Below are 144,179 nucleotides of genomic sequence, written 5' to 3'. Positions count from 1 at the left end.
TTATTAAAAATTTATATCAATTCTTCAAGGTTTTCAACTATTATTATTTCAAATTTTGGCTTGGCCATCAAAATGGTGCCTCCAATGTTGCTTTAATTTGCACAGTGGGTTATACATAACATATTTTTAGTCGTTATTTTACTTGCCTGTTTCCCCCACTGGGCATCTGAGAGTATCTCGATCTGTCTCTAATTCCAGGTGCCTGGCACAGAGCTTGGTATAAAATAGATGCTCAATGAATATTAAGTCAATGAATTGTAGAAGGTTTTTGATCATTTATGCTGTTTATTTTAATGTTTTGGAACCCCTAAAAGAAAAAAACAAGAGTGGTGGTTAAAGCAAAAATTCTAGACTCTGCTTTCTATGTCTCTGGGACCAAGTGGGTTAATGTCTATAAAATGGAGATATTAATATCTCTAGTCTCATAGAATTTTGGTGAGTATTACATGATGTAAGATAAATGAATGATTGGCTCAGTGATAACACTCAAATATTATTTGCTTTTATCTGGGTCTATTTATTTATGGAGTCTTCCTGCTTCCTTTATAAAATTGAATGGGCTCTTAGTGTGTTGCAAATATTAATTTCTTGCTTTAACAAACTTAGTGCAAAGTTTGGCATAAATTTTACTTTTTGTTATCAGATTAATGCATTTTTAATATTTTATATATTTGAAATAGTCATTCTTTTGTCTAGTGATTCTTTTTTCAGATTCATGTTGAAAGGGTCTTGATCATTTCCCCAGTTACCTGCTTAACATTTTATTGTATTGTACATTTTTAAAACTAAAATTTAAAATCAACTATACTTCAATTAAAAAAAAAATCTATTTAGCCCTTCAATGTAGCCAGAGTTTATTTTGTTGTATAGCATAATGTATAAACCTACAAACTCACTCTTTCCCCCTTCAACTTGCTATCTCATCATTATTAATTAACAATTCTTTCTCATTTATTTTATTTGAACATGTAAAGTACTTATGCAATGTTTCATGTATTGATCCATTTCTGAAAACTTATATTTAAATTTTGGTGCCAGTGCCATACTGCAATAGGTTTTGGTTTTATAACATATTCTAATATTAGTAGGCTAGGGCCCCCTACATGCCCTCTTTACAGATCCTGACCACTACAATGATCTTACTTTGAACCAGCTTTTGAAAATATGTCTCACCAATTTTAAATGTTTGGTTGGAATTTTGATTGGAATTGTTTTAAATGTATGCATTAACATGCTCTGCTTATTTAAAAATATGAATCTTCACTTTTAGAAATGACTAATTTCTCCTAAGAAGGCTTGGTTATATTTTAAATGCACATGTCATTTTTCCTCAAGATTTCTTCTAAGTACTTTACAGCATTGACTTTGTAAATGATAGTCCATTTTGTCATCATATTTCCTAGTTGAATTTTATGCATATATCATAATGCTATCAGTTTCTGAGCATTTCTTTTGTATCTGGCCATTTTAATAAATGCTTATTTATAATTTTAGCATATTATTATAGTTTTTATGTATATAATCATGCTATCCACAAATAACGACACCTTTGCCTTTGTTTCCAATGGGGATTTATGATTTAATGATTATTATTCTTGTTTAATGGGTACAGAGTTTCAGTTTTTAAAGATGAAAAAGTTCTGGAGATGGATGGTGGGGATGGTTGCACAACAATGTGAGTGTATTTAATGCCACTGAACTGCACACTTAAAGATTTTTAGGTAGTAAGTTTTATGTATATTTTGCCATAAGTATAAATAAACAATAAGATAATGGTGAGTTTGTTTTTAAAGACTGAATTCAAGGTGATATTTCTCTTGATCCATGCTGATTTTAGTATCTATTTGGGTCATATATAGTAACTTTATTATGCAACAGTCTTTATTCTAAGTTCTTTGTGTGGAATAGGTATTAAATATCAGCTCTTGCTTTTTCCGTATTCTCTGATTGATGAGTCATATTTTGATAGCAGATTTTCGTATGCATCTTTGCAATCACCAAACATTTATCTGAAGATCTAGTATGTACCAGGCATTCTGCTGGAAGCTTTATTTACCCTGAAAATAACTGATGAATTTTGCAGATGTTGAAACTGAGAGCCAAACAGTCCAGTAGTGCCCCAGTATGTTTCACTGAGAGAGCATCATTAATAAGTCTAAGGAACAGGTACAGTATGTTGAGTATAAAATAACAGAGTGCCTTAAGGGCAGGTGGATTGCAAATAAATAGGTACTTAAGCACTCCGTTTCCTATGTGTCTCTACGTAAGCTTTTGGTAAGCTTCTCGACACAGCTAGGTGAAATGAAACAAGAGCTGTGCTGCTGATGAAAGCCAAGCTACTTCTTGGGTCGTGAAGGACCCTTTTGGGCTCAAGGTAAGACTACTCCCAAAATATTTGTCTACAAACATACACCCCCGCTCACATGTACACACATATAGATACTGGCTCGGTGTCCAGGACATGCCAGTGACGGAGGCTGAATCTAAAGTTTATTTCTGGCTACAGGAGAATCCAAACTAAGACAGCACTGTTTTGTTACCCCTGATGGAGTCATGCAGTAAATGCCACACAGCAGAAATGGGTGGAGCCAGGATTCCCTTATTCTGACTTCCAGAACAGAATTCTTTTTATTTCACTAGAAGCTGTATCCTGTTCCTGGAAGTGATTAACTTGGTGCTTTAAAACATTTTGAGCCAACATTTAAAAACTTGGAGAATTTGCATAGCCATCCAAAATATGTTTCCCTCTTTAGCAGTTGGTGGATTTTCTGCACAGGCCACTCTTGCGGGTGAGCCACGCCCCTTTGGATGAAGTGCTCGCCACGTCTCTGCAGCCTCAACCACTCTCTCTACCCAGTGAGTACTGGGGTCAGGCCTGCTCACACTGATGTTTTCTTTATGGTGGAGGAGTATTTCTCTGCAAATATGCCCTTATGAAAAATAAAAGGTAGATTTGGAGGGATAATGGAAGAGGGCATATTACTTGTGAAAATGAAGTTTATACCAGTGCATTTGGTTTGAAAGTCCCCCGTCTGATCCTCTGATAGGTTTAGAATTGCTGCAGGATATGAACAGCCTACCTGATCCTTGTATGATTCTCTTTTTATGCATAACCAAATTTTACTTCTACTATAGTATTTTATAAAATCTGTGTCACTGACAAGACTTGAATTATAAAGGCAATTAATTCAATGGGGATAAAGATGTCTTGTGATTTAGAGTTTCAGCCTGGCAATAACAACATTATTTTTCCTTCAGGAGTATCAAGACTAAAGGTATTTTTAGAGCTATAAAAAAACAGCTATAAAAACTTGACATCACTGAGTGACATAGGAGCTGATTTGTGGAGGTGACAACTTTTTCTTTTTTTATTCCTACCCTTACTATTATTGGCACAAAGGCACTCTCACCCGATTCTTCCCACATTTATTACCTGGTGAACAAAGTTCAAAGCCACCTAAACTGAATTGCCTTGTACCTAGCCCAGTGGCTTCCCCCAGCCTGAGTTGCTGTTTCCGAATGCTGATTTTAACATTACCAATACAGCTCCCAGGAATTCAGATCACTCTCCTCAATCAATCAATCAAGTTAACGACAAGTAGTGTTATGAAAACCCACTTATAGAAGTAATAGAGGCTTTACATTTTTTCTCAATATTCTCCAATGAGATTATTTTTATTGACAAGGAAGGAAGGAAGGAAGGAAGGAAGAGAAAGAGAGAGAGAAAGCCCCTGTATGAGTTTGCTCAGGCTACCTTAAAAAAATACCACAGATTGGGTGGCTTAAACAACAAAAATCTATTTTCTTACAGTTCTGGAGGCTAGAAGTCTATGATCAATGTATCAGCAGGGTTGGTTCTTCTTGGGACCATGAGGGAAGAATCTGTTCCAGACCTCTCTCCTGGCTTGCACATGGCTGTCATTTCCCTGTGTCTTCACATGGTCTTTCCTCCATGTGTGAGTGTCCAAATCCCCTCTTCTTATAAAGACACCATATTGGATTAGAGCCCACCCTAATGACCTCATTTTAACTTAATTATCCCTTTAAAGAACCTATCTCCCAATAAAGTGACATTCTGAGGAAGGTACCGGGGGTTAGAACTTCAACATATCAATTTGGGAGTACATAACAGTGCCTCCCCCTCCATCCTCCATTAACTCATAGTGGGAATTAGGAAACTTTTGAAGAGTAAAAAGAAAAGAAATCACTCATTCACATCCAGAGTGAAACACTCAATATTTTAGCATTTTTTCTTCCCGGTTTCATTTGTTGTTATGTGTAATTTTATTTTTCTTACATGACTATATATACAATTTTGATTCCTGTCTTAATCAAGTAATATAAAATGGGCAGTTTGCAGGTATTACACATTTAAAATTTACGTGTTATTCTAAGTTTGGGGATCACAGTGAAATCTGCCTTATAAAAACACTTTTAAAACCTGATCCCATTTTTGATATCAACTCGTTTATATAACAAGCAATTATTTATTCATTGAATGTCTCAAACAATTTTTAAAAATATTTTATTTATATGAGTATTAAGTGCACAGCATTATAATTTGACATCTGTATACACTTCAAAGTGATCTGCACCACAAGTCTAGCTGCCATCCTTCTCCACAAAGTTGACCCACTTCAAACAACCCCAACCCACTTTCCCTCTGGTAACCACTAAACTGTCCTCTTTACCTATGTGTTTGTTTTTGTTTTATTTTGTTTCTTCATTTGCTCTGATTTTTAGATTCCACAGATGAGTGAAATCATATGCTATTTGTCTTTCTCCATCGGACTTATTTTACTCAATGTCCATCTATATTGTCACAAATGGCAGGATGACATACTTTTTTACATAGCTGAGTAGCATTCCATTGTGTGTGTGTGTGTGTGTGTGTGTGTGTGTGTACTTCTCTTCTATTTATTCATCCATCATTGGATGCCTAGGTTGTTTGCATACCCTGGCTATTGTAAATAATGGTGCATCAAACATATGGGGTGTATATATCTGTTTTTTTTTTTTTTTGCGGTACACGGGCCTCTCACTGTTGTGGCCTCTCCCGTTGTGGAGCACAGGCTCCGGACACACAGGCTCAGCAGCCATGGCTCACGGGCCCAGCCGCTCCGTGGCATGTGGGATCTTCCCGGACCAGGGCACAAACCCGTGTCCCCTGCATCGGCAGGCGGACTCTCAACCACTGCACCACCAGGGAAGCCCCCTATATCTTTTTGAATTAGTGTTTTCATGTTCTTTGGATAAATACCCAGAAGTGGAATAGATGTGTTCAGATGGTAGTTCTATTCTTAACTTTTTGAAAAATCTTTATACTGTTTTCCATAGTGAATGAATCAGTTTACAGTCCCACCAATGGTATATGAGGGTTTCTTTTTCTTCACATCCTCTCCAACATTTGTTATTGTTTGTCTTTTCTGTAATAGCCATTCTAACAGGTGTGAGATAATATCTCATTGTGGTTTTGATTTGCATTTCCCTAATAATTAGTGATGTTGAACATCTTTTCATGTGTCTGATGACCATCTTCTTTAGGAAAATGTCCATTCAGATCCTCTGCCAATTTTTTAACCAAGGTTTTTTTTTGGGGGGGAGGGGGACTATTGAGTTATGTGAGTTCTTTCTATATTTTGGACATTAACTCCTTATCAAATAGATGATTTGCAAATATCTTTTCTCATTCAGAAGGTTGCCTTTAAGTTTTGATGGTGATTTCCTTCACTGTGAAGATGCTTTTTGCTTTGATGTAGTCCCACTTGTTTATTTTTGTTTTTGTTTACCTTGCTTTTGCAGTCACACCCACAGAGACATCACTAAGGCAGATGTCACTAAAGTTACCTCTATGTTTTCTTCTAGGAATTTTATGGTTCAGGTCTTATATTCAAGTCTTTTAACCTTTTTTTTTTCTTTTTTGCAATACACAGGCCTCTCACTGTTGTGGCCTCTCCCGTTGTGGAGCACAGGCTCCAGAAGCGCAGGCTCAGCGGCCATGGCTCATGGGCCCAGCCGCTCCGCGGCACGTGAGATCTTCCCGGACCAGGGCACAAACCCGTGTCCCCTGCATCGGCAGGCAGACTCCCAACCACTGCGCCACCAGGGAAGCCCTTTAATCCATTTTGAGTTAATTTTTGTGTATGGTATAAAATAGTGGTCAAGTTTCATTCTTTTGCATGTGGCTGGCCATTTTTCCCAGCACCATTTATTGAAGAGACTATCCTTTCTCCATTGTATGTTCTTTCCTTCTCTGTCAAAAATTGATTGTCCATATATGTGTGGGTTTATTTCTGAGCTCTAAGTTCTGTTCCATTGATCTGTATGACGGTTTATGTGTCAGGACCATACTGTTTTGACTGCTGTAATTTTATAATTTAGTTTGAAATCAGAGAGCATGATACTTCCAGTTTTGTTTTTCTTGTTCAAGATTGTTTTGGCCATTTGGGCCCTTTTGTGGTTCCAAACAAATTTTAGAATTATTTGTTCTAGTTCTGTGAAATATCAAATTGGAATTTTGATAAGGATTGCATTGAATCTGTAAATTACTTTGGGTAGTATAGACATTTTAACAATGTTAATTCTTTCAATCCGTGAACATAGTATATCTTTGAATTTTTGTGTGAGTCATGTTCAATTTATTTCATCAGTGTCATACTTTTCAGTGTACTTGTCTTTCACTTCCTTGGTTAAATTTATTCCTAGATATTTTATTCGTTTCGATTCAATAGTAAACAGACTGTTTTCATAATTTCTCTTTCTGATAGTTTATTATATTTCTAGTGTATAGAAATGCCACAGATTGATTTTGTCTCCTGCAACTTTACTGAATTCATTTATTAGTTCTAAGAGGGGTTTTTTTTGTGTGTGGAGTCTTCAGGGTTCTTCATATATAGTGACAGTTTTACCTCTTCCTTCCCAATTTGGATGCCTTTTATTTCTTTTTCTTGCCTAACTGTTGTGGCTAGAACTTCCAATACCATGTTGAATAAAAGTGGTGAGGGTGGTCATCCTTGTCTTGTTCCAGATCTAAGAGGAAAAACTTTCAGCTCTTCACCATTGAGTATGATGCTGGTTTGTCATATATGACTTTATTAAGTTCCTCTCTCTACACCCACTTTGTCGGGAATTTTTATTGTAACTGGATGTTGAATTTTGTCAAATGCCTTTTCTGCATTTATTGAGATAATCATATGATTTTTATCTTTCATTTTGTTAATGTGATGTATCGTGTTGATTGATTTGTGGATGTTGAACCATCCTTGCATTCCAGGAGTAAATCCCACTTGATCATGTTATATGATCCTTTGAATGTATTGTTGGGTTAGGTTTGCTAATATTTTGTTGAGGATTTTTGCATCTATATTCAACAAGGATATTGTCCTGTAATTTTCTTTTCTGTGGTATTGTAGTCTGGCTTTGGTATAAGGGCAATGCTGATTTTGTAAAATGTTTGGAAGGTTTTCCTCCTCTTCAATTTTTGGAAGAGTTTGAGAAGAATAGATATCAAATCTTCTTTAAATGTTCTGTAGAATTTGCCAGAGAAACCATCTGATACTGGGCTTTTGTTTGTTGGGAGATTTTTTATTACTCTTTCAATCTCCTTACTAGTAATCATTCTACTCAGGTTTTCTATTTCTTCATGATTCAGTCTTGGAAGATTTTATGTTCTCATAATTTATCCATGAATGTCTGAAACAATTTAAAAATGAGATTCTGATTTTTTCTAAATTGGTAACCTGTAATATTTTTTGCCAATTTTGTTTTTTGGTCATATGTCTGTTCAAGCCTTTTATTTCATTCATGCATATTGGTATTTATAGTTTTTTAATAGGATGTGGAATTCATTGTTTTTTCAAATTTAATATATTTTGATTTATTATATATTAATGTAGTGTTCATGTGAAGTTAATCTCTTTTGTATTGGTTGTTTACCCTTTCTCATTTTAAATGTTTTATTTATTATTTTTCTCTACTTTTTCATTGTTAGGTTTACCAAAATTTTATTTATTTTAATAGGGTTTTCAAAGTCATCATAATATTTATTAAGCATTACCAAATATTTATTAAGCATTAATATTTATTAAGCATCACCAAAGTTTTTGTATATTTGTCAGAATTTGTTCTTTTATCTTTATTTACTTTCTTTAATTTTTCTTGAAATATTTATCCTTTTGTACCTTGAAAATTCTAACCAGATTCACAAATTATTAATTTTCTCCAAATAGTTTAAGAACTATACTGTCAACTACTCATGAGTTTTACAGGGGAATGCAGCAACTTTACTTCTATTGTTACTAAATATTCTGTTCTTATATTCCTAATTAACTCTTTAAACAAGTTATGCAGATAGTGGGATTGTTCTTTTTTTTTTTTCCTTGAGATTCTTTTCGACTAATCCTTGAGAAAGTAACCCAACAGTAGGCTAGTATTTCAAGATGTATTACAGAACTGCTGCATGATGGTGCACAGGTTAAGTGCTGCACACCTGCAGGGGGTGCCATTCACAATGTAAAACTTTGAGGAGGATGGGAGCTTTATGAATGGCACCCCTGAAACTTGTGTATGCACAATCTGCAAGAAGGTATTTAGTAACTCAGCAGACAGGGTTTATGCTTTTTGCCACAGTAATTCCTGTCCCAGAATTTTATCTTGAGAAATAATTCTGCAGAAGAAAGAAAATGTATTAACTCTTATCCATGACAGTGAAAAACTGGGGACAATTACTGTATATTAGTTTTTAGTATCCACAATTAGAAATGTTCATAAATTTTATAAGTTATATATTATATATCTCAAATGCATGAGCTATTACACATTTATTAATAAGAATAATTGTGAAAAAAATCTAAGCAAATATCTGAACTACCTTATTAAACTAAGAATTATAAATTATTATATCTATTCTGATTGTAACTTTTTATATCAATATTTATTCACATGATCAAAATTAAGACATACTAAAAAATGAAAATAATTATGGATTTTTTTCTTTCATAAGAGTATTCCCAAATGTTATAGTTACATACAATTTTTTTTTCTTTAATGCAAGCAAAAGAAAAGAACTATGGTTCCTAGAAAATTAATATTTGGTACTTTAAAAGTCAGAGCATTGTTCTTTTGACTGAAACATGTTTTTTTCAAAGGGCATTTTAAGAATAATGAGTGTTCCAGCCTAGTGTCCCCTCCCTGACTCACTGTGGAATAAGTGGTTGTGTTCTTTGTCACAGGTTGCCCTGGCCTCTTCCTATCACTTTGCATCTTTGTACCCTTACAAATTTTCTAAGATCCAGGATGCGAAGCCTCCTCAACCAGCTAACCACAATCAGCAAGTGTAGAGGCAGTTTTTTCTCTACCAGCAGTGATCATCCACAAGAAGGCTGACCTTCATACAGTGGAGTAGAAATCATCAGCAGGTGGTTTTCAGTCATTTCGACAGCACCTCATTGGCTGGCACCACTTTCTAAAGCACAGCAGGAAATTTGCTCAGCTGTCAGTCCATACATGTGGACATGCCGTTTTTTAAGAACTTCCCTCAAAAGCCTGCCTAATTTATGATAAAGCTGTTGGCTGCCTTTGACCAGTTAGAGCATTAAAACAATGTCATCAAGTTATTCAGTTTCATGTAGATATTGTTTGAATTCAGCTGTGTCTTATTTCAAGAATCCAGGTTATGCGTATTATAGCATATGCTGACTTATGGCTTTAGAAAATTATAAAGTGTATTTTCCCTATAGGATCTGGGTAGATTCTCACTCCTGATCCCAAGAACAGTACCCTTGTTAATGCTAGTCCCCTGAAAAGAAAGAATATTCTGCGTATAAATGCACAAGATTTTTAAAGTCTTTAATCCATGCTACGGTGTAGACATTGGTGATAGTTAAGCCAGGAATATCTGAAGAATAAATGTAAACATTTGATTCTAGGCAGATTTATTCCTCTGAAAAATAAACATTGTATATGATAAATGTGACATCTTGACTCCAGTAAAATTCCAAATCCTGTTATTTAGAACCAATTGGGTGCACTACAGATGTTGGTTGCAAGTGAACTCAGAAAATAATCACTCAAAGAAATAATTTGTCTTTCAGTTTGCAAATTTGATGTAGTTGGTTGCCTCATGTAACTCTGGAGTTCTCTCTCATCTATGGTTTTCATCAATTTTATACTTAATATCTGTTACTAAAATGGAAAAATTTGGTCAAATATCTTAAATCCATGTGAATAATGCTTTCAGAAGTTTCTTGAAGGTTTGAATCTTTTTTTCTTTCATTTCCACTGCCCTAAGTCTAGTCCTCATGCCTTGTCCCACTGGGGCTAGAGGTATTCTGGAATTAGGAGAAACAAATGAAGACAGATCTCTTACCTGAGGCTTTAACACCTGAATCAGAAAGGTGGCTTTCAGGAGTAGAACCTCATGGTCATGTCAGGTCAGAACCAGGGAGAGAGTTTAGATTCAGGTCAATAATTTACACGAACCAGCCAATGTGAACAAACAAATAAGGTGAAGTTAGGGGTGGGGAAAGTTCAAAGGTCAACGTTAGGGAAGAGAGTCTAAAGCGTACCTGTCCTAAGGCAAAATGTAAGTGGTCCTTAGTGGCTTGTGTGGGCATGCCATAAGTGTTTAAAAAAAAAAGGAGCTGCAGAGAGGTCATTTAGGATTGCTATTAAAAATATGCTGTGAATTCTCTTGAATCTAAGCAGCTTGGGAGTAACTAATAACTAATAAAATGTGGCAGAAATGACTTCTGAGGGAAGATCAGAATAGGAGGGGATTCAGCTTCTGCCTTATTTGTTAATCACTAGACTGGAGCCCTGAGCCATCATGGAGGAAGTTTGACTTCCCAAGAGCAGCCATGCTATGAGGGAGCCCAAGCCACATGGAGAGGCCACACCTAAGAGGTCTGGTCAGCAGCTCCAGGTAGCATCAAATACCAGACATGTGAGCAAGTACACCTTAAAATTATTCCAGCACCCAGCATTTGAGTCACCACCTGCCATTAAATCTTCCTAGCTAAGACTCCAGATATCATAGAACATATGTAAGCTGTCCCCACTTCTCCCTGATCATAGTAAAATGGTTGGTTTATGTCAGTACGTTTTGGAGTCACATTTTGACACATCAGTAGTTACTCAACCCACAATGTGAATGTTTTTGGAAATGGGACCTTTACAGAGATAATTAAGGTTAAATGGGGGTCATAAGAGTAGTGCCATAATGTGATATGACTGGTGTCCTTATAAGAAAAAGAAGAGACGTAGGGGAGTGTACACAGAGTAAAGGCCATGTGAGGTCACAACTAGAAGATGGCCATCTGCAACCCAAGGAAAGAGGCTTCAGGAGAAACCAAACCTGTTAGAACCTTGATATTAGATTTCTAGCCCCCAAAACTGTGAGAAAACAAATTTCGGTTGTTTAAACTACCTAGCCTATATTTTGTTATGGCAGCCCTAGCAAACTAACACACTATGCAAACTGAAAACTGTCCAATGCCCATCAGGAGTAGAATAAATAGAGCTATAATCAGACAATGAAATACTATACAGCAATGAGGAATAATGATTCATAACTACATACACATTATAAGCGAATTATACAAAGAGAGTTTAGAGCCAAAGAAGCCAGTCATGACATAGTTTATTTTATGATACCATATATTAGTTTACCTTTGTTGAACTTCATAAAAATGGTATGAGAAGTTAGCATACTGATTACTTTTAATCAGGAGAGTATCAACTGGAAAAATATATGACATAAGGCTTCTGGGATGCTGGCAATGTTGTTTTTAGACCTAGGTGTTAGTTACAAGGAAGTACCTAGTAAGTTAAAATTAATCAAAATGTATACCTATGAAATGTTATGTTTTTCCTTGTATAAATTATCTTGACTTAAAAAAAATAGTTACTCAACGGCTTCCCTGGTGGCGCAGTGTTTGAGAGTACGCCTGCCGATGCAGGGGACACGGGTTCATGCCCCGGTCTGGAAAGATCCCACATGCTGCAGAGCAGCTAGGCCTGTGAGCCATGGCCACTGAGCCTGCATGTCCAGAGCCTGGACTCTGCAACGGGAGAGGCCACAACAGTGAGAGACCTGCGTACCGCAAAAACAAAACAAAACAAACAAACAAAAAAAAGTTACTCAAACAAGGAGGAATTCATATATCCAGTGGTTAGGTAACTATACACAAAATATGGGGATAGCACAGTTTATTCATGGATCTCCAAATTCACTTTGAGGTTTAAATCTGTATTCTGAACTTTTCATACATATGTCCCTCCCAAGGGAGGGTAAGAAAGGTTCCAGTGGATCTTCTAATCTACAGTATAAAATCCCTACTGGAAGTAACAGAGAAGGCTAATCTGAAGTCTCTAATGAGGTATCTGGTTAAACTCAAGGTCACATGAAGGCAAAAAGAAAGTTGAGGTATTTGGATATTCATTGTATCACTCTGTACATCCTGTATACATGAAATAGTTCATAGTTTAAGTGGAGGAGATTTGACAATATCTGTATGAACCATAATACAACAAAAAAGTATGTGTGTTTTAATAAGTCCACTGCATCATCCTGAAAATAAAAATGAAATTGAGCTCATGGAGCCAAGATATCAAAGCTAGAAACACAAGAAGCAAATAAAAATGGTCTTAGTTAAGTTGGGGTGTGCAGTGGGCTCTGACCAGGTGCCTCAAACCCTAACTTATAGTAAGAATCATTTTTATGGGCTGATCAAAGGGCATGGTACCTGGCTGAGCCCGCCAGGCTTGAGCTGACATTTTGAAGCATTGCGAGAACCACAGCCCAAATAATGCTTTAGAATCATTCCAATGAGCACTGGACACAAGATATTGCTGCTGATGTTGCTGCCCCTGGTGCCCCAGCAAGCCCGGTGTTCTGTTAACATTTAAACCCCATGGAGGGACTGTCCCGCATCCTGCTTTGTGGTAAATCATCCAGGTCAAAGTTTGGGCGGATGTATCTGATTCATCAGGACTGGAGTATGTGCATCTGATTGGCTAAGCTTAGGTCAGGTGCCTTGGCCTAGCTGCAAGGAATCCTGAAAAAACTGGTACTTGGAATCTTCAGTTTCTATTTCTCACCAAGATACAAAAGGTAGAGAATTAGTTAAATACAGAAATGGGGTTTGTATGCTGAACAAAGAATGTCATATATGTACTAAAAGTGCCAATTATGGTATGGGCTTTCCCAGACACTTTACATATATTTTCTTATTAATTCTTGTAATAATTCCTTGTGATAAGAATTATTATTACTATTGCCAATCTATAGATGAGAAAATTAATGTTTAGAGAGTTTAAGTAACTTTCCAAAGTTATGTTCATGACATGAGCATGCAAACCTAGGTCTATCAGATAACAAAGTATGTATAGAAAAGGGACTTCAGAAAATTAGAGCTGTTTCTTGCAGTAGATCTAGGGGACTAGTAAATTCATTCAGAGCCCAGTTAAGCTTAAAGTTTATAGGATATAATTTTATGGATGGAGAGTCAAGAGAATGTGTCCTGCAGTAACAAATTTATTTCTCCTCCTGTATTTTTAATTGATGAGTTATGTAAATGAAAATTATGGGGACAAAAGTAGTTCTGGGGATCAACTTGAGTGATTTATAGAAGATTAATGCTCTGGAAAAATATGCTTGACAGGGAACTTGGCCCAGGATCCTCTCGTGATGGAGACCAAAATTGCCCATTTTCTTGGAGAATGTACTTGTTACAGAATTTCTCATTTCTCGACCAAACAGCTAGCACATTACACATGCTAAGCAATGTAAACCTCACTGACTTTATTAGAAAGTTGTGTTTGAGGGCTCAACACAGTAAATCCAGATCCACAACAGTAGGTGACAGGATAACCTGCCCAATTCGAGGCAGGCGAGTACACCTTCCATAGGTGCTCACTGGCATGTCCTCCCATGCCAGACTCCAACCATCACTTCATATTGGATGTGTCACTTTCAGAAATCAGACACCAGTAAGCCCACTTGTTCTTCCCTTCAGGGGGTAATGATGTAATACCTAAATGCAGGGCAATCTTGAGAGAATCCTAGAAGTTCTGAGTCTGAAAGACTCTCAAGAACACTTCACTGGTACACAGTGAATTATGACAATTACTCTGTACCCTGCACATGGACAGAGTGTTTTTAGCCAGGAGGAAGGTGGTTCTATGTAATTCTTTCTTACCCAAAGGAGGGCAGAGGATGGAAAGAAGGAGGTTTATCTTCACTTATGGTAAAGAAAATCTGAGGTGCACCTGTGGACTTCAGCCCAGGAGCCCTATCAAGGACCTCTCCCTTCTTTCCACAAACACACTGGCCCTTATATATGATGCCTTTAGTGATACCCTATCACACTGAAGACTTCCACTGATACACACTGAGCCTGATTATTTATTTCCTAGTTTACATTCCTCCAGAAGCAAAGCCTGAGGAGTGGACTTGAGTATAGGGTGTTTATTTAGGAGGTGACCTCAAGTGAGTGGAGGTATGTTCGTGATTAGATTATCTCAGCAGTGGGTGACCAAGGCTCAGTTCTGCTGGGGACCCACTTAGAGATGTAGAATACAGGATGTATTAGTTGGCTCAGCCTGCTGTAACAAGATACCACAGACTGAGTGGCTTGAACACCAGAAGTTTACTTTCTCACACTTCTGAAGGCTAGAAATCCAAGATTAAGGTCCTGGTGTAATAGGGAAGAACATTTCATATTCTATTACAAGTTAATCACTAAAGGGATGTTGCCTGTAAGCTTAAATTATATGGGATTGGCCAAAAATTCGTTCAGGTTTTTCTGTAACATCTTACGGAAAAACCTGAATGAACTTTTTGGCCAACCCAATACATACTAGCCCATCTCTGGGAACTCCACCTCCCAGGTAGTGAGCATTAAGCTAAAATACCTTTGTTTAGCTCACAGGAAACATCCTGACCAGGCACCTGTGAAGGGCTGCAGGGAGGAAGAAATTAACACATGCCCTCTGGAGGCAGATGGGAACCTGGAAGTGTTTGACTTTCCTCCTTCCCCTTTTAGTATAAAAAAAGCCTGAATTCTAACTCAGGAAAGATGGTTCTTTGGGGGCATGAGCCCACCATCTTCTCAGTTTACTCTCAGCTTTCCGAATAAAGTCGTTACTCCTTGCCTCAACAACTCACCTCTTGATTATTGGCCTGTTGTGTGTACGAGCTTAGACTCCGTGACACTGGTAAATTCAATTTCTGCTGAGAGCTCTCATCCTGATTTGCAGATGGTTGCCTTCTCACTGTGTCCTCACATGACCTTTCCTCAGTGCATTCACAGAAAGAGAGAGTTCAAGCTCGCTGGTGTCTTCTTATAAAGACACAAATCCTATCAGGTCTCCAAATACAGCCACACTGGGGGTTTAGAGCCTCAACATAGGAATCTGGAGTGGGGGGAGGGGGGACACAAACATTCCATCCATAATACAGGGGCATTACTAGTACGGTGTTTTTCCACCACTGCCCCATCCTTTGTTAGGTGATGTTCCCACACTTGGCAGCCAGTGAATGCCCTCTAGCACAGATACAGGAAGCTGAGGAATCCTCACCAGGTTGTAATCAAGCAGCACCCTATGGGCCTTCCCAGGACAGACCCCTCCCCCATATCCTCTGCTTTAGCTCCTCTCTGAAGTACCTAGATAACAGTATCTGATGAATATTTCCTGAGTTTTTCAGATGCTACAACCATCACAAAATGAAAGAAAGTAACTACTTAATGACCAGGAGCATGTAGCCCCAGACCTTCTGGCACCTAAGGATTGATCACCATCAACCAATCAGAGAATTGTGCTGATCATTTACCCTGAGACACCCCTCCCTCACCTTGTCTTTAAAAATGCTTTGCTGAAACTCTTCAGGGAGTTCAGGGGTTTTTTTTAGTACAAGCGACCTGTTCTCCTTGCTTGACCCTGCAATGTATGTTTCTCTGCTCCAAACTGACGTTTCAGTTTGTTTGGCCTCACTGTGCGGCGGGCACAGGAATCTTGTGTTCGGTACCAAGGTTGACACCAGGGCGGGCTAAGGAGACATGGGCTGTGAGTGAATCTGCTTGCTCTGTGGCCCAAGGTCTTAGTAACTAGTCCCTGGACCTGAACCCCTGGACACTGACCCTGGGCAAGAATGCTTGGATGCTCCCAGTGTTTCAGGGGTGACTGCCTCAGGCTGCCGGGTACATGGTTGTCAGCCCTCCAGCAGTGGGTCAAAAACAGAGCGAAACCAGGGAGACCATAAAGGAAAATGAAGCTTTACAGCTAAATAAATCAAATGCCACGTGCTTTAAAGAATTTGTGAATTGGAAACATGAAACGCTTTTTCCAGCTGTCATTCAGTGTCATCCTTTCTCCAAATACATATGAAGTGACTACTCTATGCTTGTCAGGTGAACTTTTTAATAGTGACCAAGACACAAAATTAATCTTTTTCTTCTAAAAGACTTACAGGAAAGTTACAGGAAAGGCTGCATCAGAGCTCTCCCATCACTTGTATTAGTGAGCTTAGCAGCCTGGAAACTCTTCCTTTTGTCCAAAGTCTTCCCTACTTTAATGTCATTTATCAGTATTGTTATTTATCAACAATTAAGTTGGCTTATATGTATGACAGCAATTTTCATTTACATTGTACGATTGTCTGCCTCCGTGGAAGCAGAAAACAGCTGAGCCTCATTTTTATTATAAAATTTGCAGAAGGAAAGGAAAAGAGTGAATATTTATTTAGCACCTTATTGCAATCATAACGGCTAATACTTTCATGGTATTTACCAAGTCCCAGACATGTTCTAAGAGCTTTACCTATTTAAACCTCATGAAACCTGATGAAAACACAATGCAGTAGGTATTAATTACTTTCACACTTTACAGATTTTAAAAATGAGGCACAGAGAGGTTAAGTAGTTTTCCCAGAGTCGCACAGCCATATGTGGTAGAGCTGGATGTAGCCCAAGCAGTCTGGCTCCCTTGGCCACAGTCTTAACCACTAGGGTGTCTTTCTTCTTCATGTGCAATTATGTGGCCTTACAGTCATCAAGGAACTTGTCAAAGACTTGTAGATAGTAAGTGGTAGATTTACTCACAGATCTACCTGTCTGTAAGGCCTTTCCACTCTACACACTGAAGTCCTAACCAGGCTACTCCTTAGGTTATTTTTAAAAAGCTTCTTTCTCTCATCTTTGTGTCATACTTTTTCTGACAGATTTTCGTAGGAATCTGTTTGATGAGAACTCTCCATATATTCCATTGTTATGCATTTCTATATTTACATCTAGGTTTATTTTACAAAGAATTCAACATGGCTAATTTTCAGTGTATTTTGTTTCACAGCTTAGATTTTTGAATTTGCTAAACCTGGTCACACAGAGAGAAGGAGGTGTTAAGTTTACTAAAACTAGCTTACAGGACGTAAATTTAGGCCAAATAAACATAAAGATGATATGGAGCTTGTTATCCCAAGACGGTGAAAATATAAATAAGTTCAAAGATGGCTGAGATAAATTTGTAAATGACAACCCTTATAGAAGTTGTTAAGGAAAATTGGTATGTAGGAGAAATATACTCTTATCCTATTTATGGAATTGTCTAGTTTGTACTTTTTATCATTCCATCATTTCTGAAATGGCTCTTCTTTGTCTCATGACAGTTTCTTAATGAGCAACGGGGCTCTTTTGGCCTCCTAGTTTTACTGTTGTCACTAGTAGAATTCTGAATGAAAGGAAAACAGAATAGGCAAGGTTGCCTGTGCATTGCCCAAGTAGACCCCTGTTTACAGTGTGCTCTGAGGCTCCCATCTGGTCAAACATTCCAATTTCAGAGTGAATTCTCAGGGCTAAAGCCATTTTTCAAAAATTTATTTCTTGCTTCAATCTGAATGCTAAAAGGAATAGCACAATATTACATTGGCACGCATTTATTTACCACTCAGATAGAACAGGCTAAATGTACCTATCAAGGGATTCCTCTGAGGACTTTCAAGAGTCTTGAAGGTCATGGAGTCCAGTGGAGTCCCCTCCTTTTATTTTACAGATGAGTATATACTGATGCCCAAGCGGTCCAGTTATCAATTGATGCATAATGAACTACCCCCAAATTTAGTGGCTTAAAACAAGAATCATTTTATTATAGCTCCCAGTTTTGTGTGTCATGAATTTGTGCAGGGCTCAGCTGGGTGATTCCTCTGCTCCAATGTGGTAACAATTGGGACTGCTAGCTGTTATTTGACTGGTGGAGGATCTTTTCCTCTCTCTAGATGTCAAACCAGACAGCTCCTATTTAGTCCCAAAGCATCTACCCCAAGAGAATGGGGTCTCTTAGAGAATTCCAAACTGCTCCCCAAAGTTGTCTGTCAATGATCCAGGCTACATCATGGAGTATGTTGACAAAAGGTGTCAGGGGACATTTTTCTTGCCTTCAGTTCTACATCCTACCAGATCTTGTATCAAGTTCTTTTCTATCAAGTTCAACTTCTCAGAGTTCTCAGCATCTCTGACCTCTTAGCTATTTGATTATTATTTTCCCACACTTTCTTTGTATGTGTACCTTCTCTCCTTCCTGGTGGACAGAGGACGTGAGAGCATTTGCCTTACTTGGCATGTGGTCATGTCAGACGGAAGTAAGAGACTCTGGGCTTGGGTCTGAGTGAGCTGGAGCCTTGCCATTCAAGCTAGCATTTATGAATCTTGCAGTTCCCAGTATCACAGCTTCTATTTTTTGCTAGATAGTAAAAAGGAGTAGCAGGTGTTGAGGGAATGCAGCAGCTCAAGCTATCATTATTTCTAGACAAACCAGCAGTTCTAATGAATGATATCAAATATGAATCTGGGAATAGACGCCCCTCAGTCTTTCTTGGCATCTTCCTCTACTTCTTCTCAAAGATAAAATGTGGGAAAGTACATGCCCCCTATAAATTATTTTCCAGTGCAGACACCCTAGACAGCATATCAATAAGCTACTGCTTTCCCCCTTAGTTCTATGTGACTGTGAACTTCATTTTCAATTTAGTTTTTCATATTTATGCTTTTATTTTCTATTTCACCTCCCATCCCCAAATCTACAGAGAACTAGAAAGGAGCATCTGTAATAATCAGCTGTATATTCAATGGGCTGTTTGTTTAAATTGTGAAATAAAAGAATTGATTGAGGGCTTCCCTGGTGGCGCAGTGGTTGAGAGTCCGCCTGCCGATGCAGGGGACGCGGGTTCGTGCCCCGGTCCGGGAGGATCCCACATGCTGTGGAGCGGCTGGGCCCGTGAGCCATGGCCGCTGAGGCTGCGCGTCCAGAGCCTGTGTTCCGCGAGGGGAGAGGCCACAACAGTGAGAGGCCCGCGTACCGCAAAAAAAAAAAAAAAAAAGAATTGATTGAAATAGAGGATTACTGAGGATAATAGAAGGAGGATATATGGACATTGACATTAGACAGGTCTGAGTTCAAATTCTTGCTCTGCCACTTATTATGTGAGCTTCAGCAACTTAAAGTCTCTGAACCTCAGTTTTCTCACCCACCAAATGGGCATAACTATACCTGTGTCATATGATCATATTAAGGACTGAATGAGATGGTGTATGTCCTGTTTCTTGCATGGCGGGAGTTCAGTAGATCCCAATGTCCTTTGCTCAAGGAACAGCTCTGTGAGTAAACACAACATGTAGAAAATGTTTTAAATAAAATAAACATTTTTATTAATATAGGCCTAGAAATGTAAGATCATAATAAATACTATTTTCTTTAGCATTCCACATATTTAGACACTGTGGAGACCACACGGAAAACTGAGATCCCAGTCCTCAAGGCAGGAGGGTGGCAGGAGTGGACTGGGGTGGAGGTCAGTACAGCAACCACAAGACAAGAAGATAATGACTTTAAAGGCTGTGTGCAAGCGTGTTGGGGAGACTAGAACTGCAGTGTTCTGGGCAATGAAATCCGTTCACAACAAGAACAGATAAGTTGCACAAGGTCACAGTGGGGCTCACCTTGAACTCTACGGGCATTTTTATTTGACTTTGAATTTTGGTCACTCATTAGAGGAAATCAATGCTCTAGAAGAGTTACCAAAAGCATTTTAATAAAAGTAAAATTCTCCCAAATTCAGAAATCATAAGAAATTGAGAGAAATTTTTTGGCCAGATTGGGGCCAAAAAATAGAAATTTGAGGAAATTTAAAACTTATGCAATGTAATTTTTACATAATTTTTAAAGATTGGTTAATTTAGAAACAATAAATATATACTTCTATATGTCAAAAGTCATTTTCCCATGTTGAAATTTTGAAATAATCTGACTTAGAGAAAATTGGCAAAAATAGTACTTAGAATCCCTATATAGCCTACTATGGTTTCTCAAGTGTTAACATTTTAACACTTTTGCTTTATTCTCTATCTACATATCTGTTTTTAAAAATGTGAACTGTTTGAGGATGAGTAGAAAGCATTATTCTCCTTTACCTTTAAGTTTCAGTGTCATACTTAAAACGAGGATATTCTGTAACATAACCACAGTACAATTATCAAAATTAGGAAGTTAACTTTGATACACTCATATTATCCATCTACAGATATTAAAATTTCATCCATTGCCCCACTAATGTCTTCTATGGAAAAAGAAACACTTTGCTGGCCCAGGATTCAATTCAGAATCACACACTGCATTTACATGCCGTGTCTCCACATTCATTTCCAATCCTAGTCTTCTATGTCATTCATGAAGAGTGTATTTTTTAAGAGTGTGTATCAGCATTTTGCAGAATGTCCCTCAACTTGGTCTCGTCTGATGTTTCCTTGCGGTTAGATTCATGTTATGCATTTTTGTCAGGAATACACAGAAGTGGTGTGTCCTGCTCAGTGCATCATATCAGGAGGCACTTGGTAATGATTTCTCCCAAACCTAGGTTAAGGTTACACCTGCCATGTTTCTCTACCCAAAAGTTACTTTTCCTGTTTGTAATGAACTGGTATCTTGGGAGGAGGTACATTAAGACCATGAACACATGTCATTACTCATCACAATTTTGCCCACTTGTTTTAGCATCCTTGATGACTTTTAACTAGAGCACTTATTTTTAAAGTAGTTGCCAAATGGCAATATTCTAATTCAATCATTTCTTCTACATTTAGCTGGAAGTTTTCTGTAAGGGAGAGCTTTCCTTCTGAAACATTAATTTATTTTTCCATTTACATGTTTATCTTAGTGAGGACTCAAGGGTTCTTTTTTATTCTATGGGTTAGTATACTTACGTATTTTGTTGCTCAAATTATTCTGTATTTGATTAGTGAAAGCCCCTTCAAGTTAGCTTCTGTGCTTTTTTAACAAGAACCTCGTTTTGCATTATCTATGCCCAGCCCTAGAATCAGTCATTTCTCCAAGGAGCTCTTTTATTGGGAAATGTGTTTTATTAATTTTAAAGTGCAGTTTATTCTTTTTCTTTTTCAGCAATAATTGACCATCCATTATATTTAAGGCAGCAAATGCGGTACTCTGGAAACTCAAGATGTAAGTCTTTACCCCAAGGAATTTCTATACTAAAGGAGACATAAGGCATGTACACAAATCCTCATACAAGATAGAAGCAGTGCATTATAAGAAGGTTAAACATTAGGTGTTGTGGGATGCAGAAAAGGGGGAAATCCCTTCAGGCTGTGAGCGTTCAGACAGGCTACAAAAGGGAAATAGTATGTGAGCTCCAAAGGAAGATTTAAATGTGGAGTAAATAAGGAGAGATGGAAAGATGATCGAGTAGAGAAAAATAATTTGCTCATTATTGAGACAACGGATGCAAATTTACTAACTAAATTTACCGACAATTATTTTAAAGCTATATGTGTTTTAAGATTTTGAAGATTTGCACTCCCCTCCTCTCTTGTAAAGTGATTTCTGACACCACAAAGCAGGCACAAAGATTTATTTCACATAGCTCCTCAAGGAGATGGTGACAAGGCTTTACCGCAGCCTGACCTTGACCTGCCTCTAGGCCTGGGCCAAAGGAAAGCCTGCTCTGATCAGCTTTTGGCATCAGGAAAGGTCAGAGGACCTGGTCTCACTTCACCCCAGTCCCTCTTGGCAACTCTGGGAGGCCCTGGCCACGGCTGCTGGACATGGACCTGTCCTCAGATGCTGCTGGTGATGGCAGAGTTTTGCGTGGATGCAGGCTTCTCTTAGGACACTGAACCTGAGGTCCTGGTTCATGGATTTGTTGCACAGAGGAAAGGGATGCACAGGAAAGCATGTGGTAACCTGTGTGAATTTTTTTAGTTATGTGTCTCATGCAATATTTGGGATATGTTTGTACTAACAAAATTGTCCTTTGTTTATCTGAAATTCGAATTTAAGTAGCCATCCTGTGTTTTATCTGGCACCCACGCTCTTGAGAAAGAGAAGCCAGTGCTGACCTCCTGCCTTATGACACCTCTCCCCAGGTGCCCAGAGGAGCCAGAACCCTCTGGAATGCCCAGCAGACCATGCCCTGCTTGCTCAATAATTGTGCAGTGTGAGATTGGTGGGTAAGTTGGACATTATGGGAATTTATAATCAGGTGGTACATACAAACACCAGGAGATAAATTACCCATATTAGTTTTTATTTAAACTATAATTGAATATGTGAGTAGAAAATTAATATAACGTATTAAACCATCTGGTGTTCCAATTTCACACCAGTTTTTTTCATCTATCTGAATTTAAACAAGATCAAATTTTACCCCTACACACGATTTTATTTCATTAATTACTGTTTTTGCTTAGGTACCATCGTGTTGACCATAATCCTAAGTGGATTTAATCATTTGTAGATAATGGAACAGGTGTGTTGTCTTCAATAAGCCAATGTTCTTTCTAGTTATACAAATGTTAAGACTCTGTAGTTCACCTGCATAGCAAGATTGAATAGTAAAACAGTGCATGCCACAGAAACATAATTAAAGAGATTCGAATTCATTCGCTCATGTATTTCTTCAGTGCCTCTTTGTTAACTGGCTACCATGGGCCACGGACTTGCTAAGTACTAAGGCTAGAATGAGTCTGGTGACATCTTCAGACCTGTGAACAGATGATGGCAGTGGGGGTCAATAAGGCACAGTTACAGTGCTCTAGGGACACAGAGAAGAGAATCCCAGATAAGATAGGAGAGAAATGAGCAAAGAGAGACAGCCAGAGAGATGAGCGAAGAAGCAGCAGGAAAAGGCATTTAACACATCCCCATTTTCAAACTCTATTGGTTAGCTAAGAGCACTTAGACTAGTATAGGATTCTGTGGCTTAAGAAGCACATTCACAGACATGCACACACACACACACACACACACACACACACACACTGTTGAAAGGAGTAGTATGAGGTTGTCTTTAAGAGCAAAGGAGCAAAGAGTAGGAGAGACAAAAGACCGGTGGTATTTCTATTCAGTTGCTCACCAAGGAGAGAAGGTTAACTTAACTGGTTCAAGGTCTGGGTTTACAGGTGTTTTTTTCTTTGGTGCATCTGTATTTTCTAATTTGTATGCTTACACTTGTGTTCCTCTGGTGTGATTTTTTTAAATGGTACTTTTGTAAGACCAAGAAAGGTTGTACAAATATTCCAGATTAAAGGAGGCTAGAGACATGCAATCGAATGCAAGGCCTGACCCTAGGCTGTATCCCATAGGCTGGGAAATGCTGTGAAGATTGGAATTGGGCCCATTGACAAAATTGGAATACAAACAGTAGTTAAGATAAAACTGTTGTATCATGTTAAATTTATGAAGTCAATAATTGTACCGTACTGATGAAAGAGGATGTCCTTATTCTTAAGAGGTACGGATGGAGATATATAGGTGCTAAGGGCCACGATATATGTAACTTAACCTCAAGTGGTTCAAATGCTTTATATATACAAATATACACATATGTATATACATACATGCATGTATACATATAGGTACACATGTATACACATTTGTATATAGAAACAATATACATATATGTATATAATATTTTATAAGTATGTATATTTTCATATATTTAATCTATGTCTATATAAAGGGACAGAGTGCAAGTGCTACATAATGAAGCAAATAGGGGAAACATTAACAAAGGTGAAACTCAGAAAAGGTGTACATGTGTTCACTGTATTATTTTTGTTCCAGCAGCTTTTCTTTCTGTAAGTTTGAAATTATTCTTAAAAAGCACTTTTATACCTTATCTTTCTGATCCTCGCAACAATCAAGTGGTATGGGCCTTATGATTCCCATTATACAAATGAAGATACCAAAATAAGGTATTTAAACTCACTTAGTGGCAGTCAGGGGACTAGAACCCAGGTTCTCATGCCCAAAGCCTGTGCTTGTCTCATCAGTCTACTTAGGCAGCCACATAAGTGACCTTACTTAGGTGCATGTGAAGGAGGACTAATTTTTTGGACAATTTTGTCCTAGCTAAACATACCGTGCCTCCCCTCAGCCCTAGGCCGGGTGTCGTCTGTCCTGTCTCTACCCTCTCCAGAGTGTATGAGCTGCCTCCCACTGATGGGGCGTCCCAGCGCTCTCCTCAGGAAGTTTCACCATGCTCTGTGGAACATCTTCCCCCAGGAGACAAACTCTCCTACGCTTTTCGTCCTCTGTAAGCACTCTTTTGAGCTCATTGCCTTGACTGAAACCTGGCTTTGCCATGAGGACACAGCCACCCCTGCATCCCCCACACACACAGGATGTGGGTCTGAATTTTCCTTGCTCCCTGGTGCCTCCTCCACACTTACCTTGTGCCAAAAAATCTCTGCTCGTCTGAGACTTGATCTATTTGGCTAAATCATTCTATGCCAACCTCCTCAGTCTCTTCCAAGTGGCCAAATGGTCACGTCCCCTCATTTTCTGAAGAGTTTGACATCTGATTTACCACATTCCTTTTCTGAAAGTTCTACCACCATCATGCGTGACATCAGTTTTCCACGCATGGCACATCCAAAGCTCTGGCTCTTCCTTGACCACCTTTTCTCCAATGAGATGCATCTTCAGAGCGCATTTCCCACCCATTCCAGGGCTATGTCCCAAATCTTCCCATTGCACAGACTACTTGTTCCAGGCAGGGTGATTGGTCGTAAACAATAGAAATCAATCTAGCTTACTAAAGCAGATGGAGGATTCAAAGGAAAGAGACCTGCTAGTTTACGAATGACAGGGAAAATCAGAATTCCAATTCGGAAAAGAGCCAGGGGTCAAGAGAGTCTGGACAGCTGAGAATATGACCTGACCTCTGGTCCTGGGACCCAAAATCACCACTGCAGCTGGCAATGCTGGCCCTAGAGCCCCATCACCACACCACTGGACTTTTGGCTCTACCATCACGTCTACTGCAAGTAATCACTAACTGCCCCTTCTTCTGGGATTCTCCTGGGATTACATTAAATGGGAAGAGTATGGGATATTAGAAAGTCAAAATTGATAAAGTCCCATACTCTTCATCTGCTTGGAAACCCTGCATCCTCACATACTCTTCTTCCCATAATCACCTTTCAAAATAAAGTCCTCATTTAGCTACAGCAATTCACTTGTATGTTGAAAACTCATTCACAATCCCACCACCCAATCAAGGAGATGTCACAAATTTCGCAGCAAATGCATCCATCTCTGAGTCCAGGCTTTCTGGGGAGTGCCTATCCCTCCTCCTGGCTGTCTCTTCCACCGTTCTCAATATTTTGAAACGTTTGAACCAATACAACCTATAGACCATGGTGAAGGGAGAAATGGAGGAAATAAAAGAAAAATTAGTGTATATATAGAGAAAAAAAGAAATATGAGGGAAGGTCATGCCTTTGTACTGTATCTGGTCTCAAGGCTGTAGCTGATGTGTATGACCTTCCCCTGTGCCCTACAATTTCCTTGTTTTCTAGGCCTTCAGCCAGTACCTGAGGTGATCATGGATTGTTGCCTAGTGAGGTAGCTCACATCTTCCTTCCTGAAGGATGTGAGCTTGGTGGTCCTGCCAATTAGCACTGCAGGAATGACTGAACTAAAAGGCACCCAGGGGAACCTGTACTCCATTTATAGTTCTTTCTACCCCACTGTTTGATTCAATACTATTTCCCCTTAGTTAGAGTAAGTGCTCTAGCCAACAATATAGTGTCCTGTTTTGCTGGTTAATTGAATGGCATGAGGAGTTCAAAGTGGACAGATGGTATTCTTAGGTTCCAATTCCATGAAATCATTGTTGTGTTCATGGGTGGAAGCATTCTGTAACTAGATACTTAAATTTCTAAACTAATAAGAGTCTACAGATTCAGGAAGGAAAGCAAATTTTTTGCTAGTGAGTCACTAGATTTAATTATGTGACATGCTCCCCAGTTCTAGCCTCTGTAATGGACCCTTGTAATATGCCTACGAGGTTCACAAAATGGTATACTGGAAACTGGTTCTAAGCATATAATTTATTCTGCAAGGCTGCATCCCTCCCAAGGAAGGTTTTGTCCCTTAGTTGGGCCAGGGGACTTGTTTTCCAATATACACACACACACATAATATATAATATGACATGTACAGATAACTAGCAGAAGTATGATTGGCAGGGAAAGCAAATTCAAATGTATCTCTTTCACTAAGAAGAAATTAGTCTTCCCATTATGGAAGGAGGCTTATGGAATCAATCAGCCACCAGGTCCCCAAATGGTCCTCCAAGATACTACACTACAGGATTGCAGTTAGTTGTTGCTATTGGAAAGTTGGCCACTCAGCAACAGGGTAGTCAGATAAGCTTTGGCAAAGAGAAATCAGTGTTGTTGGGTACATTACGTGCATGGCCCCCATTCCTGCCATGGTTCATCTGCCCATTGGGTAGGCACTTGGAGGCCTGGGGAAGGAGAAGACTGGGTCAGTTTTCTCTCCTGATTATTAAGAAGTTGCTGGGTGTGGAAGTGCTATGTTGGGCCCTCACGTAAGATACAGATATTTTTTATATTCTGGGGCCATTCCAAAATTCCATATACCTCTTCTCCAAAGGTCTTACTCCCCAGTGCTCTAGTATTGCCTCCTCCAAGTCCCTGACCAACTAGCCAACCATTATGAATAAGTATAAGTCCTTGAGTTAGGCTGTCTCTCCTTCCAAATAAAGTGGCCAAGGAAATGGGCTGCTAAACTTTGTTTGCTGAGCCGATTTTCCTTCTCTGTTCTCTTTCAGGGCTGTTCCCGAGTAAGCTGTAACATTGCACCCATTAATTTTAGCAGTCGCCAGAATGTCATGCAGAGCCATCCAAAACACAGCCTTGATTTTTTCCCTCTTTAATCAAGTGGTCTAGAGAGCAATCTGTGAGGATACAGGTGTGGGCTAAGGGAGGAGCAGTCCATATGCTATGTTAGCACATAGTACCTGGGTCTCTCATATTATAGGATTTATATGACCTATAATTGGTATACATGTCTATGTTCATGTTTTGTATCCATGTCTGTATGTAATTCTTGTATACATGCCTGCATTATCCAAAATCTTATATGCTTTTGGAAGGCTAAGATTTTGTCTATCATTCCCAACCACTCTATACTTAACATCTACACAATGCCTGGATTATAGTAATACGGTTGGTATATCTGACAAGTAAAAATACAGGGCACTCAGTTAAATTTGAATTACAGACAAACAATAAATAATTTTTAGTATAAATATATACCATGTGATACTAAAAGTTTGCTGTTCAACTGAAATTTAAATTTAATGGGTATCCTGTATTTTATCTGGCAACCCTAAGAGTAGGTTTTCAATAACCATTTGTTGCAATCATGAATAAATAAATAAAAGAAATAATAAGATCTACAAAGTGCTTAATAGTAAGCACTTTTTCATCTCTTTGAACTTTTGCATAGCTATATACTAGTGTGAAGTACCAACACTTTCTCTCCATGGCTGCTAGAGATGGTCACCTTTACCCTAGTGGCAAGTTTTCCTAAAGGAGTCAGAGAATATAAAATGTAAAGGTTCAAGTGTAAGAGGGGAAAGTTGGAGAAGAATCACTGTTAAACCAATCTTTTCTCTTTTGTTTAACCCAGACAAGAGCAGAGGGGAGGGAAGGAAGTCCGAGAATTGTTCCTGAAAGGATGGTGGTTACTTTCCTACCTAGTTGGGTACTGGGTTCAGAGGAACAGTAGCACTCCCAGATAGATTAGGGGGTCCAAGAGTAGAGGAGACTTACGTCCAGCTTTCTGTCTAGTTCCCTGGGAGACTGAATACATCAGCTATTGCTGTGTAACAAATATCACAGGATCTTGGTATATAGAGCTAGGCATTTACCTTTGCTCACAGGTTCGCAGGTTGGTTTTGCTGCCTCTGTTTCAGGCTGTGAGTCTCCTCCATGTGTCCCATTCAGGGGCCCAAGCTTGAAGGGCAGTGACTCATCATGAGTCCACCAGGGAGGAAAGAATCTTGCAGAATGATGAGCAGAAACATGCAAGACCCCTTCAGGCTCAGACTCAGATTTCAGACACTGTAGCTCCTGCCTATGTGCCATTTGGAAAAAATAATACAGGACCAAGCTCAATATCAATGGGATGAAGAAGCAACCTCCTTGTATGGAGTAAAGATTTGCTGAATAATTATTAAATCTACCACCAGGACGGTAAACACTATCATTCAGTTGCATGGGGTATTGAGACAGAGAGGCCTGCAACAGCCTCTCTGAGCCTTTGAATCCTTTCCCTGAATACAGAGAGCAGATAAATAATTTCCTCTGTGCCCAGATAATTATGAAAATTATGTAGTACAATGTCTGAAATACTGTAAATGCTCATACATATTTGCATCCTCTTGGCAGCTATATCACAGGCTGTGGTTTATCTAGCCTCTACTTGGACAATACACGTTGGACATAATAGTTATTGAAGGCTTGGTGTCTGCAATTTTTGTCTCAATTAATCCTTTTGATCATCCTGTAAAATAGATCTTATTCTTTCTTGTTTGTACATAAGAAGGTGGAGGCTGGGAAAGTTGAGTCATTAGCCCAGGAACCCTGGTAAGAGCCAGAAGAACTGGTATCAGGACCCATATGGGTCTGAGTACAAAGCCTATGGCTTTCCATTGCCCTGCACTATGGCCTGTGAATCCAGGTCTCCTCTCTTTGAGAGCAGTTCTATCTTCTTCCAGGGGCTGATAAGAGCTCTCAGAAGTCATCTTCCAGCCACAGCTATGCAAAAACCAGGAGGAAAGCTTAATAGGGTGAATGAAGCAGCTTCCCTAATATGAGTTTAGTAAAAAACCCAAAACTAAGACCAGTGGAGTCCAAGAAAGTGTCTCTTCGAAGAGGCTTTGACAATGCGCAGTCCCCAGAGAGTCCTGCTCGGGAAGGAAGACTGGGGCTGTCTCTGGCTCTGGGAGCTGGCCGGCTCCAGCAGGGCCTTCAAGTTTGACTACCACCAGTGACACTCTATATATCAGGCCCTTGGCTCTGCACTTGGCTTTTACAGCCGCTGCTGAGTCAGTAGGGGGAGTATTTAATTAAAATCATGGTGACATTGTAGAAATGAGAGACTGGGAAGATAGCCAAGCTTTGCAGCCCTTCTCTCTCCGTGGTCCCTCTTTGCAGAGCCCCACTGCCAGAACTGGGGCCTCTGACCCTCCCTCTGTCCCTTCTCACTGGGCAAATGGCACAGTTGGCTCCTGTGAAACAGCATGGCTGGCCCTGAGCCTTCAACCTCAAGAGTGTGGCACTGGAGTTTTTACAGCTGTGCACACAAATGGAGGAGATGCAGCTTCTGCTTTATTTAACAAATCATCTTGAAGAGGCTGGTGGCAGTGGTTGGAAGTAGAGTTGTGATGTGACCACATGGCATCACAGACTAAACCGTGCTTCCAGGGAGTAACATGCACCAGGAGCAGTGTGTAAATGGAGAACCAAAGTATCATTTTATTAGGATTGTGAGCTGCGATAGTGGCCCAAGCACCACTGATGAGCTCTCTGGGAATATGGGCCGGAGTAGGTGGCCTAGGCCAATGTAAAAGGACCCCACTTGCTTCCTAAGCCCAAATCAAGAATTTGGGATTTCATGACCCTCCCTCAGTAGGCCTCACTGCACAGCACATGAAAGAGGAGAGATTGCCTAAGCAAGAGTTTAGAAGTCTGGGTTGAAGAGAGAGCTGGAAAGCTGTGTCCAGGGGCACCAGCCTGCTCCAGGCACCTAAGTTAGGTAAACACTGAGTGTGAGATGGAGAAGAGATGGGTTCTCTAAGGCATCACATTATAACACGTGGGGCACGTGGGCCACCAGAACTCTCAACTCCTCCTGGGGGATACAGGCCTGGGAAGGAGGCGGATGGGGGCTGGAGGGAAGCAAGGGGAGCTCACATGGCATCCTGAGCCTCACTCTGTTCCTGTCACTCCCTGTGATGTACTGTGACACTGCTTTCCTTGTCTATTTTTTCCATCCGGCTGCGAGCTCCTTGAAGGTGGGATTGTGTTTTTCCTTTACATGAAATCTTTTCTAAATTCAGTGCCTGGAGAAAAGTACTTGCTCAATAGCTACTTGTTGAAGGAATAAAGGATTGATGGAGTTAGAAATGGGGTCCAAGTGATACAGGAGCATAGAGGTTGCAGGACCTTTCCACTGTGGTAAGAAAAATCCAGAAAGCTTCATGGAGGAAGTGGCTTTGGAGCTGGGCCCAGTACCTCCAATATTTGCTAGCTAATTTTACAAGTCTTAGTCCTCTCATTTGTAAAATGAGAAGCATAGATTCTAGGGGAGTAAATACAATATGAATACAGAGAATTTAGGACAGTGTGTATACATAGTAAGACTCAGTACATGGTAGTTGTTTTTATTACCAATGTATACTTTACAAGGGGTCCAAGAGAACACAGGGTGCGGTGAGTGGCGGGGCTGGAAGATGATGAAAGTAGGGTCCAGGAAGGTGAATTGAGCCCCATTGGAGAAGGGCCCCCTGGCCAGCCTGAGGAATCTGGCCTTATTTCTGCAGACGGGGAGAGGTTGTCGGTGTGAGGTTCTGAGGACGGTCTCTGAGGTCAGGTTCCAACCCTGGCTTAACCTCTTGATAACTGTGTGAACTGAGCAATCTACTTAACATTTTAAGCCTCAGTTTCTTCATCTATAAAATGAGGATCGTAAGAATACATTGGTTTCCTAGGGCTGCTGTAACAAGTCACCACAATCTTGGTGACTTACAACAACCAATTTGTTTTCTCACAGGGAGGTCAGAAGTCCGACACCAAGGCGTCAGCAGAGTCACCCTTCTTATTCTTTTCTGAGACACTGTGGAGGAGAATCCTTCCTGCCTTTTCCAGGTGGCTCCAGGCATCCCTTGGCTTGTGGTTACATCACTCCCATCTCTGCCTCTGTCTTCACATGGCCTTCTCCTCCTCTGTCTATCTTCTCTTCTAAGGCTGCTTGTAAGATTTAGGACCCACAGGGGTAATTCAGGATGATCTCATCTCAAGATCCTTAATTCAATTACATCTCTGAAGACACTTTTTCCAAATAAGGTCACATTCACTGATTCTGGGGTGCTAACCTATCTTTTGGGGAGTCACCATTCAACCCACTACAAAGACTATATAAAAATAAGACTTGTGAAATTTCAGTGATGTCCATGTAAAATGTGCTTAAGAGAGCATCAGCTCTTTCACTGATGAAGATGAACACAGGTCATCTTGCATACTTCCCCCAGAATTCTGCTGTAAATTTCACAGATATGCACTTTTCTGGGGATCTCTCTTCCTATACTATGTTGGTTACTTGTTTTCATTGCCTTCCCTCCCCTCACAATATCCATCTTGCTTTCTGACTGCTCCTCATGGTGCCTGACTTCCTTGCCTGACTGTGTATTTTTTAAGTCATTATTGTATCAGGCCCTCTACCAATATTTTTTTAATTTAAATTTATTTATTTTATTTATTTATTTTTGGCTGCATTGGGTCTTCGTTGCTGTGAGCAGGCTTTCTCCAGTTGCAGAGAGAGGGGGCTACTCTTCAGTTCTGTGCACGGGTTTCTCACTGTGGTGGCTTGTATTTGTTGTGGAGCATGGGCTCTAGGTGTGCAGGCTTCAGTAGTTGTGGCACACGGGCTCAGTAGTTGTTGTGGTTCATGGGCTCTAGAGCACAGGCTCAGTAGTTGTGGTGCACCGGCATAATTGCTGCATGGCATGTGGGATCTTCCCGGACCAGGGATGGAACCCGTGTTCCCTGCATTTGGCAGGCAGATTCTTTTTTTAATTATTTTTTATTTTATTTTATTTTATTTCATTTATTTAACATGTTTATTGGAGTACAATTGTTTTACATTGTTGTGTTAGTTGCTGCTGTATCACAAAGTGAATCAGCTCTACATATACATATATCCCCATATCCCCTCCCTCTTGTATCTCCCTCCCACCCTTCCTATCCCACCCCTCTATGTGGTCACAAAGCACCGAGCTGATCTCCCTGTGCTATGTGGCTGCTTCCCACTAGCTATCTATTTTACATTTGGTAGTGTATATATGTCAGTGCCACTCTCTCACTTCATCCCAGCTTACCCTTCCCCGTCCCGTGTCCTAAAGTCCATTCTCTATGTCTGCGTCTTTTATTCCTGTCCTGGCAGGTGGATTCTTAACCACTGTGCCACCAGGGAAGTCCCACTACCAATATTTTTGAATGCATGAATGTTTTTCATTAACAAACATCACAAAGGAGGCACTGGGGGAAGGGTACAGCTTTTAAGCAGAACTGCATGAATCTCAGTTTTATAATCTTTCTGCACCTTAGTTTCCTCATCTGAAAAATGGGCACTTTATTCTAACCTTGAAGAATTATTGTGAGGATCAAACTGAAATTAATTATTTACTACATCACTTTAGACTCAGTCTTATTACTCTCAACCTGCCTACCCACAATGTGCATATTTTTCTTAATATGTCCTTCCTGATTGATATAATTCATTTTCCCAGATTTCAATTACCTGAAAAAAATGTCCCAGGATTTTAACTGATTAAGACCAATATTCCACCTGTTTAATGTCTAACTAAGACATTGACAGTGCACCTCTAGTTGCTTTTTAAAATTCATTATCATAGGGGAAAAATTCTCATAGTATTGTGAACTTAGCTTACCTTATTTATCCAGAACTGAAATAAGTAAATAAAGTAGCAAATTGAGAAACTAAACCACTACTCAAAATCACAGCAATTACCTCTGGGCACCCTGTGTTTAGACATATTGACGTTTTGTGTAAGTCTTAACAGGTTCATCTTCTAAGTGAAATTACCAATAAATACCATACTTACCAAGCTTAAAATATTCAATTTCCTTCTGTTATTCAGCGCTGGATAAAAGAGTGCACAGTTAGAGTTCCTCAGGGGAAAATTAACCACTCTTGACAAGAAGGAAAATAGAACTGTGCCACTTTGTGCACAATCTGCAATCTTTGGCTCAACAGTATTAATGCTTCTAATTTCTAATTGAGCAGAGTGGAAACAAGGACAATTAGTGGTCCATCTTCCACGGTCTCAGTGTTTGAGTTTCAGGGAGGTCCCAGCAATTGAAGGGTCTTATTCTGATTTCAGAAAGACAGTTTCCATAAAAGAAAGTACTTTGGTAGAAGCTTGACAGCACTCCATTATTGTAGCTTTTTATTCCTTGAAGTTTTTTTTCTTTAACTGAAGTATAGTTAATTTACAGTGTTGTGTTAGTTTCAAGTATACAGTGAAGTGATTTAATTATACATATATCTATATCTATTCTTTTTTAGATCCTTTTCCATTGTGGGTTATAACAAGATATTGAGTATAGTTCCCCGTGCTATACAGTATACAGTATACAGTCCTTGTTGTTTACCTATTTTATATATAGTAGTGTGTATATGTTAGTCTCAAACTCCTAATTTATCCCTCCTGCCACCCCGCTATCCACTTTAGTAACCATAAGTTTGTTTTCTATGTCTGTGAGTCTCTTTTTGGTTTTTAAATAAGTTCATTTGTATGATTTTTGTAGACTCTGCATATAAGTGATATCATATTTGTCTTTCCTTGTCTGACTTACTTCACTTAATAAGATAATCTCTAGGTCCATCAAAGTTTCTACAAATGGCATTATCTCATTATTTCTTATGTCTGAATAATATTCCATTGTATATAGATACCACATCTTCTTTATCCATTCATCTGTCTATGGACATTTAGGTTGCTTCCATGTCATGGCTATTGTAAATAGCAATGCAGTGAACATTGAGGTGCACGTATCTTTTCAAATTAGAGTTTTCTCATATTCCTTGAAGTTTTAAAGGAAGGAAAAAGTGTGGGTCAGCATAAGATTCTGAAAAGAAGGTGAGATTCATTACTTTATCTCCAGGCATTTAGTCCTGGTCAAAGCTCTCCATCAGTAGTGAGATATTAGGTAACCAAGGCCAACATTATTGTGCATCTAGAACTGTGTTTGAAAGGTGGGTACATTTTCACAAGTCACTTATATTTTACAGAGGCAGGATGGGAATGGTCATCTGGGCACCTGTCTACTTTGCCAGCTCCTCACTGGGCCACTTACAGAAATCATGTCCCTTTCCTCGTTCTCAGATTCCTTAACTATGAAATGAAAGCTCAGACTAGATGCTCTGCATGTGTCATCAAGATCTATTCTTCTGCAACTCTGAGAAGTGACTCTTCCACCGGCCATGCATATTAGACCAATAATTCTTTCATCAATGATGAAGAAATAATATCTATCATTTATGAATTTCAAATGGGCTTGGAAAAGCTATTAACCAGTGGCTCTCAAAAGAATCACATGGGGAAATATTTTGCTTTCAATTAAACTTTTATAGAAGTATAATATGACATACAGCAGAAAAATAAACTAATTGGTGAGTTTTTATAATGTGAAAACCCCATGTTTCATAAAGTGAAAGCTCCCCACATTTCCACCTCCTGGGGAGATTTCTAAAGCCCAGGTCTCAAGTCCTTGAGTAGACCACTAAAAGAGAATCTCTAGGGTGCAGTCCCCCACTGTGATGTGGGAGGAGATAAGGCACCATTCTTCAATAGCACCTATCTACCCAACAATTGGGCTGGGGGAGCAATAGTGTCTCCATGGCATAAATGAAGAAACTGTGACACAGAAACTACTAAGTAAACTGCCTGATACCTTGCAACTACATGCAGTGATGAATGTGAGATTCAGACATGGATTTGTCTGGCTCCAAAATATCTGTTCCTTCCATGACAATAAAACAAAGGAGAAGAAGAGCGAGAGATGGTATGTCTAGATGGATAGGTGAAAACTGAGCACTGTCAAGCAAGCCCCAAGAAAACATGCAGCCTTCATATGAAGTTTTATTATTGGCTTCTGAGGAAGTGCCTGTGGCTGACAGGGTTTTTATGCTCTGGCCAGGTGTCAGGCCTGAGTCTCTGAAGTGGGAGAGCTGAGTTCAGGACATTGGACGACCAGAGACCTCCTGGCCCCTCGAAAAATCAATCGGCGAGAGCTCTCCCGGACACCTCCATCTCAACATTAAGACCCAGCTCCATTCGACGACAAGCAAGCTCCAGTGCTGGACACCCCATGCCAAACAACTAGTAAGACAGGATCACAACCCCACCCATTAGCAGAGAGGCTGCCTAAAATCATAATAAGGCCACAGACACCCTAAAACACACCACCAGACGACGTCCTGCCTACCAGAAAGACAAGATCCAGCCTCATCCACCAGAACACAGGCACCAGTCCCCTCCACCAGGAAGCCTAGACAACCCACTGAACCAACATTAGCCACTGGGGGCAGACCCCAAAAACAACGGGAACTACGAACCTGCAGCATGCGAAAAGGAGACACCAAACACAGTAAATTAAGCAAAAAGAGAAGACAGAGAAACACAAAGCAGATGAAGGAGCAAGGTAAAAACCCACTACACCAAACAAATGAAGAGGAAATAGGCAGTCTATGCGAAAAAAGATTCAGAGTAATGATAGTAAAGATATCCAAAATCTTGGAAAGAGAATGGAGAAAATACAAAAAATATTTAACAAAGACTTAGAAGAAGTAAAGAGCAAACAGTGATGAACAACAAAATTAATAAAATTAAAAATTCTCTAGAAGGAACCAATAGCAGAATAACTGAGGCAGAAGAATGGGTAAGTAACCTGGAAGATAAAATACTGGAAATAACTACCACAGAGCAGAATAAAGAAGAAAGAATGAAAAGAATTGAGGACAGTCTCAGACACCTCTGAGACAACATTAAAAACACCAACACTCGAATTATAGGGGTCCCAGAAGAAGAGAGAAAGAAAGGGACTGAGAAAATATTTGAAGAGATTAGAGTTGAAAACTTCCTTAATATGGGAAAGGAAATAGTCAATCAAGTCCAGAAAGCACAGAGAGTCCCATACAGGATAAATCCAAGGAGAAACATGCCAAGAAACATATTAATCAAAGTATCAAAAATTAAATACAAAGGAAAAATATTAAAAGCAGCAAGGGAAAAGCAACAAGTAACATGCAAGGGAATCCCCATAAGGTTAACAGCTGATCTTTCAGCAGAAACTCTACAAGCCAGAAGGGAGTAGAAGGACATATTTACAGTGATGAAAGGGAAAAACCTACAACTAAGATTACTCTACCCAGCAAGGATCTCATTCAGATTTGACACTGAAATTAAAACTTTTACAGACAAGCAAAAGCTAAGAGAATTCAGCACAACCAAACCAGAATTACAAAAAGTGCTAACGGAACTTCTCTAGGCAGGAAACACAAGAAAAGTGATAACAAACAATACAATAACAAACCCAAAACAATTAAGAAAATGGTAATAGGAACATACATATCGACAATTACCTTAAATATAAATGGATTAAATGCTCCAAACAAAAGACATAGACTGGCTGAATGGATACAAAAACAAGACCCGTATATATGCTGTCTACAAGAGGCTGACTTCAGACCTATGGACACATACAGACTGAAAGTGAGGGGATGGAAAAAGATATTCCATGCACATGGAAATCAAAAGAGAGCTGGAGTAGCAATTCTCATATCAGACAAAATAGACTTTAAAATAAAGACTATTACAAGAGACAAAGAAGGACACTACATAATGATGAAGAAATCAATCCAAAAAGAAGATAAAACAATTGTAAACATTTATGCATTCAACATAGGTGCACCTCACTACATAAGGCAAATGCTAACAGCCATAAAAGGGGAAATCGACAGTAAAACAATCATCGTAGGGGAATTTAACCCCCACTTTGACCAATAGTCAGATCATCCAAAATGAAAACAAATAAGGAAACACAAGCTTTATATGGTACATTAAACAACATGGACTTAATTGATATTTATAGGACATTCCATCCAAAAAGAACAGAATGGACTTTCTTCTCAAGTGCTCGTGGAACATTCTCAAGGATAGATCATATCCTGGGTCACAAATCAAGGCTTGTATATTGAAGAAAATTGAAATTGTCTCAAGTATCTTTTCTGACCACAATGCTATGAGACTAGATATAAATCACAGGGTAAAAAGAAGTAAAAAATACAAACACACGGAGGCTAAACAATGTGCTACTAAATAACTAGGAGATCACTGAAGAAATCAAAGGGGAAATCAAAAAATACCTAGAAACAAATGACAATGAAAATACGATGACCCAAAACCTATGGGATGCAGCAAAAGCAGTTCTAAGAGGGAAGTTTATAGTAATAGAATCCTACCTCAAAAAACAAGAAAAATCTCAAATAAACAACCTAACCTTACACCTAAAGCAATTAGAGAAAGAAGAACAAAAAACCCCCAAAGTTAGCAGAAGAAAAGAAATCATAAAATAAGATCAGAAATACATGAAAAAGAAAAGAAGGAAGCAATAGCAAAGATCAATAAAACTGAAGGTTGGTTCTTTGAGAAGATAAACAAAATTGATAAACCATTAGCCAGACTTAGCAAGAAGCAAAGGGAGAGGACTCAAATGAAGAGAATTAGAAATGAAAAAGAAGTAACAACTGACACTGCAGAAATATAAAGGATCCTGAGATTACTGCAAGCAACTATATGCCAATAAAATGGACAATCTGGAAGAAATGGACAAATTCTAAGAAAAGCACAACCTTCCGAGACTGAACCAGGAAGAAATAGAAAATATAAACAGACCAATCACAAGCACTGAAATTGAAACTGTGATTAAAAGTCATGCAACAAACAAAAGCCCAGGACCAGATGGCTTCACTGGCGAATTCTATCAAACATTTAGAGAAGAGTTAACACCTATTTTTCTCAAACTCTTCCAAAATATAGCAGAGGGAGGAACACTCCCAAACTCACTCTACGAGGCCACCAACACCCTGATACCAAAACCAGACAAAGATGTCACAAAAAAAGAAAACTACAGGCCAATATCACTAATGAGCATAGATGAAAAAAAAAACCTCAAGAAAATACCAGCAAACAGAATCCAAAAGCACATTAAAAGGATCATACACCATGATCAAGTGGGGTTTATCCCAGGAATACAAGGATTCTTCAATATACACAGACCAATCAATGTGACATCATATTAACAAACTGAAGGATAAAAACCATATGATAATCTCAATAGATCCAGAAAAACTTTTGACAAAATTCAACACTCATTTATGATAAAAATCCTCCAGAAAGTAGGCATAGAGGGAACTTATCTCAACATAACAAAGGTCATGTATGACAAACCCACAGCCAACATTGTTCTCAATGGTGAAAAATTGAAACCATTTCCACTTAGATCAGGAACAAGACAAGTTGTCCACTCTCACCACTCTTATTTAACATAGTTTTGGAAGGTTTAGTCACCGCAATCAGAGAAGAAAAAGAAATAACAGGAATCCAAATTGGAAAAGAAGTAGAGCTGTCACTGTTTGCAGATGACATGATACTATACATAGAGAATCCTAAAGATGCTACCAGAAAATGACTAGATCTAATCAATGAAATTGGTAAAGCAGCAGGATACAAGATTAATGCACAGAAATCTCTTGCATTCCTATACACTAATGATGAAAAATCTAAAAGGGAAATCAAGGAAACACTCCCATTTACCACTGGAAAAAAAAAGAATAAAATACCTAGGTATAAACCTACCAAGGGAGACAAAAGACCTATATGCAGAAAACTATAAGGCACTGATGAAAGAAATTAAAGATGATACAAACAGATTGAGAGATATACCGTGTTCTTGGATTGGAAGAATTGACATTGTGAAAATGACTATACTACCCAAAGCAATATACAGATTCAATGTAATCCCTATCAAACTAGCAATGGCATTTTTCACAGAACTAGAACAAAAAATTTCACAATTTGCATGGAAACACAAAAGACCCCACATAGCCAAAGCAATTTTGAGAAAGAAAAACAGAGCTGGAGGAATCAGGTTCCTGGACTTCAGGCTGTACTACAAAGCTACAGTAATCAAAACAGTATGGTACTGGCACAAAAACAGAAATATAGATCAATGGAACAGGATAGAAATCCCAGAGATAAACCCACACAAATATGGTCACCTTATCTTTGATTATGGAGGCAAGAACATACAATGGAGAAAAGACAGCCTCTTCAATAAGTGGTGCTGGGAAAACTGGATGGCTACATGTAGAAGAATGAAATTAGAACACTTCCTAACACCATACACAAATATGAACTCAAAATGGGTTAAAGACCTAAATGTAAGGAAGGCCAGACTCTATAAAACTCTTAGAGGAAAACATAGGCAGAACACTCTATGACATAAATAACAGCAAGATCCTTTTTGACCCATCTCTTAGAGAAATGGAAACAAAAGCAAACAAAATGGGACTTAATTAAACTTAAAAGCTTTTGCATAGCAAAGGGACCATAAACAAGATGAAAAGACAATCCTCAGATGAGGAGAAAATATTTGCAGACGAATCATCCAACAAAGGATTCGTCTCCAAAATATACAAGCAGCTCATGCAGCTCAATACCAAACAAATAAACAACCCAATCCCAAAATGGGCAGAAGACCTAATTTGACATTTCTCCAAAGAAAATACACAGATTGCCAACAAACAAATGAAAGGATGCTCAACATCACTGATCATTAGAGAAATGCAAATCAAAACTACAATGAGGTATCACCTCACACCAGTCAGAGTGGCCACATCAAAAAATCTACAACAATAAATGCTGCAGTGAGTGTGGAGAAAAGGAATCCCTCTTGCACTGTTGGTGGGAATCTAAATTGATATAGCCACTATGGAGAACAGTATGGAGGTTCCTTAAAAAACTAAAAATAGAACTACATTTACAACCCAGCAATCCCACTACTTGGTATATACCCTGAGAAAACCATAATTGAAAAAGGGTCGTGTACCACAATGCTCACTGCAGTACTATTTACAATAACCAGGACATGGAAGCAACCTAAGTGTCCATCGACAGATGAATGGGTAAAGAAGATGTGGCACATAGGCACATATATACAATGGAATATTACTCAGCCATAAAAAGAAACGAAATTAAGTTATTTGTAGTGAGGTGGATGGACCTAGAGTCTGTCATACAGAGTGAAGTAAGTCAGAAGGATAAAAATACCGTATGCTAACATATATATATGGAATCTAAATTTAAAAAAAAATGGTTCTGAAGAACCTAGGGGCAGGACAGGAATAGAAATGCAGATGTAGAGAATGGACTTGAGGAGATGGGTAGGGGGAAGTGTAAGCTGGGACAAAGTGAGTGAGTGGCATTGACATATATACTCTACCAAAACTAAAATAGATAGCTAGTGGGAAGCAGCCTCATAGCACCAGGAGATGAGCTCTGTGCTTTGTGACCATGTAGAGGGGTGGGATAGGGAGGGTGGGAGAGAGACACAGAGGGAGGGGATATGGGGATATATGTATACGTATAGCTGCTTTACTTTGTTATAAAGCAGAAACTAACACAACATTGTAAAGCAATTTTACTCTAATAAAGATGTGAAAAAATAAGAGAATATCTAGGGTATGAACCAGGGAATCATTGTTTGAACAGGTTTCGAGCCAGGCTTACATTGTCATTTGGAAAACCCTTAGGTAGATGGTAATTTGTTGTTTTTCAAAGAAACCTGAAGGCTCTGGCTATCTACATGGGAAAAGACTCTGGGCAGTGCATTGGTTGTGTTAGCCTGAGGCCATGTGTGTCAGAAATCTTGTCAGCATGGAGTAACCATCCCACAGGGAAGGAGCTCATTCCAAGGCCAGCCATTCTGCTCACGGCTTTATGTACATTCTTTCTAATTTCTGCAATGACCTTGCGATGATTGTATTATACTCTTACTTTATAGAAACTGAAGCTCAGAAAGGTTAAAAAAAGGTGCCTGAAATCACACAGCCAGTGTTGGGTTTAAGACTCCTGTCAACCAGATGCAAAAATCCATAGTCTTTTCGTCTCCCTTGTCACACAGTCTTCATCCTAAGATTAAAACCGTTCCAACAAAGCCAAATCACTGCTGAATATGTGCCGGGGTGCATCATGGGGGACGCTGGAGCTAGTTCACTTCAAATATTTCAAATGTTACCTCAATTCCAGTATAGGTCAATTCTAACTGCATTATGGAGGATCTACAAAAACATTTTATATCCCCAACTTTTTTTGAGATGAAACAAAAATGTTTCTCCATCTATAGGGCTTATATAGGAATATCTTTATTCTAAAAATATAGTTTTGGTCATATGGAAGTGTGAGGAACTGCACATATTCTTTTGTTGATTAAGAATTTTTTGTTCTAGTAGATCTTATTGGAAAAAAATTCTAGTAATCTTTTAGGCCTTAAACATATTACATAAAATTTTCCCCCAGATGTGTCTAATTTTGTGGCTGATTGTAAGGCCAAGTAGGATCAATATTGTATAAAACTGTGTCCTCTGAAATTATAGTAGATTCCTCCATGGCTTTTTCTCTCATTTTTTTCTTATTCTTTTAACTTTCATATTTGGGGCCGGGAGGCATTGGCTCCTTCCCTCTGACATGCATACATTTATAAGAAATGTGGGCTGTGAAGTGTATAGATATGACAGAGATGAGAAACACTGAGGCCAGAAGATGAATCAAATCAACTCTTCTCATGGGTAAACAGGACAATGATATTATAATGATAAATACTTTGAAAAATTAATTTTTATTGGAGTATAGTTGCTTTACAATGCTGTGTTAGTTTCTGCTGTACAGCAAAGTGAATCAGCATTACCTATACATATATCCCTTCTTTTTTGGATTTCCTTCCCATTTAGGTCACCACAGAGCACTGAGTAGAGTTCCCTGTGTTCTCATTAGTTATCTATTTTATACATAGTAATGTATATATGTCAATCCCAAATTGATAAGTACTTTTAAAATAATATGTAAATACAACATAACTGTCTTTAATAGCCATTCTGGGCATGGGTTTTTATGGGCTTTTCATGCCCATTCTGGGCATAAGTTACCTAGCTTAGGAAGCTGAAAGTGAGGACTGATAAGGAAGAATGGCAGTGAGTTATTCATGGGATCCCATGACACCTTTGTTTTGGACAATAGATCTCAAGTACGGCCATTTTGCCCCCCAGGAAATACTTGACACTGTCTGGAGATTTTTTATTGTTACAGTGGGGGAGGGTATCTGCTAGCATCTATTGGGTAGAGACCTAGAATACTACTAAACATCCTACAATAGATAAGGCAGCCCCCTATAACAAAGAACCACCTGGTGCAAAATACAAGTGGGGTCAAGCTTGAGAAACCCTGGTTTAGGAAATGGTAATAAGTTTCACACAGAGATCAGCTTTTTCTATAAAAACAATGGGAAAGACTAAGTTATTTCTACTCGGGTTGAATAGCATGGTGCTAAGGAGACTGTGAATTTGACAGGGTTTGCTTAGATTCTAAATTAGTTCCCCTCGGGGTTGTATTGGAAAATGGAGCGAAGAGAAAACCATTTCCTCCTTGGGACTCAGGTTATTAAGCCTTTCTAATCTACTCTACCCTCAGCACTGTCCCCTCCCAGCCAACTCTCCTCTGAGGGCAGAATTTTCTATTCTAATGAGAAATAGCACACAAACTAAAAAATGATAGCAATGCAAAATGCATGTCTCTTGAGCAAAGTTAATTTAGGTGTATAAAATCTCAATCGAAATACTGTCATTTTTTTTTTTTTAGAATCCTAACTTTGAATAAATGTGGCTGCCATGGTGTCCCTAGGAGAGAGTTGCTAAGGAAACCAAAAGCCAACCCACAGTCAATACATCCTATCCTCATGGAATACCATTATGGTCACTCAGTCATTTTGAGAGTTAGAGATACCACAGTGAACAAAATGATGACTTTATCTGTTTCTCCCAGGAGAACAGTGTTAAGAAATACATTTACCCAATGCCCTCAGAAGATTATCTAATGACCCCTCCTGGTAATGAGACTGAAAATGCATGTCACTCACAGAAATGCTACCTCGGAATACATTTTCTAGTCCTTAATAGTGGGATTATAAAAATGCAAAATATACTTTACGATAGCTTGGAAGACTATATCCACTATAATAACCATAGGTAAGGTCAATTATATACCGCACATAAGTGATTATTGCTTGGGGCACAGTGCATTAACTTAGAGGTAACCTTTGTATAGTTGCTTAAAAAGCTGACAAAAATCCCGGGAAACTCTTCTATAGGGTACCAGGCACAGGAAGCAATGTTTTTGGTGTATTCTTTACCAGTATGATGACATCTGGAATATTGCCACAGACAATGGCCAAGGAGAGTTTTCAGTCAGTGTGACCAGGATTACAATGCTGCAGAAGGAACAGTTATCAGAAATTGGGATGGTTCATCTGATAGATAAGTATGAGAGTAAAAGATATTTCCTAATACCTGCAGAATTGACCTAGGGATCCCATGGCCACACCTGGATCTGGACCAGCCCAAGCCATACACACAAGTGCTTTAGGTACCAGCAGGGAGACACCTCTCCTGCTCCCCTCCATATTCTGCATGGATGCCTACTGGCCTCAGTAATCTAATCTGTTTCCCATGGTGCTACCAACTCAGGCACCATGCTCCAGGCCTTGCATCTATAGTAGCCCTTCAGCTATGTCTGCATGTCCACTGCCAGTCTTTATTTGGCTATCCCCCAGAATTTGTTTCCTGCCTTCCTGATGCAAGTACCTTACACTCCGAGCTGTGCACCCCAAGGAGGGACACTGACTCCCTCTATGTGCAGGCCCAAGCAGTTTGTTCCTGTTTGCCCAGTGACTATGGACCAGCTGGGGCTTCTGTAAGCCAGCGAGCTTCTCTGCCACTCACTGGGCTACAACCGCACCTTCTCCAATGAGATTGGAACCTCTTCCAAGTTTGTCCTTTGTGGTGCACTCTCCCGCAGTGCCAGAGTACCATTTAGAGTTTTATCTTTATTGTTCCTCCCCTATCATAACTTAATGATTACTTCTATTACACTTCCACTGTCCAAATTTCTTTGTAGTGTTTGTCTTTGGGTTGGATCCATGCTGACACACCCATCTACCGTACAACCTCACACCCAGAATTTATGTCACCTCATAAAAATGAATGTTGATTTCATTTGTTTTGTTGGCAAGAACTAAAAACCAAAAATATGTACACATTGCTAGGAACGGTCCCACATATCCCAAGGTAACTGCTCTCTGGGAGCTCAAAGATAGATTGCTCAGAAGAGACTTGAATTAAAGCAAGCACAGGTTTCCATTTCTCCCTTTTCCTAGAAATGCACACTCTTCTCAAGCAAGAAGTAGCCCCTTGTTTCAACAAACTACAGGGATCTGTAACACAATTTGCATCAGTCCTCCTCTCGGGAGAGGAGAATCACTTTCTTCCCTCTGCTACATGAGTGCTCATCCCCATCCCATACAAGCTTTCCCCATCACTCTGTGTGTGTGTGTGTATGGTGGAGTTACAATTGCACAGTGCTTACTATGTGCCAGGCACTTCTTTTACATCTTATATACTAACTCATTTAATCCTAGTCGCCTAGTTACGTAGGTACTATTAATCCTCCCATTTACAGCTGAGGAAATCAAGGCCAACAGAACTTAGTTTAACTTGCTGAAGGTTGCATGCCACCTGACATTTCTCAATTCACCTGTGCCACTCTTAGAGTTGCCTTTATATGAATCTCAAATAAGGGATGGTAAGAAGCTAATGAGCCAGTGACCCAAGGGAAGTGTTTCTTCATTATACATGATTAAGCATGGAAAAATGTAAATCATAAACAAGATGAGACCTGTTTTCTCATTTGCTTTTAGCCTAGTGTCTTGGGAGAATGAAAATAAAGACCAAATTATGCTCTTCCTTTCCCTCCTCCCTTTCCTAGATACCCAGTCTCTCAGTTCACAGGAAATACTGTAAGGGACAAAGAAGACACTGCCCAGAGGGAAGGTTATCAGAAGATTCAGATTCATGAGTACTTAGGACCATACCAAATGGAACCAGGGGACCAGGGATAGGATGACTATATCGTTTATTAAAACTTGAATAATTTTGAGAACAAAAGGGTATGATGTTAATAATTACACTGGCATAAATCATGTACATCAGAACTGTACTGGGCAGAACCAGACAAATGGTAACCCTGTTAGCAGTAGAAGGGAAGACCACCAGAGTCCAGGCATGAATCAAATGTTCATTTTTTTAAACTACTTATTGGAGTATAATTGCTTTATAATGGTGTGTTACTTTCTGCTTTATAACAAAGTGAATCAGCTATACATATACATATATGCTCATATCTCCTCCCTCTTGCGTCTCCCTCCCACCCTCCCTTTCCCAACCCTCTAGGTTGTCACAAAGCACCAAACTGTTCTCCCTGTGCTATGCAGCTGCTTCCCACTAGTTACCTATTTTACATTTGGTAGTGTATATATGTCCATGCCAATTTCTCACTTCGTCCCAGCTTACCCTTCTGCTTCCCCATGTCCTCAAGTCCATTATCTAGGTCTGTGTCTTTATCCCTGTCCTGGCCCTAGGTTCTTCAGAATCAGTTTTTCCTTTTTAGATTCCATATATATGTGTTGGCATGTGGTATTTGTTTTTCTGTTTCTGGCTTACTTCACTCTGTATGACAGTCTCTAGGTCCATCCACCTCACTACAAATAACTCAATTTCGTTTCTTTTTAAGGCTGAGTAATATTCCATTGTATATATGTGCCACGTCTTCTTTATCCATTCACCTGTCGATGGACATTTAGGTTGCTTCCATGTCCTGGCTATTGTAAATAGAGCTGCAATGAACATTGTGGTACATGACTCTTTTTGAATTATGATTCTCTCAGGGTATGTGCCCAGCAGTGGGATTGCTGGGTCATATGGTAGTTCTAGTTTTAGTTTTTTAAGGAACCTCCATACTGCTCTCCATAATGGCTGTATCAATTTACATTCCCACCAACAGTGCAAGAGGGTTCCCTTTTCTCCACACCCTCTCCAGCATTTATTGTTTGTAGATTTTTTGATGTGGCCACTCTGACTGGTGTGAGGTGATACCTCATTGTGGTTTTGATTTGCATTTCTCTAATGATTAGTGGTGTTGAGCATCCTTTCATGTGGTTGTTGGCAATCTGTATATCTTCTTTTGAGAAATGTAGTTTAGGCCTTCTGCCCATTTTTAGATTGGCTTGTTTGTTTTTTTGCTATTGAGCTGCATGTGATGCTTCTAAATTTTGGAGATTAATCCTTTACCAGTTGCTTCATTTGCAAATATTTTCTCCCAGTCTGAGGGTTGTCTTTTCATCTTGTTTATGGTTTCCTTTGCTCTGCAAAAGCTTTCAAGTTTCATTAGGTCCCATTTATTTGTGTTTTTATTTCCATTTCTCTAGGAGGTTGGTCAAAAGGAACTTGTTGTGATTTATGTCATAGAGTGTTCTGCCTATGTTTTCCTCGAAGAGTTTTATAGTGTCTGGCCTTACATTTAGGTCTTTAATCCATTTTATGTTTATTTTTGTGTATGGTGTTAGGGAGTGTTATAATTTAATTCTTTTACATGTAACTGTCCAGCTTTCCCAGCACCACGTATTGAAGAGGCTGTCTTTTCTCCATTGTATATTCTTGCCTCTTTTATCAAAAATAAGGTGACCATATATGCGTGGGTATATCTCTGGGCTTTTTATCCTGTTCCATTGATCTATATTTCTGTTTTCGTGTGAGTACCATACTGTTTTGATTACTGTAGCTTTGTAGTATAGTCTGAAGTCTGAGAGCCTGATTTCTCCAGCTCCATTTTTCTTTCTCAAGATTGCTTTGGCTATTCGGGGTATTTTGTGTTTCCATACAAATTGTGAAATTTTTTATTCCAGTTCTGTGAAAAATGCCATTGGTAGTTTGATAGGGCTTGCACTGAATCTGTAGATTTCTTTGGGTAGTATAGTCATTTTCACAATGTCAATTTTTCCAATCCAAGATCATGGCATATCTCTCCATCTGTTTGTATCATCTTTAATTTCTTTCATCAGTGTCTTATAGTTTTCTGTGTACAGGTCTTTTGTCTCCCTAGGTAGGTTTATACCTAGGTATTTTATTCTTTTTGTTGCAGTGGTAAATGGGAGTGTTTCCTTGATTTCTCTTTCAGATTTTTCATCATTAGTGTATAGGAACGCAAGAGATTTCTGTGTATTAATCTTGTATCCTGCTGCTTTACCAATTTCATTGGTTAGATCTAGTCATTTTCTGGTAGCATCTTTAGGATTCTCTATGTATAATATCATGTCATCTGCAAACAGTGACAGCTCTACTTCTTCTTTTCCAATTTGGATTCCTGTTATTTCTTTTTCTTCTCTGATTGCGGTGACTAAACCTTCCAAAACTATGTTAAATAATAGTGGTGGGAGTGGACAACTTGTCCTGTTCCTGACCTTAGAGGAAATGCTTTCAGTTTTTCATCATTGAGAATGACGTTGGCTGTGGGTGGGTCATATATGGCCTTTGTTATGTTGAGATAAGTTCACTCTAGCCTACTTTCTGGAGGTGTTTTTGTCATAAGTGGGTGTGGAATTTTTTTGAGAGCTTTTTCTGCATCTATTGAGATGATCATATGTTTTTTAATCCTTCAATTTGTTAATATGGTTTATCACATTGATTGATCTGTGTATATTGAAGAAACCTTGCATTCCTGGGTTAAACCCCACTTGATCATGGTGTATGATCTTTTTAATGTGCTGTTGGATTCTGTTCGCTGGTATTTTGTTGAGGATTTTTACATCTATGTTCATCAGTGATATTGGCCTGTAGTTTTCTTTTTTGTGACATCTTTTTCTGGTTTTGGTTTCAGAGTGATGATGGCCTTGTAGAATGAGTTTGTGAGTATTCCTCCCTCTGCTATATTTTGGAAGAGTTTGAGAAGGATAGGTGTTAGCTCTGCTCTAAATGTTTGATAGAATTCACCTGTGAAGCCATCTGGTCCTGGACTTTTGTTTGTTGGAAGATTTTTAATCACAGTTTCAATTTCAGTGCTTGTGATTGACCTGTTTATATATCCTATTTCTTCCTGGTTCAGTCTTGGAAGGTTGTGCTTTTCTAAGAATTTGTCCATTTCTTCCAGATTGTCCATTTCATTGACATATGGTTGCTCTTAGTAATCTCTCATGATCCTTTGTCTTGTTGCAGTGTCAGTTGTTATTTTTTCTTTTTCATTTCTATTTCTATTGATTTGAGTCTTTCCTTTTTTCTTGCTGCGTCTGGTTAATCAATTTTTTTATCTTCCCCAAGAACCAACTTTTAGTTTTATTGATCTTTGTTATTGTTTCCTTCATTTCTTTTTCATTTATTTCTGACCTGATCTTTATGATTTCTTTCCTCTGTTAACTTTGGGGTTTTTTTATTCTTCTTTCTCTAATTGCTTTAGGTGTAAGTTTAGAGGGTTTTTTTGAGATTTTTCTTGTTTCTTCATATAGGATTCTAGTGCTATAAACTTGCCTCTTAGAACTGCTTTTGCTGCATCCCATAGGTTTTGGGTCGTAGTGTTTTCATTGTCATTCATTTCTAGGTATATTTTGGTTTCCTCTTTGATTTCTTCAGTGATCTCTTGGTTATTTGGTAGTGTATTTTTTAGCCTGAATGTGTTTCTATTTTTTATAGATTTTTTCCTGTAATTGATATCTTGTGTCATAGCGTTGTGGTCAGAAAAGATACTGATGTGATTTCAATTTTTGTAAATTTAGCAAGGCTTGATTTGTGACCCAAGATATGATCTATCCTGGAAAATGTTCTATGAACACTTGAGAAAAATGTGTATTCTGTTCTTTTTGGATGGAATGCCCTATGAATATCAATTAAGTCCATGTTGTTTAATGTATAATTTAAAGCTTGTGTTTCCTTATCTATTTTCATTTTGGATGATCTGACCATTGGTGAAAGTGGGGTGTTAAAGTCACCTACTATGGTTGTGTTACTGTCAATTTCCCTTTTTTTGGCTGTTAGCATTTGCTATATGTATTGAGGTGCAGCTATGTTGGGTGCATAAATATTTACAATTGTTATATCTTCTTGTTGGATTGATTCCTTGATCATTATGTAGTATCCTTCTTTGTCTCTTATAATAGTCTGTATTTTAAAGTCTATTTTGTCTGATATGAGAATTGCTACCCAGCTTTCTTTTGCTTTCCATTTGCATGGAAAATCTTTTTCAATCCCTTCACTTTCAGTCTGTATGTGTCCCTAGGTCTGAAGTGGGTCTCTTGTAGACAGCATATATACAGGTCTTGTTTTCGTATCCATTCAGCCAGTCTATGTCTTTTAGTTGGAGCATTTAATCCATTTACATTTAAGGTAGTTATCAATATATATGTTCCTATTACCATTTTCCTAATTGTTTTGGGTTTGTTATTGTAGGTCTTTTCCTTCTCTTGTGGTTCTTGCCTAGAGAAGTTCCATTAGCATTTTGTGTAAAGCTTGTATGGTGGTGCTGAATTCTCTTAGCTTTTTCTTGTCTGTAAAGGTTTAATTTCTCCATCGAATCTGAATAAGATCCTTGCAGGGTAGAGTAATCTTAGTTGTATGTTTTTCCCTTTCATCACTTTAAATATGTCCTTCCACTTCCTTCTGGCTTGCAGAGTTTCTGCTGAAAGATCAACTGTTTACCGTATGGGGAGTCCCTTGCATGTTACTTGTTGCTTTTCCCTTGCTGCTTTTAATATTTTTCCTTTGTGTTTAATTTTTGATTGTTTGATTAATATGTGTCTTGACGTGTTTCTCCTTGGATTTATGCTGTATGGGACTCTGTTCTTCCTGGACTTGATTGACTATTTCCTTTTCCATATTAGGGAAGTTTTAAACTCTAATCTCTTCTAATATTTTCTCAGTCCCTTTCTTTTTCTCTTCTTCTTCTGGTACCCCTATAATTCGAATGTTGGTGCATTTAATGTTTCTCCAGAGGTCTCTGAGACTGTTCTCACTTCTTTCCATTCTTTTTTTAAAATTCTGTTCTGCAGTAGTTATTTCCACTTTTTTTTCTTCCAGGACACTTATCCATTCTTCTACCTCAGTTATTCCTCTATTGATTCCTTCTAGAGAATTTGAAATTTCATTTGTTGTGTTGTTCATCACTGTTCATTTGCTCTTTAGTTCCTCTAGGTCCTTATTAAATATTTCTTGTATTTTCTCCATTCTATTTCCAGATTTTGGATCATCTTTACTCTCATCACTCTGAATTCTTTTTCAGGTAGACTGCCTATTTCCTCTTCATTTGTTTAGTCTGGTAGGTTTTTACCTTGCTCCTTCATCTGCTGTATATTTCTCTGTCTTCTCATTTTGCTTAACTTACTGTGTTTGGGGTGTCCTTTTCACAGGCTGCAGGTTCATAGTTCCCATTGTTTTTGGTGTCTTCCATCAGTGGGTAATGTTCATTCAGTGGCTTGTGTAGGCTTCCTGGTGGAAGGGAGTGTTGCCTGTGTTCTGATGGATGAGGCTGGATCTTGTGTTTCTGGTGGGCAGGACTGCATCTGGTGGTGTGTTTTGGGGTGTCTGTGAACTTAGCATGATTTTAGGCAGCCTCTCTGCTAATGGGTGGGGTTGTGTTTCTGTCTTGCTAGTTGTTTGGCATGGGGTGTCCAGCACTGGAGCTTGCTGGTCATTGAGCGGAGCTGGGTCTTAGCGTTGAGAAGGAGATCTCTGGGAGAACTTTTGCTGTTTGATATTATGTGGAGCTGGGAGGTCTGTTGTGGACCAAAGTCCTGAACTCGGCTCTCCCACCTCAGAGGCACAGGCCTGACACCCAGCTGGAGCACCAAGACCCTGTCAGCCACATGGTTTAGAATAAAAGGGAGAAAAAATGAAAGAAAGCAAAAAGTAAAATAAAATAGTTAAAAATAAAAATTAAAAAAATACTAAAAATAAAGAAATTAATAAGTAATAAAAAAAAGTGAAGAAAGAAGAGAGCAACCACACCAGAAAACAAATCCACCAATGATAACAAGCAGTAAAAACTATACAAAAAAACAACAACATAAAAAAAGGGACCAACAGAACCATAGGACAAATGGTAAAAGCAAAGCTATATAGACAGAATCACACAAAATCTACCGCCTCAATTTTGGGATGATTCGTTGTCTCTTTAGGTATTCCAGAGATTCAGTGTACATCAAATTGATTGTGGAGATTTAATCCACTGCTCCTGAGGCTGCTGGGAGAGATTTCCCTTTCTCTTCTTTGTTTGCACAGCTCCTGGGGTTCAGCTTTGGATTTGGCCCCGCCTCTGCGTGTAGGTTGCCTGAGGGAGTCTGTTCTTCACTCAGACAGGACAGGGTTAAAGGAGCCGCTGATTAGGGGGTTCTGGCTCACTCAGGCCGGGGGAGGCAGGGGTATGGAATGCAGAGTGAGCCTGTGGTGACAGAGGCCAGCATGACATTGCAGCAGCCTGGATCACCATGTGTTCTTCTGGGGAAGTTGTCCTTGGATCACGGGACCCTGGCAGTGGCAGGCTGCACAGGCTCCTGGGAGGGGAGGCGTGGATAGTGACCTGTGCTTCCCCACAGGCTTCTTGGTGGCTGCAGCAGCAGCCTTAGCGTCTCATGCCTGTCTCTGGTGTCTGCTCTGATAGCCGCGGTTCACCTGCTTCTCTGGAGCTCGTTTAGGTGGCACTCTGAATCCCCTCTCCTCGCACACCCTGAAACAATGGTCTTTTGCCTCTTAGGCAGCTCCAGACTTTCCCCTATACTCCCTGCTGGCTAGCTGTGGTACATTAGCCCCCTTCAGGCTGTGTTTCTGCAGCTAACCCCAGTCTGCTCTCTGGGATTTGACCTCCAAAGCCCGAGCCTCAGCTCCCAGCACCCACCCATCCTGGCCGGTGGGTGAGCAGACAAGCCTCTCAGGCTGGTGAGTGCTGGTTGGCACCAATCCTCTGTGCAGGACTCTTTCTGCTTTGCCCTCTGCACCCCTATTGCTGTGCTCTCCTCCATGGTTCCAAAGGTTCCCCCCCGCACCCCCCCACACCCATCTCTGCCAGTGAAGGGGTTTCCTAGTGTGTGGAAACTTTTCCTCCTTCACAGCTTCCTCCCCAAGGTGCAGGTCCCGTCCCTATTCTTTTGTCTCTGTTTTTTCTTTTGTCCTACCCATGTACGTGGGTGATTTCTTGCCTTTTGGGAAGTCTGAGGTCTTCTGCCAGTGTTCAGTATGTGTTCTGTAGGAGTTGTTCCACATGTAGATGTATTTCTGATGCATTTGTGGGAAGGAAGGTGATCTCCACATCTTACTCCTCTGCCATCTTAAAGGTCTCCTCTCAAATGGTCATTTAACTGGAGAAATATAATGAAGAAGCTATTGGCTGAGGTATGGACAGAAATGTGAGAACGAACAAGGATGGTGATTATCAAGGGCAAAAGGTGATTACTAGCAAAGGCAGAAGGAATCACTAACCCTTGACCAGCATGATCTGGAGCCATAGAGGAGGGGGTGCCCACAGAGTTGGTACTTAAAGAAATGCAGCCATTGCCAGAATTGGAAGAAGCAGGAAGGAAGCAGAGGAAAAATGCTGACCTCTCTCTCTCTTCCTGCCTTCTGATCTCCTGCTGGAGCTTCCCATTGGCTTTGACCAATGGGAATTCAGAGGACAAAGTAGCCTTAATGGTGCAACCTGCAAGGAAGCTAGACTCTGAAGACACAGAGAAGGACAGAGAATGGATCTAGGATCAGAGTCAAACAGTCATGTTTGTGGCTAGTTTCATAACACCCCTTTTCCTGTTATACATCAGCTACCATAAGAAGTTTAAGACACTCAGGTAGTTCCCATTATCTGTCTTTAAAGCTCTCCACACACCGTAATCTGACCCCATTGCCACCCGCAACTCCCAACGCCCTTCTTCTGTGCTTTTGGAAGGAAGCCATTAGCAAAATCTTCTTTATCTTCAGCCCCTCCTCTCAACGTGCCCTTTATCTTTGAGCCAACTGAAACTTAATTATCTATGGACTCTAATTTTAAACATCTCCTCATTTTAGCTACTGCCCTCATCTTATGCTCCTTTTGCAGGATAAATATACTCGAATGAAATCACTGTCTACATTTCTTTTCCTCCTTTCCTCTCCCAAACTGACTGTTATTCAGGTTTTCACCCTCTCCCCAAGATTGAAATAGCTCCTGTCAAGGATATCAATTATCTTCTCATCTCCAAATCCAACAGGCAATGCTCAACATGCATCTTACTTTGTTCATTAGTGTTTCAAGTGGTTGGTTGCTCCTTCCTTCTCCAGGGACTTTCTTATACTTAGTTTTCACACAGCATTGGTCAATCCTCCCTAATCACTCAGTGGTTCCCATTCTCTCCTATCACCAAATGTTGGAAAGTTACAGGTCTCACTTCTTGGACTTCTTTCCTCTATCTATATCCATTTCTTAGTGAGATTTTCTAGTGTCATGATTAATGCCATAAATACCATTTATGCCCTGATAACTACCAAATTTATATCTCTAGCTTAATCATTTCCTACAAAAGCTATACTCATATATCCAGCTGCCTGTATAATGCTGCCTGTCTAATAGACACTGAGGCATTTGAAACATAACCTGCATGAAATATAATTCCTGACATTTCTGATTATCCCCAAACCTGCACCTCTTACCATCTCATTCATTGCAGTCTATGGCAACTCCATCCTCGCAGTTGCTCAAGATTAAAACTTGAAATCACTGTTGACACCATATATCTCACCTCAGATAGCCAATCCGTCAGCAAATATTGGCTCTGCACTAGAAAGATATCCCAAATCTGACCACTTATCACTACCCCAGCCTCTAACACCTTCATACAAGCCTCTACCACTGGCTCCATTTCTGGATCACTGAAAGAGCCTCCTAACTGGACTTCTTGTTCTTCTCCGTCCTTCTACGGCCTCTCCTTAGCCAGCAGCCAGAATATATGTCACACCATGAAACTAAGCAGTTTCCCATCTCACTCAGAGCATGAGGGAAAGTCTTTGATGTGTCCCACAAGTCCATATAAGATTTAGTCCGGGTGTTTCTGGGACCTCAACCCCTTCTCCTCTTCTCTTTCTCACTGCACTCCAGTCACACTGTCCTTTTTGCTGATTCTCAAACATGCCACATATACTCACAAACCAGGGACTTTGTGCTTGCTGCTCCTTCTTCCTAGGACACTCATCCGTGGATAGCTGCATGGCTGACACATTTATTTAAGACTCTCCCATTCCCTCCTATATCATCACACGCCAACATACACTTTTTAAATTTATTCTTTATTCGTCTGCCTAGCATCTGTCCCTTCCACTAAAATATAGCTTCCTTGATGACAATGGACACTCAACAAATAAATTTTGAAGAATTAAATATGATTAAAGAGAACCATGGAATTTGTATACCAAGATTCTCTCTTTCTCTCTTTCACTGCCCGTGAGCCAAATAATACTCAAATGGAATCTGACAAACACATCTTGAGACCCTGACTACTTCATTATTAGCATACTGTCTTGGTGAAAAGCACCCCTGGAGGCTCTGTGGGGAACAGTGTTTACTGATGCAGAGTTGCTTTCAAAGGGGTCAAGAGCAATGAGTTCACCTGATAAAGCTCTTACTCTGTTTGAAACAAATTCCACTCTGCACCTATTCCATGCCTGCATCTCTGCAGCTGAACATGGCTGGGGAAAAAATGTCACACTGACCATCTAATCTTATATGTGTCCCGCTAATCTGAAAGAAACCCAGAGACCAGAGACCAGTTCTGGTGACCAGTGAAGGAAGCAATGCTTGAGCCAGAACCTGAATTATGAGAATAATCCAGTTATGCCAAGTACCAAGGACTAGCACTCAGGCAGAAGGAACAATGGGAACAGTGACCCTGAGATTGGAACAAGCTCAGTGGATTCCATGGAGCAAAAGGAACATGTGGCTACAGTGCAGTGACCAGAGGGCTAAATAGATGGGAGGGATTGTAATGGGCTAGATCATGCACAATTTAGTAGAGCAAAGTAAGGATGTAGAATTTTCTTCACAGGGTATTGGAAAATCATTGGAGGATTTCAAGCAGGGAGTGATGGAGTTCCAGTTTCCTATTGCTGTGTAACAAACCTCCCCTAAATGTAGTTTCTTGACACAGTGACAACACCTGTTTGTGGGCAAGGCTTGGTGAGTCAGCTCTCCTCGGCTCAACTTGGTGCAGCTAGGGCTGCTCTAAGACTGGGGTTGGCAGCCATCTGAAGGCTTGCTAACTCACATGTCTGGTGGGGAGTGCTGGCTTTCCACGGGGACCTCAGCTGGACTGCACCTAGAGCTTCCATGTACCTGCTCGGCTTCCTCACATGATGGTGGCTGGATTACCAAGGCAAGCATTTCAAGAGAGAGAGCCTGGTGATAGCTTGTATCACCTTTATTAACTTAGTCTGTTAATACTCATGGAGTCCATCCTAAAAGCCTACCCAGTGTCAAGGGGAGGGAACATAGACCCTACTAGTGATGGTAGAGTCTCAATATGACATTGTGAGAACATGTGGAACAAGATCTACTGATGCAGCCATCTTTGGAAAATAAATTCTGTCCCCAAAAGAGTGTGATGTATGTGCTTGAAAGAACAATGGTTGCTTTGAAGAGAATATATTGTAGGAAAGCAAGGATAGAAAGGAAGCCCAGTCTGGTGGCTCAAGCAGCCCTGGGGAGAGATGATGGTGGCTTAGACTATGGTGTGGGAGTGGCTATAAAAAGCAGGAAGAATTCAGGACTTAGGGCCCCAATTTAGGTTACTTTAAAGACCTAAATGGCTCTAAAAACAAAGAAGAATGAAAAAGAGAGACGCTTCTCTCACCTTCAAAGGTACCACGGAGCCTTACCCTCAAAGGCAGCAGCAATGTTTATATTTTCTCCCTCTTCCAAATGTCTGGGACTCACTATTGGAGGTTACCTAAGAGTGGTTTGTTGTTTTCTCTATGTTATTATTGTTATGTTAAGCACTTATGTTTGGAATGGATTGGAACGGATGTTTTGGCAGAACAGAACTGCTATGCTAAATGAAGAACCATGATAGAGAGGTAGAGAGCACTTCACCTTGGTGATGGAAGAAAAATCTGGAAAACTGTCCTCTATTCCTCCAGAGTGCCTGCAGGCAGCCTGTTTTGGTCAGATATAGGCTGGGGTCTGACAAGTATACCTGACTTCCTTCTTGACAGGTGTGCCAGCACCTGATCCTCTCCAGTCATGGTGGGCTGTATTCTTTGATAATCAAGTCATTGGGACTTGGGGAAATCATAGCGCCCACTCCCATAGGACTGTGCAAATCAGCAAGGTGAGATTCCATCTTCTTCCTTGGGTCCCACATTCTAGACCTCTCATGTTAGAGTCCCCTTATTCCTGCTATGAGTCACAGAAGAGAGGGAAGAGGACTAGCATTGAAATCAGACAGCACTAAGCATGAGTTCTAGCTCTGCCACCTATGAATTGTTTAACCTTGAAAAAGTTATTTAACCTTTCTGGGTCTGTTTCTTTCTCCATAAAATCATGATGATAATCTTATCGTAAGGGTGTTACTATAAAGATTAAATGAAACACCAAAAGAGTAGCTAACATAGTCTGATGCATACTAAGTGCTCAATAAATTATAGTGATGACATATATTAAAGGATAAGGTTGTCACAATATTTAGAAAGTCATTCCAAAATTTCCACAGCTAGCACCACACATATAGACCATTACAGAAAAACACACTGCTTGCTAGCTCTGGTCATGTCACATCTTTTTATGACTCAGTGACTTAACATTTAGAAGGTGGAACTTTCACAGCAAGAGCAAGTTGAAAAATAAGTAAAACCCCAGAGAGCATTTAGGCACAATCTAACTTAGATGAACAAGGATTTCTCAGCTTGGTCTGCCAGCTGGATTGTTTTTACATTCTGCTGGAGAAAAGCTATGCTATCCCAGAGATTGTTGCAAATTCACCAGTGCTGCACGTATGTCAAAAACTCAGGAAGAGATAGCTTTGAAAAACTGACATTTTTGTACATAACACCAAAGCCTGGAGCAAATGGGGGTCTGAGAAACACTTTGAGAGCTTTAAGAGGGCTAATTAGAGGAGCTGTCACTTAGACCTTATCTTCTAGGTGACACTGGGTGTACAGTGGGTCATCCAGGTCTTCTGTATAAAAGCAAGTTTTCAGATGTTGGAAAAGGCTAGATCATTGTTCTTACTTTGTTTCCCTTCTAGTCATCTAGTATGATAGCTCAGTGCATCCTAACCAATGTGTCAAAATTAGTCTTTCACTGGAACTTCCCCTAGTATGAGACTGTCTTTCCAGAACCACCCATTTATTCATCCACTTAACAACCATTAACTGACTGCCTCGGAGGCATTGATATCAGGGTACCATTCTACAAAAGAGGCATTCAAGTTCCCGAGAAGGTAGGAGGCTTGCCCAAAGTCACAAAAGTGGTGAGTAGGAGAGCCAAATGTGGAAACCCAGTCCCCACACTGTGCCCACCAAGCCATACTTCTTGGGGCTGTCAACACAGTGCAAGGGAAGAAACCTAGACTGGAGCCTGGAGATCCAGGTACCACTTACTGACAAGTTATTGGTTAACGTGACTTTGGACAAGTCAGTTAATCTCTTGGGTTCATTTCCTTATCTCCATGACAAGTTGTAGAGCCCTTCTGAACCACCTCCCCCCTTTGGTGTTTCTATGAGAATTAAATGCTATAGAGTAATAATATGGAGAAATCTCACAAACATATTGTTGGGTGAAGGAAGGCAGATGTAGAGAGCACATCCTGCATGATTCCATTTAGAAGGGTTTAAAAACAGGCCAGATGAACAAGAAGTAAGGATGCTGGTTACCTTTGGGGGAAGAAGGGTTATGATTAGGAGAGGGAATTAGAGGGTTTCTGGAATCCTGCGAATGCTCTGTGTTCAATAAAAAAATATGCAATTTTTGAAAAATCATAAAGGTATGTGAAACTACTTTGAAAAGGGTATACTCAAATATAAGGTAGTGTTCTGAGTAGAGTTTCAGCTCCCCACTCCCTGCTAGCTCTGACTCTGCTCAGGTGTGGCTGCGCCTGCAGTGAACTGCCTGGACAGCCTTACCTCTCTGGGGTAGAGCCCAGTCCTGAGAAAAGCTAGGGACTGAGAGTGGGATGGGACTGGTCTTCCAGAGAACCCCAGATCCCAGGGCTGGTATCTCAGAAGCAGCCTTCAGTTCTCTTTAAGAACATCCCTGGTGGAGTCACTCAGTCCCAACTCAAATGCCTCCAGTGACAGGGAACTCACTACTTCGTTAAACTACTTCGGGCTTTGCATATGCTCATGCAACATTAAATCTTTCCACTCTCCTCATCTATTTCTCATACCAAGCATTTTCCAAACCACAGTTCTTCCAGACCACCTACAAATGAATTTTTACTGAGCTCTTCTACTTACCCAGCAAATCAGTATAATTTCTCATATACGTGGAATCTGAAAAAAATGGTATAGACGATCTTATTTACAAAGCAGAAATAGAGACACAGACACAGAGAAAAAATTTATGGATACCAAGGGGAAAGGGGGGAGTGGGATGAATTGGGAGATTGGGATTGACATATATATACTATTGATACTATGTATAAAATAGATTACTAATGAGAACATAATGTATAGCTCAGGGAACTCTGCTCAATGCTCTGTGGTGACCTAAATGGGAAGGAAATCCAAAAAAGAGGGGATATATATGTATACATATAGCTGATTCACTTTGCTGTACATTAGAAACTAACAAGACATTGTAAAGCAACTATACTCCAATAAAAATTTTAAAAAAGAAGATGTGGTGTATATATACAATGGAATATTACTCAGCCATAAAACAGAATGAAATATTATCATTTGCAGCAACATGGATGGACCTAGAGAATATTATTCTTAGTGAAGTAAGTCAGACAGAGAAAGACAAATATTATATAATATCACTTATATGTGGAGTCTAAAGAATAGTACACATGAATCTATAGAAAAACAGAAACAGACTCACAGACATAGAAAATGAACTTATGGTTACAAAAAGGGAAAGGAAGGGGGGGAGGATAAATTAAGAGTATGGTATTAATAGGTACAAACTACTATACATAAAATAGATAAGCAACGAGGATTTACTGTATAGCACAGGGAATTATATTCAATATCTTGTAATAAACTATAATGGAATATAATCTGAAATAAAATAATGGAATCCCTATGCTTTACTCCTGAACTAACACAATATTGTAAATCAACTATATTTCAATTTAAATAAATGTCACCAGACATTGTGAAATGTCACCTGGTTGAACATGTAGCATTTTGCTAATGAGGAGGAATCCTTTTGTAAAAGAAATAGTACTGGTCTGAAAAATATATAAGGACTTTAACACAAGGAACACTCCCATTGGTTTTAGTGTCAGAAGGTGTTCCCTGATATGTCCCTTCTCATAGACATGTGGGTTGTGAGTTCAGCACTCTGTAATCAGAAAGATTCTCCTTGGAAACTTTGAGAAAATATATTTTTTTTCATTCCTGTGCAGAAATTTTATTCTATAAACTCTTTTATTTTTTATAATTAATTTTTTATTGGAGCATAGTTGATGTACAATGTTATATTAGTTTCTGCTGTGCAGGTGAGTCAGTTATACATATACGTATATCCACTCTTTTTTAGATTATTTTCCCATATAGGTCATTACAGAGTACTGAGTAGAGTTCCCTGTGCTGTACAGTAGGTCCTTATTTGTTATCTATTTTATGTATAGTAGTGTGTATATGTCAATCCCAATCTCCCAATTTATCCCTCCCCCACCTCACTTTCCCCCTTGGTAGCCATAAGTTTGTTTTCTACATCTGTGACTCCATTTCTGTTTTGTATATAGGTTGATTTGTACCAGTTTTTTAGATTCCACATATAAGCGATATCATAAGATATTTGTCTTTCTCTGTCTGACTTACTTCATTCAACATGACAGTCTCTAGGTTCATCCATGTCACTGCAAATGGCATTATTTTGTTCTTTTTTATGGCTGAGTAATAGTCCATTGTATACATGTACCACATCTTCTTTATCCATTCCTCCATCGATGGACATTTAGGTTGCTCCCATGTCCTGCCTATTGTAAAGACTGTTGCAATGAACATTGGGGGAGAAAAGATTTTTTGAGAAATTTTGAATGGAAGAGCCCAGCAAAAATTCACTTGAAGGTGATCTGCGAGAAGTGTGACCATATAACGGGAACAATTCAGTTTGTAACCATTCTTCCAGGCCCCTTTTCATCTCCCATGTCCCCACTTGGAAAATAAATTACATGGTCACTCTCCCTGTAATCTCACCAACCAAATATAACCATGATTAACATTCTGTTATAATCCATACCAGCCATTTGTTTATACATATTTTACATCTTTGATCTCAATCCACATATAAACTTCTATGCTCTACTTTTATGTTTTACACTAAAACCTAGGCATTTTATGATATTATTCAAAATATTTTACAGATATTTGAGTGGCTACATTTTCTATTCCAATGTGTTTAATATCACCATTATTTTTGGAAACTTCGTATGTTTCCAAATTTTAATATTACAAACAGCATTGCAATGAAAATCTTTAACAGAGAACTCTGTCTTCATTTCAGATCATTTCCATCAATAGAATCATAGAAACAAAATTTTGGAGGTGAGGAGTACAAATATTACAAATATTTTAAAGGCTCTCACATTGTACGTCCCGTTCCTTTCCTGAAGGCTCCAACTATTTTGTAATCCTTCCAGTTGTGTTGAGTGTGTCTGTATCACAGCACTGAATCTCTAGTATTGAATACTCTCATTCTTTACAGTTCTATTAATCTGATAGGTTAAAAATAGCATCTCATTGTTATTCTAATTTCCACTTCATTGATAATGAGTGAGGTTGAAAAATGTTCAAATGTTTATTAGCCATTGATGTGTCTGTTTTAAATTGTCTTTGTTCTTTCCCCCTTTTATTTATTGGGAACTTGATGCTTTTATTATTACTTTTTGGTGTGAGCTCTTCTCTTATTAAGGATATCACCCTTTGTCCTGTTTGGAGCAAGTATTTCCCCTGGTTTATTTGCCTGTTAAGCAATTTTGAGAAAAATTGTAATTTGTATGTGAAATACCTATTGCTCTTTTCCTTTGTTAGGTCTGCCACTCTTTTCGAGCTTGAAAAATTCTCACCTCAGTCCTGTGTTTAGATTTGATCCCTCTTCATTTCCATTCACTCTTACTATTTTTTCTGATTTATATACGTTTAAACAAGCTCAAATCTTCTTGGTCAGGCCACACTATATACTGTTGGGATTTAACAGGAAGTTTTAATTTATATTTTGTTTTGTTCTTCTGCTTGGGAATTCTATTGCTGTTATTGATTGTCCATTTTAATAAGGTGCTTCTGTTTCAAGGCAATTATGCAAAGGACACAATTAGAAACATAAATAATGAAGAATAAGTGCTTTTTCTCTCATTTCATTATTCAGTTAGAGGAATGCTAATTTTTACTCAAGCATGAGACACGCCCCATTTTTAACCAGATAAATTTGCTAAAAAAATACACATTTCCTTCATCTGGGATAAGGGTAAAAATAAATTGAAGTTTTGAACTATTATTATTTTTACTATTTTATAGGTAACCCTGTGCAGTATTTGGCATCAAGAAGGTGAATTCTAGTCCAAGGGTTTCTTTGAGTTGTTAACAAAAAATTCAGTGACAAGGGCTACAATAATTTTACAATGCAAAAGAAAATGCCAAGTCCAGACAATAGTCTATTTATCACAGTTTGCAGAGGTAGAGCAAGTACATAATTTTTTGATATACTTGACACATTCAATTATCTTCTAAAAGTTTCTATCACAGGACTCCTTTCAGTCATTTACTGGGTACAAAAATGTAATCCATAATTACAAATATTTCATGTGCCTTATATCAAAAGCCCAACAATCCCCTCCTGAGGTTTTCTGTCTTCCAGACAAACTGGAAAAAGAAAATAAATGCTTGGCAATCAAGACTTGCAAAGCGGCCATGAGGGGTAGTCAAGGAGCTGACAGCTGAAAACAAGGAAAAAATACGTACATGTACCCTAGGGTTTGGGTTTGCAGAGGAAACCATTTGCTATATATCATAGACTCACAGATGTCTGGGACTGAAAGGGATTTTGTGAGCATTAATTTAGTCTATCTCCCTGCTTTGAGCCATAACCAATAGAACTTTCTGAATCTAGGTGCATATTTTAAAAATAAAAATGCAATATGTTGGAAAAATCAAAGGCTAGGTTTGATGTTATTTCCACCATTTCCTTTTCCTAACAGCATGTCCTTGTGTAATAATGTGTTTAACCCAAACAATCCTGGATTCTTTTCTGAATATATCAGGTTATTGTACTTACCTGGCTGGGCTCTTATGGTGTTTAATGGGATACTGTATGTGAGACTGTCTGTTCCTTATTAACAATAAATGTCAGTCAGTCCTCCTTCACCCCTCCATACCAAGAGATTGGAAGAGACAAGTTGTCAACTAACTTCAAGATATTTCAATATTGATTAGCCTCCTAAGATGGGACAGCTTCCTCATGCCCAACTCAAATTCTTTACCTTGTAGCTTGAGTGCTTTTCCTCTAGCTAATAAACCAATGGAATTGCAGGATGGAGATGATCAAACTCAGTAAGATTATCTTTCATTTGTTGTTTCTGTAGACTTGATAGCTGCCATCCATGGGTGGTTGAGAGGCCTTCTCCTCCTTCCTGTAGGCCTGAACAATGAATAAGGGACAGCAAGAAGGTTGTATTGCCAAATAACACCTGATAAATATCTTCTTTTTTCCTTCATATCTCATATCTAACTCCCCTACCTCCACCCAATGTGCTCTACTTCTGTAATTATAGGAGGGAGTTCCTAAGACATGACACCTGGCTTTACATTGGACTGTGCTCTTCCAGTTGCCTAGCTCAACACTGCAAGGGCCAAGGCATGCATGTTGTGAGTCCCTTGCATTGTCCATGAATTATTTTGTGGCTGAACAGAACCTGGCATTTGATCTGAGTCCTCCCTCTGATGAATGTCCATCAACTATGTTCAATGCATTTCTGTTTTGCTTAAAATGCATGATACTAAACTGTGTAAAGGAGAAGTCCTTTCATTTATGGAAAATACTCAGTAAAGTAGGGAGAACTTAAGAGAACATCTTTTCATTTTTCAGATTAGGAAAACTAAGGCTCAGAGATGTCCAAGGAGGCACAAAAACCATGAATGTACAAGGTGTACAAGCAAAGAATAGGTTGCATTTGGTCACTTGTTTAGTTTGTGTTTGTCTGTTTCCAAGCTGATGGAAAGAATTTGCACAGCTCAGGTGTCTCTGAAGTCATCCTTTGAAACCACACATCAAAATCACCATATGGTTAGGAAAGCTTCACATTACTTGGGAAAGTGGCTAAGGTAGACCCTGGCGCAGAATTGGCAATGAAGAAAAAGCAGTGGAGAGAATCAATGATTATTTTTCTACCTACCCATCATCATCGTCATCACCACCATCATCTATTAATATAACATTATGATGATAGTGTGATGGCTGAAATTATCTTCCATTGAATAGTCAGTTCCTTTCCTAAACTATTCTGGGTGAAATTTACTCTACCTCATTGATGGTGGGGTTACCAGGTGACTTGCTTTGACAAATGGAATGTTATTAATTGTGATGGAAGCAGAGACCTTAAATGTGCTTGTGTCTTTTGGCTTAGCTTGGTGTTCTGGTGACCCATTTTGAGAAAAGCATGGCTCAGATAGCTGTTGATTCTGAGCCTTGGCCCTAGAAAAACACACATGGAACTGAATTGAACCCAACCAACATCCCAGAGCCAAGCCCAGCTTGCCCAGTTGGGCCCATAGTAATGCAAATGGCCTGCAGACTCTTGAACAAAAGAATAAATGTGAATTATTGTGAGCCACTGAGTTTGGGGGTGGTTTGCTATTCAGCATCACTGTGGCAACTGTTGCTAATACATACAACTGACTTTTGAATATGAACTATACAACAGACAGACTCTGTGCTCAGCACTTTTAATTATCTCACTTCAATCTGATAATAATTCCATGATGTAGGTGACATTTTTTTCTTTGTTTTTTTTTTTTTTTGTGGTACGTGGGCCTCTCACTGTTGTGGCCTCTCCCATTGTGGATCACAGGCTCCGGATGCACAGGCTCAGTGGCCATGGCTCACGGGCCCAGCCGCTCCGCGGCATGTGGGATCCTCCCGGACCAGGGCACAAACCTGTGTCCCGTGTCATCGGCAGGCGGACTCTCAACCACTGCGCCACCAGGGAAGCCCGTAGGTGACATTTTTTAACCCTATATTACAGATGAGACCATAGGTCTTCAGAGAGTTAGGGAACTCACCCAGGGAAATATGGTAACAAGTGACTAGAATGTGCTTTGTATCTGTGAATCAATGTCTTTCTGATTCTAACATCTTTGTTATGCTTTAATGATGTATTCTTTTAAATATCCACCTGTCATGTGGAGAAAAAAGTTATGTTTGGTATTTATCAGGGTAGTTATGTTGTAGGCACAGAGCCAAAGAACTGCTGCTCAGCTCTTCCATTCCATTCCCATGTCATCACAAATGACTTGTTAAGGGTTGCATTTCAATTTTTGCCAAGAACTGGGATGATTCAACTCTTAGAAATTCACTCCAAGAAGCAACTGATAAAGAGTTCACCTAGGGAGGCAGACCGGTAACTTCTCAGATAAATTCCACAGCAAAAGACCATCAAGCCTAGGAGATACATGTCCAGGCCATGACAAAAACGAGTGAACATTTTTGATCAAAACAGTGACACTTTTTTGTTTTTAATTTTATTTTTGTGGTACGCAGGTCCCTCACTGTTGTGGCCTCTCCCGTTGTGGAGCACAGGCTCTGGACGCACAGGCTCAGCGGCCATGGCTCACGGACCCAGCCGCTCCATGGCATGTGGGATCTTCCTAGACCGGGGCACGAACCCGTGTCCCCTGCATCAGCAGGCGGACTCTCAACCACTGCGCCACCAGGGAAGCCCAGTGACACTGTTTTGATCTTCAGTGTCATCTCTTGAACCCTCTAGAGGCATGAAAAGTACAACATATGAAGTGTTCTCAGCTTTAAGGGTGGTCAGTGCAACCCAATGAGATATTCTTATTTCAATTAAAAGACAACTCTTTTAGAATTAGCTCCTTCAGAGTTCTTTTGCCTTTATGAGTGTTTGCCTGAGGGCTGAGGTCAAAACGACCTCAGTGTGTCCCCATTACTAATTTCTGAAAAATCTTAATTTCTTACAAAAGGGAGGGAAACCCTCTGCTCAAGGTCTGGTTATATCTTATTTCCCTGATTCCATCTAGTGGTCTCCTTTCTTCCAAATTCTGGCATCAACAAGACTTGGCCAAAGCCATGAGGAAAGGGTTACCTCACCTCTCCAGCCTCAATGAGGGGATTTTCTTGATAGATCCAAAGAGGCAGCAGATTGAAGTTATTTGAATGGTGAGCTGGAAATGGCATCTCCTAAGGAAGCTTGATCTTCCACTGAGAATGAGAAGGAGGTGGGAAATGGAGAGGAGAGACTGGAGCCTGGCTAGAATGCAATATCAAAAAGAGGTGGAGTTTGTAGATGTTGAGTCTAGGGTTTATGACTTTTGTGTAGGATATTTATGAGGCCCAAGAAGCTGATGGAAGGAAGTTGGAATCAATGCTCAACAATAGCATCATAAAACCAAAGGTATAACCAAAGATATGTTGACCACCAAGGACCTGATTGTTCATTTTCTGGCACAACATCAGACGGAATCTTGTAATCCCACGGTGGAATTGGAATCACAGAAATAACTGCGATGCTCTGTGAGTAAAGGATCCTAACATAATATCTCATTCATTTTTTCATCCTTCATCTACTTAACAAATATTTTAAGGGTCTACTATGTGAAAAAAGTCATCCTTTCTCCAGGAATACAGCAATTAACATAAGAAACAAAGTTTCTTGTGGATCTTACGTTCTAATGAGAGATGAGAAAGATATAAATAAATATAGAATATATCATTGGTTAGCACAGTAAAAAAACATAAAGCAGAGTAAGAGGACAGATTGGAATAATTTATATAGAGTGGTCAGATAAAGACTGTCTCAGAAAGAGACATTTGAATAAAGACCTCAATAAAATGAGAGCAAGTCCATGTGAGTATCTAGGGGAAAAGTGTCCTAACCACTACAACAGAATTGTGAGTGTGGTTAATGTGGTTAAAGAATGAAAACAAGGCCAGTGTGTATGGAAAACAGTAAGAGGAACAGTGATAGGAGATGAGGTCTGAGAAGTAGACAGGAGCCAGATCTTGCAGGGCCTCGTAGGACATGATTGGAATTTGGATTTCATTCTTAGTGAGATCAGATGTCCCTAGAAGGTTTTGAGCAGGGAAATGACCTGACCTGACTTCACTTTGAAAGAAATCCTCTGACTACTGTGTCAAGAGACTATGCTGTGGTAAAAGCACAAGTAGGGAAACCAGATGAGAAATTATGTGATGTCAAAGGCAAGGTGTGAGGTGGTTATTGGAAGGAGTCTGACAACAGTGTAGCAGATGAGGAGGAGTTGGATTCTGGATATATTTTGAAGTCAGAACCAACAGATTTTGAAAGGGAATTGGATTTGAAGTATGAGAGGAGAAGATTCAAAGATGACTCCAAACTTGGACTTTGAATCAAGCAGTTAGGTGTTTGGTAGTGCCATTTACTGCATGGGAAATACTGGATTTCTTGTCATCTTGGGCTGCTGTAACAAAATACCATAGACTGGATGGGTTAAACAGCAAACATTTATTTGTCTCAATTCTGGAGGCTGGGACGTCCAAGATCATGATGTCAAGGCAGATTTGAATCCTGATGAGAGCCCTTTTCCTGGTTTGCATACGGCCACATCTCTGTATCCTCACATGGCAGAGAGTGGAGGGGGCTCTGGTCTCTCCCTCTTCTTAAAAGAGCACTAAATCCATTATGAGAGCTCTATCCTCATGATCTCATTTAAATCTCACTACCTCCTAAAGACCCCAAGTCCAAATGCCATCACACTGGGGATTACGGATCCAACTTATGAATTTTGGGAAGTCACAAACATTCAGTCCATAGTACTGATAGAGAAGGGTTTGTGTGGGTAGGAGAGACCTCAAGGGCTCTATTTTGAGTTGCCTATTAGACATACAAGTGGAAATGTTACCTGGAGATCTGAACACCCAAGTCTGGAGTTCAGGAGGTAGAAATTTGGGAATCATCAGAGTATCTATCCGAAGGATAAGTACAATATTTAGAGGCTGAAATATGAAAAGGAGTTAAAAAAAAAGTAGGCTGAGAGGTAAACCAAGTGAGGTTGAAGGAAAAGCAAGAGACTGATGTTTCAGAAGCCAATGGAAGAAAGTATTTCAAGAAGGAGGGAGTAATCCACCTCCTCAAATGGTTCTAATCAGTCAAGGATGAAGAAGACTGCACATTGGCTGTGGATTTAGCAACGTGATTTCATTGATAACTGCTACAAAAACTTTTTCTCTAGAGTGGTGAGGGAAAAAACATTAATGGAATTGGTTCAAGAGAGTGTGGGAGAATGGGAAAGAGGCCACAGTGAAAATAGGGAACAGTAGAATTTTGCAACAAGATTCAAAGCAGGGTGGGGGTTAGAGGAGTCAAGAGAAGGTGGTTGTTGATGTTTTTGTTTTAAACATGGGAGGTAAAGTAACATTTTTATGCTACCTAAAAGGATCCAGAAGAGAGGAAGAACTTGATGAGGTAAGAGAGAGAGGATGAGATTGATGGTGAAACTAGTGGTTGTGAGTGTTCTGGAGTAGGGGATCCACTCACATATGGAGGGGTTGGTCCCGGGCCACAGCATGGATACATGTAATTTATGGTAACAGGAGAGGAGGTAGGTGATATCATTACAGGTGAAGATCAGTTAAGGAATTGGGAGAATGAGGAAGTACTCCTCCTAGGGATTCTGCTTATGCAGCAAAATGAGGGTGAGTCACTGGTTGAAGCTGAGGGTGAGCATGTTATATTGAAGACCTGAGGAAAAAAGAGGGTAAATAATCACCTGAGGGGATAGGGTTGCATGTAAAGGCCCCTTAGCAGTGAGGGGAACTCAGTAAGTTCCTGAACTAGACCCTGGTCAGTAGACCTGGGTGTGTGTTTTTCTCAAACCACATTCGGCTTGTGCATAACAGGCAGGGCATTGGATTGAAATTCAGTGAGGTTTTACCAGGCAAGTAGGACGTAGGGCGAGGGGGCAAGCGTGTTGAGTTAATAACCCACTTGACAGACTTAGGATGTGGAAGAATTAAACAACTTCTACGCGTCTTGAACATTCTTCTCCCAAGACAATTTTTTTCTATTCAGAATAGATTAAATTGCACTGTCTTAGAAGTAGAAGTAGCTTATGATAAGCTTCATTATTGATATCAAGCATGTGTATAATTGTCATATTTTACAATGTCATTAATAGCTTGCCTTTGCAGACAAAATGGCATAAATCTTATGTTAAACTGATAATAACCTAATTGCATCAAGGTAAGTATGTCTCATAATATATACAGTATAGATGTGCTAATAAAGAGTAGAAATCCAGAGTAAATGAATGAACTCATCTATCAATCTTCATAAAAGACAAAGGTCAAAATCATAGAGAATCAAACCTCCCTCTCTCAGCTTCAACTCCACAGCAGCTCTTTCTTGCTTTCAAGGATATTTCTTTTAAATAAATTATGTTTCTTTTTTCCTACCTTCCTTCCTTTCTTTCTGCCTTCCTACCCTTCTGTTTCTCTATCTTATTTTATTTTGTTACCTTTCTTTTCCTTCCTCCCTCCCTTCTTCTTTCTTCCTTCCTTCCTTTCTCTTTCTTTCTTTCTTTCTTTCCTTCCTTCCTTCCTTCTTTCCTTCCTCTTCTCTTTCTTTCTTAATATTCAGACTTATCATTTTTAAAAAAGAAAAAAAACCAACTTGTAGAATTTAGCTGTTCCTGTGTGCTAAATCCACCACCTTTCCTCTGCTTTCCAGAGAATTATCTGATTATATCATTTCAGAACTTGGAGAGTTACCATGGTAACAGTCTTCCAACATTTTCCTTTGAAAAGGATCCCTCCAGCCCTCAGAGAGATCACCTGCAAGTAGCCATCCAACTGCCTTTGTTATGCTCTGCCTATGTTATGTTATGCTCATCTGCAATCAGACTTAGGTCAAGAGCCTCGCCAATGACCTGTGAAGTGGAACAGCATCCAGAGTGGTTGGTTCAGGCTGGGCCGGTGCCTGCTCCCCTCCACGCCTCTGCACTCCCCTCCCCCACCTGCCCTTGCAGGAGGTGGATTACGTCCAGGGGGAGGGGGCACAGCAAAGTTTCTTTTCAAAAACACACAGATTCTTTTTTTAACTCCTTCCTGGCTGCTAAAGAATCAAGACTCTGTCCTAGAACTTCCCATATCCCCTACTCCATGAGAGCGAATTTCCCTGTTTATTGGTTTGCCAAAAGCAAAATAACAACCCTAAACACCTGCCAGTTAAACAAGAACAGATTTATTACATTTTGCCCAAAGGATACTGCTACAACCGGAATATTGTGTCATGCAGGAGGAAATTTGCCCATAGTGCTTTACCTGGTTAATGGATGGATGATGCCTCACTTATCCCTCTATTGCCCTCTTCCTCTTCCTTTCAATATCCCTTCCCTGTGACACATCCTCCTACCTGGTCCAGAATTTGCCCTTTGGTTATAATCATGGGAAGAACTGAATATCAAAAAAAAAGAAAAAAGTCACTTAATTGTGAGATGATATATGAACTTAGTCCCTGATATGGAGGCTTGAGTAATTTCTTTGCATGGCTCACTTTTGCAGATTGAGGGGCTGGCAACTACTCCCTGTCTGATCTGCTCCTCTCTCACCAACAGTCAGAAAGAGGATACTACAGTCACCTAGGGGTGCTGCTTTGGGGACTACCTGCATGTCTGTGACTGATTGCTGTCTTTGCAACCCTGGTTGGAGTCTCAGGCAGACCCAGGCACATAATAACTATGAGCCAAGGAGTTGGAACTACTTGGAGAACAACCTTTCCTTTAACTTTGGTTTTGGAAACCTGAACTATTTCTTGGGTTTGGAGGACCTTTTCAGTAAAGTGGAACTATTGCGATAAACAACTAAAAGAGATTACAATGCAGAGTTGTAAACTTTTGTACTAAAGTTTGATTCCGTTTTTTGATGTTGGACTGCTGACAACTTTCTCCCTCTTCCTCTTCTGTTTCACATCTTGGAAAGCTGATAAGAAAGTCTGGGTGTTCCCTTCTTTGGCACTGATGGTAGTTTCAAAATCCATGCAAGCCCCTTCCTGCATGTGAGAATCCTCATCCTGGACTCACTGTCTAGCCACAATAAAAGTCCCAAACTAGCTCCTTTCCTTGCTCTCTCAAGCCATTTTTAGAACAGTTTGAAAAATATTCCCTCCCCTCCCCAGAAATTCTCATTATGTAAGTGATAAAATTTTCATACCCTCTTAAGTGTGTGTGTGGAGTCATCAGTCCTGAGATCAAAATAAAGTTATGAGTGAGATTCCATCTTGGTTTTGCATAATTTCCACAGCAATTTGTGTAACAATTTATGTATAGGAGGAATGAGAAAATGAACTTTCAAAGCAAGAACAGAGCTACTCTAATGGTAAAATCTTGCCTATCTTTGCATCCAGTAAAGAGAGAAGTTGCAGTGCTAGTCTCTGACTTAGGTTCTGTGTTCTCTGAAACTGGACCAAACATGAGGCAGGAGACAGACTTGCCCATACAATGATTAGCCAAGTCTCATCCAGCGGAGAGTCCAAAACTCCATCCTTGCAAACTATTCAATCATCCATTGTCTGAAGGAAGCTGGCAGAATAGAAGGTGAAGGGGGCAGGGTAAGGACAATGAAAGGGAAACAAAAATGGTGACTGTAGTGAAATGACTTAAAGTATAGACATTAGGGGTGGATGCAGAGCTAGAAAAAACTGAGCTGTAAGAAACAAAGCCACTGATGACTTTTATATGGAACTTGCAGGTTTAGCTTTGGGTAGAGAGGGAGCCAAAGGCTTTTAGAAGAGCCCTTCTTCTAACCGTAGAGGTCACATCTGGGACCTGTGGAAAATCCCTTTTTCCATTTCATTGGCAGGCACAGCTGGTCCTTGGAAGAGATGATGTGGAAGACAGCAAGACAAGTGAAAGGGCAGCTCAGGTGATGATGCCTGGAGGTGGAGGCATTGGGCAGTGGTCAGAAACACGGGCTCCAGAACCAGACTTCCTGGGTGTGGATTGTGTTATGCCACATGCTAGTTAGGTGAACTTCAGCAAGCTACATAAAATGAGAAAAAGTTGACTTAAATTTTAAAAAGTATTTTTAGAGTCATTTCATAATAAGGTCAACTCACCAGGGAGGTATGTATGTACACGCCTAGTAACATAGCTCAAAACATACAAAGCAAAATTGATAGAAATACAGAGAGAAATTAATACATCTATTATCAAAGTATGAGATTTCAACACACCCCTCTCAATACTGATATTTAAAATAAACAATAAAAAGCAAACAAAGTACCAAAAAACTTCAAAAACACAGTTAATAAGCTCACTCTAATGGATGTAAGTAGAATTTGGCCCATCAATTCAGGAAATACATCGTTCCCAAGCACACACAGAATATTTACAAAATTATTTATCTACCAGGCCATAAAACAAGCCTCAACAAATACCAAAGAATAAATAATATATAAGTAAAACACATTTTCGGAACAAAATGTGATAAAGTTAGAAGTTAAATTTTAAATATAATTTTTAAATCCTCATCTATTTAGAAATTTAGAAATGTACTTCTCAATAACACATGTTAAAGAAGGAATCATATATTAAGTAATACCTAGATAAAACTCCTAGAAGATGGCATAAGAGAAAATCTAGATGAACTTACATTTGGCAATGACTTTGGATAAAATACCAAAAGTATGATCCATAAATAAAAAAACTGATAAGTTGGATTTCATTAAAATTAGAAACTTGTGCTTTACAAAAACACTTTAAAAAATGACAGGAATAAAGACACAGACCTACTAGAGAATGGACTTGAGAATATGGGGAGGGGGAAGGGTAAGCTGTGACAAAGCGAGAGAGAGGCATGGACATATATACACTACCAAACATAAGGTAGATAGCTAGTGGGAAGCAGCTGTATAACACAGGGAGATCAGCTCAGTGCTTTGTGACCGCCTGGAGGGGTGGGATAGGGAGGGTGGGAGGGTGGGAGGGAGGGAGACACAGGAGGGTAGAGATATGGGAACATATGTATATGTATAGCTGATTCACTTTGTTATAGAACAGAAACTGGCATGCCATTGTAAAGCAATTGTACTCCAATAAAGATGTAAAAAAAAAAAAAAGATACAGATACAAGAAAAAATAAAATGAAAAGGCAGACCATAGATTGGGAGAAAGTCTTTGCAAAACACTTATCTGACAAAGGACTAATACCAAGTACATACGACTATTAAAATTCAACAATAAGAAAATAAACAACCCAATTAAAAAACAGGTAAAAGATCTGAACAGACACTTCACCAAAAAAGATATACAGATTGCAGATAAACGTATGAAATGATGCTCTACATCACATGTCATTAAGAAAGTAGAAACTAAAACAACAATTTATAAATGGCTAAAATCCAAAACCCTGACAACACCAAATGCTGACCAGGATGTGGAGCAATATGAACTCTCATCCATTGCTGGTGGGGATGCAAAATAGTATAGCCACTTTGGAAGAGCGTTTGGTGGTTTCTTACAAAACTAAATATACTCTTACCATATGATCCAGTAATTGTGCTGATTGTTATTTACACAAATGACTTGAAAACGTAAGTCCACACAAAAACCCATACATGACTATTTATAGAAGCTATATTCATAATTGTCAAAACTTGGAAGTAATCAAGATGTCCTTCAATAGGTGAATGGATAAAGAAACCATGGTGTGTTCATACTATGGAATATTATCCAGCAAAAAATGAAATATGCTATCAAGCCATGAAGAGGCATGGAGGAACAGTGCATATTGTTAGGTGAAAGAAGCCAATCTGAAAAGGCTACATACTGTATGATTCTAACTATATGACATTCTGGAAAAAGCAAAGCTGTGGAGACGGTAAAAAGATTAGTGATTGCCAGGGGTTCTGAGGGAGGGAGAGAGGGAGGGACGAATAGATGGAGCACAGGGTGGTGAAACTAGTCTATATGATGTAATGGTGGATACATGTCATTACACATTTGTCAAAACCCACAGAATGTACAACACAAACTGATCCCTAATGTAAACTATGAACTTTAGTTAATAATGCATCGATATTTGTTCATCAATTATAACAGATGTATCACCCTAATGCAAGATGTTAATAATAGGGGAAATTTTGTGGGATGGGGGATTAAGGGATATATGGGAACCATTTGTACTCTCCATTCAATTATTCTGTAAATCTATAGCTGCTTTCAAAAATAAAGTCTGTTAATTTTTTTTTTTTGGATTTTATTTATTTATTTATTTATGTCTGTGTTGGGTCTTCGTTTCTGTGCGACGGCTTTCTCTAGTTGTGGCAAGCAGGGGCCACTCTTCGCGGTGCGTGGGCCTCTCACTATTGCAGCCTCTCTTGTTGCGGAGCACAGGCTCCAGATGCGCAGGTTCAGTAATTGTGGCTCAAGGGCCCAGTTGCTCCGCGGCACGTGGGATCTTCCTAGACCAGGGCTCGAACCCGTGTCCCCTGCATTGGCAGGCAGATTCTCAACCACTGCGCCACCAGGGAAGCCCCTGTTAATTTTTTTAAATTACAGCTGGAACTTACGTTACATTGTTATTACACAACACTGGTATAAAGGCTCTAGTCAGTGTAATAACAAATTAAATATATAAGAATTAGAAAGGAATAAATGAAACTTTTATTTTATGGATGACAGAATTGTCTATACAACCTATTCCAAAATCTATAGACAAATTATTGGAAATTATAGGACAGTTAATCAAGTTGGATGGATGGAAAATCACAACACAGAGGGGAATTTCTATTCCACTACTAAGGAACAATTAGAGAAATGTAATGAAAAGAATATTCCACTTAAAATGATAACAAAATTTAGAATAGATGTTTTCCGAAAGCCATTAAAGAAGACTAGAATAAATGTAGAGATATACCATCTTTGTGTGTAGAAAGGCTTAACATCACAAAGATGTCAGTTGTATTAGTTGTCATTCTTGATGTCCAAATATATGACTGGTACTATTTGGTTATTTTCAACATGCTTGTATGTACAGTTAATCCTTAGAAGATTATCTTCATTTTACAGATAATTGATGCTCAGTGAGATTAAGTAATTAATACAAAGGTACAGAGTGCTGGCAAGCGGCTGAGCTGAGAACATATCTAGGTCTGACTTCAGAGACTATGCCCTTCTTCCAAGAAATCTGCTTTGGGCTCTTAAATAAAATGTGCTTTCGCAAAGCTAGAAACATGGCTCTCATCCTTGATTTCTCTCCCTATCTCACCCTACAACCAATATTCCTCAAGTTCTGTCAATTCTACCTCTTCATATTTTCCAAATCTCCCACTGCTCTCCGTCCCCAAGGGAATAGCTTTTATTAAATTAAACCTTCATCTCTTGCCTGGAGTATTGCAACACCATTTCCTAATGAGTCTTTAACCTATTCATCCTCTACACTGTAGCCAGAGTGATCTGAAATCCAAATTTGATCATATGCATGAAACAGTTTAGTACCTTCCCATTGTACTCAAGATAGAAATTTCTTAACCTATGTCTTCATGACAATTCTATCTCACTTCTAGCTCATATATATTTCTCTAACTTCATGGCTAATTGCTCCACTCGGGAACCTTCATGATCAACCTTATATGTATTAAGCTATCTCTTGCCTCCACGTCCATTCATATTCCCTTTTCTCTGCTTCTCTTAACTCCTACTTCTCTAGTTTTCAACTCTTAACCCCTCCAGGTTCTCAATATGAATCCTCTGGCATTAGCCACATGATAACATCCTCCAGGAAGCCCTCTTAAACTCCTCAACTTCCAAGAAAACCCATCTTCACTTTAGCACTTATCTCACTGTTGTGTAATTCATCTTTAACTTCAACACATGCCCACTAGACTTAGCTCCATGAAGGCAGGGACTTTGCCTGGCACATAGTAAGAGCTAAATACTTTTATACTGAATGAATTATTTTAGGTTTCACTTGCAAACCAAGTAAGTACCAGTTAAACATTGAAAGGAAGACATCACAGTCCATAATACATATAACAATTAATACAATATTGGCCTAATCTGGTAGGTCATTAGTAAGTAGAAATTAAAGAAATGTACTAAAAAATTAAAAGGAAATAAATAAATTAATTAATTAATTTTAAAAAATAGTCTTCAAAGAATCAGAGCCCAAGATAATATTAGTAATGATTGATAATCATTCAGGATGATATTGATAAAACCCCAATAGCATATGAAAGAGAGACTGAATGACCAACTTAGAGTTTTTCAGGACATTAAAGCAAGGGAATTTTTCAGTCTGTTTGATTTTGACAATGAGATTTAGAATTAGCGCGGCCTTCACCCCCAGAATAAGGAAAATAAAGAGTGGTAATCATTGTTAGCCATATTATCTGCTGTTCCTGCTTCAGAAAATCTTCATGAGATACTGAAAATAAAAGAAAACACTTTAGGCTGTCAAATTCAAGTGCTTCCCACAGAGAAGATGAATGCTTGGGACACTGTGGGAAGGTTTGGGGAGAAGGCTTATGAATACCTGTATGGCTGACAGGAAGTGGTTAGAGCATTTCCCCTGACATCTGCATTGCATTTAGCCTCATTATATTGAGTTTTATGAGGATAAAAGGCTGGCAAGACACTTTAGAAAATTGGGTGGTATTTCTGGATTTAAATGTGTGGGTTTTTTTTAAAGGAGCTCATGTGGGGACATTTCCCTGCCTATTCATCCCTTTGTTAACACTGGGAAAGTGTATTTGGCTTAAATATTATAAATTACAAAATGGAAAATTTTAACCACTCTATAATTTGGAGAACAGACAGCATTTAAAAATTAACATTGTTACTTTGTGCCCAAGAAAGAATCTGATTAAAGCATATTCCTTGGGATTTTTCTAAACTCTTACAGTGCTCACTCCTTCTAGGAAGTTGCTACTTCCTAGAAATGGGGAGAGGAGGTTTAGGCTAAGTTTATTTTCCCTCAGGCCTGATAAACTGATGGACTCAAATTAAAACCTTCAGGCCAGGTCCACAAATTTAATCTAATGGTTAAAGTACATCAGCAAAAACAGGACAATTGAGAAGTTCATTCTTTTGGACTTTTCTCCTTCATAAACGAAAAATACAGTTAACAGTGAAAACAAATAGTTCATTTTAGGGATCCTTGTGCTTTCAATGTTAAATCAATGCTTTAAATTGGAAACTCTTAGTATATATCATGATATTACTCAACTGTAGATACAAGATGCAAGTGAGTCTGAGGTTGCTTTGTGGAGGTTTCTGGAATACAAGAAAATTCATTTTTCTCTTGCAGCCTCCCTTCCTTTCTCTATGAAGGTGGCAATTATCTGAGCATCTATTTAAGAATTTTATTATATTTTATTGATTTGAATTCAATTATATTCAGGTGCATTATAAACTCAAGAAAGAAAGAAATTGTGAAAAAAAATTGCTTTCCAAAAACCAGTTAGAAAATATAAAAAGATCCATGACAATAGCAAATTATAGAATACTTATGAAAAGCTTGAGAAAAATAACCTAGACCTACATGAAGAAAATTTTTAAGCCCTACTACAGTCATAAAACAACATCTAAGAAAAAAGAAGATGCAAATTATATTTCTGGATGGGAATATTCAATATTCAATGGTATACAGTTCAAATTGATCTGTAAATTCAGTTCAATTCTAATAAGAATCTCAGTGAGATGTTTCATAAAACTTAGGTTAACTCTATATTTTACCTGGAGGAGTCAATGCACAGAATTAGCCAAGATATTTGAAAAAATAAACTTCTGTATTAATAAAACCACCCTCATTATTAGCAAAAATATAGACAAATAAATCAATAGACCAAGCTAAAACTCCCAGAAACAGACTCATGTCTACTTGAAACTTAGTATAAGATAAAAATGGCAACTCAATTTCAGTTCAAAATTGGATAACTAATTGAATAAATGGTGTCATCAATAAAACAATTTACTATGCAAATGATTAGGTTGGCATGTGGCTACATTTGTACCTTACCATACATTAACTAAATACTAGACAGAATGAAAATTCTAAATGTAAAATTTAGAAATGTATTACAAAAATAGGAACTTATTTTCTTAATCTTGGATTAACAAAGGCCTTTATAAACAATATATAAACCTGAGAAAATATTAAGGAAAAAATTGACACATTTAATTATACCAATAAAAAACATTAGAATTAACAAGTTAATTTAGTTAGGTTGCAGGATACAAGGTTAATACATCAAATCCAAATTATATCCATATACTATAACAAAGAATTGGAAAATGAAATTTTAGATAAATAATTTATAATACTGTCAAAAATCATAAAATACTTAAGGAAAAGTTAATAAAAGACCAGCATTACCTCTACAGTAAACCAGATAGCATTGCTGAGAGAAATTAAAGAAAACCAGAAAGTGGGGAGATATTCCATGTTCACGGATTGGAATACTGAATATGGTTACAGTGACTATTTGAAGAACAAATTGGAGCACTTAAACTACCTAACTTTAAGAATTACTATAAAACTACGGTGATTAAGACAGTGACATAAGGTTTGACAGATCAATGAAATAGAAATAGACTGCAAATAGACTGCAGTCTATGCAGAAATAGACTGACATTTATACAATCATTTGATTTTTGACAAATGCACCAAAGAATCCAATACAGAAAAGAAAGTCTCTTCAGTAAATGGTGGTGGAATAACTGATACCCATATGTAAAATTAATGAATAGTAACCTCTATTCATGTCATACACCAAAATTAATTTGAGATGCATCAGAGACCTAAATGTACGTCTAAAACAATAAATCTTGTAGAAGAAAATATAGGGAATTCATTTATGACTCAGGGTTAGGCAAATATTTCTTAGGACATAGCAGGCAATAACTTTAAAAGAAAAAACTGATAAATTAGACTTGATCAAAATTTTAAAATTCTACTCATCAAAAGATTTGATTAAGAAAATTACTAGAATGCCATCAACTAGAAAAAAATATTTGTAAAATATATGTCTTACAAAGGACAGTAATCTAAGATAATAAAATGTCAAACAATTCACTAAAAATGGGCTTAAGATTTCAACATATACTGCACAAATGAAGATATACAAATGGCCAATAAGCGTATGAAACAATTTGCATCATCATTGGTCATCAGGAAAATACAAAATAAAATGATGAACTATCACTCCACATCCACCAGAATGGCTGAAATTAAAACAACTGACAACACCAAATATAAGTGAAGATGTGGAGTGACTGGGACTTCCATTTACTGTTGGTGGCAGCATAATATGATGCAATCACTTCTGACAAAGTTTTGAGTTTCTTATAAAACTATGCCTCCATTCAACCCAGCTATTCTACATGAGAAATGGAGAAGTGTAATATATCTACAAGAAGACATGTACAAAACTGTACAAAGCAGTTTTATTCATAATAGCCCAAAACTGGAATCAGCCCACAGGAGAGTGGATTAAAAAAAACTTAAACAGTATATTCATACTACTACACAGCAGCAAAAAAGGAACAAACTATTGATAATTGCAATGTCAGGGATAAACCTCCAAAACACTGTGTTGGGCAAAAGAAATTTTACACAAAAAGTACATATTTTGTGGTACCATTTCTATGAAGTTCTAAAACAGGCAAAACTAATCCATGGTTTTAAAAAAATATCATAATAATGGTTGCCTCTTAGGGGTTAGGCCTAAGTGTGGGCATTTACTGAGAATGAACATGAGAGAGCTTCTGAGATAATTGTAATATTCTCTATCTTGGTAAGGGCTCAGGTTAAATAGGTGTATGCTCTTGTCAAAATCATGGAATTAAGATTTGTACATTTGGTCATTTGTTATTTTTACCACAAAAGAAAAAAACATAAATATTTGATTCTAGTTAATGAAATACATGCTGAAGTATTTATTAGGAAGTGTGCCGTTATCAGAAAATTACTTTGAAATGCATCGATAAAATAAAATCTCTTGAAGGTGGATAGAAGGACAGGTATATATGAACTAACTATTATAAAATGTTAATTTTGGAATCCAGGAAGTAGATATATGATACTTCCCTGTAAAATTCTTTCAACTTTTCTGCATGTGTGAAATTTTTCACAATAAACTGCGTGGGGAAAATCCAATGAAAATAACAAAAAAAAAAAAAAAAAGAAAAGAAGTATTTTTAACATCAATAAAGCAAGGAAATAAGTACAACCACAAAGTATGAAACATGATTGAATCTGTCGTTCAAAAAGACAAATTTTCTGAAGAAGAACTGATACAGAAAAATAAATACCAAGACATACCTTCTTGAAATTGCTAAACTTCAAGGATAAAACATAAATCCTACAACCAGCCAGGCAGAAAAATCCTGTCACACTAAGGAGAAAAAAGTTCAAGTAGATCTTATATTTCTTCACCAAAATAGCCTATATCAAATAACAGTAGAGTGATGTTATCTGTTATCAAGACCCAAGTATCCTTTAACTAAAACACAACAAAGCAAAATTAACAACAATGTAGACATTCACAGGAGGATAAGGATTCAATGTTTACTAGATCCATGAGCCCTCAAACTGATTGAATCTAGTCAACTCTGAGATGAATCAAAACCTGGATGGAAAATAAAATCTCAGTGAGGGAGAAAAAGGGTATAAGAACTGGTTGAAACCATACATTATGATATGAAACTAAAAGAATTACAAGATACAAACTACTATGTATAAAATAGATAAGCAACAAAGATACATTGTACAGCACAGGGGAATACAGCCATTATTTTGTAATAACTTTAAATGGAGTATAACCTATAAAAATATTGAATCACTGTGTTGTACATGTAAAACTAATGTAATATTGTAAATCAACTATACTTCAATAAAAAAAAGAATGGTGTTTGAGAATAATTAATCTCTCTACCTTATTCAGATATTAATTATAGTTACTTAAAATTTTATTGTATTTGAATAGTAAATACAGTCACAAGGGTTAAAAATTAGATGATATTAAAAGGTATCCATTAATAAGTTTTGCTTCCACCACTTTTTCCATCAATCCTATTCTACTTTCATTTAGGGAACCACTTTTGTTAGTTTTAAAAATTTTTCCAGTATTTCCTAATGTAAAAATTAGGAAATACAAAGATCATTTTTATTTTACCCCTTTCAACCATAAAATGTAGCTCACTATACACATTTTTTTCCACTGTGCTTTTTTCACATGACAGTATATGTTAAAGATGTTTCCGTATCAGTACATATAGAGCATTTTCATTACTATTTCATACCTGTGGATCATTACATAGGCACATGGACCAGACACTTTCTTTTTTTTTTTTTAACATCTTTATTGGGGTATAATTGCTTTACAATGGTGTGTTAGTTTCTGCTGTATAACAAAGTGAATCAGCTATACGTATACCTATATCCCCATATCCCCTCCCTCTTGCATCTCCCTCCCACCCTCCCTATCCCACCCCTCTAGGTGGTCACAAAGCACAGAGCTGATCTCCCGATGCTATGTGGCTGCTTCCCACTAGCTATCTATTTTACATTTGGTAGTGTATATATGTCAATGTCACTCTTTCACTTCTTCCCAGCTTACCCTTCCCCCTCCCTGTGTCCTCAAGTCCATTCTCTACATCTGCATCTTTATTCCTGTCCTGCTCCTAGGTTCTTCAGAACCACTTCTTTTTTAGACTCCATATATTTGTGTTAGCATACGGTATTTGTTTTTCTCTTTCTGACTTACTTCACTCTGTATGACAGACTACCAAATGTAAAATAGATAGCTAGTGGGAAGCAGGCGCATAGCACAGGGAGATCAGCTCAGTGCTCTGTGACCACCTAGAGGGGTGGGATAGAGAGGGTGGGAGGGAGGGAGATGCACGAGGGAAGATATATGGGAACATATGTATATGTATAACTGATTCACTTTGATATAAAGCAGAAACTAACACATCATTGTAAATCAATTATACTCCAATAAAGATGTTAAAAAAAAATTCACCCCCCCCAAAAAAGAACCTGCTGTATAAAAAAATAAAATAAAATAAATGAAATCATGCAGTATTTGTTTTTCTGTGGCTCATTTCATTTAGCATAATGTCTTCCAGTTCCAGTCATGTTGTTGAAAATGACAGTATTTCCTTCTTTGTTAAGGCTGAATGATATTCCATTGTATGTATATACCACATTTTAAAAATTCATTCCTCCATTAATGAACATTTATGTTGTTTCCATACCTTGGCTATTATGAATAATGCTGCAATGAACACAGAAGTGCAGATATCTCTTCATGTTCAAGATTTCCAATTCCTTTGGATATATATCCAGAAGTGGAATTGCCTAGGCAAATGCTAATTCTATTTTTATATTTTTTCTATTTTTAATTTTTTAAGGAAACTTCATAATGTTTTCCATAGAAGCTGCATCAGTTTACATTCCCACCAGTAGTTCATAAGGGTTCCTTTTCTTCCATACCCTGCCAACACTTGCTGCCTGTTTTTTTTAATAATAGATATTCTAACAAGTATGAGGTGATAGTATTCATTCAGGTGAATGGATATACAAATGGGGCATATCCATGCAAAGGAGTATAATTCAGCCACAAAAAGGAAGGAAGTACTGATACATACTATAACTCGGATGAACCTCAAAAACATTATGCTAGTGAAAGAAGTCAGACACAAAAGATCACATATTATGATTCCTTTTATATGATATATTCAGGATAAGCAGATCCATTGAGACAGAAATGAATTAGGACTGGTGGAAGGGGGAAATGATGTGTGGTTACTTTATGGGTGTGGGGTGATTTTACAGGATGGCAAAATTATTTTTGAATGTAAAAAGAGATGTTAGTAGCACAACATCGTGAATACACCAGATACCTCTGAATTGAACATGTTAAAATGGCATATTACATGTTATGTAAACTTCATATCAATAAAAATAAAATAAAACAAAATAAATACGGAGAATAAGCAAGATAACTTTTAAGGACATGAAGCAGAATTCATAAACATCAGTTATGTTGTTCTACTATTGACCAAAATGTGGTGATATAGCCACACCTACATTCAAGAGAAGTTGGGAAATGTAGTCCTCAGCTGAGTGGTCACATATGCAACAAAAATATATTGCCAGAGTATTGTAGTGTGGTATGACTAAAAGCAAGAAGGGAAAATGGATGTAAGGAGATAATAGTCCATAACCCGTCTTTATAAAAACTTGCTGAAAGCAACAAGGAGCAATGAGTACACACTAACATTCTGGCTATTTCCAACTACTTTCTTGGATCTGAAAACTTCAATGGTCTGTCTTCCAGGTGAATGTTGGCAAATGTTTTACCCAATGTTTCCCTGCAATAAATAAGAGTCATCAAGTTTCTAGCCTTCAGTATCTGTTTTCTTGCATCCTATTGCCTGACTGTTGAATCAACAGCAGATATTTTAGTTTGTGTTATGACAGCACCCCAATTCTGGTATTTCTCTGTCAGTGGGAATAGAGATTTAGACCCTGTATCAAAAAAAAAGAAAACAAATACAATGAATTTAATGAGGTAGTATTTTTCTCTCTCTCATGGGACAGACCAGGCAAGTGGGCAGGATTTACTCCACAAGATCCTCTAGTGACCTGAGATGAAATCTCAACACATGTCTTCCATCATTGGGTCTGAGACAGTTGCTCTGACTTTCCTGACTCACAGGGTTGAAGTCACCATGTCTGCATTTTAGTCATTAAAGACACAGAAAGAGCACATGAAGATGAAGCAACTTTGTGTTTTAAGGACACAAAGTTGAAGTTGCACATATTCCTTCTGCTCATATCCTGTTAACCAAAATCTAGTCACATGGCCCTAATCAGCAGGGACAGAAACTGAGAAATGTTAATAATGGTATGGCTGTGTGACAGTCAGAATTGTGAAGGGGATCTATTAATAAGAGGAAGAAAGACAAAATGGATACTGGAGGATAGAAGCAGTCAAGTATGCACATAAAATTTCTAGAAACATGATGAAAAAATATAAAATATATAATTTCCAATGAGTAAAAGGAAAACATAGAATGAAGAAAAATAATCATCAGTCTAATTGAAATCAAGCAATGAAAAGAAAAGAAACATTTAAGAGTTGAAGCAAACAAAAAGCACAAAATAAGATGGTGAAGGTAGGTCCAAATGTATTAATAACTATAGATGGTATAACAGTTAAAAAACAAAGGTTGAGAAACCAAATTAAAAAATTAACCTAGTTCAACATTGTTTAAAAAAGTAACAGAACATAAAAATCTAGAAAACTTGACATTAAAGAATGAAGAATAATAGATCAGTTAAGTACTAAGCAGTAGGAAGCTAATTTATCTGTAGTAACAGCAGCTTAAGGAGACTTGAAGGTAAGCAGTACTAAATAGAAATAAAACTCTGATATTTACAAAATATCAAAAGTTGAATTCATGGAAAAGTTATTTAAAATTTAAACGTGCATGAACCAACAATTTAGCTTCAAAATATATATAAAAGAAAATATTGAAGGAACTACAAGGAGAATTGTCAAACTTACCATCATATTGGAGAATTTGGCTACCCTCTCAGTAACTGATAGATCAAGAGAACAAAAATCAGTGGAGACTCAAAAGTTTTGATCAACACAATGGACTTAAAGAAACTAATGGACTTAAAGAAACTAATGGACTTAAAGAAAATGTTATTATTCAGTGAAAAAGCCAAGTGACTGGAGAATAATAGAGTATTATTACATACATATAATTATGGGAAGTTCAAAAACTTGCAAAACCAACAAAAACATTTAGGAAATCAATCAAATGTAGTAAAACTAGAAAAAGAAACAAATAAATTGAAAGACACAACGTTTCTATTTTAGATTGTATCTACTTATTCCCTATAATGAAAGATGGGGTAACTTGCACCTGTACACTTCTTCTTACTTCCTTTTTTTCCCCTCTTACATTTTCAAGTTTCCAAACATTAATGTTCTATTCTATAAACACAAGTATGAGAAACAGTAAGTCCCTCTGTTTTTTATGGCAGTTTCAATAAAATGAAACCACAGAATATTCCAAGGCTAGCCTTTGGTGGCTCTTGCTTGTACTTCTGTAAGAATGTCAACGTGATTAGCAAGGTGTTAACAGGGGGTGACTACTCATACAATGCTGGACTCCCTTCTGGTTAGTATAGTCTACTTGCTGTGCAAGGAAAACCAGGAAAATCTCATCTCCAAAAAGTGAATAATTTAAAAGGAAATATTTGGGTAAGATTAGCTATTATGGCATGTATGCAGTGCAAATTTAGTTTGAATGATAGTGCTAATGTATAAATAGTATTGTTCACAATCTAGAGGTATTCCAATCCCAAGTGGCTTTGAATCTACTGGGAGGGACAAACTCCATGGCACTTGAAGGCTAAGAACTATGCTGTCTCAAGATGGGTACCACTCCTTAATTTCCCACTGCTTCCAGCCTCCATTGCAGCTAGCAGTGGCTAATGAGAGGCAAATGGAAATCACTGGATGAGACTTCAGGAAAGCTTAAAGTCAACTGATCTGACGAAGGAGGATGTCCTTTGAGCTTCCCCCTTCCTTTTTCCTTTCTTTTGACTGGAATGTTTTAGTGGAATGGTGGATTGGCACTTACTGTCTATTGCAACTACCTTAAAGTGTGTCTTCCTACATTTCAAAGACTGGAAATCTAAAAATGACTTTCTCCAGATTTCCTTGCAGCTGTGGTTCTGGATATGGTGAATGTTCAACCCATCTAATGCGTAAGTAGAAGATCTGGAAGGCAGAAGTAAAGCAGAATGCTGCTCCTACTGTTTTTTCTGGCAAGCCCGATTGTGTGGGATCTAGTTATGCTGGGGAAGCATTAGCCAAGGACCTCATTTCCAGTCACTGAAATCGTGGGTGCAGGCTGTAGCAGAAACAGCTTGGCTTTGAAGACACCAACAGTGGTACTACGAGCTTCCCAATCACTGAAGCTGTGTGATTATGTGACTTCCTGCAATTGGACTTCCTCTCTTTGCAGTAGCCATGTGGTGCTGGAGCCAGCAAGTGGAGTGGCAGCTTTAAACCAGGCAAGCAGCTTCTTGATCAAAGAAGGGACAGTAGCTCCCTTGGTGGCCCATTTCTTTCATGTGACTTGGGAGTTATTCCAGAAATCTTAAACTAGTGTTTGTTTTTTCAGCCTTACCTATGATTCTATAAACGCTTTAGTGTTTTGTAATGTAGCCATTTGTATGTAAAGTAGCTAAAGTGGGTTCAGTTATCTGCAGCTGGAGACTGATTAATGCAAATGTGATGTGATGGGAAGAAACTGATCAGTTATGCTGGACTATGATGCAACTGTAGAGACAGAATTTGCAGCCAAAGACAGTGAAATAGAAAAGGGAAAAAAAACCTGGACGCCTATGGAACCACCGCTTTAGTCCTTCATTGTCTATCTCTTGAATGTATTTCTTTTAAACATGCAACAATACTTCTTCAATTTAACTTACTCTTACTTCAGCTCTCTGCTTCTTGCAGCCAAATGAATTCCTTCTGTATAAAATTCGTTCTAGTTATTTTTCTATTTATATTATTAATCAAATATTTTTCCACTATTTTTCATAACTGGTTATTACCAAGAAAAAGAAAAATTATTAATCTTTATTTGTTGTTGCATCCATCTACATTACAGAGGCCTCCTATTCATACTAGTAATTTTATGGTGAATTATCTTGCATTGTATTTCTGTTCCAACCCAACAGGAAAGTGAAGGAAAAGCTAAAATCCCAATATGTGTTGTATAACCCAATATTTTTAATTTATCATATAAATCTGCCTGAAATTGTCTTTGATTTTTATATGACCTCATACTTATTTTATTATGTAAAATATATCCAAATATTTATGTGTTTATTTTATTAAAAACAATTCCACATTGTTAGTGAGACACACTCAATATTTATAAACTATTACTTTTGGTTACAGCTGTCCTACTAAATTAGTAAGATAAAAATATTGCCTACCTTTTCTGGCTGAATTACAGATGTTTCACCTTCTAAAGAATTAAGTGCGTGTTTCACTTCTTTCAGTAAATAAAATAAGTGCAAATTTGATTTTAAAGAAACTTCTCATGATAAAATGACTACTATTTTTGTTTGATTGTTTGTTTTTTGGCTGTCCCTTACGGTTTGCAGGATCTTAGTTTCTCAACCAGGGATTGAACCCAGGCCACAGCAGTGAAAGCCCAGAATCCTAACCACTAGGCAACCAGGGAACTCCCCTAAAATGACTACTTTAAATGCACATTATTTTCCTTTGGATGAAGAATAGTGGACAAGGAGACAGGAAACCTGAGCATCTCCTTGTTCAGTCATACCAGGTTCTGTTCCTTTGCCACATCACCAATATCTCTGGGCCACAACTTGTTAATAGGGAATGCACCCTTTCTATCTCTGAACTTCTGTGTTTCATAGATACACATTGAATGTACAATACGTTTTTGGCAAAGTATCAGGCAGTTTTTTTAGTTAAAGAAATTCAAGAACAAAATGGTAAAATGAATTCCAAGATATCTCCACTAAATTACACCTTCTTCAATGTTGGGGTTGATTTTCTTCCTCACATTTGGAAGTTTTTGAAATTGAGATACATCTTGCAATCAAATGTGTGTTTAATATGATAGTTCTTTTCCCCAACGTCTCCATCCCTCCCCCCCAATAAATTCTTGCTATAACAGCGGTGTATTGTACATTCAATAGCCTCTAAGAATCCAGGAAAAATGAAATAGGCACCAGGGTCAGGTTCCCACATGAACCTAAGCTGAGTCTTATACACATCTGTGCATGGGTCTGGAGGCTCACAAGTGTCTACGTCAATTGGTTTACATGGGAATGGGGTGAGGGGAGAAGACTCTTTGGAAAAATTTGTTGGGCAGTTGCCTGTAGTCAGGGTCAGGAGAAAGATGGGTGAGCCCTGAGCCATGCTGTTTGGGTCTCCAAACAGGTGAGGAGCTATAACACAGTTGGGGAGAGGAACTCCTGTCCCACCTCTAGGGATAACACGTCACTTCTTCACTGTTGTGCCCAGCCCATCTCCACTGTCTTGGTGATGATCTCAGGAACTGTGGCAAAGCCCCAGAGGGAACATAGTGCCCAGAAAGCACAGCGATTATCAGTGGAAGCTCACAGGAGATAAGGTTCCCTGATGGAATCAGAGTAGGACCCAGTAGAGCATATTTATTTGTGTGATAAAACCCCAGAGAAGCCATTATAATTGGAGTGACTTTGAACATGAGATCCTGTGAAGAAGTGGCTACTGTGAGCCTGTGAAATTTGAGTGGTAATATTAATGTGACTTCATCCAACCTCACAGACTAGGGAAATATTTTGGAATAGACATACATAAATACACACAAATATTTTTACATATATATAAATATATATTTCTCTCTCTCTCTCTCTCTCTCTCTCTCTCTCTCTCTCTCTCTCTCTATATATATATATATATATATATATATATATATATATATATATATATAGTGGTATTCTTCCTCCCTGCAGAAGGTCTAAAAAACTCAACTTTACTTCATCAACAGGTAATTTAAACTCTGACTTGTCAAGTTTAAATTAAACTTGTCCTTATTGTATTGTGCTCACTATATATCTCTTCATCTATTCTGGTATTATTAATTTGGTCCACACGTTTTGACTTCTTTTATGAAAAATGTTTTCCCCAAAATTGCTCTCACTACTTTTCCTATTACTTTGAAAACTCAACTGTAATGCATGCCAACAGAGTTTCCTTTCAGCTTGCCCTTTCCAGGTCAGATGAAGGGTTTTATTTTAAAGGAACATCTGGTCCTTCTCCCTCTGGAATAAAATAATATTTAAGCAGTAGATACTGTAGCATTATTCACAACAGCCATGATATGGAAACAACTTAATTGTCCATCAGTCGATGAATGGATGAAGAAGATGTGATATATATACACAATAGAATATTACTCAGCCATGAGAAAGACAGAAATCCTGCCGTTTGTAACAACATGGGTGGACCTTAATGGCATTATGCTAAGTGAGATAAGTCAGACAGAGAAAGACAAGTACCGTATGATCTCACAGTGGATCTATGTGGAATCCAAATAAGCTGAATTTATAGAATCAGAGAGCAAAATGGTGGTTACCAGGGACTGCTGGCATGGGAGAAGGGAAAGTGGGGAGAGATTAAGAGTACAGACTTGCAAGTACAAACTTAATAAGTATCTACTTATTTAGTAGATAAATAAGTTCCGGAGGTCTAATGCACAGCATAGTGATTATAGTCAACAATACTGTATTTATAACCTCCAAAGTTGCTAAGAGACTAGATCTTAATTCTTCTCAGTTCAGCAAAGAAATGATAAATATGTGACATGATAGAGGTTTTAGCGAATGCTAGCATGTTAAGGTAATCATATTGCAAAATATAAATGCATCAAATCAACACAATGTACACCTTAAACTTAAACAATGTTATATATCAATTATATCTCCATAAAGAAATAGTTAAGCCACAGAGGAACATTAAAAAGCCAAAAGTTTAGGAGGTTTACACAGCTAAGAATGACATCATTAATTGTACTTTATATCCTATGGTCAGGATGCCCAGGGATGCCTGGGTTCTGTTCTGTAGATCATGATGAGAATGATGTTTCTTGGCATTTCATGGTGGTGCTATACTGTGGTGTAAGGCCTGAGACTAAGGCTCCCTATGATGTGCTGCCTTGACATCTGATAAAATTTGGAGGTCCTTGAATGGCCTAAAAGCAAGCTCCCCTCCTACTCTGTTCCCATGGATAAGATCTTCTTGCCAAACAACCCTCCTTATCATGGGGCCCAGGCACAGGGCCTGCTTCTTCCTGAGTAGCAGGTTTCAGTTCCCTGCCAGCCCACAGAATTATTCAAACAAGTCAATCCCATCCTCCCGAGGAAACTGGGGAGCACCTCACCCTCTTGATACCACAAAGCCTGTCTCTCACAGACCGTGCTCCCAAGTGCAACCCCTGTTTGACCCTGCATGGTGTATGAAGTCCTCCTCTCTAAGGCTGTGCAAGTAACATACACTGCTGCCAGTCTCATCTGTCCAGTGTCAGATGTCACGTATTTGGCCATCTTCATAACCCTGGGACAAAAATCCCCTCCACCAATGGAAGGAAGAGGCAACTAAGACATGTACTCCCTATAACAAATAAAGTTGCCTAAAAGGGGTACAATAGCCTGGTTCTAGGGTTTTGAAGTAGAGGCAAACTCCAAAGTACTGCACCACACTGGTATCTAATTATAGCCAACAAGCTCCAAACCTAATATTGAAAACAGACAGTAGTTTTGGATATAAATACCACAATTTCAAAGCACTTGGACTCAATGAACTGTTTCAATCACATTTCTAAAAGAGAACACATCAGTAAGGACAGGCTTTCAAACCAGGCAAAGAAGTAAAGTCTTGGTGTGACATAGGTGCTTCAACATATCAAAGCAGGTGAGGTCATCTTTGATGAGGGACCAGGTGGGCACAGCAGGCCCCACTGCCGTCTCACCATTTCCTCTTGTCCACTGCCCCTTCCTTCTCCTGCATCCACCTACATATACACAGGCCCTGTGGCAATTTTTAGGAGTAAGCAGAGCTCCCAGTGTGAGCAATCAGCCACAGGAGATCTCAATTTCAATTAATCTCACCACGAATTATCTTTGTCACTGTGGTTAAGTAACTGGAGCAAGGTGGTCTCAGACAAATACAGAGGATGCACAGGTTGATGAGACAGGTGACAGATTCTCCTGCAATTGGCCTCCCAGGTGTCCTGTTCTACCTTTCAGTGCATGAGACAGTTAAGAACAGGGTGTGAGGGCTAGTGCACGTAAATACGCTTCATCCATGTCAGAGATTGCCAAGAATGAAATCAAAAGCAACATGACTTCCGGCCTCAGATATGCTCTCCAGAAGTTTAGATGCACTCACCAAACATGTACCACAGTGTTTAGCAGCAGTAAGAACATGCAGGCAGATTTTCTCTCTCAGCTTCTTTGTGACCTAGGAGCTAGCTGTTTTCTAATTTACCTCCAGCAATTGTCTACAAATGGACTGAGAATTGGGGTGAGACTTTTCAGGACATGATAACCTCCAAGGAGATGGATTTAAAATCCCTTTGTTGACACTGTTCTTTCCCTGACATGTGGAAAGATTGCCCCAGGATTAAACTTTAGCTGTCTCCACTAAAGTTCATCTCACTGACATGTCAATTGTATTGTCTCTGGTCCTAGAAAAGTGTTTCCCATCAGTATTACACAGGGAGCAGATTTCTGGGCCTCACATAGTGAATAGCTAGGTGCTGGAGACAGTAAACAAGACATAGTGTCCCCTCCACAAGGATAGATGAAGAAAAGTTGCTTATAAGACAGGGTGGAAAGTGTTGTGCCAGGCCAAGGACAGAATGCTATGGAGCACTTGGGAGAGAACATTGCCCAAGACTTGGAGCCAGGAAAGGCTTCCTAAGGGAGGACTTTCTATTTGGAGGCTGAAGGGTGGTTCGGTGTTAGCCAGGGATCAGGCTGGACATGTCCATTTTCCCAGAAGAGGAACAAATGTGTGTTTAGACCTGGAGGTGACAGACACCAGCTATTTCTATGTCAATGACATACACCATCTCTAACTCCTTCCAAAATGAAAATCATCATTCTCTAAATCTGTTCCTCATCTTGTATGTGTGAAAAACTTAGGGTAAACACTAGTAGAATAAAAAGAAAAAGGATGTAAATCCTATAAACCGCAATGAGAGAAAAAATAAAACAAAAAGAACTTGAACGTTTAGGAAAGTCAAGAAGTAGAAAAGAAAAATGAAGGAGCATAAGACCTCAGAAAGAAAGCAGAAAAAGACAGCAGGACTAACACCCAACATTTCAATGATGGCAACAGACTGAGTTTAAAAAATACAAGATCTCTTAAATTGGGTAAAAATAAACAACCTGCTAATAAGCTGTTTATGGAGATATGCATAAAGTAAATTGACACAAAGTTTGAAATAAAGGGGTTTGGCCAAAATACACCAAACAAATGTAAATTAATTTTAAAAAGCAGGAGAGATTAATATTAGGCAAGGCAAAATTCAAGCAACCAGATGTAAAAGGACTTTTTATATTGATAAAAGGTATAACACCGAGAAATCAAAGCCACAATGAACCCTAGAGCATCAAAGAATCTTGCATTAAAACGTGTAAAGCAAACTGTTAGAAATACAAGAATTTGTCAAAGCTGTAATTAAGGCAGGAAACTTTTAAACAGCTCTCTCTAAATTTGACAGATCAAGTAAACAAAATTAAATAAGTTTGAAGATACACTTCATTTAGACACAATTAACACAAACTCAAAGCTTATTGAAAAGTAATTTGTTCTCAACAAAAAAAGAAAACCCAATTCAAAAATGAGGAAAAGACTAGAATAGACATTACTCCAAAGAAGATATACAAGTAGTCAATAAGCACATGAAAAGATATTCAACATCATTAGCCATTGGAGAAATGCAAGTCAAAAATCACAAGATATCAGTTCTAAGCCCTGAACCTTTCACACTTAAGTTTGGACTTATTAATAAAATCAAATTATAAAACACCATGGAACTGGATCCGTCAATAAAAAATACTCATGTGAATGTATGTCAGTTCTTCTGAGGTCCCAGGGTGCTACAATTTACAGTTTACAAATTCTTAGGCCCCCTAAGAATTCCCATGTTGGACAAGGAAATTAGTTTTCATTTTATACCATGCACAGCAATTATTGGTTTACCGGACTCTTATCAACCCTTTAATGTTAGAAATCATAACCTTATTTTAAAGATGAAGAAATACACACAGAGAAGTCAAGTGAGTTGCCCAAGGACCTACACCCAGTGAGCAAGTGTGAGTCAGGATGCGATTCAACCTTCGCTTATTCCGAAGTCCAGGCTTCTCCAACCACTTCAGGATGCTGCCCTCGGTCAAAAAGAAAGTCAAAGAGACAAACATTGTTTGATTTGACAATGCATGATTATAGAAATAGTAATCACATTTAAAAGGTGGAGAAAAGAAAGAGGAGGAGGAGAGGGAGGAGGAAGAGGAAAAAGACAGCACCTTGCCCCTAAGTCTCCACTACTTCACGCCCAGGGTTACTTACCATTCATCATGCCATTTCATCAACACAAAAACCCTCTGAAGTAGAACAGTACTCTCCTCATTTTACAGATGGTTATTTTACAGAATTCAAATAACTTGCCAAAGTCTGACAGCTAAAAAGCAGGGGAGCCGGGGTAAAATATTTTCATAATACAAAAAAAAGGCAATATTTGGAAATCTCTTAGATCTAAAAACAGACATATTAAAATTAAGGTTTTTTTTGTTTTGTTGGCTATTTCTCTTCTCTAAGTGACCAGCAGCTCTGGGAGAGCCTTGGTGCTGTTTTTCTGGGTCACCGGTCTCTGGATGGTCACTGTGCAGAAGTAACCGTGGGTCTCCCTCACCTTTGGGTCTATGAAGGCTTCAGCAGCAAGACATGCTAGAATAAACTGTAGACTTTGCTCTCTTCACAAAGTGTGCCCACCTTAACCCAGTGATGTGAGGTTAATAGTAACAATAGCTATATTTAAGGAGGCTGGTGCTGAGACTAACTCTCCTCTACCTAACATAAGGCATCTAACCTGATTCTCAGCACAGTCCTTGAAGATAAATGTGACTGATGCTTCAAGAGCCTTCCAGAATCTGTGTTGTCTTTGTCTTACTAGGCATGTAGCTAAACAACCTTTTCCATCCCCCTTACATCTAGATGAGGCCATGTGACGAGTTTTTGACAACAGAACAACCACAGAGGTGATGTGTGGTTGAAACTGGTGTGTCTTCTCCACTCTCTCTTTCTCTTTTCCCAGCAACATTTCCCCATCTATAGGCTGAATTAAGAGGATGATATGGTTCTAAAAGATAGGAGAAACGAATAATGAAAGGTGCCTGAACCACTAAATGACCACATGGAACTGAGCCCCTGCCCCACTACTCACATTGGACTGGACATAAGAAATAAACTCTCACTGCACTGAGACTAAAGAATGTTTGTTGTGTAGGTAGCATTATTGACCTCAGCCGTGGGTCATGGGTATGATTATTCCCATTTTGAACATATGATAACAGTAGTTGGAATTTATTGAACATTTATTATATGTCAGGCATTCTAATTTAATCTATTTCTATCCTTATTTTACAAATGAGGGAAACAAGGAACCAAGAGGTTAAGTGAACTCTTGGTCACACAGCTAGTATGTGATGAAGCCGCAATGTGACTCCAGGTCTGAATCTTCCAGCCCCAAAAGCAAGCTTTAAGGATGGGCAGGCTCAGCCTAAATGGAGTGGGTGAGTGCCCTCTCTGGTTTCTTATCACCCATTTCCTACCTCATCCACTGCGTCACAACAAAAGCCTTTGATTCTGAAACATGAGAAGTTAAGCTTATGGTAAAATTTCAGTCACCAGAAGTGGGATTGATAACCCTTAGGTGGCTGTCATAAATAGGGAAAAGTTTAGGGAGGATGCCAACAAGGTTGGCCTCAAGATAGGGGCACGAGTCCATTATTTTATCCCACCACCTTGGTTCCACCACCTGGTGAACTTAGGAATAAATGAAAAAGACTATAGTCCTGGATAAATGACAGCTGTAAACTTCATGAGGCTGTGATAAAAAGAAGGCAACTAGATCCTTCTGGAAAACTTATCCTGCTGAAGTTGCTCTAAATTGTTTAACAAGCCCAACTGTTTTCATGCTTCCACAGCTGTAGCACTGGTTTCTCCTGGATAATTTCTGCAGGCAAGTGAGTAGCTGGAAACAGAGGAGTTGTACCTAAGTAGTATCTGCTGAAATAAGAAGGCAAACCTGTAGGCTCTCCACTCTGCTGCAGGAGCCTCACCCACATTGCTGTTGCTTCTGAGGTTCTGCTCCTCCTCCTGGTAGCATGAACTCACCTTTGGTGTGGCATGACTGTATTTCGGGTTAGCCTATTAACTGTTATTCTAGCTTTCTAACACATTTTTGGCTAATGTTGAAGATCACAATAGCTCTAAAAACTGTTGACACTGATGACAGAGAAAAAAGTCAACAAACATAGTTCTGGCATTGACTAGTTTTATGTTCTGTTCCAAACTCATAATTCTGGCTGCATGTTTCTCCTAGTGAAATGAGATCATTGGTATAGATCTCCAAGGCTGCCTAATCTCCAGTGACTGGATTTACACTTCAGTGTGAATGGAGGATATGAGAGAAAATTGTTATGGGGGGTTGGAGAGAGGGCAGGGACCCAGTATGGCAAGTGCCATTAAATGGTTCTTGCAAAAGGCCAGCCCAGAGCTGGCCCTTCCTTTGGCCAACGTTGTGGGAATTGTTAAGAGTTCCAGCTAATTTAGTGATGACATAGTCCTTCTATTTGGAATAACACATTTGTGTCATTATTTTTTTTCAAAATTCATATAAAAATGTATCAGGAGAACAGAGGGAACAGTGCAGGTAAAATTTGGGGGTCTATCTGTGGAAGATTTTCTAGCTGACACCTTGACATCAGCCATACCACATCTTCTTGCAGGCTCGATATTCTGTGCCATGATGTGTGACTCTGAGATCTAGGGATGTATCATTTCTCCAGGCCTTTCCTTACTTCCTTTGATAGCATATGTAATTAGCTATTTCCCTTCCCTATTAAATTCTGCATATTATCACCACTATTCTGGCTAAATCAGACTCAAGAGGCCAACATTAGGAAACAAGGATTGGGAAATCTGCCTTCATTAAATAGGAAGCAGAATAACTGAGAAGGTCAAGATGGAAAAATAAACCACAGTTGGGGGATGCTAATAAGAGTCAATTGCCTAGGTTTACAAATGTTTTAGAATTTTAAGTAAGAGGCATGCCATGTTTTGCTATTTCAAATCCTTTTGATATTCCCACTTCCTAACATAGCCTCTCTCAAGTTTGGAATGTGATCCATCATTTCATTATTTTGGAGTTGGGTGTTTGAATTTCTAAAATTGTATGAGAAGACCTTACAGTCCATGTTGCAGAAACAGAACTATGTTCTAGTTGACTCAGTTTCTTCTTCTAGTTCCATGTCAACAGAATATACAGTAATGGTCCAAGGATTTTTTCACATCTATACTAAGTTGCTGTAGAAAGTCAGTTTTATCTGAGATGAAAACAGGTTTAGACTACAAACTTGTGATGAGAAAAAATGATTGTTCATGCTTCTTTTCCATTTATAAAAAATGTTTCCAAGCTTCATCATTGACATCTGTGAATATAAAACCTGTTACCCATCAAATATGTTCCCATAGTACAGCTGCTTTCGCCACAAAAGTAACCACTTGACAAGATGTAAAGGAATAAAAATACCTTAACTCAGGAGAAATATCCAGTTTGATTGCTTCTATGCCCTGTCCCTTTGCACTTCTCTACCTTGGTTTCAGATTTTAAGCATCGTCAGTGAGTGATATTTTTAATTTGAGGGAAGGGATATTATATGGACACACACAAATTAGCAGGAAAGGGCAATTTAATTACAAAGGAGCCAGGATTCTTGCTCAGAAATATTGATGACTGTGTCCTGAAAGTTTCCACCTTGTCTAAAATGTATTAAAACTGAAGATGTTTTAAATACAACAGATGTTCTACAACAGGCTTAATTTTGAAAATAGAAATGTAGTTCAACTATGTAACGTAGTCTCTAAGTCCTATTTTTGCCCATGAACTAAAGATATTTTATAGTTATTTTCTCAATATCCTTCCTTGTAAGGCAAATTTACTAATAGATTTAAGGAACAAAATGTCAGAACAGGCACCCCCCATTTTACTAACTGGCTCTATAACCTTAGAAAGAAAACCATAATTCATAGATCACCAAATATAATCCAGGTGCCATCACTTCAGTAGACATCCATTGATTCTCCTTTTATACCTATACTGAGTTAAGCCCTGGAAAGAAGATTAAAATCAACATGACCTTTTTTCAAGAGACTTACAGTCTAGTGACATAACATAAAATCAGTCCGAAGGTTCCACCCTATACTGTATATAGAGTGTAAGCTATGTGGGGGGGTCCCACAGGAGGGAGTGATGCTGAAAGCTCGGCCTCTGTACACTGGTGCTGAATCAAGTCTCAGAGACAGAGTTCTGGGTGAAGTAGAAAAGAATCGCTTTATTGCTTTGCCAGGCAAAGGGGGACACAGTGGGCTCCTGCCTGGAAAAACTATGTGTCCCAACCTGGGAGGATTTGATTAGAAGTTTTAGAGCGATTGTTCAAGGGCGGGGTTGCTGATAAGCTTAGGGTGTGTTCAGGGCCTGCACTCCTCTAATATGGTCTCAGGTAATCTTGATGAGTCACTCTGATTCCTTTAATGTAGCCTCAGGGGGTCTTTGTCTAGTATGAAGAATGCTGACATCTTAAAGGGCTTAAAGACGTTGTTATATGTATTCCTTGAGGTGGAACCAGGACCCTGCCCCAAGGCTGTACTATTGTTTCCTGGCTGCCCCTCCCTTGTCTTTGTATCCCTTCCCTTCCTGGATTAGCAACTGTTCTGAATCTGCCCTTTGGAACTCAGGGAAGGTCACAGAGGCTGCAGTCAAGAAACAGGGGACAGAAAGGCTTCCATGCCCAGGAGCCCCCCAGGGTCCTGCTTGGTTTCATGAGTGGTCATGTGTTATCTCTTTGAACCCACCTTAGTTGACTCCTAGTTCAGTTTAGCAAACTAGGAAATCAAAATGTATGGGAGTTGTATAATATTGGAGAATATCACACAGGTCCAAAGCATATGCTCTTTCTGCTACACTAAGGAAGGGAAACTTTACACCTCATTTTCTACAGAAAGTGATGAGAATACCATGCTAATGCAACAAGCAGGTAGGTTGGATAAAAACAAAAAGCACTGATACTTATCGAGCACCTACTAGCATCCAGACACTGTTCTAGGCACTTCACATGTGTGAAATTATTTAATCCTCCCACCACCAATTACATTCGGTAACACAATTATCAACCTCACTTTACTATGAGGGAAGTGAGAAAGGGATATGAAGTAACTTGTTTAAAGGGACATAGAGATGATATTTGGCCGAGTCATTGCACATCTCAAATGGAGCCCTGAGAAGTGACAAGATACTGGAACATGACAAGATTGAAGAGTTTTCCAAAACGAATGCTCTTTTTGTGGAGTGGGGCAGGAATCCCAGGTTTCCAAAGCCAGGTCCCCTTCAGGCATTCAGTCCTGTCTGGATATATGGACACAAGTGAAGACAGCTACACGTCACAAGTCAAGAGGATGGAGGAACATTCTGGAAAGAGAGCCTTTGAAGGGAAGAGGGAATTAAGCAAAGAGTCATCATTGGAAAGCAAGGCTGCATGAAGGTGTGAAATGCCTGCATTCTTGGCTTCTAACTCCTAGCAGAGCTGTCCCTTCCTGCCCAGAGGAGACTGGGTGTTATGGCCAGGAGTGGGAGACTATGTGCCTGCTAACCTAGGGGAAGGGAAGAGTTCCCTTCCAGAGTGCTATGAGTTTGGGGAAGAATTGCTACCATCCTACCAGAATGGTTCATCAATCTTTCCTTACTTCAGGAAACGCATCGTTTGCTTCCACTTTTCTAAGGGGCTGGAGAGATGGCACCTTTGAAACAATCTGGCTGCCGCTTCCACAAAACCCAGTCACCGTGGGGTTACTTTCCACCCTGCTTTTAAATGGGCAGTTCACAAGTCATTTCCTCACGAGGATGCCTTTTACTGCTATTAAGATGACCAATGATTTTCATCTTAACTAGGGCGACCAACTCATCTTAGTTTGCTCAGGACTTGCCCAGTTTTAGCACGGAAAGTCCTGTGTCCCAGGAAATCCCTCGGTCATGGGAAAATCAGCACATTTGGTCATTCCCACTTACTTGGACCCTGCCTGGCCTCTTGCCAACCCACAGCTGGAGCCTCAGTATATTCGCTTCATCACTTTATGTCCCCCCACCCAGTATTCAAATCTGCTGAGGTTCCTATTCCCCAAATCTTACTAGATATGCCTCCACCCCCTCTAGACAGTTTCCTAGAGGCTTGATCTATGAAAGAAACATCATGTGTGTGCACCTGTGACTTATTATGTGCAAAATTCATTCCCATATGTCATCTCATAGAACCTTCCAAGAACCCATGGAATAGGCCGGACAGGATTTATAAATATTCTGACCTCATAGATGATTAAAATTATGGTTCAGGTGGAGATGATTTACTGAAGATAACACAGCTAGTGTGTGGCAGCATTAGGCCTTCCCTTTTCAAGATCCTGGCTTGGAATCTGGCTCAAATTCACATCCTGGTCCAGCCATTCATGAGCTATGTGATTTTGCATGACTTACATAACCTTTCTGTATCTCCATTTACTAGTCTTAAATTTGGAACAGTAACCCAGAACTTATTGAACTAAATGAACTCATGTGTGCCTATGATAAATGCTTAGAAGATGGTTTGTAATTGAATAATGTTTTGTTTCTCATGGGTAGGAAGCGTGTTTGAATAAAAGAAAGATTCCTTGCAAGGGGAAGAAGTTTAAACTTTCCCAACTGAGCTTGAAAGGGTGAATTAGTCAGAATAGGTGTGTAATCCAGGATGAGAATGGCAAGATCAAAAGGGAAAGAGATGCTCCCTTATTCGGGATAACCTGGGAGATGGAACAGGAAGGGAGAGAGCCAAATTGTAACACCTCAGAGAAAGCCCTGTCCAGTCTCTTACTCCTTTTGGTAACATCACAGCTGCCCTTGCTAGGGAGAACCCGTCCTTGCCCACTCCAACCACGTGGGCCTGGGGAGAGCAGCTAGTCAGAGAACCCTGCCCCCCAGCAGCCACTGCAGTGATTAGTCATGTGATTCCAGAGATGGTCATGTGACTCAAGCCAGCCCAGTCTGAGCCTGTCCCCAGGACTTGTACAAGTTCTTGTAACGGGGAAAGTTTATTTTTCCATTTGGGTTACTAAAATGGAGTAATGTTAGCTCATACTAATTTTAAACCCTAATAGTAAATTACATTGTCTAAAAAAGTTAAAAGAATATTTAAGAAAGAATAAAATTGTCTCAAAAAATGTCCACAGCATTTAACAGAACGGTCACCATAATACTATCATACTGTAATGACTCTTATGTGATGTAAGCTCTTCCCAAACATCATTTTTATGTTTCATGTTGGCCTGATAAATAAATGCTGCTGGGCAGACCTAAAACACTTGCTTTATTAGATTCCAGAAGCAATTGCATGTTGGTGCTATCAAAGGCAATTTGCATACACAATTTACAGGAAACTTTGCTACCTTTCTGATTTAATGATTCGGTAGAAATGATCAAATTATCCTCTCATAGTAACTGTCGAAGATAAATACAATGATCTATGCTTCCATCGTCATTTGGTCATGAAACATACACCTGTGTCGCATCATGCTTGAAGCTAAAACAAAGAAGCTTGCTCTGTTTAAGTGGTCTGTGGGAGTGAAACAATTGCCTCAAAAAATTCTTTTCTAAATTCTTATTTTCTGGGAGTATTATTGGAGATAAACTGATTTTAAAAAGTTAACAAGATCTATATCAGGGTCTCTGATTTTCTGATTTACTCTGTTGTTCTCAAGTAAATATGTGGTCCACAATTTATTTTTTCTCTTCTGTTTTTCATGCTGTTTGAAATAAGATGTTACCTTTCTTATCATAGGACCACATCTGAAATCCTATGCCCCGATGTATAGGCTGCCTCTTTTTCCTGACTAACATAGGAATGGTATTCCTATCTTCCTGCAATGCCCAACCGGGGTCACCATTGCTTAAGAAAATAAAGTCTCTTAGAAGGGATGCCGAGGTCATAGGCATCTGCTTATTCCTTTTTTAAAAAAATATTTTGGCCACGCCACACAGCTTGCAGGATCTCAGTTCCCCGACCAGGGATTGAACCCAGGCCACAGCAGTAAAAGCACTGAATCCTAACCACTAGACCACCAGGGAACTCCCTGTTTATTCCTTTTTGAAAAAGTTTGTGCACTCTGTTTGTGTGCAGTAATCATGCCCATCACAATTTCTGAAATAAGTTTCTAATTTGGCATTCAAATTAGAGATGGTGAGTGATGTTTTGAAATATTTTGAATTAAACAAAATGCGGTATTTTCCTGAAAGCCAATTCTAAATAAGCTGGAAAAACAAAAGTACATAACGGATCTCTGGTTCTTGGTTCAGGGTGTGGTCATTCTTGTTCTGGCTGAGTGACTGGCAGGATTATCAAAGAGAGGTCTGTGATCTTTTTCTATTTAATGTCTGTATTGGTTTCCTAGGGCTGCTCTAACAAATTACCACACACCTGGTGGCTTAAAGCAATGGAAATTTATTCTCTCACATTTCTGAAAGTCAGAGGTCTGAAATCAAAGTGTCCGTAGGGCCATATTTCCCCTGAAGGCTCTAGGGAGAATCTCTTCTTTGCCTCTTCAAGCTTCTGGTGGCTCCAGGCATTCCTTGGCTTGTGGCTGCATCGCTCCAAGATCTGCCTTTGTGTTCACAGGGCCTTCTCCTCTCCTCTTCTGTCTGAAATCTCCCTCTGTCTTTCTCTTGTAAGGATACATCATTGGATTTCGGGCTCACCTGGATAATTTGGGATGATCTCATCTCAAGATCCTCAACTTACTAACATTTGCAAAGACCCTTTTTCCAAATAAGGTTGCACTCACAGGTTCTGGGTAGACCTATCTTTTGGGGTGCCACCATTCAACCCATTACAATGCCTGATAATGTTTCATTTTTTAAAAAAATGCTTGCAAATTGAACTAAGCCAATGTGGTTTTTCACCATTATTGGGATCTTTTTGGCAGCTTTGGTAACATCCAGTGGTTGGGCACAGGTGAGAGCTGGGGGTCTTCTCTCTCACCTCTTCACTACCTGGTTGTATGTTACAATGAAAGCAAGTCCCAGACCAAATTCTGGACCCTCACATGAAAACATGTGTGTCATCTATCCTGTACCTCAATGAATTCCCCGTTCCTGGCTGTGTCAGGCTCTTTAACGAGTACCTTGCTGGAAAGGCTCATTCATAGAATATGCAACAATATTCTAGCAGCAGGATTAAGCTAGCTGTTTAGGCTAGAGTTTTTCAAACTACTGTTTCCATCCCACTAGGGTGTTCTGAAATAAATTGAGTGGATTGCAACAATCAATGAACAAAACAAAATATAGTAGACTTGAATAGAATAGAAAAATAATAGAATGCATTACATGAAATGAAAATGAGGATAAGAAGTGCTTTCTCTGGAAACTTTTCCTTTCAATATGTATGTGTATGTATGTATGTGTGTGTGTATGTGTGTGCGTGTGTATGTGTGTGTGTGTGTGATAGTGGTAATAGGTCATGATATAAAATATGTTTATTGCTCCAATCTAAAAAGAACAAGAAATCATGTCCTAAGGGGACCAGGATGCAGGATTTGATGGAGTCCTTTGCAAAGGTACCACTTCAATAGTTATAGACCGACTGGGACCCTAGCCACATAACACATACAAGAAAGGAAGGTTGTTTCTGTAAAATTATTTCTAGTCAGTCTACATAATGGAATACCACTCACTTCACCTGTGGAAAAAGATCATTTCTAACATCATTCATTCTAATCAGCAAATGTTCTATAGGTAACTGAAGGTTTGTAATAGCTTCCCCTAGAATGTGAGATTCTGATTAAATTCATTAAAATACTAACTACCTCTGGAGTGTGTATTCCTGATTAGAATACTTCAACTGTAAGTGTCCATTGATAAAGTATAAATAAAACAATATTATATTCTGTATGCTGTAGTGTGTGTGTGTACATGTAAAACAGACAATACCAAGGTTATTCTTCCCTGTCACATAGGGATGATGGAAGGTTGAAGAAAAAATGGCATGTTAAAAGAAGATTGGAATCTAACGCATAGCACAATATTGGATTATAATGATTGATATTATATGCAAAACAAACCACAAAATGTCTACCCATGGAAATCTCTCCTGACACCTGAGTTAATGGAGTTATAATCCAAGGCAAAACTAGATTACAAGGATGGAATCCCAAGTCTAAATGTTCAGTCATATCTCAAACCGTGGTTTCAGGTGTTTCCTCTTTATAGGGAACACTATCCAGTTCCCCCAAAAGATGAGTAGTTATCCATTATCTGAAACATAATATGTATGTTGACCTAATAAATATATCAAAGGCAAACACTGAGTGCAGACTTACCAGCACACTCTGCTTTTCCCTCTCCATGAGCCCACCTTTGGAGTATCTCTAAGCACATGAAGAGGAATTGCTCTTACCCTTTGCACACGGTGCCCAAAGGCTGAGCCTGAGGGCTGGCAACATCATTTGTAGGGCCCAGTGAAAAATGAAAATATGGCACCTCTTGTTCAAAAAGCTTTTTTCCTTTCTTCCATGATCTTTCCGTCAACCTCTCATAGTGTTGCTTATTTGCAATTTAATTCTGTGCCCCTTTGGACACAGGGATACTCGAGGGGTGAATAGTGACCTTCACAGTTGCCCGGACTGGACCCTGCTCTATGTTTCAGTGCACAGCTGCCCCTCTCTGAGTCTGTCCCAAGGCAGCAGCTGTTCCTGGACAAGGGCTAGGCAGAAGGCAACCAAGACCCATGTAAGAGAGGACTGCCAACCTCTAGTACATGGTTCTTTGTCCCATTGGAATGCACTTTCAAAACACAGATTCAATGATAAGACTATTAAGAACTTCAAGATGGCACCCAAAGACCACTAATCCTCAAGCATGGGCCTTTCTGGGAACACAGCCCTGTGTGACTATACTGGCCCCACATTCATGAAGCCAGCCCTGGTGAGCACCTTCTATTTTCTGGTTTCTGGGGTTTATTTACAGCAGTGATGTCTTTGAGAAAATGTGGACATGAGAATCCATGATTCTTTCTAGTACCTTCGCCAGAGTCATAGAGAAAAACAAGTCTATCATAATAAGAATTTTAAAAATAGCTGAAAGTTCTACAGCACTTGCTATTTGACAGGATGACAAGACTTCACGGGTCATAATTTGTACAATCCAGAACTCAGCATCTGTTACTCTAGAGCTGAATCTCAAGTTTATGTGTTAGGTTGAACTCTGTGAAATTCTCAATATTTAACTGCTTCTGTTTCTACCAACTCAAGCAGGAAATTTATAGTGAAAATCAGGATTCAACCTAATGTGCTATTTTCTCCCCTCTATGGACATCATTCTTTTCCTGGGGTACAAACATTTTTCATACTTTCCCCAGACCTTCACACAGATCTCATTAATTAGACCACATGGGGCACCACCTCTGTTAGCTGCTTTGGTTATTTGCACATGACTTTTCTCATTATAAGGCCATTTCCATAAGGAGAGGGCCCATTGCCACAGCAGCCAGAAGAGCCCTGTGTAGGGCAGCTGAAAGTGAGACCTTTGACTCAGGTGTGACCTTTGACCGAGGTTGGTCAGATTCCCTTTATGTTCTTGGCTGCCCTTCCTTTTGTGGTTAAGGGGATGAAAACCATCCCAGTATGTCCTCTCCTTGCTTTTCCCTCCCCTTTTCCTGTGGTCTGGTTGACCTGTGTGGTGTTTCCAACCTAACTCCCAGCACTGCTTTCCCTGAAGCTGTTTCCTCCTCCTGTACAAAAAAGCTTCTCCTTTTGATACTTGCATTCCACCCAAATAGGACTAATAATGCCTCCACAGTGAAGGATGGGTGAATTAACTGAGGTCCTCCTGTCTATGGCTTAGTCAGTACCAATTATAATTTTATCAAATTTTTTTTCAGTAAAAGTCAATCAAACTTGATAGCAAAGGATGATATTGTTGGCTCCCCAAGGATATTTAAAAACTACAAGAGGCACAGTCTTAGCAATACGTTCACTTATTGATACTCATATTCAATTCATAGGGATTTACTGACATTAATAAATGATAATTGTGGATTCTGTTACTCATCCGTACATGCATGTACATACATACATACACACACATGAATATGTACTTATTGATTTACTACTGTGTCTAAGATACCATATTGGTATTTCAAACACAAGTCTCCTCAGGGGACTTGGACATTGCAGGGATATGATACTTGGCATGAAGAAGGCAGAAAGTAGTGTCAGCAGAGAGTTACAGAAAAGTGCTGTGTAGGATTGGGATGGGACAGAGTCCTGGCATTGGTGAGATCAACAGGGAGAACTTGCCATTAAATGACCTGCCCCCTGGAGCCTGGAAGCAGACCCTTGCAGAGCCAGGGGCTGTGTGTCTCAGGGCCCACGTGATGGTAAAACCAGAGTGGGAGACTGCAGGATGGCTAGGATGGGGGGTTTGTTCCACCCTATTCATTCTGAGACAAGAGCTCTGCATTTCACTGAGCACCTAAAAAAGCATCAGACATTTGAGTCACTGAGCTATGGGTTTACTATCTCATCTCATTTCATTTCGCAGCACTATTGCTCCACATTGTAGGAAGAGGATGGAGACTCAGAGCCTTGAGTGACTTGCTCCAAGTCAGACCTCGGATAAGCAGCAGCACCAGGAACCCAGCACAGGTTATGTTTCCACAGAAGGTTTCTTGTGGTGAACAAAGCTCGGTCTCACAGACTGAACAACCTTCACACCCGTTAACTCTCTAAAATTGAAAATCCACCATGTGGCAGCTCCTGAGTCCCTAGAGCACAGCTGCTGAAGGCACAGCTGGAACTCGGCAGCCCCACCCTCCCTGAGCCCATCAAATTCGGCACTTATTTTGTCTACACTGTGGGGAAATTGAGAGCCACTGAATTCATCACTGCCTGAGGCTCCCTTTGATTCAAATCCTAGCCTTCTGTTCCACGGACGTCCAGATCCGTCAACACCAGTGAGACAGCTGACTAAGGAGGATTTAGCTCCTTGTAGGAGAGAGAGACACTGAAACTGTCTCTGTCCAAAGCTGCCCTCTCGTCTCTGAGGTTTACATGAACCTTGGTCCCCAGAGGGGGAAAAGGATGCTTTGGACACAGCTACGATCCCCTCTGTCCCTTCAGGGCACCTGATGCTGAAAACAAGATGCAGACTGGGAGTGTCTGCCTGCAGCCAGAAGGCAAACTAAATAAATATGCAGAACGCTTGAATCCAGGGAGAGCAGGAGGCTCCCACACCTCTCCCTAATCATTCTTGAGTTTTTCCACCTACAAACCCTCCCCTGGGTCAGCCACCACTCTCAGAAAGGCTGACAGCTCATTGCTGCTGCCTCTGTTTCCTGAGCTTGCTCTGCTTCCCTCTCCCACTCCCTCTCCATGGTAATTGTGATCCAGCAGCCACTGCCTCCCCCACTTACTCAAAGGAGCGGTTTGAAAGATCCATTCGAATGAAATGGCTTGATTACAACAGGGAGACAATTGGTTGAATAAAGTCAATTATCTTTTTGGTGACAGGTGCCCACTTTGAAGTCCAGACACCTGCTGGCATAATCACTGGGGCTGACATTTCCAGGTCCTTATTTTAAAAGAGAATAATAGAATGCCAGGCCTAACTTTTGGGTGTTTTTTTTTTTTTTTTTTTAAAGCAGAAGGGTGAGAGTGATCTGTAGCTGTTGAGTCATTACCTTCCCATAAGCTAACAGAATCATGAGTTGAGCCCTTCGATGCTGCCAGAGCTGTCAGAGGCTCTAACCCAGCCAGCGATGTCTGACTGGGGGTGTAGGAAGGCTAATTAACTCTGGGTAGTGAAGCAGAAGGACTGTGCTTCCACGTTCCAGAGAGTAAACCACTCACACCTGGAGAGCACACAGATCTAAATATTTAGCAACAAGAATGAGGGACATTGGGGCATATCTTATTAACCCCATTAGGGAGACATCATATAAGACTGGAAAAAGAGCAGAACCAAGAAGAACTACAATCCTGCAGCCTGTGGAACAAAAACCACATTCACAGAAAGATAGACAAGATGAAAAGGCAGAGGACTATATACCAGATGAAGGAACAAAATAAAACCCCAGAAAAACAACTAAATGAAGTGGAGATAGGCAAACTTCCAGAAAAAGAATTCAGAATAATGATAGTGGAGATGATCCAGGACCTTGGGAAAAGAATGGAGGCAAAGATCAAGAAGATGCAAGAAATGTTCAAGAAATATCTAGAATAATTAAGGAACAAACAAACAGAGATGAACAACACAATAACTGAAATGAAAGCTACACTAGAAGGAATCAATAGCAGAACAACTGAGGCAGAAGAATGGATAAGTGACCTGGAAGACAGAATGGTGGAATTCACTGCTGTGGAACAGAATAAAGAAAAATGAATGAAAGGAAATGAAGACAGCCGAAGAGACTTCTGGGACAACATTAAACACAACAATATTCATATTATAGGAGTCCCAGAGGAGAAGAGAGAGCGACAGGACCGGAGAAAATATTTGAAGAGATTATAAGCATAAACTTCCTTAACATGGGAAAGGAAATAGCTACCCAAGTCCAGGAAGTGCAGAGAGTCCCATACAGGATAAACCCAAGGAGAAACACGCCAAGACACATAGTAATCAAATTGGCAAAAATTAAAGACAAAGAAAAATTATTGAAAGAAGCAAGGGAAACACAACAAATAACATACAATGGAACTCCCATAAGGTTAACAGCTGATTTCACAGCAGAAGCTCTACAAGGTAGAAGGCAGTGGCATGATATACTGAAAGAGATGAAAGGGAAGAGCCTACAACAAAGATTACTCTAACCAGCAAAAATCTCATTCAGATTTCATGGCAAAATCAAAAGCTTTACAGACAAGCAAAAGCTAAGAGAATTCAGCACCACCAAACCAGCTCTAGAACAAATGCCAAAGGAACTTCTCTAAGTGGGAAACACAAGACAAGAGAAGGACCTACAAAAACAAACCCAAAACAATTAAGAAAATGGTCATAGGAACATACATATCGATAATTACCTTAAACGTGAATGGATTAAATGCTCCAACCAAAAGACACAGGCTTGCAGAATGGATACAAAAATAAGACCCATATATATGCTGTCTATAAGAGAACCACTTCAGAACTAGGGGCACATACAGGCTGAAAGTGAGGGGATGGAAAAAGATATCCCATGCAAGAGGAAATCAAAAGAAAGCTGGAGTAGCAATACTTACCTCAGATAAAATAGACTTTTAAATAAAGTATGTTACAAGAGACAAGGAAGGACACTACATAATGAACAAGGGATCAATCCAAGAAGAAGATATAACAATTATAAATATATATGTGCACCCAACATAGGAGCACTTCAACACATAAGGCAACTGCTAACAGCTATAAAAGAGGAAATCAACAGTAACACAATAGTGGGGGACTTTAACACCTCACTTACACCAATGGACAGATCATAAAAACAGAAAATTAAATGGAAACACAAGATTTAAATGACACAATAGACCAGATAGATTTAATTGATATTTATAGGACATTCCATCCAAAAACAGCAGATTACACTTTCTTCTCAAGTGCACACGGAATATTCTCCAGGATAGATCACATCTTGGGTGACGAGCTTCAGTAAATTTAAGAAAATTGAAATCATTTCAAGCATCTTTTCTGACCACAATGCTATGAGATTAGAAATGAAATACAGGGAAAAAAATGTAAAAAACACAAACACATGGAGGCTAAACCATACATTACTAAATAACCAAGAGATCACTGAAGAAATCAAAGAGGAAATCAAAAAACACCTAGAGACAATAAAAACACAATGCAAAACCTATAGGATGTGGCAAAAGCAGTTCTAAGATGAAAGTTTATAGCTATACAAGACTACCTCAAGAAACAAGAAAAATCTCAAGTAAACAATCTAACCTTACACCTAAAGGAAATAGAGAAAGAAGAACAAACAAAACCCAAAGTTAACAGAAGGAAAGAAACCATAAAAATCAGAGCAGAAATAAATGAAATAGAAACAAAGAAAACAATAGCAAAGATCAATAAAACTAACAGCTGGTTCTTTGACAAGATACACAAAATTGATAAATCATTAGCCACACTCATCAAGAAAAAGAGGGAGGGGACCCAAATCAATAAAATTAGAAACGAAAAAGGAGAAGTTACAACAGACACTGCAGAAATACAAAGCATCCTAACAGACTACTACAAGCAAATCTATCCCAATAAAATCGACAACCTGGAAGAAATGGACAAATTCTTAGAACAGTATAACATTCCAAGACTGAACCAGGGAGAAATAGAAAATATGAACAGACCAATCACAAGTAATGAAATTAAAACAGTGATTAAAAATCTTCCAACAAACAAAAGTCTAGGACCAGATAACATCACAGATGAATTCTATCAAACATTTAGAGAAGAGCTAACACCCATCCTTCTCAAACTCTTCCAAAAAATTGCAGATGAAGGAACACTCCCAAACTCATTCTATGAGGCTACCATCACCCTGATAACAAAACCAGAGAAAAATACTAAAAAAAAAATTACAGACCAATACCACTGATGAATATAGATGCAAAAATCCTCAACAAAATACTAGCAAACAGAATCCAACAACACATTAAAAGGATCATACACCATGATGAGGTGGGATTTATCCCAGGAATGCAAGGATTCTTCAATATATGCAAATCAACCAATGTGATACACCGTATTAACAAATTGAGGAAAAAAACCCATAAGATCATCTCAATAGATGCAGAAAAAGATATTGACAAAATTCAACACCCATTTATGATAAAAACTCTCCAGAAAGTGGGCATCGAGGGGACCTACATCAACATAATAAAGGCCATATATGACAAACCCACAGTTAACATCCTTCTCAATGTTGAAAAACTGAAAGTATTTCCTCGAAGGTCAGGGACAAGACCAGGATATCAACTTTCACCACTATTATTCAACATAGTTTTGGAAGTCCTAGCCATGGCAATAAGAGAAGAAAAAGAAATAAAAGGAATACAAATTGGAAAAGAAGAAGTAAAACTGTCACTGTTTGCAGATCACATGATGCTATATATAGAGAATCCTAAAGATGCCAACAGAAAACTACTATAGCTAATCAATGAATTTGGTAAAGTAGCAGGATACAAAATTAATGAACAGAAATCTCTTGCATTATTATACACTAATGATGAAAAATCTGAAAGAGAAATTAAGGAAACCCTCCCATTTACCAGTGCAACAAAAAGAATAAAATACCTAGGAATAAACCTACCTAGGGGGATAAAAGAACTGTATGCAGAAAACTATAAGACACTGATGAAAGTAAAGATGATACTAACAGATGGAGAGATATACCATGTTCTTGGACTGGAAGAATCAATATTGTGAAAATGACTATACTACCCAAAGCAATCTACAGATTCAATGCAGTCCCTATTGAATTACCAATAGCATTTTTTATGGAACTAGAAAAAAATCTTAACATTTGTATGGAGACACAGAAGACCCTGTAGAGCCAAAGCAGTCTTAATGAAAAAAAACAGAGCTGGAGGAATCAGAATCCCTGACTTCAGACTATACTACAAAGCTATAGTAATCAAGAGAGTATGGTACTGTCACAAAAACAGAAATATAGATCAATGGAACAAGATAGAAAGCCCAGAGATAAACCCACGCAACTAATCTATGACAAAGGAGGCAAGGATATACAATGGAGAAAAGATAGTCTCTTCAATAAGTGCTGGGAAAACTGGACAGCTACATGTAAAAGAATGAAATTAGAACACTCCCTAACACCATACACAAAAATAAACTCAAAATGGATTAGAGACTTAAATGTAAGACTGTACACTATAAAACTCTTAGAGGAAAACATAGGAAGAACACTCTTTGACATAAATCACAGAAAGATCTTTTTTGATCCATCTCCTAGAGTAATGGAAATAAAAACAAAAATAAACAAATGGGACCTAATGAAACTTAAAATCTTTCGCACAGCAAAGGAAACCATAAACAAGATGAAAAGACAACCCTCAGAATGGGAGAAAATATTTGCAAATGAATCAAAAGACAAAGGGTTAACCTCCAAAATATATAAACACCCCCTGCAGCTCAATATTAAAAAAACACAATCCAAAAATGGGCAGAAGACCTAAATAGACATTTCTCCAAAGAAGACATACAGTGGCCATGAAGCACATGAAAAGCTGCTCAACATCACTAATTATTAGAGAAATGCAAATCAAAACTACAATGAGGTATCACCTCATACCAGTTAGAATGGGTATCATCTGAAAATCTACAAACAACAAATGCTGGAGAGAGTGTGGAGAAAAGGGAACCCTCTTGCACTGTTGGTGGGAATGTAAATTGATACAGCCACTTTGGAGAACAGTATGGAGGTTCCTTAAAAAACTAAAAATAGAATTACCATATGGCCCAGCAATCCCCCTACTGGGCATATACCCAGAGAAAACCATAATTCAAAGACACAAGCACCCCAATATTCATTGCAGCACTATTTACAATATCCAGGTCCCAGAAGCAACCGAAATGCCTGTCGACAGACAAATGGATAAAGATGTGTTACACATATACAATGGAATATTACTCAGCCATAAAAAGGAACGAAATTGGGTCATTTGTGGTGACATGGTTAGTTCTAGAGACTGTCATACAGAGTGAAGTCAGAAAGAGAAAAACAAATATCGTATATTAATACATATATGTGGAACCTAGCAAAATGGTACAGATGAACCAGTTTGTAAGGCAGAAATTGAGACACATATGTAGAGAACAAACATATGGACACCAAGGGGTGAAAGTGGCAGGGCTGGGAGTGGTTGTGTGATGAATTGGGAGATTGGGATTGACATGTATACACTGATGTGTATAAAATGGACGACTAATTATAGCCTGCTGTATATAAAAATAAATTAAATTAAATTAAAAATTTTTTAAAAATTGAGCAAGTGGGTTATGTAAAAACAAAAAAAATGATTGGAAAAAATATGCTTTCCTCAGATGATATTCCCATCTCTCCTCAGTATCATCTATATTCTGTATTCTCAGCCTCATCTTACTCCTGACCTAGTCACCTTCCCTCAGCCACGTCCCTATATTTTGTTCTCCATTTTCATCCAGATGAAAGGACCCTGTGATGTTAAAACAGCAAATGGCTAGAGTACAAGTGAGCAGTGGCAGCAGCGGGAATGTCTGGGGACCAAGGAGTGAAAGCCAAATTGTTTATTTGGCCAAAATATATTACTGAGTTGTTTATTCACAGACAGGAATAAATGCAGGTACTTGTCTTAGGAGTTCATAATTTAGATCAGGAGTCAAAAACTTGTACTGCTTACAGACATAGGGGAAGGGGGAGGAATGGAGTGGGAGTTTGGGATTAGCAGATGTAAACTATTATATATAGAATGGATAAACAACAAGGTCCTACTGTACAGCACAGGGAAATGTATTCAACACAACTTTGTAAAACAACTATACTTGAATAAAAAAAAATACTTGTAGTGCTTACAGGATCAGGCAGGTAATTAAATGTGTATACCTAGTCGATGTATAATAGAGACTGGTAGAGACCTTGGCAAACCAGTGAGCCCCTGTCCTGCCTAAAAGAGGCCACCTTGATTCAACTCCAGCCAAGAGATGGCATGTGGTTGTGTGAGCCCAATGTTGACAGAGCTTCCAATGGTGCAAAATAATTTGGAATCTGGACTTTATTTGACACTTTCTGGTATTTAAAAGATCTACATAGCATGTTTCTCTATTCTGCTTTTCACCTGAAAGTAGATTTTCTTGCAATTCACTGCTCTTATAAGGAAAGAAATCCTGAAAAGTGTGACAACATGAATGAACCTTGAGGACATTATGCTAAGTGAAATAAGCCAGTCACAGAAGGACATATACTTCCACTTATGTGAGGTATTTAAAATAGTCAAACTCTTGGCCAGAATTCAGTGGGATAATGTCTTCAATGTGCTGAGAGAAACAATCAACCTAAAACAATCATACAAGAATGAGGATGAAATAAAGACATTTTCAGAAAAAGAAAAACCATGAGAATTACCAACAATAAATCTAAATAAACTTCAAAAACATGTATTTCAAGAAGAAGAAAATCTTAGAACAAATATCTGAGCTGCAAGAAGAAATAACATGCAAAGAAATTTATACATATCTAATTTAATCTAAATACACACTGATTATATAAAACAAAAAAAATAATAAAATAGATTCATAGAAGCAAAGAATAGAATGGTAGTTTCCAGGGGCTGGGAGGGGGAGGAAATAAAGATTTGTTAATCAAGACGTGTAAAATTCCAGTTATGCAAGATGAATAAATGCTAGAGATCTGCTGTATAACATTGTACAGCCTATAGATAAAAATACTGTACTGCACACCTATAAACCTGTTAGGAGAATAGATCTGATATTAAAAAACATGAGTCAGAAGGCTCCAGCTGTCAAAAGGGCTACTGGTTGGTTTTCCCTTCTGTTCTGCGTTCAAGAACTGCATTCAAGGGTCTGCTTCTGAAGTCTTATTTGGAGAAGGACACTAAAAGTCGGGAATATATCCCAAAAAATATGACGGCCTGGTGAGAGAATCTAAAACCATACCATGTAAGTAATAACGAAAGAAATCAATTTCATTTAGATTGGCAAAGGTACTGGGTGAGGCATGCAGGTGACTTCATATTCTTGAAAAGGACAAGGACTAGTTTGTCAATTACAGGACCTGAGCCAACACTGTAACTTCTTAAGAAGGTCAAGAGAGATTGTATAAGGAAAACTTTCTGTCCAGAATTTGAATGTCTGCCTCAAAGGATATCAGTTGCACTGCCCTAATGGTATCCAAGAAAACTCATTTTAAAAGAGCTACTCATTGAATATAGATGAGCATTTCAGTGGTGTTATAGGTTTATATGATGAATTGGAAGCTTATTTGTAAGATCTTCTGCCCTCCTAATGCCTGATGACTCTATGGGTACACACAACGATTTTGAGTTTCCAAAAGTGCAAAAATGGCTGCTAACAAGGTCAGTGCCACATTTCCATATTTAAATGGAAAGTTGTAGTTGTGAAGATGGCCATCTGTCTCTACTTTATCCCACTGTAGGTTTCAGAATCAGTTATTGTAATCTTGGTAGAGGGAGGATTGAGACACAAACTCAATTACCACATTTTCAGTGATTTCCAGTAGGCAGATTGCCTCCTCTACTCTTATGCTAGTTTTTCCTTCTTTTACTACATTTAAAGCAGAATCATACTAAGAAAAGAAAAAATTATTTTCCTTGGAAAAATTATTTTCCAAGACATGATATAAATATTTGAACATCTTATCAATTGACATCTGCAAAATCTTCAGACTTCACAGATCATCTGTCAGTAATTTGCATTGAGTGTTTTCTGTATGGGAGTTGGACCAGAATATCAACTACTTGCTCAGACACTCACTGTTAACAATTCTGAAGTCATATTCTCCACTACAGGGACCCAAAAGACAATGTGACTCTTGTCTGCTGTCCTAAGAACCTAACAAAATAGAATCTTCTCCAGAAATCAGAGGCTCTGAGTTTGAGAGTGCACATGAAAAGAACACATGTGGTGTCAGAGCCTAAATCTGTGCATAACTACACTAACTTTGTAATTTTGTTATGATTATGGATGTTGATACTGCTACCCCCCATCATTACTGCAATTGCTTTTTTTTTTTTTTTTTTGCGGTATGCGGGCCTCTCATTGTTGTGGCCTCTCCAGTTGCAGAGCACAGGCTCCGGACGCGCAGGCTCAGCGGCCATGGCTCACGGGCCCAGCCACTCGGCGGCATGTGGGATCTTCCTGGACCGGGGCACGAACCATGTCCTCTGCATCGGCAGGCAGACTCTCAACCACTGTGACACCAGGGAAGCCCCCTAACTATTTGTATATATATATATATATATATATATTTAATTTACCCAAATCAATGAGTTACACTTTTCTAGATAAAGTGAATTAGCTGAGGAAGTGGAATTGCTAAGAAGAGAATTGCTAAGAAGAATTTCAATAAATAGAGGTTCGTATCAAAGTGCTTAACAGAGTGTAGTAATTCGATAAATACTGGTTAATTTGGTTTGACACAATCACCATTCTTATGCTCTGCAAATTCCAAATTAGACCAGGGACATTTTTCTCAACGGTTTAAATCAGAACCAGGTGGAAGAAGAAACAGAGGCAACACATATAAGAACCAAGTTTACATCAATCCCCAGAGGATGGGCAGAGGAAATAATAGGTCTTTTGAATCTTTAGTTTCAGTGACTCACCAGGAGCAAGGTTGCCAGGACGAATGGGCTGCTCTGCCTCCCTGAGTGCAGGATAATTTGATACAAGCAACCTTTTCCAACAACAGAAGTTAGGGCCATGACTCAGCACACCAAGCAGGCAAACAGATTAAAAAAAAGTCCCTGTGTGCTTTTCTGGACTTTGGATTGAAAGCTGCCTGCTTTATCTGGTATCCTCCTTATCATCTTACTCTACAATTTCAGTAGGTATCTTGTTACAGCCTTGGTTCACCCCCACCAAAGCTATAACCACATCTGCCATGTGCACATAAGAATATCGATGTCAAGATTGTGGCAGGTGGATGGAGCACTTTGTTGATTGAGGTTCTCTTTTCATGGACCTAATAGCATGTGCTGAGTGCACCTGCCAAGCATGACCATGTACATGGGGGCTGGGAGTTAGGGGGAGCAGCCTTTGTGTGCCTCTTCAGTGCTCAGGCAAGGGATTCAGCCTCTTCAAGGAGGCGGTCAATGGTCTCTTACAGGTCCTCTTAAATTAAGCCTTTTTTTTCCTACTTGGAGTTAGATTTACAGAATGAAGGAAAGTCAAAAAGGAAATTCCAAGCCACACAAGGTACTGGAAGACCACCTGTGACCAAAGGATGCATCAATTTCCAACAAGAGCTAGTTAGGAAAATGTGCTGTGTGACTCACAGCCCATTACACACAGGTGTTCTATTTTATTGAAGCTGTTCACACACTCTCTCCAGTGAGCATGGCAGAGCTGAGAGGGGCACCACATCTGGAGAAAACACTTGGGACTTGACCTCTCCTTTGAACCCGCAGCGAACTCTGAGTTCAAAGACAATAGCACAGATAAAGGAAAGCCATGTCCAGATCATCTACAGGTCTTCTGGAAGCTACTGGTTTTAGTTTAGTTGCATTTTATCCTTTATTGACTCTACCATATTCGTTTTTTCTTGGTTATATGCTAATTTATGTTATTGCAGAAATGGTTTAATACAAAACAGTACACAAAAGCACAGAAGATGTGAGCGGTGAGTATTGTGTTGGTAAATTGGCTTTCTGGGGGGAAAATAACGCCGTGATTTATAGTCTTTGTCAATTTCAGTGTTGTACAATAAATACACCTATCCTGGCCTTTTTAAAGCTACCAACAGTTTAACAACTAGCTCTCAAAACTCTTGAATATTTAACAATATAGGCTCTTACTAGCCAGCTCTAGCAAACTACTGCCTAACCCCACCACCAAGAGGCAACCCCTGTTAAGAAAATGGTTTATTTATTTCCAGTCTTTTCGTACATTTTTACACAATTATGTCTGTATTGTAAATAAAATATTATACTCTGCTTTTTTGTGGTGCTTGCTTTTTGAATTTATTCCATTACCATGTTTTATTTATTTTTCACAGAATGCTTAGGTAGCCAGTTCATATATATATACATATATATGTATATATATATGAAATTGCACAGGCCTTGGAGGCAAACAGAGTTAGGTACAGATTGTGGTGTCACATCTCACCTGTGATGTGACCATGGCAACATTACTGAACCTTGCTGAACCTCATTTCCTCACCTTCAAGGTAGAGATAACAAACAATAACCAATTCACAAGGTAAAAATAGGTGGTTTTTATTAAGCAATCATAAAATCCTAGATCCTTTCTCCCCGCTTTCAACACATTTAGCAGCTGATTTGTTCTTAGTGCACATACTAGTCTTACCTGTGTAGAAAGTCCTTCCTGGCTCCCACCTCATGAGAAAAGAGGAGCAGAAGAGTATTGCTGTATAAAGTGGCCTCTATCCTCAGGTGACGGTAGTTCCTTAGTGATTCAGGCTCTATGACCTTAAACTCCTGCACTTTTTCAAGTGACTCACTAAGCAGAGTGGCCATGTCCACAGATTGATAGTCAACAAGACCAAGGACTATCAATGTTTCCTGGAGCTTGTTGGCCTACCTGGATTCAGAGAAGGGCACTGCTGGAAAAGACCTTGAGGAACAACTTATCCCAATCTTGCTTTGTTTTTTTAAAATTAATTTTTATTGGAATATAGTTGATTTACAATGCTGTGTTAGTTTCTGCTGTATGGCAAAGTGAATCAGTTATACATATACATACATATATATATATATATATATATCTCCACTCTTTTTTAGATTCTTTTCCCATGTAGGTCATTACAGAGTACTGAGTAGAGTTTCCTGTACTATACAGTAGGTCCTTATTAGTTATCTATTTTATATATAGTAGTGTGTATATGTCAATCCCAATCTCCCAATTTATCCTTTTCCCCCTTTCCTCCTTGGTAACCATAAGTTTGTTTTCTACATCTGTGACTCTATTTCTGTTTTGTAAATAAATTCTTTTGTACCAGTTTTTTAGATTCCACATATATGTTATATCATATGATAATTGTCTTTCTCTGTCTGACTTACTTCACTCACTATGACAATCTCTAGGTCCATCCAAGTTGCTAAAAATGGCATTATTTCATTTTTTTATGGCTGAGTAATAGTCCATTGTAAATATGTACCACATCTTCTTTATCCAATGTCCATCCAATGTCGACAGACATTTAGGTTGCCTCCATGTCCTGGCTATTGTAAATAGCACTGCAGTGAATATTAGGGTGCATGTACCTTTTCAAATTATGGTTTTCTCTGGATATATGCCCAGGAATGGGATTGCTGGATCATATGGTAGCTCTATTTTTAGTTTTTTAAGGAATCTCCATACTGTTCTCCATAGTGGCCTTGCTTTGTTCTTATGAGGAACCAAACCTCAAATAAGAGTGGAAAATACTGCTCACATGATTTTATAAATACATATAACACCAATATGGGCAATATTTAATGCATTTAGTGCAATGTTGATATACTCTATTTGTTGTCATTGTTGTTGGAATGCACACTAAGAACCATGGTTAAATTAAAATAGAAAAACAAAAGTGTTTTATTTGAACACACACAAGATGACAGAGTAGAAGGACGTGCTCTCACTCCGTCTTGCGAGATCACCAGAATCACAACTAGCTGCTGGACAATCATCAACAGGAAGACACAGGAACTCACCAAAAAAGATACCCCCCATCCAAAGACAATGGAGAAGCCACAATGAGACGTTAGGAGGGGCGCAATCACAGTAAAATCAAATCCCATAACTGCTGGGTGAGGGACTCACAGACTGGAGAACACTTATACCACAGAAGTCCTCCCACTGGAGTGAGGGTTCTGAGCCCCACGTCAGGCTTCCTAACCTGGGGGTCCAGCAATGGGAGGAGGAATTCCTAGAGAATAAGACTTTGAAGACTAGTGAGAATTGATTGCAGGACTTCGACAGGACTGGCAGAAACAGAGACTCCACACTTAGACGTCACACACAAAGTACTGTGCACATCGGGACCCAGGGGAAGGAGCAGTAACCCCATAGGAGACCTACCTGCTAGTGTTGGAGGGTCTCCTGCAGAGGCGGGGGGTGGGGGTGGCTGTGGCTCATAGTGGGGACAAGGACACTGGCAGCAGAAGTTCTGGGAAGTACTCCTTGGTGTGAGCCCTCCCAGAGTCTGTCATTAGCCCCACCAAAGAGCCCAGGTAGGCTTCAGTGTTGGGTTGCCTCAGGCCAAACAACCAACAGGGAGGGAACACAGCCCCACCCACCAACAGTCAAGTGGATTAAAGTTTTACTGAGCTCTGCCAACAAGAGCAACAGTCAGCTCTACCCACCACCAGTCCCTCCCATCAAGCCCCTTAGACAGCCTCAGCTACCAGAGGGCAGACAGCAGAAGCAAGAAGAATTACAATTCTGCAGCCTGTGGAACAAAAATCACATTCACAGAAAGACAGACAAGATGAAAATGCAGAGGGCTATGTACCAGATGAAGGAACAAGATAAAACCACAGAAAAAAAAAACTAAATGAAGTGGAGATAGGCAACCTTCCAGAAAAAAAATTCAGAATAATGATAGTGAAGATGATCCAGGACCTCGGACAAGGAATGGAGGCAAAGATCGAGAAGATGCTAGAAATGTTTAACAAAGACCTAGAAGAATTAAGGAACAAACAGAGATGAACAATACAATAACTGAAATGAAAACTACACTAGAAGGAATCAATAGCAGAATAACTGAGGCAGAAGAACGGATAAGTGACCTGGAAGACAGAATGGTGGAATTCATTGTTGTGGAACAGACTAAAGAAAAAAGAATGAAAAGAAATGAAGAGAGCCTAAGAGACCTCTGGGACAACATTAAAGGCAACAACATTCGCATTGTGGGGGTCCCAGAAAGAGAAGAGAGAGAGAAAGCACCAGAGAAAATATTTGAAGAGATTATAGTCGAAAACTTCCCTAACATCAGAAAGGAAATAACCACCAAAGTCCAGGAAGCGTAGAGAGGCCCATACAGGATAAACCCAAGGAGAAACATGCTGAGACACATAGTAATTAAATTGGCAAAAATTAAAGACAAAGAAAAATTATTGAAAGCAGCAAGGGAAAAATGACAAATAACATACAAGTGAACTCCCATAAGGTTAACAGCTGATTTCACAGCAGAAACTCTACACGCCAGAAAGGAGTGGCATGATATACTTAAAGTGATGAAAATGGAGAACCTACAGTGAAGATTACTCTCCCCAGCAAGGATCTCATTCAGATTTGATGGAGAAATCAAATGCTTTATAGACAAGAAAAAGCTAAGAGAATTCAGCACCACCAAACCAGCTCTAGAACAAATGCTAAAGGAACTTCTCTAAGTGGAAAACACAAGACAAGAAAAGGACCTAAAAATATCCAAAACAATTAAGAAAATGGTCATAGGAACATACATATCAGTAATTACCTTAAAAGTGAATGGATTAAATGCTCCAACCAAAACATACAGGCTTGCTGAATGGATACAAAAACAAGACCCATATATATGCTTTCTACAAGAGACTCACTTCAGACCTATGGACACATACAGACTGAAAGCGAGGTGATGGAAAAAGATATTACAGGCAAATGGAAATCAAAAGGAAGCTGGAGTAGCTATACTCATAAGATAAAATAGACTTTAAAATAAAGAATGTTACAAGAGACAAGGAAGGAAACTACATAATGATCAAGGGATCAATCCAAGAAGAAGATATAAATATATATGCACCCAACACAGAAGCACTTCAATACATAAGGCAACTGCTAACAGTGATAAAAGAAGAAATCGACAGTAACACAGTAATAGTGGGGGACTTTAACACCTCACTTACACCAATGGACAGTTCATCAAAAATGAACATACAGAAGGAAACAGAAGCTTTAAATGACACAATAGACCAGATAGATTTAATTGATAATTATAGGACATTCCATCCAAAAACAGCAGATTACACTTTCTTCTCAAGTGCACATGGAACCTCCAGGATAGATCACATCTTGCATCACAAATCAAGCCTCATTAAATTTAAGAAAATTGAAATCATACCAAGCATCTTTCCTGACCACAATGCTATGAGATTACAAATAAATTACAGGGTGAAACAAAGTAAAAAACACAAACACATGAAAGCTAAACAATACGTTCCTAAATAACCAAGAGATCACTGAAGAAATCAAAGAGGAAATCAAAAAATACCTAGTGACAAATGACAATGAAAACACGATGATCCAAAACCTATGGGATGCAGCAAAGGGAGTTCTAAGAGGGAAGTTTATAGCTATACAACTCTACCTCAAGACACAAGAAAAATATCAAGTAAATAATCTAACCTTACACCTAAAGGAACTAGAGAAAGAAGAATAAACAAAACCCAAAGTTAGCAGAAGGAAAGATATCATAAAGATCAGAGCAGAAATAAATGAAATAGAAACAAAGAAAACAGTAGCAAAAGTCAATAAAACTAAAAGCTGTACAGGAAAAGACCTGTAAAAAATACAAACACATGGAGGCTAAACAATACACTACTTAATAACGAAGTGATCACTGAAGAAATCAAAGAGGGAATAAAAAAATACCTAGGAACAAATGACAATGGAGACACGATGACCCAAAACCTATGGGATGCAGCAAAAGCAGTTCTAAGAGGGAAGTTTATAGCAATACAATCCTACCTTAAGAAACAGGAAACATCTCGAATAAACAACCTAAACTTGCACCTAAAGCAATTAGAGAAAGAAGAACAAGAAAAACCCCAAAGTTAGCAGAAGGAAAGAGATCATAAAGATCAGATCAGAAATAAATGAAAAAGAAATGAAGGAAATTATAGCAAAGATCAATAAAACTAAAAGCTGGTTCATTGAGAAGAGAAGCAAAATTGATAAACCATTAGCCAGACTCATCAAGAAAAAAAGGGAGAAGACTCAAATCAATAGAATTAGAAATGAAAAAAGAGAAGTAACAACTGACACTGCAGATATACAAAAGATCATGAGAGATTACTATAACAACACTATGCCAATAAATGGAAAACCTGGAACAAATGGACAAATTCTTAGAAATGCACAACGTTCTGAGACTGAATCAGGAAGAAACAGAAAATATGAACAGACCAATCACAAGCACTGAAATTAAAAATGTGATTAAAAATCTTCCAACAAACAAAAGCCCAGGATCAGATGACTTCACAGACGACTTCTATCAAACATTTAGAGAAGAGCTAATACCTATCCTTCTCAAACTCTTCCAAAATATAGCAGAGGGAGGAACACTCCCAAACTCATTCTATGAGGTCACCATCACCCTGATACCAAAACCAGACAAGGATGTCACAAAGAAAGAAAACAACAGGCCAATATCACTGCTGAACATAGATGCAAAAATCCTCAGCAAAATACTAGCAAACAGAATCCAACAGCACATTAAAAGGATCATACACCATGATCAAGTGTGGTTTATTCCAGGAATGCAAGGATCCTTCAATATAGGCAAATCAATCAATCCGATACACTATATTAACAAACTGAAGGAGAAAAACCATATGATCATCTCAATAGATGCAGAGAAATCTTTCGACAAAATTCAACACCCATTTATGATAAAAACCCTGCAGAAAGTAGGCATAGAAGGAACTTTCTTCAACATAATAAAGGCCATATATGACAAACCCACAGCCAACATCATCCTCAATGGTGAAAAGCTGAAAGCATTTCCACTAAGATCAGGAACAAGACAAGGTTGCCCACTCTCACCACTATTATTCAACATACATAGTTTTGGAAGTTTTAGCCACAGCAATCAGAGAAGAAAAGGAAATAAAAGGAATCCAAATCGGAAAAGAAGAAGTAAATCTGTCACTGTTTGCAGATGACATGATACTATACATAGAGAATCCTAAAGATGCTACCAGAAAACTACTATAGCTAATCAATGAATTTGGTAAAGTAGCAGGATACAAAATTAATGCACAGAAATCTCTTGCATTCCTATACACTAATGATGAAAAATCTGAAAGTGAAATCAGGAAAACACTCCCATTTACCATTGCAACAAAAAGAATAAAATATCTAGGAATAAACCTACCTAAGGAGACAAAAGACCTTTATGCAGAAAATTATAAGACACTGATGAAAGAAATTAAAGATGATACAAGTAGATAGAGAATATATCATGTTCTTGGATTGGAAGAATCAACATTGTGAAAATGACTGTACTACCCAAAGCAATCTACAGATTCAAAGCAATCCCTATCAAACTACCACTGGCATTTTTCATAGAACTAGAACAAAAAATTTCACAATTTGTATGGAAACACAAAAGACCCTGAATAGCCAAAGCAATCTTGAGAACAAAACATGGAGCTGGAAGAAGCAGGCTCCCTGAATTCAGACTATACTACAAAGCTACAGTAATCAAGACAGTATGGTACTGGCACAAAAACAGAAAAATAGATCAATGGAACAGGATAGAAAGCCCACAGATAAACCAACGCACATATGGTCACCTTATCTTTGATAAAGGAGGCAGGAATGTACAGTGGACAAAGGACAGCCTCTTCAATAAGTGGTGCTGAGAAAACTGGACAGGTACATGTAAAAGTCTGAGGTTAGAATACTCCCTAAAACCATACACAAAAATAAGCTCAAAATGGATTTAAGACCTAAATGTAAGGCTAGAAACTATCAAACTCTTAGAGGAAAACATAGGCAGAACACTCTATGACATAAAGCACTGCAAGATCCTTTTTGACCCACCTCCTAGAGAAATGGAAATAAAAACAAAAATAAACAAATGGGACCTAATGAAACTTCAATGCTTTTGCACAGCAAAGGAAACCATAAATAAGATCAAAAGACAACCGTTAGAATGGGAGAAAATATTTTCAAATGAAGCAACTGACAAAAGATTAATCCCCAAAATTTATAAGCAGTTCATGCAGCTCAATAACAAAAACCAACAACAACCCAATCCAAAAATATGCAGAAGACCTAAATAGACATTTCTCCAATGAAGATATACAGATTGCCAACAAACACATGAAAGAATGCTCAACATCATTAATCATTTGAGAAATGCAAATCAAAACTACAATGAAATATCATCTCACACCAGTCAGAATGGACATCATCAAAAAATCTAGAAACAATAAATGCTGGAGAGGGTGTGGAGAAAAGGGAACAGTCTTGCACTGCTGGTGGGAATGTGAATTGGTACAGCCACTATGGAGAACAGTATGCAGATTCTTTAAAAAACTACATATAGAACTACCATATGACCCAGCAATCCCACTACTGGACATATACCCTGAGAAAACCATACTTCAAAAAGAGTCATGTACCAAAATGTTCATTGTAGCTCTATTTACCATAGCCTGGAGATGGAAACAACCTAAGTGTCCATCATCGGATGAATGGATAAAGAAGATTTGGCATATATATACAATGGAATATTACTCAGCCAGAAAAAGAAATGAAATGGAGTTATTTGTAGTGAGGTGGATGGACCTAGAGTCTGTCAAACAGAGTGATGTAAGTCAGAAAGAGAAAGACAAATACCATATGCTAACACATATATATGGAATATAAGAAAAAATAATGTCATGAAAAACCTAGGGGTAAGACAGGAATAAAGACACAGACCTACTAGAGAATGGACTTGAGGATATGGGGAGGGGGAAGGGTAAGCTGTGACAAGGTGAGAGAGTGGCATGGACATATATACACTACCAAACGTAAAATCAATAGCTAGTGGAAGCAGCCGCATAGCACAGGGAGATCAGCTCGGTGCTTTGTGACAACCTGGAGGGGTGGGATAGGGAGGGTGGGAGGGAGGGAGACACAAGAGGGAAGAGATATGGGAACATATGTATATGTATAACTGATTCACTTTGTTATAAAGCAGAAACTAACACACTATTGTAAAGCAATTATACTCCAATAAAGATGTAAAAAAATTTTTTTGAAAAAAGAAACGGTATTAAAGAAATGAAGGGGCAAAAAAAAAACACAAAGAGCTGGTTCTTTGAAAAGATAAACAAAATTGATAAATCATTAGCCAGACTCATAAAGAAAGAGAGGGAGAGGACTCAAATCAATAAAATTAGAAATGAAAAAGGAGAAGTTACAACAGACACCGCAGAAATACAAAGCATCATAATAGACTACTACAAGCAACTCTATGCCAATAAAATGGACAACCTGGAAGAAATGGACAAATTCTTAGAAAGGTATAACTTTCCAAGACTGAACCAGGAAGAAACCGATAATATGAACAGACCAGTCACAAGTGATGAAATTGAAACTGTGATTAAAAATCTTCGAACAAACAAAAGTCCAGGGTCAGATGGCTTCACAGGTGAATTCTATCAAACACTTAGAGAAGAGCTAACACGCATCCTTCTCAAACTCTTCCAAAAAATTACAGAGGAAGGAACACTCCCAAACTCATTCTATGATGCCACCATCACCCTGATATCAAAAAACAGACAAAGACACCACAAAAAAAGAATTTACAGGACAATATAACTGATGAATATAGATGCAAAAATACTCAACAAAATACTACCAAACAGAATCCAACAACACTTTAAAAGGATTATACACCATGATCAAGTGGGATTTATCCCAAGGATGCAAGGATTGTTCAATATACACAAATCAATCAATGTGATACACCATATTAACAAATTGAAGAATAAAAGCCATGTGATCATCTCAACAGATGCAGAAAAAGCTTCTGACAAAATTCAACACATATTTATGATAAAAACTCTCCAGAAAGTAGGCATAGAGGGAACCTACCTCAAGATAATAAAGGCCATATATGACAAACCCACAGCAAACATCATTCTCAATGGTGAGAAACTGAAAGCACTTCCTGTAAGATCAGGAATGAGACAAGGATGTCCACTCTCCCTGCTATTATTCAACATAGTTTTGCAAGTCCTAGCCACGGCAATCAGAGAAGAAAAAGAAATAAAAGGAATACAAATTGGAAAAGAAGAATTAAAACTGTCACTGTTTGCAGGTGACATGATACTATATATAGAGAATCCTAAAAATGCCACCAGGAAACTACTAGAGCTAATCAATGAATTTGGTAAAGTTGCAGGATACAAAATTAAAGCACAGAAATCTCTTGTATTCCTATACACTAACAGTGAAAGATCAGAAAGAGAAATTAAGGAAACATTCCCATTTACCATTGCAACAAAAAGAATAAAATACCTAGGAATAAACCTACCTAGGGAGACAAAAGACCTGTATGCAGAAAACTATAAGACACTGATGAAAGAAATTAACAGTGAAACCAACAGATGGAGAGAAATACCATGTTCTTGGATTGGAAGAATCAATATTGTGAACATTACTATACTACCCAAAGCAATCTACAGATTCATTGCAATCCCTATCAAATTACCAATGGCATTTTCTACGGAACTAGAGCAAATCATCTTAAAATTTGTTTGGAGACACAAAGGACCCCAACTAGCCAAAGTAGTCTTGAGGGGAAAAAATGGAGCTGGAGGAATCAGACTCCCTGACTTCAGACTATACTACAAAGCTACAGTAATCAAGGCACATGGTACTGGCACAAAAACAGAAACATAGATCAATGGAACAAGATAGAAAGCCCAGAGATAAACCCACGCTCCTATGGTCAACTAATCTATGACAAAGGAAGCAAAGATATACAATGGAGAAAAGACAGTCTCTTCAATAAGTGGTGCTGGGAAAACTGGACAGCTACATGTAAAAGAATGAAATTAGAACATTCCCTAACACCATACACAAAAATAAACTCAAAATGGATTAGAGACCTAAATGTAATACCAGACACTATAAACCCTTAGAGGAAAACATAGGAAGAACACTCTTTGACATAAATCACAGAAAGATCTTTTCTGATCCACCTCCTAGAGTAATGGAAATAAAAACAAAAATAAACAAATGAGATCTAATGAAACTTCAAAGCTTTTGCACAGCAAAGGAAACCATAAACAAGATGAAAAGACAACCCTCAGAATGGGAGAAAATATTTGCAAATGAATCAATGGACAAAGGACTAATCTCCAAAATATATAAACAGCTCATGCAGCTCAATATTAAAGAAACAAACAACCCAATCCAAAAATGGGTAGAAGACCTAAATAGACATATCTCCAAAGGAGACATATAGATGGCCAAGAAGCACATAAAAAGCTGCTCAACATCACTAATTATTAGAGAAATGCAAATCAAAACTACAATGAGGTATCACCTCACACCAGTTAGAATGGGCATCATCAGAAAATCTACAAACAATAAATGCTGAAGAGGATGTGGAGAAAAGGGAACCCTCTTGCACTGTTGGTGGGAATGTAAATTGATACAGCCACTTTGGAGAACAGTATGGAGGTTCCTTAAAAATCTAAAAATAGAATTACCATATGATCCAGCAATCCCACTACTGGGCATATACCCAGAGAAAATCATAATTCAAAAATACACATGCACCCCAATGTTCTTTGAAGCAGTATTTACAATAGCCAGGTCATGGAAGCAACGTTATGCCCATCGACAGACGAATGGATAAAGAAGATGTGTTACATATATACAATGGAATCTTACTCAGCCATAAAAAGGAACAAAATTGTGTCATTTGCTGAGACGTGGATAGATCTAGAGATTGTCATACAGAGTGAAGTAAGTCAGAAAGAGAAAAACGAATATTGTATATTAACACATGTATGTGGAACCTAGAAAATTTTTACAGATGAACCAGTTTGCAGGGTAGCAGTTGAGACACAGATGTAGAGAACAAACGTATGGACGCCAAGTGAGGAAAACCGCGTTGGGGTGGGGATTGTGGTGTGCTGAATTGGGTGATTGGGATTGACATGTATACACTGATGTGTATAAAATTGATGACTAATAAGAACCTACAGTATAAAAAACAAACAAACAAACAAACAAAAACAATTTATACTAAACTTTCTTTGGGTTATTTGTATGGAAATATGTTAGTATAAATGTTTCAGAGATTGCATGAAATTTCTAAAAATCTTATATGTTCTGGTATAATGTTATAAGTCATAGTTCTAGTTATTACTTTAAAATGTATATTTCAGAAATAACTAAATTTCCTTGTCAATTGCATTGTTATGAACTTTCATCAAATCTTTAACCGTGGTCATTTTTAAGTCTTTTGTCATTTACAGACAGTTCTGGGTATACCCTGATGCTTTTGCAAAAATATTCCTATAAAAGGGTTTCATCTTCAAGGAATTCATGGAAAAGACTGACAAGTACAGGTTTCTGGTAACTGACTGTACTGCTGAACTGAATGAATAAGCATTTTCAGAACTCTAATGGAAAACTGATGAATTCATAAAAGTGCTAACAAAAGATCAAGATAAAAAAAATTAATTACATGGGACTGAGTGAACTGGAGGATGATTATAATTTTTGTGACTTTCTGTTTGAATAAAAAAAAATCCCACAAGGAGTCTAGGCAAAAAACATACAAATGAATTTTCACTGCACAGTAAAGGATCTGTTACAGTGGAGGATTACTGGACTGAATGTCAATATTATGACATAGTATGAGTGTGTTTCGTGTTTGGTAATTGCAATCATTGTTGCTTTTGTTGTGGTCATCCATTTACAATGCTTGGTGTCAGTTTATTTATCTCTTGTAAAAATAAAATACAGTGTGTGTGTGTGTGTGTGTGTGAAAAAAAAAAAACTCAAAAAAAAAGTGTTTTATTTACTGTGGGCAATTTGGGTGTTTCTCCCCTTCCTTCCATTGGGAAAGACAATATAGCATGAAACTTTGTAATCGGGGCTGAGGAGGGAAATGCAATAGAGAATCTACACATAGCACAGACTGCTAGCTGCCTTCCAATGCCTATGCTCCTGCCCTTCCATATGAACATAACCTCAAGCTGTATGTAGGATGCCGGGTCCTTGACTCCAGTACCAGCTCTGCACTGCATATCCTGAGACTTATTTTACACAGGAGAAAAAATAAACTTCTATCTTGTTTTAAACTACTATTATTTGGAGTATCTGTCACATGCCATCCAACTTAATCCTATGTGATATCCCACGTAATCCAAATTCAAGAGACCTGATCCCCAAATATGTGATTTGAATTGAATTGAAAAAGTAAGAAGCCCAGTCGACTGAACCAAGTGGCGTGTGATTGTAACAGCCATAAAAACTGCCGGTCAGTGGTCTCCTACTCTATGCCAGGCATCTTTTTGAGTTTCAAACTACACCATATTATTTAACCTTGTGAAGTAGGATTGCTGTTCTCATCTTGTCCAGAAAGGTGAAAGAATGGGCCTGAAGTTACTTTAGACCATTTGTGGTAAAGCCAGGATTCAACTGTAAACTTGTCTGACTCCAGATCTCATAATTCAACATCTTGTTATCAACTGTTTCAAAGAAATAAAGAATCCAAAGGCACTCACTCATGGTCTTTCAAAAACCACAGACCTTCTCCAAAGCTTTCAAGTACCTGCCAGATCCCCAATCATTTCTATAGAATGAGTGAAACAGGTGTGAAGGAATTTAAATATTAATTTTAAATGAACATTGAAATTAATCTTTAAACCATATCAGCCAAAGATTCCCAGTTGTTACTGAAAAAGCAAGTGAAAATGTATGGAGAAATTCACATTCTGCATATCCTTTAGCACTTAGTTTTTCTGTCTGGCTGTAGATTTTTGCAGGACAATAGATAATTGTGCTTGCAGAATAGTTCACCTTCTCCTGATTCCAGTTTTTCACTTGAATTCATACTCGTCTGATTGGAAGAGAATTCTTATTCTTATGGCAACGAAGGCTTTTTTCCCTGCCCCTTCCCTTTTAAAAATACAAGAAAATAACCTTTACTTCAGAACTGGAATAAACAGTGGGAACAGGTGACTGTATTTTTAAAACATGTTTTCCTCCACAAATGGTCTCTTACCAACAAGTCAGAAGAAATATTCTTCACAGCCTCCCCTCCCCTAGACTTCAATTTTCTTCTGAAGTATTTGTCTTTGGGGAAATTACAAGTTGGGCCAATGCTTTGTCACAGGGGCCTGAGCTTAAGGCTGTCCAGTTACTGGTCCATGCTTTCCTTTGGGAGAGGGTGGAATAGTCCTTCAAGGTTGGCTGGTCCCTTTGAAGGGTTCTCTGGAACAGATCAGAGTGGCCCATGGTTGATAGAGGACTATCTCATACATTTTAATAAGAGCCGGCAGAAACAAGGAGTGTTTGTATAGGTAGAATTGTACCTTTAATGTCTGCCACTTTTTCCAACAGCATAGAGGCCTTAAGCTCTGGCATTTCCAAGCATCAGAGGGCTAAGTAGTGTTCTCTGGGGCTGCACCAGCCACCAAAGTCATAGCTATGCTTATGCTCACTGTAGCTGTCCATGGACTTCTGGGATACCCTAGTATAATCACCCACTGCTCCTAGTTAGTGTCCGCCTGATATCTAGCTACTGATGGATGTTTGTCCATCCTGCCCTTGCTCCTCGCCTTGTTCACTCACTGTTAGTCAATGGAATGCATTTCACTGGGGTTGTATGTATGTTTTCCTCTGCTCCCTCTTTCAGACAGTATAATGAGGTGGGCTGTAGAGTCAGAGGTACTCATTGTCAGCCTTCAGAAAGTTATGTGGCCTGTGTGAATCTCAGTGCCCTTGCCTCGTATGGGGATTCAAAAATACCTATATCCTAGGACGGCTGGTGAGCTCATATGCATGAAGCACCTGACACAGTAGAACCTGACTCTTGTTCTCCTGGCTCTTTTTTTAAAATACTATTTACATTTTTTTAATATTTACTATATCAGGGGTAGTTATCATCACCATCGTCATTGGTCTTATTATTATTATTTTCCGATTGGGAATCACAAGCTTTTGTGTGATGTCCACAGTCAGCAGTGCACTCTACTATCCTAGACTTGAGGGAAGCTTCAGTTTTTCATTCACCTCTTCAGTCCTGGGTTTTTTTAGTTTACCACGTTTAGTCGCCATTTTTAAATTTCTTTTTAATTTTTATTCATTTTTTAATTTAATTTTATATTTTGGCCACACTGTGCAGCATGTGGGAGCTTAGTTCCCAGACCAGGGATCAAACCCATGCCCCCTGCACTGGAAACCTGGAGTTTTAACCACTGGACCACCAGGGAAGTCCCTAGTCACCATTTTTTAATGGACCAAGACTCAATGTAGCAATAAAATATTAGTGAGAAGACATGTGTTTGGATTCAGAAAGGCCTTTGCTTCAATCCCAAGTTCACCACATGTCTGCTGATGCCAAGGGTCAAATGAGCAAAGGGACGGGACTCTCTGGCCTTCAGGTCCCTTCCCTGTAAGCTTAACATAAGAACACTTTCTTCACAGAATTAATTTAGGAAACAGACCAGGTAAAGTACATGGCCGTGCCTGGTAAGGTGCCTGACATACAAAAGTTAATTCTTTTTCTCAATCCTACTAACATCACTACCACCACTACTAGGCACCACATATAATGCTGAGAGGACACTGTTTTTGGAGCTGTTACAGTTCCTTCTTGCTGCAGCACAAGCCACCCCGAAACTAAGATCTTAAAATAACAATAATCATTTATTTTGCTCACAAATCTGCATTTTGAGTAGAGCTGGGAAGGAAGAGCTCCTCTCTGTTCTATGTAATGTCAGCTGGGTGGGGCAGCTTAACTGGAGGCCAGAAGAGCCACTTTCAAGGTGGTGCCCACCTGTGGCTGATGATTTGGTGCTGGCCCATTGACTGGGAGCTCAACCAGGGCCATGGGCTAGGGAACTTGGTTTCTCCTACATGGGTCTCTCGATGGACTGCTTAAGGCTTCCTTACAGCAGAGTGGTGAGCTCCAAGGACAAACATTCTAAGAGAATAAGGCAGGAGTGCTGGTATTTTTATAACTCAGCCTTGAAGTCACATAGTGTCAGGGGTTTCAGACTCTACAGTGGAGACAGTTGCAAAGATCTTCCCAGGTCTAAAGGTGAGGAGACACACATCACCACTCAATAGGAGAAGTGTCCAGGTCATATTTTAAGAAGAGAACATCAGATGAGAAATACCATCACCACTATCTCTGGAAAATGCAACCTTCCACAAAAGTATTGCCTGGACTAGTAGTGGTCTGGCCTTAACTGATGGGCCCACCTGGGAACGCTGTTGCCTTGCCATTGAGCCAAACCCTCAGTCCTTGTGAGGCTGATTGCATACTGTTTAGGGCCCTATAGTCATACTACTTATATTCAAAAGCCAATTCTGCCACTTACCTAGCCATGTGACTTTGACTAAATAATTTAATTCCTTGGCTTCTGTCCTTATCTTTAAAATAGGAACAGCAATAGCATGTATACATAACATAGGGCTGTTATGTTTCTTTTAGAAAGAAAATTATCCTGGTTCTTGGGAAAACAGTGACAGCTTTTCCAAGGGAAATCTAGAAAACAATCAGAAGAAGGAAGGAGGGATCATGCCACATATCCCCAGATCTTCTTGTGGCAGAATAGAAAAGAATGTGGAGAGTAGAGTCAGACAGACTTGGTGTATATCCCAGCTCTACATTTTACCAGCATTGTGACTTTGGGGAAGTACCCCATCATTCTGAACCTCATCTATATAAGGGGGCTCAGTGTTATTATGAGCCCTGAATTAAATAGTATGCATGATTATTTCATACCGCTCAGATGAGAAATATTTATTGGAGTAAAAAAGGGCACCAAGATAGCTAATAGCAATAATTCGAGTCATAGTGTATTCACAAAAGAGCATCCAGGTTAATGAGAACTTATGGAACAGAGAGGAGACAGCAAACTTGCAAAATGTCTTGCAGCCTTGAATCGCCAAAAGTAAATTGTCTAAAAGTACATTTGGAGCTGACCAAGTGGGACCGGTTTTTTGGTGGAGTGAACTGGGTGTGCACCTTGGCAATGGAGACTTCCCTCGTGATAAGGATACAAAGAGAAAACCCACCTGAGAAAGAGGCCAATGGAACTGGAGGCACAGAAACAGGGCACAGAGCAAGCTCACCCTTGGGGGGAGATCTGGGAGGGAGGTTGCAAGGCAGGTCAAAGACAAATTCATAAGAGACTGGGTTGTGTGAAAAATAATCTTTCCAAACTTCTGTGCCCAGGTACTACAGTGTGTTGGAAGAAACAGGTTCACTTTGTGGGAGTCTCTCCTCCTACTTTACTTTCTAACCAAAACTCTCACCTTGATTGAAGTGGGTGGGCGGCGGTGAAAACACTTTGTGTTAGGAAATCTGTGCTTTGAGTGTTGCGACATTGCCTGGGACAGCAGCAGCAATAGCGACCCCTTGGTTATTAACAAGCAAACCCCCCTCCCCAACACGTACCTCCAACCACCTCTTAGCCCAGAAGTCCCCAACCTTTTTGGCACTAGGGACCCGTTTCGTGGAAGACTATTTTTCCACGGAAGGGGGGAGGGGGAACGGTTCAGGCGGTAATGCGAGTGATGGGGAGCGATGGGGAGCGGCAGAGGAAGTTTCCCTCGCTTGCCCGCTGCTCACCTCCTGTTGTGCAGCCCCCGCTCCTAACAGGCCTCCGACCGTAAGGTACCAGGTTGGGGACCCCGGTCTTAGCCGATGGTTAAGTTGTAAAGTGGCCCTTTGGCAGAGAAAAAAACTGAAACAAAGGAGCTTTAAGAACAGTTGCTTTCTCTAGATCATCAAAGACAAAGCAAAGGGGCTTCCCTGGTGGCGCAGTGGTTAAGAATCCACCTGCCAGTGCAGGGGACACGGGTTTGAGCCCTGGTCTGGGAAGATCCCACATGCCATGGAGCAACTAAGACCGTGCGCCACAACTACTGAGCCTGCGCTCTAGAGCCCGTGAACCACAACTACTGAAGCCCACGCACCTAGACCCCGTGCTCAGCAACAAAGAGAAGCCACCACAAGGAGAAGCCCATGCACTGCAACAAAGAGTAGCCCCCACTCACCGCAACTAGAGAAAGCTCGCGCACAGCAACAAAGAGCCTATGCAGCCAAAAATAAATAAATAAATAAATAAATCTTTAAAAAAAAAAGTGTTAAAAAAAAGACAAAGCAGTTTCTTTCTCAGAAGTATGGTGTGATTTAATTGCTTGTGCTGTCTCTGTGGTGTTTTCTACTATGTTTCATTGTGAGCATATGGTGTTCCTCCCGATTATGGGCAAAAGTGTCTTTTGTGGGTTATCTTGGGAACTAACTACCATATGACATTGTTTCCACCGGTAAATCCTTTCCAAGTTCTCAACAACTGAATGGGAAACAAACTTTCAGATCCAATGAATCTTTTTTAGATTACAATTGCTTATATCATACAGTGTATATAACAGGTGAGATAGTCAGATTGCTTACTTCTCTTAGTTTTTATGGAGATTTTCCAGCATATGCATCTTGCCCCAACATGTCTCAATATTATGTGCATCTTGCATCTTCCTCCATCACTACCCACACTCTCCTCTCTCTACTGGAGTTTCCTTAATATAGGCACTGTAGGTGCTCCACTCAGATGCTCTCAGATCCTTTTGCCATTACTGTGTACCCCTCTTCAGGCTTCAGTGTGATTTTATCTCCAAAGACCTGCACGTGGGATTCTTCTTCCAATGCCTGTCCTTGGGCTGTGGAGCTACTTTGCTCAGGAGCACCTAGGGGTTTACATCTTCCTGAGTGATCCTTAGCCAATGATGGATGGGTGGGAAGTGTGAAAGCCAGCTCTCCTTCTTCAGGACAAAGCAGCTCTGCAGTGTAACTTACACTGCAGAGTTCCCCTGAGAGTTGGAGCTGAAGCTACCATTCATGAGAATTTGCCTGAAATTACACACTTGTGACTTCTTCCCCTCCCTGTCCTGCTCCCCTGACCAGATCCACTACCAGCTTCTCATAGCAGCACTTCCATACTGTGTTTCTTGCACACAAATCCTCATCTCATGCTCTGCTTCTGGGGACTGGGACCAAGATACGGGGTATTATCAGGAAAAGTCCAAGCATTATATTTCATCCTTCTTTTTTTTCAGTGTGTATAATTAACAAAGATTGTCTTTCTTTTCTCTTTTTAAATATTAGGACTATATTATTATTACACATAAAAATGAATTATAAATCCTTAAAAGTATCTAATAGAGTCTCAGCAAAGTCTTTTCATGCTTAGATTCCTAAGTATCAGAGTCCATACACTGCACACATTACATGAGGTTGATATGTACCTTTTAAGGCTCTTCTCTTAGTGCTAAGTATTTGTTGAAGAAGTCAGATAATTCACCTTTAAGAGTTCCCCATTTTATGATTTGGACCAATTACATCTTTGTGGTTTAATGTAATGCTTATCCTTTATCATTCCTGTAAACCGGTAGTTAAAAGGTTGATTAAATGGATGTCTTACTTTAATTCACTGAATTTTAGAATAATGACTTGGTATCCCAGCAACACCCAGAGGTAACCAATTAAGGGAGTACTTTTATGAATTTTTATGTAATTGATATTTTTTCTTTTTTAAAAAATTTAAATTAATTTATATTTTTATACAGCAGGTTCTTATTACTTATCCACTTTATACATATTAGTGTATATATATCAATCCCAATCTCCCAATTCATTCCACCACCATGCTCTCACCCATGCCACTTTCCCCCCTTGGTGACCATATATTTGTTCTCTACATCTGTGTCTCAATTTCTGCCCTGCAACCCAGTTCATCTGTACCATTTTTCTAGGTTCCACGTATATGTGTTAATATATGATATCTCTTTTTCTCTTTCTGACTTACTTCACTATGTATGACAGTCTCTAGAACCATCCACATCTCAACAAATGACCTAACTTCGTTCTTTTTATGGCTGAGTAATATTCCATTGTATATATGTACCACTTCTTCTTTATCCATTCATCTGTCAATGGGCATTTAGGTTGCTTCCATGACCTGGCTATTGTAAATAGTGCTTCAGTGAACATTGGGGTACATGTGTCTTTTTGAATTATGGTTTTCTCTGGGTATATGCCCAGTAGTGGGATTGCTGGGTTGTATGGTAATTCTATTTTTAGTTTTTTAAGGAACCTCCATACTGTTCTCCAAAGTGGCTGTATCAATTTACATTCCCACCAACAGTGCAAGAGGGTTCCCTTTTCTCCACACCCTCTCCAGCATTTGTTGTTTGTAGATTTTCTGATGATGCCCATTCTAACTGGTGTGAGGTGGTACCTCATTGTAGTTTTGATTTGCATTTCTCTAATAATCAGTAATGTTGAGAAGCTTTTCATGTGCTTCTTGGCCATCTGTATGTCTTCTTTGGAGATATGTCTATTTAGGTCTTCTGCCCATTTTTTGGATTAGGTTGTTTGTTTCTTTAATATTGAGCTGTATGAGCTGTTTATATATTTTGGAGATTAATCCTTTGTCTATTGATTCATTTACAAATATTTTCTCCCATTCTGAGGGTTGTCTTTTCGTCTTGTTTATGGTTTCCTTGCTGTGCAAAAGCTTTTAAGTTTCATTAGGTCCCATTAGTTTATTTTTGTTTTTACTTCCATTACTCTAGGAGGTGGATCAAAAAAGATCTTTCTGTGACTTATGTCAAAGAGTGTTCTTCCTATGTTTTCCTCTAAGAGTTTTATGGTGTCTGGTATTACATTTAAGTCTCTAAGCCATCTTGAGTTTATTTTGGTGTATGGTGTTAGGGAGTGTTCTAATTTCATTCTTTTACATGTAGCTATCCAGTTTTCCCAGCATCACTTATTGAAGAGACTGTCTTTTCTCCATTGTATGTCCTTGTCTCCTTCCTCATAGATTAGTTAACCAAAGGTGCATGGGTTTATCTCTGGGCTTTCTATCTTGTTCCATTGATCTATGTTTCTGTTTTTGGGCCAGTACCATATTGTCTTGATTACTGTAGCTTTGTAGCATAGTCTGAAGACAGGGATTCTGGTTCCTCCAGCTCCGTTTTTTTCCCTCAAGACTGCTTTGGCTATTCGGGGTCTTTTGTGTCTCCATACAAATTTTAAGATGATTTATTCTAGTTCCGTAAAAAATGCCATTGGTAATTTGATAGGGATTGCATTGAATCTGTAGATTGCTTTGGGTAGTATAGTCATTTTCACAATATTGATTCTTCCAATCTAAGAACATGGTATATCTCTCCATCTGTTGGTATCATCTTTACTTTCTTTCATCAGTGTCTTATAGTTTTGTGCATGCAGGTCTTTTTTTCCCCTCAGTAGGTTTATTCCTAGGTATTTTAATCTTTTTGTTGCAGTGGTAAATGGGAGTGTTTCCTTAATTTCTCTTTCAGATTTTTCATCATTAGTGTATAGAAATGCAAGAGATTTCTGTGCATTAATTTTTTATCCTGCTACTTTACCAAATTCATTGATTAGCTCTAGTCATTTTCTGGTCGCATCTTTAGGATTCTCTATGTATAGTGTCATGTCATCTGCAAAAGGTGACAGTGTTACTTCTTCTTTTTCATTTGTATTCCTTTTATTCCTTTTTCTTCTCTAATTGCCATGGCTAGGACTTCCAAAACTATGTTGAATAATAGCAGGGAGAGTGGACATCCTTGTCTCATTCGTTATCATAGAGGAAATGCTTTCAGCTTATCACCATTGAGAAGGACGTTTGCTGTGGGTTTGTCGTATATGGCCTTTATTATGTTGAGATAGGTTCTCTCTATGTCCACTTTCTGGAGAGTTTTTTTCATAAATATATGTTGAATTTTGTCAAAAGCTTTTTCTGCATCTATTGAGCTGATCATATGGTTTTTATTCTTCAATTTGTTAATATGGTGTATCACATTGATTGATTTGCATATATTGAAGAATCCTTGCATCCTTGGGATAAATCCCACTTGATCATGGTTTATGATCCTTTCAATGTGTTGTTGGATTCTGTTTGCTAGTATTTTGCTGAGGATTTTTGCATCTATGTTCATCAGTTATATTGGCCTGTAGTTTTCTTTCTTTGTGACATCTTTGTCTGGTTTTGGTATCAGGGTGATGGTGACCTCATAGAATGAGTTTGGGAGTGTTCCTTCTTCTTGCAATTTTTTGGAAGTGTTTGAGAAGGATGGGTGTTAGCTCTTCTCTAAATGTTTGATAGAATTCACCTGTAAAGCCATCTGGTCCCGGACTTTTGTTTGTTGGAAGATTTTTAACCACAATTTCAATTTCATTACTTGTGATTGGTCTCTTCATATTTTCTATTTCATCCCAGTTCAGTCTTGGAAGGTTAAACCTTTCTGAGAATTTGTCCATTTCTTCCAGATTCTCCATTTTATTGGCATAGAGTTGCTTGTAGTAGTCTCTTAGGATGTTTTGTATTTCTGTGGTGTCTGCTGTAACTTCTCCTTTTTCATGTCTAATTTTATTGATTTGAGTCCTCTCCCTCTTTTTCTTGATGAGTCTGGCTAATGGTTTATCAATTTTGTTTATCTTCTCAAAGAACCAGCTGTTAGTTTTATTGATCTTTGCTATTGTTTTCTTTGTTTTTATTTCCTTTATTTCTGCTCTGATATTTATGATAGCTTTCCTTCTGCTAACTTTGGGTTTTGTTTGTTCTTCTTTCTCTAGTTCCTTCAGGTGTAATGTTAGATTGTTTATTTGAGATTTTTCTTGTGTCTTGAGGTAGGCTTGTGTAGTTATAAACTTCCCTCTTAGAACTTCTTTTGCTGCATCTCACAGGTTTTGGATTGTCATGATTTCATTGTCATTTGTCTCTAGGTATTTTTTTATTTCTTCTTTGGTTTCTTCATTGATCTCTTGGTTATTGAGTAACGTACTGTTTAGCCTCCATGTGTTTGGTTTTTTTACGTTTTTTCCCCTGTAATTCATTTCTAATCTCATAGCGTTGTGGTCAGAAAAGAGGCTTGATATGATTTCAATTTTCTTAAATTTAATGAGCTTGATTTGTGATGCAAGATGTGATCTATCCTGGAGAATGTTCTGTGTGCACTTGAGAAGAAAGTGTAATCTGCTGTTTTTGGATGGAATGTCCTATAAATATCAATTAAATCTATCTGGTCTATTGTGTCATTTAAAGCTTCTGTTTCCTTCTTTATTTTCATTTTTGATGAACTGTCCATTGGTGTAAGTGAGGTGTTAAAGTCCCCCACTATTACTGTGTTACTGTCAATTTCCTCTTTTGTAGCTGTTAGCAGTTGCCTTATGTATTGAAGTGCTCCTATGTTGGGTGCATGTATATTTATAATTGTTATATCTTCTTCTTGGATTGATCCCTTGATCATTATGTAGTTTCCTTCCTTGTCTCTTGTAACATTCTTTATTTTAAAGTCTATTTCATCTTATGAGTATAGCTACTCCGGCTTCCTTTTGATTTCCATTTGCATGGAATATCTTTTTCCATCCCCTCATTTTCAGTCTGTGGTGTCCCTAGGTCTGAACTGGGTGTCTTGTAGACAGCATATATATTGGTCTTGTTTTTGTATCCGTTCAGTGAGCCTGTGTCCTTGGGTTGGAGCATTTAATCCTTTCACGTTTAAGGTAATTATTGATATGTATGTTCCTATGACCATTTTCTTAATTGTTTTCGATTTTTTTTGTAGGTTCTTTTCTTCTCTTGTGTTTCCCACTTAGAGAAGTTCCTTTAGCATTTGTTCTAGAGCTGGTTTGGTGGTGCTGAATTCTCTTAGCTTTTGCTTGTCTGTAAAGATTTTGATTTCTCCATCGAATCTGAATGAGATCCTTGCCATGTAGAGTAATATTGGTTGTAGCGTCTTCCCTTTCATCACTTTAAATATGTCATGCCACTCCCCTCTGGCTTGTAGAGTTTCTGCTGAGAAATCAGCTATTAAGTTTATGGGAGTTCCCTTGTATGTTATTTGTCATTTTTCCCTTGTAGCTTTCAATAGTTTTTCTTTGTCTTTAATTTTTGTGAATTTGATTACTATGTCTTGGCATGTTTCTCCTTGGTTTTATCCTGCCTGCGACTCCCTGCACTTCCTGGACTTCAGTAGCTTTTTCCTTTCCCATGTTAGGGAAGTTTTCAGCTATAATCTCTTCAAATATTTTCTCTGGTGTTTTCTCTCTCTCTCGTCTCCTTCTGGAACCCTTATAATGAGAATGTTTTTGCGTTTAATGTTGTCCCTGAGGTCTCTTAGGCTGTTTTCATTTCTTTTCATTCTTTTTTCTTTATTCTGTTCCATGACAGTGAATTCCATCATTCTGTCTTCCAGATAACTTATCCTTTCTTCTTTCTCAGTTATTCTGCTATTGATTCCTTTCAATGTAGTTTTCATTTTAGTTATTGTATTGTTCATCTCTGTTTGCTTGTTCTGTAATTCTTCTAGGTGTTTGTTCTCTAATTCTTCTTGGTCTTTGTTAAACATTTCTTGCATCTTCTCGATCTTTGCCTTCATTCTTTTTCCAAGATCCTGGATCATCTTCACTATCATTATTCTGAATCCTTTTACTGGAAGGTTACCTATCTCCACTTCATTTACTTGTTTTTCTAGGGTTTTATCTTGTTCCTTCATCTGGTACATAGCCCTCTGCCTTTTCATCTTGTCTATGTTTCTGTGAATGTGGTTTTTGTTCCACAAGCTGCAGGATTGTAGCTCTTCTTGCTTCTGTTGGTGGATGATGCTATCTATGAGGCTTGTGCAACCATCCTGATAGGAGGGCCTGGTGGTGGGTAGTGCTGTGTGTTACTCTGTTGGGCAGAGCTCAGTAAAACTTCAATCAGCTTGTCTGCTGAGAGGTGGGGCTGGGTTCCCTCTCTGTTGGTTGTTTGGCTTGAGGCGACCCAACACTGAAGCCTACCTGGGCTCTTTGGTGGGGCTAATGGCAGACTCTGGGAGGGCTCACACCAAGGAGTACTTCCCAGAACTTCTCCTGCCAGTGTCATTGTCCTCACGCTAAGCCACAGCCACCCCCTGCCTCTGCAGGAGACCCTCCAACACTAGCAGGTAGGTCTGGTTCAGTCTCCTATGGGGTCACTGCTCCTTCCCCTGGGTCCTGATGCACACACAGCTTTGTGTGTGCCCTCCACGAGTGCAGTCTCTATTTCCCCCCATCCTGTCCTGCAATCAAATCCCACTAGCCTTCAAAGTCTGATTCTCTAGGAATTCCTTCTCCTGTTGCCGGACCCCCAAGTTGGGAAGGCTGACGTGAGGCTCAGAACCTTCACTCCAGTGGGTGGACTTCTGTGGTATAAGTGTTCTCCAATTTGTGAGTCACCCACCCAGGAGTTATGGGATTTGATTTTACTGTGATTGCACCCCTCCTACAATCTCAGTGTGGCTTCTCCTTTGTCTTTGGATGTGGGATATCTTTTTGGGTGAGTTCCAGTGTTTTCCTTTGGATGATTGTTCAGCAGTTAGTTGTGATTCTGGTGCTCTCGCAAGAGGGAGTGAGAGCACCTCCTTCTACTCAGTCATCTTGATAATTGATATATTTTAATCCTTCAAGCTCATTATTGTTTTTGATGCTTAATTTGTGACATCTTTGGCCATTGGGACCCCATTCAAATTGGCTCCAGTGGCTTTCTACTATAATTTCAGTAGTTTCTCTTGCACAACAAGGTGTTCCTGGCTCTCCTTGTCGAATTTCTGCCCCAGAAAGGAAATGAGCCATTTTTCTGAGGGACCCTGATTCCTTTTTGTGAGAAATAGTATTTAGAGCAACTATTTAGATGCTAATGTTGTAATTGCTATTGGGCTGTTTCTACTTCTAGATCTTTTTTTCACAAACAAAGCTAGGAAATACATGTTTTTATAGAAAGAAAAAAAATCTAAGTTCACTTGATGCTACCAATTCAAATGAAAGATTATAACATTTTACCTAACTTTTTTGATTTTATATGTCTTTTATTGTTTTTGTTTTTTGTTCATTTGTTTTGCTCAGACTGTTTCCCCCTAACTGTATTAAATATCTATTTAATTTTATTCTGGAATATGTATCTAATATTTCCCAAATTCTAATACCAACATTATTGCTGAAAGTAGTTTAAGATTTCTTAGTGGTTTCTTATGTTCTTAGGATTATTTTATTAGAGACATATAGTCTAATTACTCAAGTTACTGTGTTTAGAAGTCATTGGTACTAATTTTTCTCCATGTTGTTACACTGTCAACTTCATACATAATTATGTTTATGTGTTTAATTTTGCTTTATAATTCCAGATATTGTGACTATTTTTCCTTTTTTACTTATAGTAACATAGAACGTTTCCATGGTTCCAAAGTCAAAACCATAAAACAAAGAATAGTCCTGTCCATTTTTCCTACTTCCATCATGAATAATGATTTTTATTAGTTTTTAGTTAACTGTTCTATTACCTAAAAAATGTGTGTGTGTTTTATACATGAGAAGAGGCACCTTGTTTTTCATTGTTCTGCACCTTGAATTTTTCATTTAAAAAGGTACCTTCATAACAGGAATCATAGAATTTCCCCCTGAGAATCTGATTGCTTTTTTATCTTCTCCTTTCCCTGCTAGAACATGCTTCCACTAGATACCTCACTCCTTGTTGCCTTGAGATGTTTCTTGCAAAATTAGTCCCTGGAGGGGTTTGTATACACTGCCAGCATGCATCTGAGCAATGTTTTGGGGCAGGCTGAAGACCTACCCACACACAGGGGCAATTGACTGATGAGAAATAACAGAAATGCTAGAAAAGTGATGGATATAGCTGCGGCCTTTAGGGTTGAGGTCAATAATTCAAAACCTCATCTATCTATGTACACAGGGATGTAGGGTATTTAATGATTCATAGGAGGGGCTTTGGAATGAGACAAACCTGGGCTTCTACATACTCACTATGGGACCTCAAGCAGAGCATTTTACTCTCTGAACTGCAGATTCTTTGTGTAAAAAGTCAGGAAGATTATGGATAACCTAAAGGACGTTGTGAATATTAAATGTGATAATGTACAGAAAGCCTCTCATGCAGAAACCTTATTTTTATCATCATTTTATATGTAGCAGGTCTTTGCAACCAGAACCAAAGCAAATCCTATTGAGGGGCCCCCACCAAAGTGGTCTATACACAGTGTATAGTCACAGGGATCAGTCGTAGTTGGATGAGTTGCCTAAAGTGGGAGGTTAAAGTAGCATGGGAACAGGGTAAGCAAAGAAACAAAACAGGGCAGAGCAGCAGGACCATGAGCAGGAAGCCAGAAGGAATAGGAGAAAATGAAAATTGTGTTTCAAAGGGTTCAAGCCCAGCATATTGGTCCTGAAGCTAAGAATAATGCCAGGGTGTCAGGAGGGGTAAGGTGTGGATGGCATCTATGCAGTGCCATCACTGTGTTATGGAGATCAATTTGAAGACCTAATACATTTGTGCAGTACCAAGCATCAGGGACAAAGCATTGCCCATCCAATACTCTGAGTACCATCTTGGTACACGGGAGAAAGCAGCCGTGGAGTTGGTGGGTGTGGTGGGAATAAAGCAGGGAGTGTCCCCCACTACTGGGGATGTTAGAGGAGATGCCTTTTTAGTGTCAGGTCCATGGAGAAAAGTAAAGAATCTAGTAGTCCAGGACCTAGGAGGAAACCTGAGATCCACACAAATTCAGAAAAAGCTATTGATGCGATATGGCATTAAAGGAATGCTAAAATCTGCATGCCCTCAAACAGGGCGGATGAAACCAATTCCTGATCCTGGAAGGACGTTGGCATGTATGGAGTTATGCCTGCTCAGTGCCACTGTTTTAACAAGCTGTGGGTAAAGGGCCATTTATCACAGGTCTAAGAAACAAACCAGGGGCGACATCCCTGCCATACTAAAGTGTACATGTCTTCAGATTTGCTCTCTCCTGGAGACTTTTCAGTCTTGAGCAATTGCTCACTTGACTTACTTCTCTTCTTCATTTTGCTTTCGAAGCTTTCCCCAAAGCATGATTCTGATTCTCTTAAGTAGAACACTAAATTCTTAATCTTAGTAAATTAAAGAATTTACTTTAGGTAGCTCTTTCTATAATTCCACTTCATCAATAATAGTCAACATATTTACAGTAATTTGTGTGTGTGTGCTGAAAAAGGATCTCAGATGATCAAGGATTTAATCTTCTTTAGTTAGGACACATCCTCTCCTTAGCACCTGTTGCCTTTCCTTTCCACATAGATAGTTCCAACTAAATATATATGTCGGCTCCTATAAGGTCTTCCCTGACCTTCCTGGGTAGAGTTAAACTCTTCCTTTTCTATATTTTCATAAAATTGTTTATTCATACTTACATGTTTAAACAAATTATATTTTTAAAATTACCTACTCAAGAGTCTCTCTCTCCCATTGAGCCCATGGAAAAACCATATGTCATTAACTTTATGTCCCTGGTACATAACAATAGTAGGTATTCATTCAATGGTTAACTGAATGAATTAATGTATGCAGGCCAAAACTCAAGTAATCTGAAGTCCATTTTCCTCAAACTCACCAAATCATGTTCAAATGAAGTAAAAAAGAGAATAGTAGACAAAGTAATAAGCTAATGCTCTTACTTTGATAAATTTACCAAAATCACAGGAGATAATTTCAGTTGACTCTATATCTTGTGAGTCATTTGTGTAATAATTAGGTATCTACATATCATTTCTGCTTTAGCATCCATCTGGTGTATCATTTGCAAGCATAAAGATGCTGGGTATATTATTCTTGCCTATAGAAAAAAGCAACTGGAGCATAGTTATGCTTGTGGGGAAAATTCAAACGTCTGGTATAATTCAACTGACAGAGACCATCTGCTTCACAAGCCAAGAGAGAGGACCTAATACAGAAATGTTAAAAGGGGGAAAG

This window comes from Monodon monoceros, unplaced genomic scaffold (assembly GCF_005190385.1).
Source record: "Monodon monoceros isolate NGI ecotype Baffin Bay Population unplaced genomic scaffold, NGI_Narwhal_1 Super_Scaffold_21, whole genome shotgun sequence".
Taxonomy (NCBI): Eukaryota; Metazoa; Chordata; class Mammalia; order Artiodactyla; family Monodontidae; genus Monodon; species Monodon monoceros.
This window is presented reverse-complemented; position numbering follows the sequence as displayed.